We start from the raw sequence: 144,179 nt of genomic DNA on the forward strand, positions 1-144,179 counted from the left end.
AATACAATGGTTAGGATTTATTGACACTTGAAAATAAGCATTCAAACAAGCTCAAGAACACTCCCTTTGCCCCCAAACTTTCGGCCAGACTGCAGCAAGAAAAGAATTGGAGTGTTTTTTCTTGTATCTTGATATTTGAATGCATGTTAGTTTCTCTTATTACTTGAGTCAAACCTAGGTAAACATGTAGAGCATGCACCTTTGAAGTTGTGTCATCTTGGAGTTGCAACTAAGCATGGGAGACATCCTTTTGTTCCCCCCAAAACCGCCACCCTTGATGGGTTTTATTAAATATGTGTTATTTTTATAAAACTTGTTAATTTGCTTAGTTACTTTTGTTTTATAAATCATTTTATAAAATGACACAACTTAATTATTTAAAACTTGTAAATAATCAAATCCTTATTATTTAAATTATCCAAGTAATTGATCTCAAGTAATAATACTTTAGAAAACCAATTTTCTAAAGTCCAAGTGTCGTGTATTTATTTAATGATCCATTCATTAAGATTAAATACGTTTAAAGTGTTGGTAAGCTTGTTATTGGGTATGACCCGACTTGGATTATAACATATTAGCCACATTAATTTGAATATGTCTCTTGGGCATACGAAAAACCTTCAGAACACACACACAAACCCATTCCATTCATTCATCATCTAAATTCAATCTTGGAAGCTCACAACAAATCCGACTACATATTCTTAATCCTCTCGTCATTCTCTACGATTTGATACTAACTTCATCGATTTTGGGTAACATTTCTAAAACTCTAGATTTCTCAAATTCGTGTTTTTGACTTGATATGTTGTTAGTTAGTGTCTATGGCTCGTGTATAACATGAATATATGATTTGTATGGTTGATCTTGATGTTTTGGTGTAACTAGCTTGAAAATGAAAAGTGTATGCTTAATCTTTGATTTTGGATGATGAAATGTGTTTAGATGTTAATGTTTGTGTGTTCAAAGTGTTAGTTACTTCAATAGCTTCGTTTTGGTGTGTTGATTGACATGAAAACCTTACATTAACGTGATTAGTGATTTTGAGGTTTGGTTAGGGTTTGACAACTCTTAAAACGAACTTTTGATGCGTTGAATGCTTATTAATGTTATTGATAAGTGTTTAGTTGTATTACACGTTTCATTACCTTCAAAACGGCATATCATATGTATAAATTGGATTCCCGAAACTTAAATTGCAATTGATGAACTTGAAACTTGAAAATAAACCTTTATTGGTCACTTGACGGGATTTTGGTTATTGTATATGATGTTTTTACTTGATGAAAAGTGCTTAGTTGCGTTCCTTGTCGAAAGAGCTTTCCGGTGATATAAGATACATGTTCTAATTGTTTGCGGATCATAAATTGTGATTGTTTGAAGTTTGGGTCGTGCACTTGTGTTTTTCTGCAAACAGGACCTGAATGCCCATTGGGACGCCGTCCTGATTTTTGGGATGCCGTCCCACTCTTCAATTTGGGACGCCGTCCTGATTTTGGGACGCCATCCCACTCTTCATATTGGGACACCGTCCTGATTTTGGGACACCGTCCTGATACACTAAAACTGGCTGTTTGCTTTGGTCATTTGACATAAAAATGTTTGCTATGCTACGGACCTCCGATTAACATGAAACTTGGCCAACATGCTCATATATGATTATATAACTTAGAAAAATTGTCGGATACCCAACCCGACCCCGTTGACTTTTCCGTTGACTTTGACCCGACCAAGTTGACTTTTAATCAAACTTAACCAAATAATTATGCAATCGTTCTAGTCTTTATTTTATACTTGATTCTTGCATGAAACTTGACAACGTGATTCACATGCTATACTTTTCGAGTCGTAACGAGCCATAGGACTAATTGAACACATTTCACCCGACCTTGTGTCGTAACCGGTTAATTGATACAACTTATTTGTTTAGGTCAAGACTAGCACTATCCTTCGCACACGTTATTTTGTGAAGTACTTTTCGTACGTGCACTCAAGGTGAGATCATAGTCCCACTTTTACTCTTTTTGAACTTACATTTGGGATGAGAAAACATAAACATTTCTTTACTGAGTGAACACAAGTACAGGAAAACAAACATTCTACATACGAGTTTAGAACAAAATCCTCAATTCGATTATCATTAGTTACACTTGTCGGGTGTAAGCGAGAACTTATGTTGTATGGATCCATATGGGTTTGACAAACCCTCATTCAAACGGTTCGCTACCGTTTACGAATGAAATATATTTTCGAGAAACAGTGTATGTTCTAGCACTAAGTGATGGGGTTCAATGGGAGAAATGTTAAGCATTGATAATTGGGTGCTCGTGAAACAAACTTTTGGAATGTATTACTATTAAATTCATTGATGCAAATCTTGTGGTTCACTTGTACTTACTTACTTAAACCTATGATTTCACCAACGTTTTCGTTGACAGATTTCTATGTTTTTCTCAGGTCCTTGAACGATACATGATACATGCTTCCGCTCATTATTTTGATACTTGCATTGGATGTCGAGCATATATGCATACATGGAGCGTCTTTTGACTACTTTTAAATTGTGTCGCATAAGTTTCATTTGTACTTAAAACTTTGTATCGTAACTTGTGGTGGAACTACTCTCGTAAACTTTGAACAATCTTTACATTTGAAATGAATGCGACATATCTTTTGGTCAAACGTTGTTTTAAAGACTTATGACCACGTAACGGGACCTAAGTAGACGGCGCCGTCAAACATGATTTGGTCGGGTCGCTACATAAGGCATGTCCCAAGGACAACTACCCTCTCCCGGAGATAGACTGGAAGGTAGAATCACTATCGGGATTTAGGTACAAGTGTTTTCTGGACGCATACAAGGGTTATCACCAAATCTTAATGGCTGCGGAAGATGAGGACAAGACTGCTTTTCATACGCCGCAGGGTATTTATTGTTACACGAAGATGCCTTTCGATTTAAAGAATGCGGGCGCGACCTATCAGCGTGTAATTGACGCAGCATTCAAGCACCAAATCGGTAGAAATCTTGAAGCGTACGTCGACGACTTGGTAATTAAAAGTAACACCGAAGAAGACATGCTCACGGACATCCTAGAAACGTTTACATCTCTGCGCAGGATCAACATGAAGCTTAACCCGCTTAAATGTAGTTTTGGGGAAGAGGAAGGCAAGTTTTTAGGTCATGTGGTGACAGCGCGGGGTATCAAGGCCAATCCCAAAAAGATTGAAGCCATTGATAATTTGCCATCTCCGAAGACAAAGAAAGATGTGCAGAGTCTAACGGGGAAGCTTGCGGCTATCACGCGGTTTCTGTCGAAAGCCGCAGAACGACAGTTACCATTCTTCAATACTTTAAAAAATTGTTTGAAGAAAAAAGACTTCGTATGGACTCAGGAAGCAGAATCAACCTTTCAGGAGATGAAAAAGGTGCTTGCAGAATTACCAACACTTACTGCGCCAGTATCAGGAGAAACGCTAACGCTGTACCTCGCGGCATCGAAGGAAGCTGTCAGCTCAGTCCTCATCGCGGATCGCGGAAAGGTAATCCATTAATTTACATGCTTTATTTATATCGCAGAAATGTAACGACTGAGGTTTTTCTCAGACGCAAATGCCGGTCTACTTCGTAAGCAAGACGCTGACATCAAGCGAAGTAAACTACTCACCAATAGAAAAGCTTGTATATGCGCTGGTCCATACGGCGCGGCGTTTGTGCCGATATTTTCAAGCACATCCAATCGTGGTTCTAACTGATCAACCAATCAAACAGGTTGGTAAACACCTACTTTGCGGCAATGACTGGGGTTACCGCATTGACTAACGCAATCATTTTTCTTTCAGGTGTTATACAAGCCTGAGATCTCTGGCCGAATGGCTAAGTGGGCAGTTGAATTAGGTGAACATGAAATAAATTTTTCTTCGCGCAGTGCGGTTAAGGGTCAAATACTTGCTGATTACCTAGCAGAATTACCTGCGGATGTCGAGGCATCAGCAAAACATCAGGATCCACCTGCACCAACTTTGTCACCATGGGAATTGTACACCGATGGTGCGTGCAGCGCATCTGGTGCAAACGAAAAATGATATTTTAAGTTTTTTAGTGAAAGCCTTTATTTTGGTGAAACAAAATACTTACATAAACTGACCCGATATTTTAAAGAAATAACCCGATAATTTATAAAAATTGACCCGATAATTTGATAAGAAAAAAGGCCGCAAGTGATAGGACCCACCACAATTCGCATTCATGTTCTTTCCCCCCCGCCCCGAGTCACCAAACAAACAACAAGAAAAACCCGCAACAAAACCTACTCTTTTTCTTCTTCATTACGTTGCGTCTACAATTCATTCTATGTTTTAGGTTTTTCAATCCTTCAATTTAAGTATAACCTTCTCCTTAATTCACTATCATTATATTAAGAAATTAGTTAGCTTGGTTATTAAGTTAAGCTAATAATAATAATAATAATAAAAAGTCTAAAAGTAATCGAAACCGAAAAAGGTATGCCCTAAGTTAACCGATCGTTCAGTTTCATCTCATTTTATTATTTTTGAGATTAAATGCAGTAAGTAGTAGAGACGTATTGTTTTCTATTAATTTCCGTTACTTTAATTCATGCTTTTATTTTGCACATTTTTAATATGATCGGTGTTTTTTTTTATTGAATTTCTTCATTTTGATTATGAAATTGTGGTTTGATTCAACTATGTGATTGAAATATTTGGTGACGATTTAAGGTATAATCATACATTTGTGAATGATCGTTTTGTATGTGAATTAGTGTGTGTTGATTTTTATTACAAGTTCATGAATTGCATTTCTGATAATTGATAATGATTATAAATAAATAATAAATTATTTTTTTGATGAAATTTATGATGCTTTTTGTTTGTGAATACTGACTTAATTTGTTCTCCAGATACCTTTTGTTTGTGCTAGTTATTAGATTATGTGTGGTTTAACATACAAGTTAAATTAATATGAATATATGATCTTATACATTATGCATATCTGTAGTTATAATCAGACCGTTTTCAGCGAAAATTTGACTTTTTATTGTTTTTGTTCAAGGTACATATGGACCAGGAAGCCCTCTAATTTTAGTAGTTAACATAGGCACCTATATGGCTATATGATTGATGTAAATTTGGTCTGAAATCATAAATTCTAATTCTTTGCCAGAAAAAGTGTATCATAATCATCTGTGAATTTCACATGATATTCTATTGACAAGACAAGATTCCCTACGAATTTGTTTATCAGAATTATGACAAACTGTTGGTTTGTTCTGTTTCAGGAAATTGTTTATTGAAGTTTCAAAACCATCTACTTTGTTTTCATGAGTACTCAAAGTGAAGGACCCGTTGAAGATGGTAACCAGAGAAAGAAATCGATAAGTTCTGGTGGTCGTGGTTCGAGTGTTTGTGGACCCAAAACCAGAAGGTACACGATCGGTGTTGTAACAACTACCCCAAAAACTAACGGTAATCTTATCCCTAATTATCTTAGAGCTTCAACTGGTTCTTGTCATGATTTCTGTAAATACGGGCACAAAAATGAACAGTCAAAGTCACCGATTCCTGTCAAGTTCAAAAGAACAAAAGCAGTCGATACATATAAAGTTATAAAATTTGTAGTCCCAGTTGAAACAAAGAAAACGACCCCCGTGGTAAAAGTCAAACCTTTTGCTGAACCCAGTGAGGTAAACAAAAACGATATTTCAGTAGCTGTTAAGAAAGCAGAAGTTTCAAAACGGAGTGCGTCAACAAATGTGAAAGCAACAAGGAGTGATTCCAAAACGGTGCAACGGTCTACTTCTCTTGTAAGATCAAGTCGAGTGACAGCGAGCTCCGATGGTTCAGGAGGGTCTAATGGCGGGATTAAAAAGAAAGACTTGACAGCTGTTAAAAAGACGTTAGTTACACCTAAAACAGCTGCCATTAAGAAAGTTCTGAATGAATCTTCGCCTACTAAACCTGTATTTGGTAGAGGTGCAAGTTCAAAGGCGATAAAACATAAGAGTAGTAAACAGGTAGATCCTTTAAATGATGAAACCAGACTGCTGAAAGCTGATTTCAAGCAAACCATTTCTGACAAGGTTCAGACGGAAAACTTGAATGCTGTCGAGCCTGAATCCGAGATCAAACCAGATGCTGTGGAGTTTGACTTAACTCATCCAGATATTGACTTGACGCATCTTGATAACGACTTTATCGTTGCAGCTTCTGAGTCATTTTCGGGCACATATGTTGTAGATAAAGAGTTGACCGAGGCTGAATCTAAGTATAAACCCGAAACTGATGAGTTTGACTTAACTCATCCGGATATTGACTTTATTCATTCTGCTGCTGAGTCTTTTTCGGGCAAAAATGTTGTAGAAGAAGAGTTGGTTATCGGCAAACCAGTAAATGAAAGTGCTGACGTGGACGAGGAACTTTTAGAAGTATCATCAGCTGCAACTTGTGCAGTTGAAAGTTCACGTTCATGTTCAGACAAAGATCTTTTAGAAGAAGAGTTTGCACATGCCGTCTCTGAAAGCTCTGAATCGTTTTATGATGAGGAAGTTATTATTGAATACGATTCTGAATACACTGATGATGAAGAAGTTGAAGTGTTCGAGTCTGAAATCTCAAATAATGATAAAATGGAAACTATAGTAGGGAGTCAGAACAAGATCTCGAGAAAGGGCAGAATGCTAATTTCAGAAGATAAAGATGATGAAGCTGTAAAGTTAAGGTTCAGAAGGGGAAAGATTCTCGACATTAAGTCGGAGAATAACGGTCCCAGAAGACTCAAATTCAGGAAAGCGCGAATCGTGGAGGGTAAAGACGTAAAACAACATTTTGGTAGAAGAAGTTTTGAAAAGAAATACATTAAAGAAATAAGCGATTCAAATGTTGCCGTTGAAAGTGTTGTTTTGAAGCATCAAGGCGAGCAGGGAAAGAAAGATGCACAAGGTTTGTTTAATAACGTTATAGAAGAAACCGCGAGTAAGCTTACTGAAACCAGGAAGAGTAAAGTGAAGGCATTGGTTGGTGCTTTCGAAACCGTAATCTCTCTACAAGATAGGAAATTGTGATAAAAAAAATGAACTTTTCTTTGTCACAAAAATCGGGTATTGTAAAGTAACTGTAGATGAAAAAACTGGTGTATTGTGATAAGAGGTTTACAGAAACAAGTAGGATGATTTAAGGACTGATTTGTGATGAGGGTGAGGTAAGTGGCTGTTTTTTACTTTTTATTAATGGGATTTTTTTTTTTTTTTTTTTTTTTTTTTTTTGGTTTGGACTTACGAATTAATAAATCAAATGGTTATGGGTCTTGCGAGTTGCGACCGTCGGGTCTTATAATGAAAACTTGTGCACATAGGCAAGTGTGTGCTTGAGTTGAACATGTATTGGTTTTATACTTTTATGTGGAGCTGAGTTGAGTTGATCAAATTTAGTGTTTGTGGAACAATGGTGACAATCTTATACTGATGATGTTATAATGTATTTTGTGGCTATGGTTAGTCTAGTTTTTATGTATTCTGTTCAAATTCACTGGTGAATAGTTCGTTTTTACGTTCCATTACGCTAGAACCAGTTGCAGTAAAAAAAAAAAAGCACTTGATCAAACAGATACAGCCATATAGGAGCTGGTCAATAGACTCAGCCCCAAGCTTCAACTAAACCAAAACTTTATTATGATTATTAGCAACTATCTGTTGACACTAATCATCTACACCATCTCATCAAGGGTCTCTGTAACAAATTTGCTTGAAAAGCCTTTTTACAGTTCTTAACCGCTATGATCATATTCTTTATCGCATGTATCATATAATATCGATACTAGTAAGCCTCTCATGGTTAATCATATCACACAGTTCAAGATTTGTCATGCAATCTGGCTTGTAGAAAGTAACTACATTCGCTTACTTCACAAGTTTATCAGCTCGATTCAGTCCTCAGAAAAACTTTCATCTTAAGCGGTGGCGGTACCAGGATTTTTTTTCACCGGGGGCAAAAAAAAAAAAAAAAAAAAAACGTAGCAATTTTTTTGGGCAAAATATGGAGGTTTTGGGAGAAAAAAAAATGGAGGTTTTTAGGCAAATTATGGAGGTTTTGGGGCAAAATTTGAAGGTTTGTGGGCAAAATTTGTAGGTTTTGGGGTAAAATTTGAAGATTTTTGGGCAAAATTTAAAGGTTTTGGGGCAAAATTTAAAGGTTTTGGGGCAAAAAAATTCCGCCGGGGGCAAAGTCGAAAAATCTAAAATTTTTACATTGAAAATTGTAAATCCACTGGGGGCGGCTGCCCCCGCTTGTCCGTTCATAAAATCGCCCTTGATCTTAAGTACTAGATAAAGGTACAAACTTCATTGACCATAGTTGCAAGCGAAACAACTTGTTATGTAATAACCAAGTAATAGCACTCAATATTCGATTTCAAACTGTTTAATCCAAAAAACCAAACTAATGAAAATCGGAAAAACAAACTAAATTTGATTTTCATTTTCATTTCTGTTCCACTTCGTTTACAAAATTAAATTCAGTGTTCGGTTCAGTTTCGAATTTTAACTTTCAATTCGGTTATATTAAAAATGAACTTAATATCAAATTCAACCAAAAGTATAGGCAAATTATTATTAATATATATAGACCAGAAACCGATTTCAAAACAAAAGGTCGAATTCAAAATATAACTTATATAATAATTTTGGTTATATTACGATTTTATGGTTTTCGATATTTTAATCGAAAACAAACCAAATTCTTAATCAGTTTACATTTAATTTCACTTTCGAAATTTGAAATATGTTTCAATTTTTCTCTCAAAAATTTTGAAACTGAAAAAACCTAACCAAATAATCCGATAAATACTCTATACACAATTCACTTGGTAAAAAAAATACAAAAAAATGGATTAATGGATTAGGTGGTGTTTGACTTACGGCTAATCAATGAGTAAGGATTTTTTAATCAATTAAACCCAATACTTTAGGGCTAATGACCTAACAGTTTGTTAAGACCATTCGTAATGGGTGAGCGGTGTCACTTTTAGTGTCACTTGCCTTTTTGTACTTTTTTGATGAGTAGGACGTGTTACTTTTTTGAGTTGAGTAATGGTGGTGTTTCTTTTTTGGTGTCACTTTTAGTGGAATGCTGAGGTGACATTTTATTTTTCTTTTTCCTGTTTTATTTAATTGTATTTATATTATTTATATTTTTTAAATGAAAGATAAAAAAACGACAAACAAATATTAAATAAAAAACACATTTTATTAATACCATTACTAATAAAAAAAAGTACATAATTAAAATTCCTAAAAAAGAAAAAATTACATTTGTTAAAATTCTTAAAAAAGAAAAATTACATTTATTAAAATTCATAAAAAAGACGTACAAACATAAACTACTGATCGGCATTCGACGGGAAGTTGTATTCATTCATTTGGCTACAAACATACTTTTTTAGATTTTGAAGATGTATCTTATCTTCGGGGTCTTCCAATGTTGCCGGTGATCTCCCCAACAAGTCCATGTGTGCTAGCGCGATTTTCATTTTAACATACTCATTGAATTTGTTATGCGACTCTATCTTTTTTGATGCCACTACTTCCATTTTGTCCATAAATTCTTCAACCCTTGACGAACTCGAACTTTTATCACGAGAAGATGCTCCGCGTCCGAAGTAGCCGAAGTCTTTTGTGCTTTCTTTGCCTTTTCGCGTCCTATTGGACGCGTCATCTGTACGTCCCCAAACAACTCCGACTCAAAGTCTTGAGAGAGGCTTATCGGGTCTCCTTGAGTTTTACCAACACCCGCCTTTTGGCACGTTCCACTTTGGATGTTGTTTCAAGAAATAAAAGGCATCCTTTAAATTAAACCTTTTACCATAAGTATTGAAATATGATTGCGCCGCGTCTTTGTAAATGTCCTCGTCATTTGCACCACTATGCCAATTATCCTTTATATCATTGAAAATTGGTAAAAAAAAAAAAAAAAAACCCCGTACAAGCCTTGTTAACCCCTCGCCATTTCGAAGATAAAGAATCCTCATTTCGGAACCATCCATATTCATTATTATTAAACTTTTTCATTACCGACCCCCAAAAAGTATTACCCTTTTGGCCTCGACCAACAATTGGATTCTCCGATGTGTCGCAAAAACACTCCGCCAACCATACAAGCTCTTTTGTGGTTTTTGCCGCGAACTAGTTTCGTCAACCGCTTTCCCTATTAATAAATATGTTAATAAATATATATGTATATACTTATACTATTAATATATATGTATATATATGTATATACTTATACTATTTATATATATATATATATATATATATATATATATATATATATATATATATATATATATATATATATATATATATATATATATATATATATATATATATATACACTAAACAGTATACTATATATAATTAGGGGGAGATTAAGGGATAAGTGACTTTTTTGAGATAAGTGGATAAGTAAAATGAGATTTTTATATCTTTTACATTAGAGCTCCAATTTAAAAAATAAAAATAAAAAATTCCCGTGATCTACTGACGTTGTGTAGATTCATATTTTTTTTTTTTCAATAGAAGCTTAAAATGCATCTGATACGTGTTAACGTGTTTTAAGGTTTTTTTGAGTTTTTTTTTTTAGGATTTAGCCCGATTTAGAGTTTAGGGTTTAGGGTTTTCGGGTTTACTCCTTAAACCCCCAACCCTAAACCCTAATCCCTAATCCCTAAACCCTAAACTCTAAACCGTTCGTATTAAAAACGCGTTCTAAAACCCTAATTTCTAAACCCTAAACACTAATTTCTAAACCCTAAACAAATTTTTTTTTTTTTTTTTTTTTTATATCAAAAGTCATTTTTTCTTTGTTTTTTGTTAAGATGCATCTGATGCATGAAAGCCAGTTAACATGTGAAGACCCGTCCTAATCCATCCGGACGAAGTCCATATCGATTATAAACGATTCACAACAGTTGATTACATCGCGAGGTACTTGACCCCTATATGATACATTTTACAAACATTTCATTCGTTTTTGAAAAAACAAACTTTCATTACATCGAAAGTTGACAGCAGGCATACCATTTCATAATATATCCAACTATAATTGACTTAATAATAATATTGATGAACTCAACGACTCGAATGCAACGTCTTTTGAAATATGCCATGAATGACTCCAAGTAATGTCTCTAATATGAGTTAATGCACAGCGGAAGATTTCTTTCGTACCTGAGAATAAACATGCTTTAAATTGTCAACCAAAAGGTTGGTGAGTTCATTAGTTTAACATAAATAATCATTTCATAATTTTAATAGACCACAAGATTTCATATTTCCATTTCTCATAAACATACTGAAATGTCCCGTTCTTATTGATTAAAAACGTTCCATATTAATTGATTTTGTTGCGAGGTTTTGACCTCTATATGAGACGTTTTTCAAAGACTGCATTCATTTTAAAACAAACCATAACCTTTATTTCATCAATAAAGGTTTAAAAGCTTTACGTAGATTATCAAATAATGATAATCTAAAATATCATGTTTACACACAACCATTACTTAATGGTTTACAATACAAATATGTTACAACAAAATAAGTTTCTTGAATGCAGTTTTTACACAATATCATACAAGCATGGACTCCAAATATCGTCCTTATTTAAGTATGCGACAGCGGAAGCTCTTAATAATCACCTGAGAATAAACATGCTTAAAACGTCAACAAAAATGTTGGTGAGTTATAGGTTTAACCTATATATATCAAATCATAATAATAGACCACAAGATTTCATATTTCAATACACATCCCATACATAAAGATAAAAATCATTCATATGGTGAACACCTGGTAACCGACATTAACAAGATGCATATATAAGAATATCCCCATCATTCCGGGACACCCTTCGGATATGATATAAATTTCGAAGTACTAAAGCATCCGGTACTTTGGATGGGGTTTGTTAGGCCCAATAGATCTATCTTTAGGATTCGCGTCAATTAGGGTGTCTGTTCCCTAATTCTTAGATTACCAGACTTAATAAAAAGGGGCATATTCGATTTCGATAATTCAACCATAGAATGTAGTTTCACGTACTTGTGTCTATTTTGTAAATCATTTATAAAACCTGCATGTATTCTCATCCCAAAAATATTAGATTTTAAAAGTGGGACTATAACTCACTTTCACAGATTTTTACTTCGTCGGAAAGTAAGACTTGGCCACTGGTTGATTCACGAACCTATAACAATATATACATATATATCAAAGTATGTTTAAAATATATTTACAACACTTTTAATATATTTTGATGTTTTAAGTTTATTAAGTCAGCTGTCCTCGTTAGTAACCTACAACTAGTTGTCCACAGTTAGATGTACAGAAATAAATCGATAAATATTATCTTGAATCAATTCACGACCCAGTGTATACGTATCTCAGTATTGATCACAACTCAAACTATATATATTTTGGAATCAACCTCAACCCTGTATAGCTAACTCCAACATTCACATATAGAGTGTCTATGGTTGTTCCGAAATATATATAGATGTGTCGACATGATAGGTCGAAACATTGTATACGTGTCTATGGTATCTCAAGATTACATAATATACAATACAAGTTGATTAAGTTATGGTTGGAATAGATTTGTTACCAATTTTCACGTAGCTAAAATGAGAAAAATTATCCAATCTTGTTTTACCCATAACTTCTTCATTTTAAATCCGTTTTGAGTGAATCAAATTGCTATGGTTTCATATTGAACTCTATTTTATGAATCTAAATAGAAAAGTATAGGTTTATAGTTCGGAAAAATAAGTTACAAGTCGTTTTTGTAAAGGTAGTCATTTCAGTCGAAAGAACGACGTCTAGATGACCATTTTAAAAAACATACTTCCACTTTGAGTTTAACCATAATTTTTGGATATAGTTTCATGTTCATAATAAAAATCATTTTCTCAGAATAACAACTTTTAAATCAAAGTTTATCATAGTTTTTAATTAACTAACCCAAAACAGCCCGCGGTGTTACTACGACGGCGTAAATCCGGTTTTACGGTGTTTTTCGTGTTTCCAGGTTTTAAATCATTAAGTTAGCATATCATATAGATATAGAACATGTGTGTAGTTAATTTTAAAAGTCAAGTTAGAAGGATTAACTTTTGTTTGCGAACAAGTTTAGAATTAACTAAACTATGTTCTAGTGATTACGAGTTTAAACCTTCGAATAAGATAGTTTTATATATATGAATCGAATGATGTTATGAACATCATTACTACCTAAAGTTTAGTAGGTAAACCTACTGGAAGTGACAAGAAATGATCTAGCTTCAAAGGATCTTGGATGGCTTGAAAGTTCTTGAAGTAGGATCATGACACAAAAACAAGTTCAAGTAAGATTTTTACTCGAATTAAGATAGTTTATAGTTATAGAAATTGAATCAAAGTTTGAATATGAATATTACCTTGAATAAGAAAGATAACCTACTGTATATAACAAAGGTTTCTTGATCTTAGATGATTACTTGGTTTTATTGTGGAAACCTCTTAGTTTTAATTATGTTAACATGTTGTGAAAAAGATTTCGTTTAAAAGTGTCGGGAAGCAGGATTTCCGCTCATGTAAGTTGGACCCTGGTAGCAGAAACTTTCAGTTCATTTGGACGCCGTCCAATATGCTTGGACGCCGTCCCACCCTTTAGAGCTGGATGCCGTCCAAATAACTGGACGCCGTCCAGATGTGTTGAAACAGATTTTTTTTTTTTGGGGGTCATATTTTGGTATAATGAGGTTTGGGTCGTTACATGGATGCATTAATGTTTCTCTGCCCAAATTGACTACGGTAGCATTACTCCAGTCGTTAACTCAATTCCGATCAGTACTCCGATCATCGTCGGAGCTAATCTCTACTCTAAGATATTAACTTATTCGATTCTGATCGAATAAGGTTAATTAAATCGATTGTTTTACGCCCTTGGAATCCAGATTCCAAATCGGGGTTTGCACAATTATTGGAGTTAAAACATTCGACTTACTCTTTTTCCCAAATCAAGCACTCAAACCCGAAATCTATAATCACCAGTCGATTTTGGTTTGTTCATACACCAACCACATTTATCATCCGAGCCACTTCGAAGACATTGTCTATAACTCAAAACTTCCTTAATCGGAGTCCCACCTTGAATCGCTAACCAATGGAAGATAACAATTTTTAAAGGAACTTGTTTTTTCCAAACGACCTTAACCCCAAACTCTAAATCTACATTAGTGGCCAACATAACATGAACCCCTTCTCAACCGTGTACATTTATCACCGAATGAATCCACAAAATAGCATCATCTTTATCGAGCTCAAAAATTGTATTCCTTATTAAATGCTTAAGAGTTTGCACTTGAATTTCATCATAGCTGTTCAAAACATTAGAAAGACCAAATTCCCATTCCAATTCCCCTTGAGAGTTAAAATGACCCATGCCCGTAATACGTCCATCTCTTTAGAGGATTTTAGGTATAAAGCAGGGAATTGATCTTTCCATTTAGACACCTCCACCCAAATATCTATAACACCAGCCTTTTTTTAATATAATCACAGCTGAAACGTATGTTACATTAACAAACCATAATTAAATAATTATCTTAAAACATAGTTATTACAGTAATCTAGGTGTTACGTTATTACAAAATCTTAATATATAAGTAGTATTAAAGTATAACCATCAGAGTTAGCTATGTAAACATATCTATCAAACAAGCTTCTCCCAAAATCCTAACATTACATAGCTTAACCTTCACGGGAGAATATATGGGGGATTAGCACAAGGCTAGGTGAATAAAAACATTTTAACAGCTATAGGCATCTATCATCAAGATAAGTACAATTGCATGACACAACAATTAAACAACCAATATGGTAACAAAAGGACGTGCAGCTTGTACGGGCCTACAACTACTAGCTGACCGGGCTAGACTTTACCAATAGTTCCTGTTAGTGGATCCTTCGTATAGTAATCCGAACGCAGGGGATGCGTTAATCAAACCATACTACACGAATAGTAACACTTGATCCCAACCACACATATCATAGTTGACCTCTTGCCCAACTACACAAATCATAACCGGTTGCCGAGTTACGCAAATCATAGTCGACAATACTAATGTGTGCATAATCATCACAAACAACATAGTACATTATATACTATCAGATCAGGTCAAACATGACAGGACAACAGTAGAATAACCCACTACTACATACATATAATAGTTAAGATAGTCTCACTCACCTGATAAACATCAAGAACTCATAAGTCTAATGTACGTGCATATTTTAGAAAATCTATTCGTATTCAACTTTGGGCTTTGCTTTATGTTAAATAATGTGTGTAGTTAATTTTAAAAGTCAAGTTAGAAGGATTAACTTTTGTTTGCGAACAAGTTTAGAATTAACTAAACTATGTTCTAGTGATTACGAGTTTAAACCTTCGAATAAGATAGTTTTATATATATGAATCGAATGATGTTATGAACATCATTACTACCTCAAGTTTAGTAGGTAAACCTACTGGAAGTGACAAGAAATGATCTAGCTTCAAAGGATCTTGGATGGCTTGAAAGTTCTTGAAGTAGGATCATGACACAAAAACAAGTTCAAGTAAGATTTTTACTCGAATTAAGATAGTTTATAGTTATAGAAATTGAATCAAAGTTTGAATATGAATATTACCTTGAATAAGAAAGATAACCTACTGTATATAACAAAGGTTTCTTGATCTTAGATGATTACTTGGAATGGATTAGAAAGCTTGGAAGTAAATTAGTAAACTTGAAGGGATTTTTGAAGTGTTCTTGAAGTGTTCTTCCTATGATGATTATAGCTTGATTCTTGATGTAATTTTTGATGAAGATGGTGATTAACTACTGGAAAAATATGTTCATAATAGTGTGTGTGTGTTGAGAGAGAATTAAAAAGAGAATTGGAAGTGAAATGGAGTGAATGATGAGTGGTAATTGATGAGTGGTGAGTGGTGAGTGGGGTTAAAAGGAGTTCTAGTTAGTTGACTAGCTCATGGTAGAAGTTAAAATTGATTAGTCATACATGAAATAATCAAGAGTGGAATCCCATGCTAGTTCCTATTGGTATATACTCATAGTAAGTACGTTTTGAAGCTGTGTATAATACGGATAAGAATACGACTAGAATTCTTGATGAAAGAAAAGAATGGAAAAGTAACTGTAACCATTTTCGTTAAGTATGAGTGTTTTGATATATGTCTTGAAGTCTTCTAAAAGTATTTTAATACATCTAAATACACTACATGTATATACATTTTAACTGAGTCGTTAAGTCATCGTTAGTCGTTACATGTAAGTGTTGTTTTGAAACCTTTAAGTTAACGATCTCAATTAATGTTGTTAACCCATTGTTTATTATATCTAATGAGATGTTAAATTATTATATTATCATGATATTATGATATATTAATATATCTTAATATGATATATATACATTTAAATGTCGTTACAACGATAATCGTTACATATATGTCTCGTTTCGAAATCCTTAAGTTAGTAGTCTTGTTTATATGTATATAACTCATTGTTAATATACTTATGGAGATACTTACTTATCATAATCTCATGTTAACCATATGTATATCCATATATATATATATCGTCATGTCGTTTTTACAAGTTTTAACGTTCGTGAATCGCCGGTCAACTTGGGTGGTCAATTGTCTATATGAAACATATTTCAATTAATCAAGTCTTAACAAGTTTGATTGCTTAACATGTTGGAAACATTTAATCATGTAAATATCAATCTCAATTAATATATATAAACATGGAAAAGTTCGGGTCACTACACATACGTCCCATGCATAGAGACAAAAATATCATTCATATGGATTGAACACCTGGTAACCGACTCGGTTTAATAATCCAGCCATAGAATGTAGTTTTAAGTACTTGTGTCTATTTCGTCAAACATTTATAAAGCAGCGCATGTATTCTCAGTCCCAAAAATATATATTGCAAAAGCATTTAAAAAGGGAGCAAATGAAACTTACGCATATAAATATTGTAAAACAGTTAATAAAGCATTTGCATGTATTCCCAGCCCAAAAATGTAATGAGTAAAAAGGGAGCAAATGAAACTCACCTAATGTATTTTGTAGTAAAAATACATATGACGACATTAAACAATGCAGGGTTGGCCTCGGATTCACGAACCTATATCAATTATGTATGTATTAAAACATTTAATGGAATCACATAATTTCCTTTATTAGTATGTATTATTTATATATATAAATATTTTTAGTTATATAGAATTTATATTGAATTCCATTAAAAACAAATATTCATATTATGTCTTAAATTATAGGTTATATATATTTATGTTGTGTATATATTTAGAATGTTTAATATCTATATATTTAGTTATATTAATATATATATTTATATATGGTTAGTAATATATAAAAAAAATCATTAGTTTGTTTTATATAAGTATTTATATAGATAATGTTAATATGTTTGATGATAAACTATTAATATAATTATAATATATGTATTAAGTATATTTTTGATACAAAGTATTTATTTGAAAAAAAATGATAGTTTTGATACTAATGATTTACTAATAATAATAATTTTCTTGATATCGGTAATACTATAATAATAATGATATTGTTAAAAATAATACTTATGTTAAAAAAAATAACAGTATTACATTATTACTAATAATTACATAAATGATATTAATACTAATATTAGTGAAAATAATAACAACTTGTATTATAATAACAATAATAATAATCCTAATTCTAATCATAATAATAATAGTAGTACTACAATGATAAATTAATAATGATAATAACATTAATAATACTTATAGTAATAATAATGATAATAATTATAATCTTAATAATAACAATACTAATAAATGTTCCTAAATCTTGTATTAGTAGTTATAACAATAATAATAATAATATTACTACTAATAATAACATAACATTAACAATAATAATTATAACAATAATAGTAGTAATAATAATATAAAAAAAAATGAGTTTAGAGAGTATACCCTTTTAAAAAATGCTTTTATAAAAAGAATGACCCAAACAAGTCTCTAACTCGAGACCACCTGATCAACCACAACACCCCATAACCATCCCTCTGTGTCTGTTTCTCTGAAATATTACCCTTCCAAATGTTTATAATCCGAACTTCATGTACTTCATCTTCTTCTTCATACAACTTAATCGCCATCACTAGGTTTCAACCTCCTCTTCAAAATTTGATACTTTAATTAATTATACAACTAACATCACTTATTTGTTTTAATAGATTTCAAGAAAAATAAAATACCAACAAAAAAAAAATAAAAAAAAAATGCCTCACAGCTCGTCGCTGTTTATAAAAAAAAATGATTTTTGAATTACAAAACGTTTTACAAGTTTGTTACAACATAAAATAAGTTTCAAGTGATTCATAAAAACTTTTCCAATCATTAATTTCGACAGAACCGATTCCTAAAACATCAATTTGATCGAAGAACACCTGTTTGACTTTTAAGTTTTAAAACTTTGAACTTGAAATTCTTGATTGTTTCTTCGAATTAGCTTTTGAGATTTTGAAGAAAGTTTCAAGAGATGAATTAAAATGTTTCTGCAATTCCACTTTTTTCAATTTGTCTCGTAACGAATTAGTGGTTAATTGGGTTTGGTTTATGAGACAGAGAATAAGAAGAAGAAAAAAATAAATAAATGAAGAACATCTTTTTTTTTTTCTCTTATCAATTACAGAGGTGTGATATATAATATGATTTGAACAATTTAATCCAGAAAAAAAAATTCGCTCAGGGTCAACTTGTAGGGCTGCTGGTATCACGAGGGTACAGTAGGTGGAGAAACAAATAAAACTGATAATGATTTATATCTATATATCTATCGCATAATAACCTGTATTTATTTATATAATTAAATAAGTAGTATTAATGTTTAAATATATATCTGTATTTACATACGTATCTAACTGTATAATATATAAGTATATGTATCGATGTATATATATTTGATTTATATATCTATTTGTATATCTGATTATATATACCTATTTATATATATATTTGTATTTATATTATTTACATATTTTTGTATTTATCTCATAATTAATCTTATAATAATAATAACACTCCAAATATTATAAACAATAAATAAATAAAAAAAATTAATCATATAATGGTAATAATAATAATATTGTTATTAATAACAATGATAATAACTAATAATAATAATGATACAACTTTTAATAATAACAATACTAATCATATTAATCATAATATTGATAACCCTTATGTTTTTAAACAAAAAATAAAATAAAAATAGTTGTACTGATAATTATAAAATAATACTAAGATTTATAATGATAATTATGTTAATAATAATAATATCAATAATAATACTTGTACGTCTCAAGTTTTATCTATCTCCTTTATAAATAATAATACAAATATTACTATTAATATTTATAATGAAAGTAAGGGTTTTAGAATAACTTTTATATTTTAACTTGTAAATAAATTTACTATGTAGAATTTATATCTTATTAACTATTTAATATTTTAATAATTATATTATATATCTTATGACAACATTTATTAGATATTGAATATTTATATATTATAATATAATACCAATTATTAATAGCAATTCATATTTATATACATATAGTTTCATAATAATATCGTATAGTTGTTTATATATATACTTATCTATTTAAAAAAAAATAGTTCGTGAATCGTCGGGAAAGGTCAAGGGTTAAATGATTTCATATACTAGTTCAAAAATTTTGAGACTCGGTCTAACAAACTATGCTTATCGTGTCTGAAATATATAAAGATTAAGTTTAAATTTGGTCGGAAATTCCCGGGTCATCACATAACATGCATCAAATAGCGGATAACATGCATCAGATGCATCTTAACGCTCCAGTTAAAAAAAACAAATTTTTTTTCTTCTGAATCTACACAATGAAAATAGATACGAACATTTTTTTTTTAAATTGGAGCTGTAGAATTAAAAATATAAAAATCACAAAATCACTTATCCCCTTATCCCAAAATATGAGCTTAGCGCTGGATCCTTGGCCTATATAATTATATAATTATACTATTAATATATATATATATATATATATATATATATATATATATATATATATATATATATATATATATATATATACACACTAACAGTATAATATAATAATAAATATAAATAAAAATATTATATATAAAATATATCGAACTTTTATCCTTTTTAGTGTGTTTTCGCGTTGCCCGTGGTAGGAATTGTGTATCTACCGATTGCCGATCTTGTGTTTGTGGTAGCATTTGTTGGTTTGGTAACATTTGTTGTTGTTGATTTGGAAACATTTGCGGTTGTGATTGATACATTCGTTGTTGATAAAACACACATTGTTGTTGTTGTTCATAAGTTAACGGTTGATTTACGCCGAATAAATTACGATGAACATTCGCAAAATTTTGCGGACTAGGTGTAAGCATCGGTCGGTTTGAAACTCCGGGAGCATTTGGATTCCCGAAAATCATTAGATTCGTAAACGAAGTTGTGTTGTTCATTTGTGAATCGGAATTATAAACTTGATTGCGAGGCGTGTTTGGAGTGTTAGGAGAAGACAATTTTTTTTTTTGGTTGAGTGTGTGTAAAAAAATGAAAGTGTTTAAATTGGATGTATTTAAGTTCAAGTGGATGTGTTTAAGTTGAAATGTATGTGTAAATATATATAGGGAAATTGAAATAAAAAAAATAAAGAAAAAAAATTAAAGAAAAAAAATTAAACTGTCAAAAAAAGCACTAAATTGTTATAATTCAGTAGGCTTATAACTACCTTTAGTGGTTTGATTCTTGATGTTATAATTCAGTAGGCTTATAACTACCTTTAGTGGTTTGATTCTTGATGTTATAATTCAGTAGGCTTATAACTACCTTTAGTGGTTTGATTCTTGATGTTATAATTCAGTAGGCTTATAACTACCTTTAGTGATTTGATTCTTGATTTAGAATACTAATAATGAAGTGTAAGAACAAAGATGATAATGGAGAGAAAGAAAGAAACACTTTGTAAGTGTGAGAAATGGTGCAAGTTTAATGCTTGCATTCATGAGTATTTATAGCCTAAAATCTCAATATAAAAATACATACTTTGTGTACCAAAATTGACTATATGTATACACCAAAATTGACTATCCATATCTATATTATTATTATTATTATAACACTCCCCCTTGGATAGCAATTTTATTTTGTTGAAGATCAACTATAAATTACTGCCTCGTTAAAAACCTTGCTAAAGAAAACCCAGTGGGAAAAAACTTTAGCTAAGGGAAAAAGAGTGCAGCATGGAGTTGACTCCCCCTCAAGTAGACATCGCTTCAGCTGTTACATCTTTTGAACATGTCTCATGCCAATGTTATGAACGTGTGTTCTGAAAATAGCAGTTGGAAGTGCTTTCGTGAAAAGATCAGCAGAGTTTTTGCTAGATTGCACATATCTCATTTCAATCTGGTTGTCCTTAATGAGATTTTGAGTGTATGAGAAGAATCTAGGTGGTATGTGTTTTGTTCGGTCACTTTTGATATACCCTTCTTTCATCTGTGCTATGCAAGCTGCATTATCTTCATAGATAGTTGTTGGACTTTTATCGCGTTCTAGTCCACAAGAATCAGTAATGAGTTGTGTCATTGATCTCAACCAAAAACATTCTCGAGTAGCTTCATGTAATGCAATCACTTCGGCATGATTTGACGATGTAGCAACAAGTGTTTGTTTTTGAGAACGCCATGATATTGCAGTACCTCCATTTAGGAATACATATCCAGTTTGAGATTTAGCTTTATGTGGATCAGATAAATAACCTGCATCTGCATAACCAACCAAATCTTGTTTTGATTCGTTAGAATAAAATAATCCTAAATCAGTAGTTCCTCGAAGGTATCGAAATATGTGTTTGATCCCATTCCAGTGTCTTTTGGTAGGAGCAGAGCTGAACCTTGCCAACAAATTAACTGCAAAAGAAATGTCAGGTCTTGTACAATTTGTAAGATACATAAGAGCTCCAATTGCACTAAGATATGGTACTTCTGGTCCAAGAATGTCTTCTTGATCTTCACATGGACGAAATGGATCAGCTTCAACATTGAGTGATCTAACAACCATAGGAGTACTTAATGGTTTTGCCTTGTCCATATTGAAACGTTTCAAAATCTTTTCAGTATATGTTGTTTGATGTACAAGTAAACCATTAGGCATATGCTCAATTTGTAAACCAAGGCAATACTTGGTTTTTCCGAGATCTTTCATTTCAAATTCTTTCTTTAGAAATTGAATGGCTTCATGGATCTCTTTATTTGTACCTATGATGTTAAGATCATCAACATAAACAGCTATGATCACATATCCGGATGTTGTTTTCTTAATGAAAACACAAGGGCAAGTAAGATTATTTGTATACCCTTTGCTTATCAAGTAATCACTTAATCGGTTATACCACATACGTCCCGATTGTTTTAACCCATATAAAGATCTTTGTAATTTAATCGAATACATTTCTTTGGGTTTTGCATTTGATGCTTCTGGTACCTTAAATCCTTCAGGTATCTTCATATATATATCACTATCAAGTGATCCATATAGATAAGCAGTCACAACATCCATGAGATGCATTTCTAAATTTTTAGAAACTGCCAGACTGATTAAGTACCTAAAAGTAATTGCATCCATAACAGGAGAATAAGTTTCTTCATAATCAATTCCCGGTCTTTGAGAAAAACCTTGAGCTACAAGTCTAGCTTTATACCTTGTAACTTCATTTTTCTCATTTCTTTTTCGGACAAAAATCCATCTGTATCCTACAGGTTTCACATCTTTAGGAGTGAGAATGATGGATCCGAAAACTTTTCTTTTATTGAGTGATTCTAATTCAGCTCGTATTGCTTCTTTCCATTGAGCCCAATCATGTCTATTTTGACATTCAACCATAGATGTTGGTTCTGGATCATCATCATTATTCATGATGTCATATGCAACATTAAATGAAAATTTCTCATCAAGATTTTTCATTTCATTTCGGTTCCATAATATTTTTGAATATGCATAATTGATTGCAATTTCTGTATTGACATCATCAATCTCCTCTGCAGTAGGAGTACTGATTTGTGGTTCTTCTTGAACACTTTCTTTTACTTCATTATCAGCTGATTTTCTTTTTCGAGGATTTTTATCCTTTGAACCGATTGGTCTTCCACGTTTCTGACGTGGCAAAGATTCATGAGTGACGTTATTGCCAGCTTTTGGAATTTCAATTCGAGCTGGAGTATTTACTGCTGGTATATATGATTTTGTCACCGTTTTTGTATCTGTAAATGCATCAGGCAATTGATTTGCAAGTTCTTGTATATGCATTATCTTTTGAACTTCTGTCTCGCATTCTTTTGTGCGAGGATCAAGATACTTTAATTGAGGTTCACACCATGAAACATCATTTTCTTTATTTTTCATTTCTCCCCCTAATCTAGGGAACAATGTTTCATTAAAATGACAATCAGCAAAACGTGCTGTAAAAACGTCACCTGTCATAGGTTCAATATACCTTAATATTGAAGATGTTTCATATCCAACATATATTCCCAACCTCCTTTGAGGACCCATTTTTGTACGTTGTGGTGTCGCAATTGGAACATACACTGCACAACCAAATGTTCTAAGATGGGAAATATTTGGCTCTTGACCAAAAGCAAGTTGTAGGGGGGAATATTTATGACTTGCACTTGGTCTGATGCGAATCAATGCAGCAGCATGTAAAATTGCATGACCCCATATAGATACAGGGAGTTTTGTTCTCATTATCAATGGTCTAGCGATTAACTGTAAACGTTTAATCAATGACTCGGCTAAACCATTTTGTGTATGCACATGAGCAACAGAATGTTCAACAACAATTCCTATAGACATGCAATAGTCATTAAATGCTTGAGATGTAAATTCACCAGCATTATCAAGTCTCACCCTTTTAATGGTGTAATCAGGAAAATGAGCTCTCAATTTAATAATTTGGGCAAGAAATTTTGCAAATGCCACATTACGGCTTGATAACAGACAAACATGAGACCATCTGCTAGATGCGTCTATTAGAACCATGAAATATCTAAATGGTCCACATGGTGGATGAATTGGTCCACATATATCACCTTGAATTCTTTCAAGAAACATTGGTGATTCTTTCTCAACCTTAAGTGGTGAGGGTCTAGTTATCAATTTTCCAAGAGAGCAAGATGTACATGGAACCATTGTATCATGATGGATTTTTCTATCCTTTAGTGGATGTCCATGAGTACATTCAATAATCCTTTTCATCATTGTTGATCCTGGATGGCCTAATCTGTTATGCCATAAACTGAATACACCAGGATCAATATATTTTTCGTTAACTACCATATGTATTTCTGGTACATTTATATGTGTATAATGTAATCCAGAACTAAGTCTTGGCAGTTTTTCAACCACATGACTCTTGTCAGTGATACTTAAATATTTCTCATTTTCTGTTGTCACTGACTGATAATCATACCCGTTAAGGTATATGTCGGAGAAACTCAATAAATTTCTGCTTGACTTGGGAGAAAATAAGGCATCATTTATTAAAAATTTTGTACCATTTGGTAGTATGAAATTTGCCTTTCCTATCCCTTTTATCAAGTTAGCAGGTCCTGATATTGTATGTATAGTTCCTTCCGTTGGTTTTAGATCAATAAAATATTTCTCGGATTTAAGTATAGTGTGTGTAGTTCCACTGTCTGCTATACAGAGATCTCCACCACTTGATTGATGTTGTATTCCAGCAAAATTCATATTGAACTTCATATATAAGAAATAAATAGTGAGTACATTAATATTACACAATATTTTAAACGCAAATAGATAGTACTGAAACATTTAGCAAACATAATGACAAAGACAGACGATATTAAATCGTTTATTTTTCAAAAGACACACAACTTAAACATTCAAGAAATCTTCATATAAATCAGATGGTTTCTCAGTGACTGTTGGATCAATATTATCCACAAAATTTACTTCCTTTTCTTTACCTTTCAGCGAATCCTGATACATCTTAACAAGATGTTTAGATGTTCGGCAAGTATTAGCCCAGTGGCCCATTCTACCACATCTGTAGCAAGATTCTTCAGAATTTTTAGAAGAATTTTCTTCAACATCTTGTTTAATGGGCTTGTTTTGTGGTTGATATTTATATTTTCGTGGATTACTATTTCTTTGACCACCACGGCCACGACCACGACCACGTCCACGCCCATTACCATTACCATAAGGATGGTTTCTACCATAGTTATGGCTTTTGGCATGATGATGGTGATGGTTATTATAACCACGACCTTGCCCGCGTCCTTGTCCCTGTTTATAATTATTTGCAGTATTTGCTTCAGGGATTGCAAGTGTACCAGTAGGACGGGATTGCTGATTTTTCATTAATAGCTCATCATTTTGCTCTGCAACTAAGAGATATGAATTAAGTTCAGGATATGTTTTGAACTTTAGCATTCTCAAATTTCTTTGCACTGTGATGTTTGCAGCATTCATTGTGGAGAAAGTTTTCTCCATCATGTCTGCATCACTAATTTCATGTCCACAGAATTTAAGTTGTGAACATGTATTATACAGAGCTGAGCTGTATTCATTTACTTTCTTAAAGTCTTGGAACCTTAATGTTCTCCATTGTTCCATTGCAGCTGGAAGTAAAATTTCTCTTTGATTATTGAATCTGCTTTTGAGACCTTCCCATAAAACATGGGGATCTTCTACAGTCACATAATTATTTTGTAAGCATTCATCAATATGTTGATGAATAAAGCAACATGCCGTAGCTTGTTCTTTTTCAGAACAAGTGTTGTTTTCATTTATGGTTTCAAGAATGCCCATTGATTTAAGATGCATTTTTACTTTTATAACCCATGGCATGTAGTTGTTTCCAGTTGATTCTAAAGGAGTAAATTTAAGCTTTTCCAGATTCGACATTTTCTATTATCAAAAATTAAAACAAACATCATGATAAATTAGAGTCAATTTATATTCATAAGTATATAAACATTAAACATAAATTTAATATAACATAAATGATAAGTAGGTGACAGTGTCGACCATGTGTAAGCAATCATAAATAAATGTTATATAACAAAAATATAAATATTAGTAAACATAAATGAAAATTTGGCGACAGTGTCGACCATATATTTTTTCAGGTGGTATAACCGACCTATATCATTCTGGTGGTATAACCGACCATATATCATTTTGGTGGTATAACCGACCATATATCATTTTGGTGGTATAACCGACCATATATCATTTTGGTGGCAGAGCCAACCATATTTAGTATTAAGATTATCGTGCTGATAACGTGTTATAATTCAGTAGGCTTATAACTACCTTTAGTGGTTTGATTCTTGATGTTATAATTCAGTAGGCTTATAACTACCTTTAGTGGTTTGATTCTTGATGTTATAATTCAGTAGGCTTATAACTACCTTTAGTGGTTTGATTCTTGATGTTATAATTCAGTAGGCTTATAACTACCTTTAGTGATTTGATTCTTGATTTAGAATACTAATAATGAAGTGTAAGAACAAAGATGATAATGGAGAGAAAGAAAGAAACACTTTGTAAGTGTGAGAAATGGTGCAAGTTTAATGCTTGCATTCATGAGTATTTATAGCCTAAAATCTCAATATAAAAATACATACTTTGTGTACCAAAATTGACTATATGTATACACCAAAATTGACTATCCATATCTATATTATTATTATTATTATAACATAAATCAAATTCGGCTACGTGTCAAGGACGCATTTCTTCTCCTATCTCTTCTTCGCCGACGCCAAACTGACGCCGGCAAGTAACGCGGCGATACCGTCTGTTTTCCCGTTTCTTGGCTGCCAGCGGGGCAAGTGACCCGTCACTTTGCCCGTTACCAATGGTCTAAGTGACTAGTTCAAAAAGATGCACAAAACCATAGGATAAAACATAGACAAAAACAAATACGGAATAGCAAACTCGAACAAATTTCAGCAAATTAGCCATCGCAAACTCAAGTGTGCAGTCTCTGCCGTATTCGAGTCTCAAACCCTGCGACTCGCTATCTCTCCGGCTTGGACTCCACACACACTATAACTTACGGTGTCCGCACAGGTCGCACAGAGCTCATTTATTTTTACCCATTTTTTTTCGGATTCATATCAATTCAAGACCATTGTAACTTGTAAGTAAACAGGTGTATCCAAATTGCATATATTTAAATTCACTTCATCTGTTACTTGAGTTAGTTAATACTAACAGCTTTTACTTATGAACACCAACTGTTTGATAAAATTCCCCTATGAAAGCAGTAGTATGACTGGCTTGTAATACCATTTTAGTTTGTAGTTTATCATTGTTCATTTCATATTTTCATTCGCTAACTAATTCGAACCTGTTCTGATTTCGATAAGAGGAGACTTCACCTCATTCAAAGATCAATGCTTTTACAAATAAGGTTAAAAGAGAAGAAACATTGTGTAGCTCAGCTGGTAGTGGCCTGCCTCTCTTAGCGAGAGGTCAGAAGTTCGAATCTGCTGGGCTGCAAGATTACACTCAATGTTATCCCTGACCTGAAGTATCCACCCAGGTTGCCTTTCGCTTAGTGCGGGAGCAGCGGGGAGAGGGGGGGGGGGGGGGGGGTGGTTTACCGACTATGCCCTCGGATTGGTCCGGGTTTCCTCCATGGCAGTAGTTGGGGGAGGGTTATGCAACTATGGGAGATGAACGCATGGGTGGTTAAGTCCCCCTGGGTGATCCCAAACTGATGTCCAAAAAGAAAAGGTGAAAAGAGAAGAAAATGGTTGATTAAAGCTGAGTTCATTGATGCATAAAACTTTGTTGCTTGTTTCTGACAAAGCCTCTAAATCATACTAGCCTATCATTTAGTATATGACAATGCGCAAAACTTATGAGCCCCTATCAGAGTATATCATTTTCACAGTGGCAGTACATTGTCCAGTTTATATAAAACTACATTGTGACCAAGTTATGGTTTATATCTCTACTTCTATATATAACATTAATTATATCTTGGCTATATATAGTTACACACAAGTTCATGGATGCACGCTCTTAGTGTGTGCGTGTGTGTGACATACATATAAACGTTTGTGTATATCTACACTGTATGTGTATCTATGCACACACTCACGTCTACATCTGTACATGCTTATACATATACATATGCATGTATTTGTGCATTTGATCTACCATTTTTGCTAGAAGTAAACCTCCCAAATCAACTATAATTCAAGATCATGTATTGTGTAACTCAATACTTTTTTAGTTAGGAAGCATGGACAATTGTAAAGACAACGTGCACTGGAAAATCATTCATATCCCAGATAAACCACCCTTTCTTCCTCACCAACAACCCACCGGTAACTTTCTTTAACATTTATTTTGGGTATGCGCGTATATTTATGCTTTTGATACTTTCAATGTGCTAAATTGAATATTATTGTGAAGTCAAAGTTTATGCAGCTGTAATTGATCCGAAGCATGCACACACTCTTGTAAGGTATGTGTCTTATCCTCATATTTTCCATGTCTCATGTGAGGGGAAACTTCACTCCTGTGTTCTTGACTTCTTGTATTTATTATTAATCGATTTTTGGGATTTGTTGAAATTGTTTACTGATCAGAAAGTTAAATCACATTTTGCCACTAGAGGATCTACGCCATATTAAACGGGTTCGGAAGCAACGCCTTAATGGAGGTTTCTTCTTATCCTGTATAAATTATACATTTTATGTTCATGTGTTAACGTTTGAAATACCGTATCTCATATTTTGTTTTTCTGTCACTCATCAGGATCCACTAATTTATCAATGATCCTATGTTTAGCTGGTGAAAGTGATAACCGATTGGATGTCATACCTCAAGAGGTGGTTGAGCTAATAGATTCTTATCAACTGGAAACTTTTATTACAAAAGTAAGACTTTTTATTCACATATGTCATGTTTATACTATTGGTTAATTTGGGGATATATTATAGACGGACATCCAGTTTTGACTTTTTTGTTCTTACAATTTAGGTATGCAAATATGTTCCATTATCGAAAGAAGAGTGGGAAGAACAAAACAAATTATGGCCAACGTCTTTTCATCCACCAACCTAGTATGTCATCTTCATTTAATCTATGTTTATATTTAGGGGAAAATGAAATGAATAGTGTTGTCATACAACTAAGCTTAGGTGACAAACATCTGAAAAAACTGTTTTTGGATTTTTTTGCAATGTAAAACTCACTTCGGCTAATTTACAGCATTTGTCGTGTTTCACTGATTTGGAGCAAGAAAAATCAAATCGATCCCTATTTTTATTAAGTTTTCCTCTAACATTTTGCACAAATACTAAATCACTTAATAAATGACTTTCATATAGAGTGAAAATTCTGAAAGAACCTAAACAAACAATTTTGAACAAGTACTATATCACTTTTAAAACCAATAGTGTCGTCATATTTCATTTATATATCTCATGTTTAATTTTCATCACAAAGACACAAACACCCCAATACATTATTTTATTTTTTAAATAAATCGTCTGCTAATTTGTGGTAAAGTTATGCAAACTGAAAGGCTTTGTTTTCCAACTATACCTACAAACCCAAACCTACTTCTATTGGATATTCTTCAGATGATATGTCCAGGTGTTTTCAGAACTCATTTAATATTACTTTTTAATTTCTAATACTTTTTAAAATGTGTGGATATGTACCTTGAATCACTCAGTCATGTTTTAACTTATATCTGGTTGTGCTGATCAAAATGCAGCAATATCAGTGGCATTACTGGGTTTTCAGATGAAGAATCGCATGCTGTTAGTACGTTCATGAAACTAGCACTTGATTTGGCAAAATGTGGTTCACAGGTAATATTTTGATTTGTACCCCAAGCATTCAGTTTCCAAGGTTTCTAATGTGTGCAATCAATTTTATGTCCAAATTATTGAATATCATTCTTGATTTTTTTTTTTTTTTTTATTTTTTTTTTTTTGGCAAAAAAATGATAACATATAACCAAGTCTTTCATCAATTGATGAAAAAGACGAACAAAAATACAATCGAAACCAAACGCAAACCAAGGCTCGAAAACAATAAACGTGCCCTAAAACTAAACAAAGAGCCTAAGCTATTTAAACTCGAGCCTTGATCAACCGTAACACTAAAACACGACAAACATAAACACGAACCAAACCCGCTCAATAACTACCCGACAACTGCTTTACCTTTTACCTTTCCGAGTCTTTTGATCGGCTTAACCACCACACTGTCAACCTTCAAGCGATTTATGAAAAAGATTGGTGTTGTTATTTGTCTGAAATTTCATAAAATAGCCATTTTCACAGCTCATTCAATATAGTAAATTTAATGTCAACAAGGAAATAAAATATATTAATAAAAATAATTAAAAAGAAAAACATGTAAGTTGTGTATTAATGGGTAAATTATGCAGATGGTGAATGCTGCTGTTATTGTAGACCCTTCAACCAATGAGGTGATTGCACGTGCATCTGATCAGGTCCACTCTTGCAAATGTTCCACAAATCATGACGTCACTACATCCCTGTCACATGCAAATAGTACTCAAATTCATGACAATATACATTTGAATTCTTCAGTTACCGAACCTCAACTGTCGTTCGATGGGGTTTCTTGTTTAAATCCTTGGGGATGGTCAAATTTAAAGTCATGTGATAAATCTTGTTCCTGGCATCCATTAAAGCATGCTGCTATTGAAGCTATCGAACATTCTGCAGCTAGAGATAGACAACTTTTTCCTGGATGTGAACATGATCTTGCTGAAACCGATCGTGTGGATCCTAATTTAACTTGTCATTCGTCAAAGAAACAAAAGACTGTATCCATGCATGTAAGCTGGTTGCTTTTTGTTCTGTTGTTTCCAAGTAAAGGAGACGAAATGGGCTGGTTGGGTTACAAGAAGTGCAACTTTTTGTGTAAAATTACTTCTTATGTGATAATTAGCAAAAACTAGTAAATAGCTGGCCCCAGTTCATTAGGGCAAAATAAAAGCCCATAAAAAACAGGGATGACGTCATTGACGGAGAAAAAAAGGGAAAACTGCACAATGACATTTTTACCCCCGTGAACATTAAAATGTTTATAGTGTATAACCCAAATTGATTCGTTTTCACATACATGAGTTATAATTGACCCGTTTTCACATACGTGATCTTGGTGAGCAAAGGTTTTTTTTTTCTTTTTTTTTTTTTATGCACTATGGGTTTTTTCAGTGATGAACTATACTTAGGCTGTTTTCTTGTACAGGATGATGTGGAGCTCCAGTCACACACAAATGGCTCCTTTTCTGAATCAGCCAGACCATATTTATGTACTGGTTATGACATTTATCTTATTTGGGAACCATGCGCAATGTAAGTGTATAAACTGAGCCTCATTTTGTGTCATTCTCATTTTTCCTTTGTTCTTGTCTGAACAGAAATAAGACCTACATTCTTTCTCTATATTTTTGATTTTCTATGGAAGGTGTGCAATGGCACTTGTTCATCAAAGAGTAAAGCGTATATTCTACGCGTTCCCAAATCCAAATGCCGGTGCACTCGGAAGTGTTTACAGATTACAAGGAGAAAAAAGCTTGAATCACCATTACGCCGTATTTCAAGTTTTGTTACCTGAAGAATCTATCTATATGTGACGACCCGGCAATTTCCGACCAAATTTAAACTTAATCTTTATATTATTCTGACACGATAAGCAAAGTCTGTAAAGTTAAGTTTCAAAAAGTTTGAACTATTTTCATATATACATGTGACCTTCGACTGTCCCCGATGATTCACGAACCATTGCTTGTAAATATGTGGATATATATAAATATGTGTATATAAAAATACATATATAATATATATAATAACATGAACATTAATAAATTAATATATACATTTACTGTTATAAATAAACATGTACAATAAAATACATTGTAATAAAAACTATTATTTTATATGTATATTTCTTGTATATATATATTGTTATATTTAATTTAATTATTTAATTATTTAATATATATATATATATATATATATATATATATATATATATATATATATATATATTTGCGTAGTAAATTTTTGTTATTTAAAATTGTTTATATATATACATGGTGTATATTAAATATAATTAGTTATGAGCTTAAATGATAAGTGTCTGTAACTTTCGGTTGACGTTTATTTATTTTTAAAATAGATCTAATATATATATATATATATATATATATATATATATATATATATATATATATATATATATATATATATATGAAGTTTTAAAATAAAGGGTCTTCAAATCTCCGCGAGTGCGGAGCTGTGGAATCCAGCTCACACAAGTTTGGATCTTAGTCTGCCGACGAATTTAATTATATAAATATAATATAAATATATAATTTATATAATTAATTATATATTATATTATATTTATATACATAATTAATTTGTAACTTTCGTTCCGTTGCGTCGTACGTTGAAAGCTAGTTCATGTCTCGGTTCCGAATTTTTGAACGTCCTTTCGTATAATTTAATATCTTGTACTTTGCATTTTGCAACTTGTACTCTTGTCATCAATAATTTGAACCACTTTGATTGTACTTTGTACTTTTGAGCTTTTTGGTCGTTTGCGTCTTCAATTCGTCGAATCTGTCTTTTGTCTTCACCTTTTATTATTTAAACGAATATTACTTGTAAATAGGACAACTGCAACTAAAAGCTTGTCTTTCTTGAGGGATAATGCGATGAAATATATATTCGTTTTTAGCATTATCAACATTGTAATAAAAACTATTATTTTATATGTATATTTCTTGTATATATATATTGTTATATTTAATTTAATTATTTAATATATATATATTTATTTGCGTAGTAAATTTTTGTTATTTAAAATTGTTTATATATATACATAGTGTATATTAAATATAATTAGTTATGAGCTTAAATGATAAGTGTCTGTAACTTTCGGTTGACGTTTATTTATTTTTAAAATATATCTAATATATATATATATATATATATATATATATATATATATATATATATATATATATATATATATATATATATATATATATATATATATATGAAGTTTTAAAATAAAGGGTATTCCAAAATTTGATTAAAAAGATGATAGTTTTGATAAATATTTTTTTACCTTTTCAATCTAAGTTTTTATACTCCGTACATATAATTTGGAACAGAAAATAAATAATTATCTAATCTTTTTGATCAGGTTTCAAACTGTTAATGAGTGAAATAATTAATTATATTTAACCTAAAAGTTTGGGATTTTTTTTAGTAACACTTCTACCCGTAACTGTTTGGCAATAGACACGATATAATTGGATAATACTCCAAATCTCTGGCTGCTAAACTATTTAGCTTGTGACCCTCAACTACTGTACACTTTTCAAATTCATATAATATTTATATTTATATTTATTATTATTATTATTATTATTAATTATTATTAATATTAAAATTATATATAATATATACAGATAGTGAGATGAAGAGAGTTAGATATATTGACACCACACCCATCCTCTTGATCCCTCCTTCTCCTGCACCGCCCTCGGCTTTTCATCACCTCCGGCACTCACCTCCACCGACTACCATACCACACCACACTCACCACCGTAAGCAACCATAGTCACCATCGACAACCATGAACACACTTCTACCACTTCTTCTTTTTCTTCAACAAACTACTACCATCGTACGCCACCCTCTTGTATTCGATCACAACCAATCACCACCACTAAACCACCATCATAATTATTTTTCTTCGAAAACCATCACTTCTTCTCTCTACAGCTCCCTTTCTCTCTCTAAAACCTGCAACTATCCTCTTCCTGTTGTTGCTATTCTATTTTCGATCAAACATCCCAAAACTCACTTGTTTGTTTCTGTTTCTTTTTTGAAACAACCACCGTAACCATCAAACTGCAGCTACGGTACATTATGTTTCTTTTTACGGTTAAATAACGATGTTATGAATATAAGTGATGAAGATGATGTAAAAGCATGATAATTAATGGATGATGGTGAATAGAACATAAAATGATGAGTGGGTTTGTAACGAATTGTTTTGTGTTTTAAATGATGAACGAACGGTAAATGATACTCGATGATGATATAATACTAGTAATGATGTGATTACGGTATTATGAGGTGTGATACATGATGATGATAGATGTCAACGATGAAGATGATGATCATGGTGATAATATTATGATAATGATAATTAGGATAGTGATATTAATAATAATACCATAGAGATGATGATATGTAATAAATGATCGATGATTATGATAATGAAGTCGATGATGATGGGATGATGATATTAAATAAGGAAGAAGCTGAAAGAAGACGGATGGTTATATATTTGTTTTGTAAATCAGAGAGTATAACAGAAATAAAGGTGTAGCGTAATGGTTAAGTGTATTGATGATTATCGAGTGGTCTTGGGTTCGAAACTAGCTGCTGCCTTTATTTTTTTTATTTAGCAACATGGCTCATGGATTAAATTTGGGCTTCAAGTGTTTAAATATTGGGCCACGACTAGGTTAATATGAATTAGGTTAATTGGGTTTAGTTATTTGGTTACCTGGGCTAATCAAGTCGTTGGGCTATTAATTGCAATATGGGCCGTGAGTTTTATGTTCTAGTTGGACTGATTAGTCTGAACAGATGAAAATTAAGTAAATTAAAGTTATAACTTAAATCAGAGAAGAATCAAGCAGAGGGATGGTTAAGGGTGTTTGTGTTATCCGAGAGGTCTTGGGTTCGAGTCCCGTATGGAGCTTTTCTTTTTAGGAAAACCATTTATAAGGGTATATTTTTTTTTTTCTCTTTTCCATTATCATTATAATTATAATTATTATTATTATTAGTAATATTATTATTGTTATAACTATTAGTATTATTACTACTAGTATAATTATTGTATGGTTATTATTGTTATGGTTATGTTATTATTAGTGTCAAAAATTATTATTGTTACTACTATATGTATATGTATTATAGTCATTATTATTATTATTACTATAAGTATTAATAATATTATTATTAGGAACCTTATCATTTTAAAATTACTATTATCATTATAACTAGGTTTTTGATCATTATTATTAATATTATGAAAGTAATAAAAAAAATTTATTATTATTATCATTAAAATTAGAATTTTGTATCATTCTATCAATATTGGTAATAGTATCCTTTTATAAATAATAGAAATTTTAATATTAACATAAATATTACTATTTGTATCATCACGAGTATTGTTATTATGTAATTACTAAAATCACTATCATAACTATCATTAATAGTAAAATTAATATTTTTACAACTATAATTATTAATATCAATATTATTATCATTAATAGAACTATTAACATTATTATCTTAATAATAATATTAAGCATTATAATTATTATAATTTCTACCACTACTAATATTATTTTGACTACTGCTATTATTAATATACAAATGATATATTTAATACATATGACCTAACAAAAATTAATATTTTTATATACAAAATGAACATATGAAACAAATATATACCATTAATATAAAAAGGATATAACTAATAAATGTATATGTTTCGATTACAATTATGTATATTAATAAATATATACAAATGATATAGGTTCGTGAATCCGAGGTCAACCCTATACTTGTTCAATGTCGTTCTATGTATTTTTACTACAAAATACATTAGGTGAGTTTCATTTGCCCTTTTTACTCTTTACGTTTTTGGACTGAGAATACATGCAAATGCTTTATTAACTGTTTTACAATACTTATATGCGTGAGTTTCATTACTCCCCTTTTTAATGCTTTTGCAATATATATTTTTGGGATTGAGAATGCATGTGCTTTTATAAATGTTTTACGAAATAGACACAAGTAATCGAAACTACATTATATGGTTGAATGATCGAAATCGAATATGCCCCTTTTTATTAAGTCTGGTAATCTAAGAATTAGGGAACAGACACCCTAATTGACGCGAACTCTAAAGATAGATCTATCGGGCCCAACAAGCCCCATCCAAAGTACCGGATGCTTTAGTACTTTGAAATTTATATCATGTCCGAAGGAGGATCCCGAAATGATGGGGATATTCTTATATGCATATTGTGAATGTCGGTTACCAGGTGTTCAACCCATATGAATGATATTTTTGTCTCTATGCATGGGACGTATGTTTATGAGAAATAATAATATGAAATCTTGTGGTCTATTATAATGATGGAAATGATTATTTATGTTAAACTAATGAACTCACCAACCTTTTAGTTGACACTTTAAAGCATGTTTATTCTCAGGTATGAAAGAAATCTTCCGCTGTGCACTTACCCACTTTAGAGACATTACTTGAAGTCATTTATGACATATTTCAAAAGACGTTGCATTCGAGTCGTCGAGTTCATCAAGATTATTAATTAATCAAATATAGTTGGATATATTATGAAATGGTATACATGTCTGTCAACTTTCGATGTAATGAAAGTTTGTCTTTTAAAACGAATGCAATGTTTGTAAAAATGTATCATATAGAGGTCAAATACCTCGCGATGTAACCAACTATTGTGAATCGTTTATAATCGATATGGACTTCGTCCGGATGGATTAGGACGGGTCTTCACAGTTGGTATCAGAGCGGTGGTCGTAGCGAACCAGGTCTTGTATTAGTGTGTCTAACTAGTAGTCGTTAGGATGCATTAGTGAGTCTGGACTTCGACCTGGTCTGCATGTCAAAAAGTTTTGCTTATCATTTTGTGTCAAAAATTATTTGCTTATCATCCTTAAAATCTAGACACGTCTTACTGCCTCTATTACATAGACTGTGTATAGATAAATTCATATCTTAGCGTACCTATTACTGTAGACTTTGCCTGATAGCTTCTGTAGATTCCTCCGTAACTTATGGGATTTTAGTATTATATATGCATATGTAATTATGTATTGCAGGGTACTAATCTACATCCTATAATCTATTTCTTAACGAAAATCCTTCATCTGATCGTACGAGATGAATCCCTCAACCAACTCGAATTCCTCGGATTCCGACAACTATTCCGATATGGAGTTTCACCTAAGCTCCGAAAGCAGTGTCACCAGAATGAATCAACCAATCATCCATCCCCAATTCATTTGATGAGTTCGTAGTCTACTTAATCAAGGGAGATGCGAAGAAGGCGATCCTTTCCACCAACCAAATTATCCTCTTGACGATGAACGTGAAACACTTACCGGCGAACCTGTTCGAGACACCATTTTCTCTCTCATTTCCAGAATATCTCGCAATGATTATATAATATCACGAATTCTAAACCTTATACATCCGTTCGTTCCGACCGACAATCATCTTGGAGTAATGGAAGAAGTCAACGAGCTTCTGATAATGCTAAAAACGAACATATATTTCATAGCATTATTCCTCAAGAAAGACAAGCTTTTAGTTGCAATTGTTCTATTTACAAGTGATATTCGTTTAAATAATAAAAGGTGAAGACAAAAGACAGATTCGACGAATTGAAGACGCAAACGACCAAAAAGCTCAAAAGAACAAAAGACAATCAAAGAGGTTCCAATTATTGATAAGAAACGTCTCGAAATTACAAGAGTACAAGATTCAAAACGCAAAGTACAAAATATAAAATTGTACGCAAGGACGTTCGAAAATCCAGAACCGGGACCAGAGTCAACTCTCAACGCTCGACGCAACGGACTAAAAATTACAAGTTAACTATGTATATAAATATAATATAATATATAATTAATTATATTAATTATATATATATTATATATATATTATAAACCGTCGGTAAACAAAGAGCCAAACTCCTCTGAGCTGTAAAAGCAAACTCCGCGACTCGCGGAGTTTGAAGGCCAAAAAGGCCGCGAGTCGCGGAGCCCCCAGTTTTGAAACTCCCTATAAAGCAAACCGAAATCTGATCATTTTCATCATCTTTTTCTTCTTCTTCTCATACGTAAAATATATATATATATTTATAATTTATATTTTAATTTTAATTATAATTCTAATAATAAGGGTATGTTAGCAAATGTTGTAAGGGTGTAAGTCGAAATTCTGTTCGTGTAACGCTACGCTATTTTTAATCATTGTAAGTTATGTTCAACCTTTTTATATTAATGTCTCGTAGCTAAGTTATTATTATGCTTATTTAAAACGAAGTAATCATGATGTTGGGCTAATTACTAAAATTGGGTAATTGGGCTTTGTACCATAATTGGGGTTTGGACAAAAGAACGACACTTGTGGAAATTAGACTATGGGCTATTAATGGGCTTTATATTTGTTTAACTAAATGATAGTTTGTTAATGTTAATATAAAGATTTACAATTGGGCGTCCCTATAAATTACCATATACACTCGATCGGACACGATGGGCGGGGTATTTATATGTACGAATAATCGTTCATTTAACCGGACACGGGAATGGATTAATAGCCACTAGAATAATTAAAACAGGGGTGAAATTATGTACAAAGGACACTTGGTATAATTGATAACAAAATATTAAAACCTTGGGTTACACTCAGACGACATCCTGGTGTAATTATTAAACAAAGTATTAAAATCTTGTTACAGTTTAAATCCCCAAATAGTTGGAATATTTAACTTCGGGTATAAGGATAATTTGACGAGGACACTCGCACTTTATATTTATGACTGATGGACTGTTATGGACAAAAACCAGACGGACATATTAAATAATCCAGGACAAAGGACAATTAACCCATGGGCATAAAACTAAAATCAACACGTCAAACATCATGATTACGGAAGTTTAAATAAGCATAATTCTTTTATTTCATATTTAATTTCCTTTATTTTATATTTAATTGCACTTCTAATTATCGCACTTTTATTTATTGTTATTTAATCGCACTTTTAATTATCGTACTTTTTAATTATCGCAAGTTTATTTTATCGCACTTTTATTATTCGCAATTTCATTATCATTATTTACTTTATGCTTAATTTAAGTCTTGTATTTATTTTTAATATTTTACATTTGGTTTTAACTGCGACTAAAGTTTTAAAATCGACAAACCGGTCATTAAACGGTAAAAACCCCCCTTTTATAATAATAATATTACTTATATATATGTTTGTATTTTTATAAAAGTAAATTAATATAGCGTTGAGCTTTGTTTAAAAAAGATTCCCTGTGGAACGAACCGGACTTACTAAAAACTACACTACTGTACGATTAGGTACACTGCCTATAAGTGTTGTAGCAAGGTTTAAGTATATCCGTTCTCTAAATAAATAAATATCTTGTGTAAAAATGTATCGTATTTAATAGTATTTTCTGCTAAATTTAATAACTATTTTATATACACCCCGCTGCACATCAAGTATTTTTGGCGCCGCTGCCGGGGATCTCTCTTAAAAGCCGAAAGCGCAACACTAATATAATAATAAAAAAAAAATTTAGTTAACTTTTATTAAAATTCATTTTTGTAAAAATACGTTTTAATTATTCGAAAATATAAAAAGAAAAACAAAAATATAAATATTTTTAGGAGTTTGATAAATATTTAAGTTTTATAAAGTTTCTTTGTTTTTATAAAAACATAAGTTTTATTTAAGTATTTTGTTTTTATTTAAAAACATATAAATATAAAAAAATATATATATATATAAATCTAGTTTTAAGATTTTTATTTATAAAATTATAAAGTGATTCTATTTTTATTTAAGTTTTAAATATAAAAGTTTTATTAATACACATATTTAAAAACAGAAAATAAAATAAATAAATAAATAAAGAAAAACGCGTTGAAATTAAACCTGTCAGTTGAAATTCTGAACCCCGCGACTCGCGGGGTTTGATGCATTAAATATCGCAACTCGCGGAGGGGACCTGACACACGAACAGGAAGCCCTAATCCTGCATTTATTACAGATTATTATTAATTATTATTATTATTAACCCTAATTATTATTATTATTATAATTAAGTTTATTTTTAATTTAAGTTTTATTTAATTTATATTTTAGTTAAATTAGTTTAATTAAATTGTAAAATTAATAGTTTAATAAAATAAATAATATAAAAATAATATTTTTATAAAAATTGTAATTTTTACAACTTTTTGTATATTTTTATATTTTGTCCCTTTTTAATCGTTGTAGCGTAATATTTGTGTTTTTTTCGCTCATATTTAATTTTAAACTTAGTTTTTGCCATAGTCATTTTTACTCCTAGATTTTTAGGCTTTGCCGTAGAATTCCTTAAGTGCTTTTTCTTTAGACTAAGATTTAGGTACTTTAGAATTTTGCGACGCCTTTTTAAGTTTTAGTTTCTTTTTAAGTTATTTCCATTTGGGATTTAGTTTTTCCTGTAAGCTTTAATATTTTTAGACGACTTTTACCTATGTATCAATTATCATTCCAATTAGTAATTTCAATTTGCGATTATAATTTTAAGTTAGTTGTAGTAATAAGGTTAGGTTAGTCAAGTATTTTTAAGTTTTTATAAGTTTCTTTTATTTTTCCGTCACCTTTTATTTTTCAACCATTTTTCTTTTTCGACCTTTTTCGACGAACTCTTTTTCTTTCTTATTTCTCGCTATTCTAGTTTTAGGACATAGATTTTTATTCTACTTCTTATCTAAATTTCTTAAAATTACGAAAATTTATTTTAAGTGGTTAAATTAATAGACATCAAAATTTTCTGGTTCGTAGTAATAGTTGGATTTGTACGTGGACCGGGTTATTGGAGCCAAACAGTCCTCAATTATATTGAGACCAAACGAATCCTGCCCCTCTGCTGCATCTTTTGGCTATTCGAAACATGGGCAAAATCAGAAAAGTCTATTAGTTGGATAACTTATTATAATTTTTCTTTCCTTTTTAAAAACTAATAGGATATTCATTGAATGCACCGAGCAAGACCTTCACCACCTTTTGTACGTTCACCACCTGTAACTAGATCAAGACATTTAGCAAATATAACCGCCGTTGATTTTTCTTTAGAATCGTCATCCAGTCGACCAAGTACTTCAGTTCAAATTTCCGATAATCCATTTTTTGAACCCAACCTCACAATTGAAAATCCGGAGAATATTCAGGAACGGTTCGTAGATCCTGAACCACTAACAATTCCTCCGGAGCCACCAATCATTCAAACAGAGATTGTTGAGGAACGAACCATTAAATCAGAATCATCTAGTGATTCCGATTCAACAAATTCAATTATGGAGAATCTGGAACCTTTAAGTATGGAAGACCGAATGAGAGCTAAACGCACTGGCCAAGGTCACGCAATTACTCATCCAGACATTAATGCGCCAGATTATGAAATCAAAGGACAAATTCTACACATGGTGACTAATCAATGCCAATTTAGTGGTGCGCCGAAGGAAGATCCAAATGAACATCTACGTACCTTTAATAGGATCTGCACACTATTTAAAATCCGAGAAGTGGAGGATGAACAGATATATCTCATGTTATTTCCCTGGACTTTAAAGGGAGAAGCCAAAGATTGGTTGGAATCGTTACCTGAAGGGGCGATCGATACATGGGACGTCTTAGTTGACAAATTTCTTAAACAATTCTTTCCTGCATCTAAAGCCGTAAGACTTCAAGCAGAAATTGTTACGTTTACACAGAAACCAAATGAAACTCTATATGAGGCATGGACAAGATATGGAAAGTTGTTAAGAGGATGTCCGCAACATGGTTTAGACACCTGTCAAATAGTACAAATATTCTACCAAGGATGTGACATCACTACAAGGAAAGACATAGATATAGCAGCTGGTGGTTCTATTATGAAGAAAACCGAAACTGATGCTTACAAAATTATTGATAATGCTGCTTCCCACTCACATGAGTGGCACCAAGAAAAAGACATCGTTAGATCATCTAAAGCAGCTAGAGCCGATTCTAGCCATGACTTAGATTCCATTTCCGCAAAGATAGATGCTGTGGAGAGACGAATGGAAAAGATGACTAAGGATATTCACTCAATACGAATTAGTTGTGAGCAGTGTGGAGGACCACATTTGACAAAAGATTGTCTCAGTATTGAATTAACAATGGAACAAAGAGAGAATATTTCATACATAAACCAAAGGCCTGGAAATAATTATCAGAATAATTATCAACCGCCAAGACCGATTTACAATCAAAACCAGAATTATAACAGAAATATTCCATACAACAACCAACAAGGTCCTACCAATCAACAAGTATCCAATAATACTTATAATCAGCAAAGACCTAATTTTCAAAACAAACCACCACAACAAACCGATGATAAAAAGCCGAATTTAGAAGATATGATGACGAAGCTAGTTGAAACTCAAACGCAGTTTTTCACATCTCAGAAACAAACCAATGAACAAAATGCTCAAGCATTTAGAAATCAACAAGCTTCTATTCAAAATCTGGAACAAGAAGTGAGTAACCTAGCAAGGTTAATAGGTGAAAGAAAACCGGGAAGTCTACCTAGTGATACAAATGCTAACCCCCGGAATGAAACAGCTAAAGCCATTACCACAAGAAGTGGTACAACACTTAAACCACCTGAAATACCTGTAACTTCTGATGAAGCCATTCCCACTCCACAAGAACCACAACCTGATCAAGATAAGGAAAAAGAACCGGTAGTTAAAAAGGTTAATGAAGATAACACAGTTAAGGATAAACCTTATGTTAAACCATACCAACCACCACTTCCTTACCTGAGTAAAATGAAGAAAGAGAAACTTGAAGCCGAGCAATCTAAATTCTTGGATATGTTTAAACAGATAAATGTAAATCTTCCTTTCATTGATGTGATTTCAGGAATGCCTAGATATGCTAAATTCTTGAAAGATCTAATCTCAAATAGAAAGAAAATGGAAGAACTCTCGGCTGTTACTATGAATGCTAATTGTTCAGCAGTGCTGTTGAATAAGATACCAGAAAAATTATCTGATCCAGGAAGTTTCACAATTCCATGTTTTCTGGGTAGTCTTAGTTCAATAGAAGCATTGGCAGACTTAGGTGCTAGTATAAATCTAAAGCCGTATTCACTGTACACTAAACTAGACCTTGGAGAATTGAAACCAACAAGAATAAGCATACAACTAGCCGATCGATCAATAAAATATCCTAGAGGGATAATGGAGAACATGCTAGTTAAAGTTGGTACTTTAGTATTTCCAGTAGATTTTGTTGTTCTGGACATGGAAGAAGATTCTCAAGTTCCTCTCATATTAGGAAGACCATTCTTAAACACGGCTAAAGCAATGATAGACGTGTTCGGTAAGAAACTGACCCTAAGTATAGAGGATGAGAGTGTTACCTTTTCAGTTGATAGAGCAATGCAACAACCACAATCTGCAGATGATACATGTTATTATATTCAAACTATAGATGCACATGCAGAATTATTAGAAGAATTTCCAGAATTACAAGGAACAGGAGAATGTTCTTTAGGAGAAGGTAATGAACCAATTGATGAAGCTGAAATGTTAGCTACACTAATAGCTAATGGATATGAACCAACAACAGAAGAAATTCAAATGCTAAAAGAAGAAGACAGATATCGATACAAATCATCGATAGAAGAACCTTCGAAATTAGAGTTAAAGCCACTTCCAAACCATTTGGAATACGCTTATTTACATGGTGAATCTGAATTACCTGTAATAATATCGTCTTCTCTTACTGAAAATGAGAAATCACAACTCATTTCTGTGTTGAAAGCTCATAAACCAGCCATTGCATGGAAGATTCATGATATTAAAGGAATAAGTCCTTCGTATTGCACACATAAAATCCTTATGGAAGAAGATCATAAAACGTATGTGCAACGCCAACGAAGATTAAATCCTAATATGCAAGATGTAGTTAAGAAAGAAATTATTAAACTGCTAGATGCAGGTCTAATTTATCCAATCTCTGATAGTCCATGGGTAAGCCCAGTTCAATGCGTACCTAAGAAGGGTGGCAGGACTGTCATTACAAATGAGAAAAATGAGCTTATTCCTACTAGGACTGTAACAGGATGGCGTGTATGTATTGATTATAGAAAATTAAATGACGCCACCAGAAAAGATCACTTTCCCTTACCTTTCATAGATCAAATGTTGGAAAGATTAGCCGGAAATAGTTACTATTGTTTTCTAGATGGATTTTTCGGATATTTTCAAATTCCAATAGCACCCGAGGACCAAGAGAAAACCACATTCACGTGCCCTTATGGTACTTTTGCTTACAAACGCATGCCATTTGGACTTTGTAACGCCCCTGCAACCTTTCAAAGGTGTATGATGGCGATTTTTCACGACATGATAGAAGAATGCATGGAAGTATTCATGGATGACTTTTCAGTCTTCGGTGATACATTTAAATCATGTCTAGTTAATCTGGAACAAATGCTAATTAGATGCGAAAAATCAAATCTAGTTCTTAATTGGGAGAAATGCCATTTCATGGTTAAAGAAGGCATCGTTCTTGGACATAAAATTTCAAAAGAAGGAATTAAAGTGGATAGAGCTAAAGTAGATGTAATTGCTAAACTTCCACATCCCACCAATGTTAGAGGAGTTAGGAGTTTTCTAGGGCATGCCGGTTTTTACCGACGTTTCATAAAAGATTTTTCAAAAATTGCCACTCCTATGAATAAACTCCTAGAAAAGGATGAGCCATTCATCTTTTCAGATGAGTGTATCAAATCTTTTAATATTCTTAAAGAGAAACTCACTAATGCGCCGATCATGATAACACCAAATTGGAATCTACCATTTGAACTAATGTGCGATGCAAGTGATTTTGCAATGGGAGCCGTTTTAGGACAAAGGATTGAAAAACGATTTCAACCTATATATTATGCTAGTAAGACATTACAAGGAGCACAAACAAACTATACAACTACGGAAAAAGAACTCCTTGCTATTGTCTTTGCTTTTGACAAATTTCGATCATATCTCGTTCTAGCAAAAACAGTGGTCTATACCGACCATTCTGCTCTTAGATACCTATTTTCAAAACAAGATGCTAAACCAAGATTAATCCGTTGGATCTTACTCTTACAAGAGTTTGATATTGAAATCCGAGATAAAAGAGGAGCAGAAAATCTCGCCGCCGATCATCTTTCTCGTCTTGAAAATCCCGAATTAGAAGTTCTAAATGAATCAGCCATACAAGACAACTTTCCTGATGAATATCTATTGAAGATAGATTATAAAGAAATCCCATGGTTTGCAGACTATGCAAATTATTTAGTATGCGGATTCCTTGAAAAAGGATTATCGTACCAAAGACGAAAGAAATTCTTCAGTGATATAAAACACTATTTTTGGGAAGATCCACATCTGTTTAAAAGTTGTCCCGATGGAATAATACGCCGATGTGTATTTGGAGATGAAGCTAGTAAAATATTAAACCATTGTCACACAGGACCAACAGGAGGGCATTATGGGCCTCAACTAACAGCAAGAAAAGTTTATGAAGCTGGATTCTATTGGCCTACAATTTACAAAGATGCACATCTTCTTTGCAAATCCTGTGATGCATGTCAAAGGGCCGGAAAAATAAGTCAACGTGATGAAATGCCACAAAATGTCATCCAAGTATGTGAAGTATTTGACATTTGGGGTATTGACTTTATGGGTCCATTTCCAAAATCTCATAATAATCTATATATACTCGTAGCCATTGATTATGTATCTAAATGGGCAGAAGCACAAGCTCTCCCAACTAACGATGCACGAGTTGTAGTCAACTTTTTAAAACGTCTTTTTGCAAGGTTTGGAACACCGAAAGCTTTAATAAGTGATCGGGGTACTCATTTCTGTGATAATCAACTTGAGAAAGTTCTTAAAAGATATGGAGTAACTCATAAAATCTCCACCGCATATCATCCACAAACAAGTGGACAAGTTAAAAATACCAACCGAGCTTTAAAACGTATTCTAGAGAAAACCGTAGGATCAAATCCGAAGGAATGGTCCATTAAATTGGAGGATGCACTCTGGGCTTTTAGAACAGCCTACAAAACTCCAATTGGAACCACACCTTTTAGACTTGTTTATGGAAAAGCATGTCATCTTCCAGTAGAAATTGAACACAAAGCATTTTGGGCTTTGAAGACATGTAATCTTGATTTACATGAAGCCGGACATCTACGATTAAGTCAACTAAACGAATTAGAAGAATTAAGACATGAAGCATACGAAAATTCGTTAATCTATAAAGAAAGAACGAAGAAATGGCATGACAAAAGAATCAGAAGTTCAAAAGAATTTAAAGAAAGAGACAGAGTTCTTCTTTTCAATTCAAGATTCAAGCTATTTCCTGGAAAATTGAAATCAAGATGGTCTGGACCATTCATAGTCAAAAGAGTTTTCCCATACGGAACGATAGAATTAATAAATTCAAATGGGATTGAATTTAAAGTTAATGGTCACAGAGTTAAACATTACATACATGGTCCGATGGAAGTCGACAACGAAGTTAATCATAATTTCGACACCACAGCTAACTAAGTGTGGGGAGAATCAAGTATTTAAAGGATAATATGTATTTCTGTTAGAGTTAGATTGTCTGTTTTCGTGTAGTTCTCGAAAATGGAACCCGAACGGTCTTTCCCTAGCAGACCCTAAAGAACTAGTCTTCTTCCCCCATTCTGAATTTTTATTTTTTTTAGGTTTTTACGAAATGAAGACTGCCTGTGAACTAAACCATGGTCTAATGCTACACGCTTTGATCACTAAACGTAATAATGACATACTACCAAGTGAAATAGTATCAGTAATCAGAGAAAGAATGGACGGAGTTAGAAAAGAATCCATATGCGAAGATAATAAGTTACAATTTGGTAAAGGAAAATCAAAATCCGCAGCGAAAAGAAGAGCACGACACCTAGAAAGATGTCACAAATGCGGAAAATGGTCACATGGAGGTAAATGTTCAAATAATCAAACCTATTCAAATACCGAATTTGTTACTTTATGCAGAGACGGACCGTTCATATGTTTAGAAGAAAAGACACTGAATGCTCGAGGTTACGCCTATGTAGCCATGGAAAACCAATTAAACCGACTATCTTATGAATGGGATAGATCATATAACTAAGAAATCTATTTCACATGTATGTCTGTACAGTTTTTATTTTTATTTTTATTTTTAACCTTTTGATAATAAACGCTAATTTGTTCGCTAAAAAGTATTAAATTGGTATTGAATAAAATTAGGTTTGGCGACCGAAATTATTGATATCATTCAAAAATTTATTACATCACTGCGAAATTTAACGTTTATTCTTAAGGTATAAATATCTTTAATCAATCAACCCAAAATATTTCAAAAATTCGTCATGAGTTAAATTAGGTCTTGGAACCGAAATTACTTTACCGAAAAGAGGGGCGCATATTTTTGATAATATTTGATTGATTAAAGTGGGATAAAAAGCCAAAAAGATTTTTAATTTTATTTTTACCATTTTTTAAAATTAATATTTAAATCTTAAATTAATATTGTAAACTTTGTAAAAACAATATATTTAAAATTGTAAATATTTGAAAAATTAATATAAGTTTGGTATGAATTTATAATATGAATTTTTAAATTAAGTTTGGTGTGAATTTTTAATTTTTAAAATATGAATTTTTAATTTTATGCATTTAAAATTTTAAGTTTGATGTGAATTTTTAATATTAATTTTGAATTTTATATTTAAGTTGTGTGAATTTAAAAACAAAAATTTACTTTATCTCATTAAGTTAAAAATATGATTTTTAAAATTCGTCGTAAGTTGAAGACTAGGTCTTTGAATCGAAATTGCTTTACCCAAGGGAGGGACGAGAACTTTTATTATCATTGTTTTTAATCTTATTGAATTAAAGTATGCCAAAAACATTAAAAAACCCAAAAATCTTAGCTTTTAAAACAATCGCTACAAAAAGACAAATTTTAAAATTTTGTCGAAGGACGGACTAGGACATCGATCCGAAACGACCTCGTCCTAAATAACAAGGGAAACAAAATTTTAAAATTAAGTACTTAATTGTTTTATAAGTTATTGATTATAAAAAAAAAAAAAAAAAAATATCAAACTCCGCGACTCGCGGAGTTTGAAGGGTTATTCACCGCGAGTCGCGGGAGGACCGGAAATCAGAAAAAAAATAAAGAGCTGCAAACTGATCAGTCCACACCCTCAAAACCGAAAAACACAGTGAAAAAAGACTCCGAAAATACACCAAAAACACCCCCAAAATCACAATTTTTAACCGTTAATCACCAAATTTTTTGCTAAAATCATGTTGAGAAGGATGCTATCTAGGAATTACTCAATAAAAACGGTAAATTTCTACACCTAAACACCATTTAATCCGAAATTAGTGTTCTTGAGCAATTTTTTTCCCCAATTTGATTTTGATGCTTTTTAGTGTAATTAGGCTTAAATTGTTTATGTATTATGCTTGTATAACCTAGATTGATGCTGTTTAACATGATTAGAAGCCTTAAACTTCAAATTTTGAGTAATTTAGGGTTTGTGTTCTTGAGCAAATTTGGGGCTTTTTGATATAAACAGGTTATGGCCGATTTTTGTCATGAATTGTTGCTAAATTGAGTAGTGTAACATGTCTAGGTAGTTAAATGATCCAAACTTTGAGCCTAAACATGATTTTGAGAATTAAAGTGGACTTTTTCAAGTCTAAAATTCATGAACTTGATTTTTGAAAGACAATGCCATTTGAAACTTGTTTAATCGCTAGTAATGATTATTTTGACATGTTATTTGAGTTAAATGCTTATGAACTTGGCAAACATTTTCGTATATGCTTATTTGAAAAAGTGTAGATTTGATGAAAATATGAAAATAAGCTTAAGTTTGATATAAATTGATAATGTCATTGTAATTATTTTGATTGATGATTTTGCTGACACTAACGCATATTTGGATGCACAAAATTTGTGTTTGATGTGTTTTGCAGACTGAAAGGGGTGAATCTTCATCCCAAGCCCGCAATGCTCCTGCTGAGAATGTGGAACAACAGGAGGTGGATAACTACTACAAGCAGGATATACCTCATCCAGTCATGACCTTTTCTGATATGCACTTGGAAGAGTTGCACCCGAACCTGAGATTTGACAGACTTTGGATAGATTATCCAAAATATCAAAGGGATTTGCATACTCTTCATTCTAAGGTTGTTGAGGTACCGAGGGTCATAGAATGGGGACCCTTAGAAGCTGTAGAATTGGCCGGGCCAATTAGGGAATTACTTGTACAGAGGTATGGTAATTCTACTTTTAATGACTGGGTACGTTTATTCACCATGCGTAGACCTGTATATAAAGTATGGTGTGAAGAATTGTTATGTAGTATAGAGTTGAATGATCGGGTAGCTAGTTTAACCGATCGTTCTTTTATTAGATTTTTGTTAGGCGGTTCGATGCGCCACATGTCTTTACTGGACATGGCTTAGGCTTTACGTATATATACGCCTGAGGAGTTAGCGTCTGCCGATTGTAGAGGATTGATACTAAACGGTAGAAAGATAGATGAAAATTTTGATACACACGGTGTGTGGAGTCAAATGACAAGCCATCACCATTTCAAAGGGGGAAATTACTCTTATTTGGATATAGATAGAGCCGAATTAAGAGTGATACATAGGTTTTTAGCTAATTCGATTACACAAAGGGGTAAAAACAAGGAAAAAGTAAATGAGCAGGATTTGTTTTACCATATGTGTATTCGAGACCCACAAAGCGCTGTAAGTATACCGTATTGTGTGGGTTATTATTTATCAGCTATGGTTCGGGGGATGAGACCGCATAGCATAATAGGAGGTGGTATTTTTATTACTTTGATTGGTGAATATCTCGGTGTGGATATAAGTCGGGGGGGATTATTAGTAGAAGAACCGGAACCCCGCGATACTATAGGTTTAAATGTATACCATGGTGCAAAAGTTTTGAAGAGGCGAAATAACGCCGCAGTACAATACCATGGTAGACATCCACAGGTGGAGAGAAACCAACAGCAAGGTAATGTAGGAGGGGGGAATGAGATGCAAGAAATGCAAAGGTTTATAGCTTCTCAGGAATACGAAAATGCTAGACAGAGAGCATTTGAAGATTGGCAAGTTCATCAGAACCAAATCATAGCTCATTGCCAACATATAGGTAGAAACTATATTCCTACACCGAAACCCATCTTCCCTCCCTGGTCTATAGAGATGCAGCCACCGTATCCTACGTATGACCCTGCCGAAGCATTCTATAGCACCTATGGTTATGCCTGGAACCCCTATTGGTACCAGTATCATCCCTAGTATACTTATTTTTTTTGTAATTTGTAATTATTGATACGTTTAATACTTTTGTTAATATTGTAATCATTTTTATAATTATCTAACTTTTATTCTTAGATTTTAATAATTTTTGAATGTGGGGTAATATACCAAACTTCAAAAATATGTATATATGTTTGCAGTTTATCTTATGTACACAACAGGGTAAAACAACGCATTTTCAAAGACTGGCATTAAGTTCAGCAAAAGTAACTAATTTTGACGACAAGATGCAAAATATATGTGAAATAACAACAAGACGGAATGAACAAATGATGTGCACCATTTATCATTCAGCAAACAAACGCCAATATATTTGGAAACTTTGGTAAAAATTTAATCATTTTCACACAAATCACCCTCAATAATTTAAATTGTTACTGATTTCTTGCAAATGAGGGCATTGCAAGATCTTAAGTGTGGGAAGGGGTTAAAATTCTTTCGGATTTTAAAAATTTTTACTTTATACACTTGGTTACCATTAAAAATACTAGTAAAGCAGTAGTTGTATTAGAATCTAGTGCTCTCTGATAATAAAGAACAGCCCTGGTCTTATATACTGACTACCCAATTCTAGTAAAATTTTTCAAAATTTTCAATTAAATGAACTAAAAATCATGTTTATACATATTTATGAACGATAAAACTAGGTTTTAACACCGAAATTATTGTTACAAATTGAGAAACAAACCAAAATGTTAAAATTCATTTAAAATGGAATAGAGGACGATAAAAAGGAAAATAAAAGCCAAGTGTGGGAAAATTTACCAAGTTATCTTAAACATATGTCACATATATCTGTAACAAATAACTGAAAATACTTTTGCTTTGGACTAAACTAAACTGTTTTACCCGATGAAAGAAAAGAAAAGATGGATCTACACGATGAATCAATTCCATCATTAAAAGGAAGTAAAGTCTTCCGAAAAAGACACGCGCTTCTTGATTTAGGTCATGAAGTTGTCGTCCAGACCAGTTGTAGGTTGACGAAAAATCTAGAAAAGTCATCACTAAAATCGGTTGGAAATCCACGGACCTCAGCATCAAACAGGGTCGCCATGTGGTCAGATTTATCCTAACCATGAGAAGGATTTATCTCGTACAATGGGGAGGCACCGTGCAAATTAGCTTGATAAGACTAATGAATCAGATCCCCAGAAAGGATAATCTCCTTAAAGATTAAAAATCAGCTTTTAAGACTGATATTATTCAATCCTAGAGATTGACCTTAAAGATTGAGAATTACAAACTCATGGAATTCAATGATATCTAAACTCGAGCTTGAACGAGAAAATATTTTGATCAAAATTACAAACCGATTTGTTTTCTGAAAATCCTATTTTCAATGCGTTCATTACCATTGAACGTAAAATCCTAGGAATTCACCTGGAATTCATTAGGTCACCTGAACTAAATCGGGTGTCAACCGTAAGAACGGTGGTTGCATAGTGGTCAAAGACAGGACCTTGTGCCATACCGAAAAATTATAAGGGTGAGCTTTACTATTGCTCCTACCAAGGATAGTAATTGCGTCCGACACGTTATAAACCATAATTAAAAGCATGTCAGGGGACATTGCCTTAACAGTTGCTTGTTCAACGCTTTCCTTTACAACCGGACGGTAGTTTACCCAAAGGTAATATACGGGACAAGTGAACTGGACATGTTGCTTTCCAAATACAAGGTTAGCAAGTGGGTGACACAAAACCATAAGTTTTGAGCTAAAATTTTCAAATCTGAAACCCACCAAACCCACAAAAATATTTTGCAAACACCGGTAAAGGGTTATCCCGGAAAACTTATCTAGGGTAAAAACTAGATTTAATTTTCAAAAGATCAAATGTTTTCATAAAGATCCAATTTCCTTAATGGATCTAAATTTTTATAGTCATGTGGGACTGTAAACCATATCGTTACTACCATTGTTTATACCGCCGTATAGAAATCACTGATGTACAAAGTGTGAAGAATAAAGAAGTGATTCTAGTATTTCAAGACGATATTGCTTGAGGACAAGCAACGCTCAAGTGTGGGAATATTTAATAATGCTAAAAACGAACATATATTTCATAGCATTATTCCTCAAGAAAGACAAGCTTTTAGTTGCAATTGTTCTATTTACAAGTGATATTCGTTTAAATAATAAAAGGTGAAGACAAAAGACAGATTCGACGAATTGAAGACGCAAACGACCAAAAAGCTCAAAAGAACAAAAGACAATCAAAGAGGTTCCAATTATTGATAAGAAACGTCTCGAAATTACAAGAGTACAAGATTCAAAACGCAAAGTACAAAATATAAAATTGTACGCAAGGACGTTCGAAAATCCGAAACCGGGACCAGAGTCAACTCTCAACGCTCGACGCAACGGACTAAAAATTACAAGTTAACTATGTATATAAATATAATATAATATATAATTAATTATATTAATTATATATATATATTATATATATATTATAAACCGTCGGTAAACAAAGAGCCAAACTCCTCTGAGCTGTAAAAGCAAACTCCGCGACTCGCGGAGTTTGAAGGCCAAAAAGGCCGCGAGTCGCAGAGCCCCCAGTTTTGAAACTCCCTATAAAGCAAACCGAAATCTGATCATTTTCATCATCTTTTTCTTCTTCTTCTCATACGTAAAATATATATATATATATATTTATAATTTATATTTTAATTTTAATTATAATTCTAATAATAAGGGTATGTTAGCAAATGTTGTAAGGGTGTAAGTCGAAATTCTGTCCGTGTAACGCTACGCTATTTTTAATCATTGTAAGTTATGTTCAACCTTTTTATATTAATGTCTCGTAGCTAAGTTATTATTATGCTTATTTAAAACGAAGTAATCATGATGTTGGGCTAATTACTAAAATTGGGTAATTGGGCTTTGTACCATAATTGGGGTTTGGACAAAAGAACGACACTTGTGGAAATTAGACTATGGGCTATTAATGGGCTTTATATTTGTTTAACTAAATGATAGTTTGTTAATGTTAATATAAAGATTTACAATTGGGCGTCCCTATAAATTACCATATACACTCGATCGGACACGATGGGCGGGGTATTTATATGTACGAATAATTGTTCATTTAACCGGACACGGGAATAGATTAATAGCCACTAGAATAATTAAAACAGGGGTGAAATTATGTACAAAGGACACTTGGTATAATTGATAATAAAATATTAAAACCTTGGGTTACACTCAGTCGACATCCTGGTGTAATTATTAAACAAAGTATTAAAATCTTGTTACAGTTTAAATCCCCAAATAGTTGGAATATTTAACTTCGGGTATAAGGATAATTTGACGAGGACACTCGCACTTTATATTTATGACTGAGGGACTGTTATGGACAAAAATCAGACAGACATATTAAATAATCCAGGACAAAGGACAATTAACCCATGGGCATAAAACTAAAATCAACACGTCAAACATCATGATTACGGAAGTTTAAATAAGCATAATTCTTTTATTTCATATTTAATTTCCTTTATTTTATATTTAATTGCACTTCTAATTATCGCACTTTTATTTATTGTTATTTAATCGCACTTTTAATTATCGTACTTTTTAATTATCGCAAGTTTATTTTATCGCACTTTTATTATTCGCAATTTCATTATCATTATTTACTTTATGCTTAATTTAAGTCTTGTATTTATTTTTAATATTTTACATTTGGTTTTAACTGCGACTAAAGTTTTAAAATCGACAAACCGGTCATTAAACGGTAAAAACCCCCCTTTTATAATAATAATATTACTTATATATATGTTTGTATTTTTATAAAAGTAAATTAATATAGCGTTGAGCTTTGTTTAAAAAAGATTCCCTGTGGAACGAACCGGACTTACTAAAAACTACACTACTGTACGATTAGGTACACTGCCTATAAGTGTTGTAGCAAGGTTTAAGTATATCCGTTCTCTAAATAAATAAATATCTTGTGTAAAAATGTATCGTATTTAATAGTATTTCCTGCTAAATTTAATAACTATTTTATATACACCCCGCTGCACATCAGCTTCGCACTCGATTAATAAATTTGGAGAATATGGTGCAAAATTTACCAGCTTCAGTAACATCACCGGTACTAATAGTACCATCAGCAACAACACCAGCATCATCAACAATCCATGCCTCAACATCCCATTCAGTACCTCGAATACAATCACCGTTCTACATATCGTTCTACATCAATTATCTTCGTTCTTCATGGTGATTATGTAATCTCTAATATTTTAGAGATTATGTACTCTAGTTCTAGCCGTAAATCTGATGAGTTTAATATCACATTGACTCATTAAATCCATAATTACAGTAACTTCAAATGTATATATATTCGAAGTTATTGTACATATTTGTCATTAAATCCATAATTACGTCTGAAGAAAATATATATGTATATATGTTTTCATAAAGATTGTAATTAAAATTTTTATTGTACAAACTGTTAATGGTGAAAATATTTTAACGGGTAGGTAATACCTGAGGAATATTTAGATTTCGCATTAATAAGTTACAATGTACATTCTTCGAATCTGATTCAACAGTCATTTACTATCCTACTTGCAACCACAGCTATACGAATCCGTTCATCACAGAATAACCATTTTCATTCAATTTCATATTTGGATTTTGACCTATCAGAATCCGACAAGTGGCATAATGAAGAAAATATTTGGACAAAATAAAATTTGTTAGAAACAAACAAATTAACTATGAGAAATTTTGTTAAGAATCCACGCTAACAAAATCCTAGCTAACTGTTCCTAGCTAACTGATTACATTTTATTTATCGCAATTTATTTTATCGCAATTTACATTCTCGCAATTTTATTTATCGTCATTAAATTTCTGTTATTTACTTTACGCACTTTATTTATCGTTATTTAGTTTTCTGTTATTTATTTTACGCACTTTAAATATCGGGACACGTATACAAGGTTTTGACATATCATATCGATGCATCTATATATATTATTTGGAATCACCATAGACACTCTATATGTAGTAATGATCGAGTTCTCTATACATGGTTGAGGTTGATTCTACAATAATATATATAGTTTGAGTTGTGATCGAGTCTGAGACGTATACGGGTCACGACACGTATTAATTAATTCGAATATTATATATTAAACTATATATGAATTATTGGACTGTCAACTGTGGGCTATCGACTGTGGATTAATAACATTGGACAATTAAAATGAATTAAAATATTGATTATAACATATGAAACTAAACAATTCTTCAAATTGCCACTTGATTTCGTCTTAAACATCATTTGTATCTTCACGATTACATTCTGCGTTCAAACCTTTCATGATTCTTGAAAACACCTCAATCGAGAGGATGAACTAACCGCACTTCAATTACGGGAGAAAAGTTTGATGCATATAGTTATGCATCTGAAAACACTCGGAACCTGAGTAAACGTTTAACACGTAGCTGTGCTAATTCCTTTAGCGTTATTATTACCGAAAATAACTTTGCATCTGCTGTTCGAGATAGCCAGTTTTGTCACAGCTCCAACAAGACAACTTTGACTTTTCGTACGAAACAACCTTATTATAACGTTGATTTATACGCGTGCTCTTTTATTGTTACCAGGGAACCTTTCATATTCCACCATATTACCATCAGCGTTTAATCATCTAAAAACACAATTTTCCTGAAACCACCTCAGATTAATAACCGATGATTCAAACATCATAGCATTAAATGCAGAGGAAACATAAAAATGGTAGATGGTCTAAACGACCAAAAGTTTGATGATAAATGAAGGAGTGTTAGGAACGCTCGATAGAAAATTGGGTATTGAAAAACAGATTGAGCTACCCATGAAGGAGACCAAGGACAAATACAAGGACCAAACCCTATATTCAAAGGATTCAGGTAATTCTGGATTCGTTGAAATCTTTAGAGAATATCTTGCTCCGAAGTCATGTTAAAATCTTGCGGAAAATCTTTCTCCATCAACCATCGAACTTAGAAATTCCAAAATATCATCATCAATATCTTCGATATTTCTGAGGATATTTTCATAAATATTCTCGTCCGAAATTATATACCTCCTCGTGCTTCCTGTGTATCATTATATTGGAAACATTCAATAGAAAATTTAGTACCGAAAAGCAGATTATGCGAAACTATAAAGGAAGCCGTGGACGAATCACAAAGAATAAGTTTGACTTCAAAAAATCCAAATGATTCAATGCCTGCTGAAGTCTTTAGCAAATACCTTGCTCCTTACTCTAAACCATTGCGGACAATAGTTCCATCACCCTATGATCTTAGATATTCAAAGATATTATCGTATCTTTCATAATAAATATCCTCCATATTTCTGAAGATATTTTCATAACTATTCTTATCTGAAATCATTAATGTATTAGTGCTATCAGTGTTACATCATATAGAAACTGTTAGTTTCTATATTCTGTAAACTTTCGAGCATAAAAATATGAATGTTATTGAAGTAATGATGGGAACTGATGCATGAGTTAGTATAATATAATGACGTTTGGCCGACGTGATTATATTGCAGTAAGTCATGCTGAGTTTCTAATGAAATGTGATGATGGTTCACAGTAGATCATACCATTATCATGTGCCATGTTACATAACTCTTTCATTCTACATAACCTCCGAACATATCAAGAAGAATATATTCTTGATAGTTCTATTTTCTGTAATTTTGATAAATTTGAAAATCAAATCGTGCTATCACGTTCCTTCCTGCTTAGAACATTATAATCATTCGAAACTCTACATCTACGAATTTTGGACCAGTATTCGCTTGACTTGAAGTCGAGAAGAGAAAACAAAAGCATAGAGCTTTGAAATATAAGGGAGAAAATAAAGTCCGATAACAACACATAAATTGCAAACCGTGTATATCAATGTTTATCGCAACATAAAGACACGGAAGAGTTAAAAACATTATAATCCCAAGAGCGAAGTAGAAGAAAGCAGATTCCTCTGGTGGAAGTTGAAAAAGGGGAATGATCAATGTGAAAGTTAGGAATATATCCAGAATTAAAACTGGATGAAGCATAATGATTGATGATTTGGAAAAATGAATTAAACTATAGAAAATGGGAGTGGTGGGAAATAATGAAACTTAAGAAGTTCATTTATAGTGGAGATACCAGACAAAGAAATCGAGACAGATGATCGCATTTAATTAAAGAGATCTTAATTTTCATAAATCCCGAAGAATCAGATCATATAGATTTTCAAGATTTCCTGTTAAATTTCTTGAATTCCGGAAATCAAACATGACTACGTCAAAAGTTAAGTTAAATCTTTACCTTTCTCATTTCACTATTACGTGATAGCTTCAGTCGTACGCTTCAAGTAATCGAAATCGTTTTATCTATATTAATCAATAAAGATAAAACTCTATTTATAAACTCATATTCATCATGAAAACATTTTTATTGTTAGCCATGACCACCTCACTCAAATTTCGGGACGAAATTTCTTTAACGGGTAGGTACTGTGACGACCCGGCAATTTCTGACCAAATTTAAACTTAATCTTTATATTATTCTGACACGATAAGCAAAGTATGCAAAGTTAAGTTTCAAAAAGTTTGAACTATTTTCATATATACATGTGACCTTCGACTGTCCCCGATGATTCACGAACCATTGCTTGTAAATATGTGGATATATATAAATATATGTATATAAAAATACATATATAATATATATAATAACATGAACATTAATAAATTATTATATACATTTACTGTTATAAATAAACATGTACAATAAAATACATTTGATGTTATGCGAGGCGTATATAAAATAGTGTATATTTTACTAGGAAAAACTATTAAATACGATACAATTTTACACAAGATATTTATTTATTTATAGAATGAATATACCTAAACCTTGCTACAACACTTATAGGCAGTGTACCTAATCGTACAGTAGTGTAGTTTTTAGTAAGTCCGGTTCGTTCCACAGGGAAATCTTTAAACAAAGCTTGACGCTATATTAGTTTTAATTTATAAAAATACAAATATATATATAAGTAATATTATTATTATAAAGGGGGGTTTTTACCGTTTAATGACCGGTTTGTCAATTTTTAAAACTTTAGTCACAGTTAAAACCTAATGTAAAATATTAAATAAATAAAAGACTTAATTTAAAGCGTAAAGTAAATAACGATAATGAAATTGCGAATAATAAAAGTGCGATAAAATAAAATTACGATAATTAAAAAGTGCGATAATTAAAAGTGCAATTAAATACAATGACAATAAATAAAAACGTGATAATTAGAAGTGCAATTAAATATGAAAATAAAGGAATTATGCTTATTTAAACTTCCGTAATCATGATGTTTGACGTGTTGATTTTAGTTTATTCCCATGGGTTAATTGTTCTTTGTCCTAGATTATTTAATATGTCCGTCTGGTTTTTGTCCATAACAGTCCATCAGTCATAAATATAAAATGCGAGTGTCCTCGTCAAATTATCCTTATACCCGAAGTCAAATATTCCAACTAATTGGAGACTTAAACTGTAACAAGGTCTTAATACTTTGTTTAATAATTACACCAGGATATCGACTGCGTGTAACCCAAGGTTTTAATACTTTGTTATCAATTATGCCAAGTGTCCTTGTACATAATTTCACCCCTGTTTTAATAATTCCATAGACTATTAATCCATTCCCGTGTCCGGTTAAATGAACGATTATTCGTACATATAAATATCCCGCCCATCGTGTCCGATTGAGTGTATATGGTTATTTATAGGTACGTCCAATTGTAAATCTTTATATTAAAATTAACAAACTATCATTTAGTTAAACAAATATAAAGCCCATTAATAGCCCATAGTCTAATTTCCACAAGTGTCGTTCTTTTGTCCAAACCCCAATTATGGTACAAAGCCCAATTACCCAATTTTAATATTTTTAGTCAAACATCACGATTACTTCGGCATTAAATAAGCATAATAATAATTTAGCTACGAGACATTAATGAAAATAACATAAACATAACTTACAGTGGGTGTTATTAGCGTAGTGGTACACGGACAGAGTTTCGACTTACAAAACCTTAAAGCATTCGACTAATTGATCCTTATTATTATCACAAACTTAAAATTAAAATTACAAATTGAGATTACGATTTGGAGTGATACTTGATACATAAAAATGGGGAAAGAAAAATATATATAAAATATAAAAGGTGTCTATAAATCGTCGAAATGCATGTTCTTTTATAGCCAGAGAGTGCTCCGCGAGTGCGGCCTTTTTGGTCTTCAAAGCTCCGCGAGTGCGGAGCTGTGGAATCCAGCTCACACAAGTTTGGATCTTCGTCTGCCGACGGATTTAATTATATAAATATAATATAAATATATAATTTATATAATTAATTATATATTATATTATATTTATATACATAATTAATTTGTAACTTTCGATCTTTTGCGTCGTACGTTGAAAGCTGGTTCATGTCTCGGTTCCGGATTTTGAACGTCCTTTCGTATAATTTAATATCTTGTACTTTGCGTTTTGCAACTTGTACTCTTGTCATTTTTAGACGTTTCTCATCAATAATTTGAACCACTTTGATTGTACTTTGTACTTTTGAGCTTTTTGGTCGTTTGCGTCTTCAATTCGTCGAATCTGTCTTTTGTCTTCACCTTTTATTATTTAAACGAATATTACTTGTAAATAGGACAACTGCAACTAAAAGCTTGTCTTTCTTGAGGGATAATGCGATGAAATATATGTTCGTTTTTAGCATTATCAAATATTCCCACACTTGAGCGTTGCTTGTCCTCAAGCAATATAGTCTTGAATAAAAACATACTAGAATCACTTCTTTATTCTTCACACTTTGTACATCAGTGATTTCATTACGGTGGTATGAACAATGATAGTAACGTTGTGGTTTACAGTCCCACATGACTATAAAAATTTAGATCTTTTAAGGAAATTGGATCTTTATGAAAACATTTGATCTTTTTGAAAATTCAATCTAGCTTTTACCCTAGATAAGTTTTCCGGAATAACCCTTCACCGGTGTTTGCAAATTCTTTTTGTGGGTTTGGTGGGTTTCAGATTTGAAAATTTTAGCTCAAAACTTGCGGTTTTGTGTCACCCACTTGCTAACCTTGTATTGAGAAAGCAACACGTCCAGTATACTTGCTCCGTATATTACCTTTCGGTAAACTACCGTCCGGTTGTAAAGGAAAGCGTTGAACAAGCAACTGTTAAGGCAATGTCCCCTGACATGCTTTTAATTATGGTCTATAACGTATCGGATGCAATTACTATCCTTTGTAGGAGCAATAGTAAAGCTCACCCTTATAATTTTCCTGTCTGGCACAAGGTCCTGTCTTTGACCATGCTATGCAACCACCGTTCTTACGGTTGACACCCGATTTGGTTCAGGTGACCTAATGAATTCCAGGTGAATTCCTAGGATTTTACGTTCAATGGTAATGAACGCATTGAAAATGGGTTTTCAGAAAATAAATCGGTTTGAAATTTTGATCAAAATATTTTCTCGTTCAAGCTCGAGTTTAGATATCATTGAATTCCATGAGTTTGTAATTCTCAATCTTTAAGGTCAATCTCAAGGATTGAGTAATATCAGTCTTAAAAGCTGATTTTTGATCTTTAAGGAGATTATCCTTTCTGGGGATCTGATTCATTAGTCTTATCAAGCTAATTTGCACGGCGTCCTCCCCATTTTACAAGACAAATCCTCTCATGGTTAGGATAAGTCTGACCACTTGGCGACCCTGTTTGATGCTGAGGTCCGTGGATTTCCTGCTGATTTTAGAGATGACTTTTCTAGATTTTTCGTCAACCTACAGCTAGTCTGGACCACAACTTCATGACCTAAATCAAGAATCGCGTTTCTTTTTCGAAAGACTTTACTTCCTTTTAATGATGGAATTGATTCATCGTATAGATCCATCTTTCTTACAGTAAATCGGGTAAAACTGTTTAGTTTAGTCCAAAGCAAAAGTATCTTCAATTATTTGTTACAAAAATATGTGACTTATGTTTTAAATAACTTGGTAAATTTTCCCACACTTGGCTTTTATTTTCTTTTATTTGCCTTTTTATTGTCCTCTATTCCATTTTAAATGAATTCTAACATTTTGGTTTGTTTCTCAATTTATGTCCTTTCCGAGGTAACAATAATTTCGGTGTTAACACCTAGTTTTATCGTTCATAAATATGTATAAACATGATTTTGAATTCATTTAATTGAAAATTTTGAAAAATTTTACTAGAAGTGGGTAGTCAGTATATAAGACTAGGGCTGTTCTTTGTTATCAGAGAGCACTAGATTCTAATACAACTACTACGTTACTAGTATTTTTAATGGTAACCAAGTGTTTAAGTTAAAAATTTTAAAAATCCGAAAGAATTTAACCCTTTCCCACACTTAAGTTCTTGCAATGCCCTCATTTGCAAGAAATCAGTAACAATTTAAATTATTGAGGGTGATTAGCGTTGAAAAATAATTAAATTTTACCAAAGTTTCCAAACATATTGGCGTTTGTTTGCTGAATGATAAATGGTGCACATCATTTGTTCATTCTGTCTTGTTGTTACATCACATTTGTTTTTCATTTTTGTCGTCAAAAGTACTAGCTTTTGCTGAACTTAATGCCAGTCTTTGAAAATGCGCTGTTTTACCCTGTTTTATATATGAGATAAACTACAAACACATATATACATATTTTTGAAGTTGGGTTTTCACACCACATTCAAAAATTATTAAAATCTAATAAAGTTAGAAAATTATAAAAGCTATTATAATAATAAAATAAGAAATAAGAAATAAAAAAATTAAGAATTAGTAACATTACAATAAAATAAACAAAAATAGAAAATTACGGATGAGGATGATGGTTCCAGTATGTGTCCCAAGCGTATCCATAGATGCTGTAAAATGCTTGGGCCGGGTCATATGTAGGATATGGTGGTCGGCTCTCTAAAGTCCAAGGAGCAAATTCGGGCATAACGGTAGGAATGTAGTCTCTACCTACGTGTGTACAATGACTTATGATTTGGCTTTGATGATACTGCCAATCTTGAAATGCTTTTTGTCTAGCCATTTCATACTCGTGTTGAGCCATAAAAATTTGCATTTCCGTCATTGGATTACCCCCTCCCGGTTGACCTTCCTGTTGATCTCTCTCAACCTGTGGATGCCTGCCATCATAACGTGCTGCCGCATTATTTCGTTTCTTTAAGACCTTAGCACCATGATAAACACACAAATCTATTCTATCGCGGGGTTCTGGTTCTGCCATTAATATTCCCCCCCGACTTCTATCCACACCAAGATATTCAGCAATTAAAGTAATAAATATACCACCTCCTATTATGCTACCACGCCTCATACCCCTAACCATAGTCAATAAATAATAACCCACACAAAAAGGTATACTTACAGCGCTCTGTGGGTCTCGAATACACATGTGGTAAAACAAATCCTGTTCATTTACCTTTTCCTTATTCTTACCTCGTTGTTTAATCGAATTGGCTAAAAACCTATGGATTACTCTTAATTCAGCTCTATCAATATCAAGATAAGAGTATAATCCCCCCTGGAATCGGCGATGGCTAGTCATCCTACTCCATACGTCATTCGTATCAAAATTCTCATCCACCCTCCTACCATAAACTATTAACCTCTGACAATCATAAGATGCTAGCTCCTCGGGCGTATATATACGTAAAGCCCGAGCCATATCTAGTAAAGACATATAGCGCATCTCCCCTCCTAATAAAAATCTAAGAAAACTATGATCAGTTAAAGTATCTACCCGATCATTTATTTCAATAGTACATAATAACTCTATACACCATTCTCTATACACAGGTCTACGCATGTTGAATAAACTTACCCAATCACTAAAAGTAGAATTACCATACCTTTGAGTAAGTAATTCCCTGATTGGCTCGGCCAATTCCACTACCTCTAATGGTTCCCAATCTATAACTCTGGGTACCTCAACATTATTAGACACAAGGTTGTGTAGGCTCTTTTGATATTTTGGATAGTCTATCCAATATCTATAAAATCTCAAATTCGGATGTAAATCTGCCTCATGAATGTTTGAATATAAAACAATTGGGTGAGGCATATCTTGTCGGTATTGGTTATTAATTTCCTATTGATCTCCATCTTCTGGAGGAGCATTGAGAGCCTTGGATGAAGATTCACCCCTTTCAGTCGATTTCCTTGAGTAATTCCTTGATAATAGTCTCCTCATTGTAATTTTATGAAAGATTTGATGAAAAATGGTGAAAAATCACGAATTTGGGAGTGTTTTTCGTGGGTTTTTTCGCAGAAAATTGGTGTGGTTGGTGTACAAACTAGTCTGTTCGACCAGTTATATTTTTTTCTGGATTTTCTAAGCTCCGCGAGTGCGGTGGTGGGAACCCACAAAGCACCGTGAGTCGCGGCTAATTTATTTTTTTTTTATAAAACCTTATAACTTTTTAAAACATTTAATTAATTAAATTCTAAAAATTTTGTTTTCCTTTAGGAGCGAGGGCGTTTCGGATCGTTGTCCTAGTCCGTCCCTCGATAAAATTTTAAAATTTGTCAATTTAAAGCGCGGTTTTAAAAGCAAAGATTTTTGGGTTTTTTTTTTTTTGGCATACTTTAGTTCAATAAGATTAAAAATAATGATAATAAAAGTTCTCGTCCCTCCCTCTGGTAAAGCAATTTCGGTTCAACGACCTAGTCTTCAACTCACGACGAATTTTAAAAATCATATTTTTAACTTAGCAAAATAAAGTAAATTTTTGTTTTTAAATTTACAACAAACTTAAATTTAAAATGAATAAAATTAAAAATTCATATTAAAAATTCACACCAAACTTAAATTATATTTTTGTTTTAAAAATATTAATTTTTCAAATATTTACAATTTTAAATATATATTAATTTTAACAAGTTTACAATATTATTTTAATATTAATTTTAAAAACAAAGTAAAAATAAAATTAAAAATCTTTTTGGTCTTTTATCCCACTTTAATCAATCAAATATTATCAAAAATATACGCCCCTCTTTTCGGTAAAGTAATTTCGGTTCCATAACCTAGTTTAACTCATGACGAATTTTTGAAATATTTTGGGTTGATTGATTAAAGTTATTTATACCTTAAGAATAAACGGTAAATTTCGCAGTGATGTAATAAATTTTTGTATGATATCAATAATTTCGGTCGCAAGACCTAATTTTATCGAATACCAATTTAATACTTTATAGCGAACAAATTAGCGTTTATTATCAAAAGGTTAAAAATAAAAATAAAAATAAAAACTGTACAAACTTACCTGTGAGATAGTATTCTTAGTGATATGCTCTAGCCCACTCATAAGATAGTCGGACTAATTAATTTTCCATAGCTACATAGGCGTAACCTCGAGCATTCAATGTTTTTTCTTCTAAACATATGAACGGTCCATCTCTGCATAAAGTAATGAATTCGGTATTGGAATATGTCTGATTCGTCGAACATTTTCCATCGTGTGACCATTTTCCGCATTTGTGACATCTTTCAAGGTGTCGTGCTCTCCTTTTCGCTGCGGATTTTGATTTTCCTTTACCAAATTGTAACTTATTATTTTCGCATCTGGATTCTTTTCTTACTCCGTCCAATTTACTTCTGATTAATGATACTATTTCACTTGAAAGGGTGTCATTATTACGTTTAGTGATCAAAGCGTGTAGCATTAGACCATGGTTTAATTCACAGGAAGTCTTCATCTCGTAAAACCTAAAAAAAATAAAATTTCAGAATGGGGGGAGAAGACTAGTTCTTTAGGGTCTGCTAGGGAAAGACCATTCGGGTTCCATTTTCGAGAACTACACGAAAATAGAAAATCTAACTCTAACAGAAATACATATTATCCTTTAAAAACTTGATTCTCCCCACACTTAGTTAGCTGTGGTGTCGAAATTGTGATTAACTTCGTTGTCAACTTCCATTGGACTATCTATGTAATGTTTAACTCTGTGACCATTAACCTTAAATTCAATCCCATTTGAATTTATCAATTCTACTGTTCCGTATGGGAAAACTCTTTTGACTATGAATGGTCCAGACCATCTTGATTTCAATTTTCCAGGAAATAGCTTGAATCGTGAATTGAAAAGAAGAACTATGTCTCCTTCTTTAAATTCTTTTGAACTTCTGATTCTTTTATCATGCCATTTCTTCGTTCTTTCCTTATAGATTAACGAATTTTCATATGCTTCATGTCTTAATTCTTCTAATTCGTTTAGTTGACTTAACCGTAGACGTCCAGCTTCATGTAAATCAAGATTACATATCTTCAAAGCCCAAAATGCTGTGTTCAATTTCTACTGGAAGATGACATGCTTTTCCGTACACGAGTCTAAAAGGTGTGGTTCCAATTGGAGTTTTGTAGGCTGTTCTAAAAGCCCAGAGTGCATCCTCCAATTTTATGGACCATTCCTTCGGATTTGATCCTACGGTTTTCTCTAGAATACGTTTTAAAGCTCGGTTAGTATTTTCAACTTGTCCACTTGTCTGTGGATGATAAGCAGTGGAGATTTTATGAGTTACTCCATATCTTTTAAGAACTTTCTCAAGTTGATTATTACAAAAATGAGTTCCCCGATCACTTATTAAAGCTTTCGGTGTTCCAAACCTTGCAAAAAGACGTTTTAAAAAGTTGACTACAACTCGTGCATCGTTAGTTAGGAGAGCTTATGCTTCCGCCCATTTAGATACATAATCAATGGCTACGAGAATGTAGAGGTTATTATGAGATTTTGGAAATAGACCCATAAAGTCAATACCCCAAATGTCAAATACTTCACATACTTGAATGATATTTTGTGGCATTTTATCACGTTAACTTATTTTTGCGGCCCTTTGACAAGCATCACAGGATTTTCAAAGAAGGTGTGCGTCTTTGAAAATTGTAGGCCAATAGAATCCAGCATCATAAACTTTTCTTGCTGTGAGCTGAGGCCCATAATGCCCTCCTGTTGGTCCTGTGTGACAATGGTTTAAAATTTTACTAGCTTCATCTCCGAATACACATCGGCGTATTATTCCATCGGGACAACTTTTAAACAAATGTGGATCTTCCCAGAAATAGTGTTTTATATCACTAAAGAATTTCTTTCGGTTTTGGTACGACAATCCTTTTTCAAGGAATCCACATACTAAATAGTTTGCATAGTCTGCAAACCATGGAATTTCATTATAATCTATCTTCAATAGATATTCATCAGGAAAGTTGTCTTGTATGGCCGATTCATTTAGAACTTCTAATTCAGGATTTTCAAGACGAGAAAGATGATCAGTGGCGAGATTTTCTGCTCCCTTTTTATCTCGGATTTCAATATCAAACCCTTGTAAGAGTAAGATCTAACGAATTAATCGTGGTTTAGCATCTTGTTTCGAAAATAGGTATCTAAGAGCAGAATGGTCGGTATAGACCACCGTTTTTGCTAGAACGAGATATGATCGAAATTTGTCAAAAGCAAAGACAATAGCAAGGAGTTCTTTTTCAGTAGTTGTGTAATTTTTTTGTGCTCCTTGTAATGTCTTACTAGCATAATAAATAGGTTGAAATCGTTTTTCAATCCTTTGTCCTAAAACGGCTCCCATTGCAAAATCACATGCATCGCACATTAGTTTAAACGGTAGATTCCAATTTGGAGTTATCATAATCGGCGCATTAGTGAGTTTCTCTTTAAGAATATTAAAAGATTTGATGCATTCATCTGAAAAGATGAATGGAGCATCCTTTTCTAGGAGTTTATTCATAGGAGTGGCAATTTTAGAAAAATCTTTTATGAAACGTCGGTAAAAACCGGCATGCCCTAGAAAACTCCTAACTCCTCTAACATTGGTGGGATGTGGAAGTTTAGCAATTACATCTACTTTAGCTCTATCCACTTCAATTCCTTCCTTTGAAATTTTATGACCAAGAACGATGCCTTCTTTAACCATGAAATGGCATTTCTCCCAATTAAGTACTAGATTTGATTGTTCGCATCTAATAAGCATTCGTTCAAGATTAACTAAACATGATTCAAAAGTATCACCGAAGACTGAAAAGTCATCCATGAAAACTTCCATGCATTCTTCTATCATGTCGTGAAAAATCGCCATCATGCACCTTTGAAAGGTTGCAGGGGCGTTGCAAAGTCCAAATGGCATGCGTTTGTAAGCAAAAGTACCATAAGGGCACGTGAATGTGGTTTTCTCTTGATCCTCGGGTGCTATTGAAATCTGAAAATATCCGAAAAAACCATCAAGAAAACAATAGTAACTGTTTCCGGCTAATCTTTCCAACATTTGATCAATGAAAGGTAAGGGAAAGTGATCTTTTCTGGTGGCGTCATTTAATTTTCTATAATCAATACAAACACGCCATCCTGTTACAGTCCTAGTAGGAATAAGCTCATTTTTCTCATTTGTGATGACAGTCATGCCACCCTTCTTAGGCACGCATTGAACTGGGCTTACCCATGGACTATCAGAGATTGGATAAATTAAACCTGCATCAAGCAGTTTAATAATTTCTTTCTTAACAACATCTTGCATATTAGGATTTAGTCTTCTTTGGCATTGCACATACGTTTTATGACCTTCTTCCATAAGGATTTTATGTGTGCAATACGAAGGACTTATTCCTTTAATATCATGAATCTTCCATGCAATAGCTGGTTTATGAGCTTTCAACACAGAAATGAGTTGAGATTTTTCATTTTCAGTAAGAGAAGACGATATTATTACAGGTAATTCAGATTCACCATGTAAATAAGCGTATTCCAAATGGTTTGGAAGTGGCTTTAACTCTAATATCGGAGGTTCTTCTATCGATGATTTATATCGATATCTGTCTTCTTCTTTTAGCATTTGAATTTCTTCTGTTGTTGGTTTATATCCATTAGCCATAAGTGTAGCTAACATTTCAGTTTCATCAATTGGTTCATTTCCTTCTCCTAAAGAACATTCTCCTGTTCCTTGTAATTCTGGAAATTCTTCTAACAATTCTGCATGTGAATCTATAGTTTGAATATAATAGCATGTATCATCTGCAGATTGCGGTTGTTGCATTGCTCTATCAACAGAAAAGGTAACACTCTCGTCCTCTATACTTAGGGTAAGTTTCTTACCGAACACGTCTATCATTGCTTTAGCCGTGTTTAAGAATGGTCTTCCTAATATGAGAGGAACTTGAGAATCTTCTTCCATGTCCAGAACAACAAAATCTACTGGAAATACTAAAGTACCAACTTTAACTAGCATGTTCTCCATTATCCCTCTAGGATATTTTACTGATCTATCGGCTAGTTGTATGCTTATTCTTGTTAGTTTCAATTCTCCAAGGTCTAGTTTAGTGTATAGTGAATACGGCATTAAATTTATACTAGCACCTAAGTCTGCCAATGCTTCTATTGAACTAAGACTACCCAGAAAATATGGAATTGTGAAACTTCCTGGATCAGATAGTTTTTTTGGTATCTTATTCAACAGCACTGCAGAACAATTAGCATTCATAGTAACAGCCGAGAGTTCTTCCATTTTCTTTCTATTCAAGATTAGATCTTTCATAAATTTAGCATATCTAGGCATTCCTGGAATCACATCAATGAAAGGAAGATTTACATTTATCTGTTTAAACATATCCAAGAATTTGGATTGCTCGGCTTCAAGTCTCTCCTTTCTCATTTTACTAGGGTAAGGAAGTGGTGGTTGGTATGGTTTAACATAAGGTTTAGTCTTAACTGTGTTATCTTCATTAACCTTTTCAACTACCGGTTCTTTTTCCTTATCTTGTTCAGGTTGTAGTTCTTGTGGAGTAGGAATAGCTTCATCAGAAATTACAGATATTTCAGGTGGTTTAAGTGTAATACCACTTCTTGTGGTAATAACTTTAGCTGTTTCATTCCGGGGGTTAGCATTTGTATCACTAGGTAGACTTCCTGGTTTTCTTTCATCTATTAACCTTGCTAGGTTACTTACTTCTTGTTCCAGATTTTGAATAGAAGCTTGTTGATTTCTAAATGCTTGAGCATTTTGTTCATTGGTTTGTTTCTGAGATGTGAAAAACTGTGTTTGAGATTCAACTAGCTTCGTCATCATATCTTCTAAATTTGGCTTTTTATCATCGATTTGTGGTGGTTTGTTTTGAAAATTAGGTCTTTGCTGATTGTAAGTATTATTAGATACTTGTTGATTGCTAGGACCTTGTTGGTTGTTGTATGGAACATTTCGGTTATAATTCTGGTTTTGATTGTAGATTGGTCTTGGCGGTTGATAATTATTCTGATAGTTATTTCCAGGCCTTTGGTTCATGTATGAAACATTCTCTCTTTGTTCCATTGTTAGTTCAATACTGAGACAATCTTTTGTCAAATGTGGTCCTCCACACTGCTCACAACTAATTCGTATTGAGTGAATATCCTTAGTCATCTTTTCCATTCGTCTCTCGACAGCATCTATCTTTGCAGAAATGGAATCTAAGTCATGGCTAGAATCGGCTCTAGCTGCTTTAGATGATCTAACGATATCTTTTTCTTGGTGCCACTCATGTGAGTGGGAAGCAGTGTTATCAATAATTTTGTAAGCATCAGTTTCTGTTTTCTTCATAATAGAACCACCAGCTGCTATATCTATGTCTTTCCTTGTAGTGATGTCGCATCCTTGGTAGAATATTTGTACTATTTGACAAGTGTCTAAACCATGTTGCGGACATCCTCTTAATAACTTTCCAAATCTTATCCATGCCTCATATAGAGTTTCATTTGACTTTTGTGTGAACGTAACAATTTCTCCTTGAAGTCTCACGGCTTTAGATGCCGGAAAGAATTGTTTAAGAAAATTTTCAACTAAAACGTCCCATGTATCAATCGCCCCTTCAGGTAACGATTCTAACCAATCTTTGGCTTCTCCCTTTAAAGTCCAGAGAAATAACATGAGATATATCTGTTCATCCTCCACTTCTCTTATTTTAAATAGAGTGCAGATCCTATTAAAGGTACGAAGATGTTCATTCGGATCTTCCTTCGGCGCCCCACTAAATTGGCATTGATTATTTACCATGTGTAGAATTTGTACTTTGATTTCATAATCTGGTGCATTAATGTCTGGATGAGTAATTGCGTGACCTTGGCCAGTGCGTTTATGTAACGACCAGGAATTTTCTGATCGTTCTATACTTATGAGATTAATATTTACATAAATTAAACCTTACCAACATGATAAGCAATCCAAACTGTTGAGACTTATATTTTTGAAAAGAGTTTTACACAACATTTGACCGTCCAATTTAACCGATGATATCACGAACTATATAACACATGATAATTATACGATTATGTATATGTACATATCTATACATATTTAACATAATTTTAGGATGGTTTAACATTTCATTGTGAACTAACAACAATGAGTTATAAGTATACTTTGAGACCACTAACTTAAGTTTTCAAAACGATAACTATATGTAACGTTCTTTGACATATATACTTACAATCTATAATGTGTTGTGATTTATGTCACCAATATGATTTAAGTGTAATGGGATTAATTTGTAACCAAAATAATCTTGATAAATATCGAACAAGTTTGGGGAAGTGTGGAGTGCACACTTGTTTGAACTTATCTTGATTATGACGGGGGTTCGGGGGCAGCGCCCCCGATAAGCGGGGTCCAAGGGGTGGCAACCTCTGGCGGGGTCCAAGGGGTAGAGCCCCTGGCTGGGGTCGAGCTGCCAGGTCAGCTAGGAAATTTTTTTTTGGCCCGGTTGGACCCAAAATAAAAGCCCGATTTTGAGCTTCTTTTACCGTATCATGTAGTGACCCGAACTTTTCCATGTTTATATATATTAATTGAGATTGATATTTACATGATTAAATGTTTCCAACATGTTAAGCAATCAAACTTGTTAAGACTTGATTAATTGAAATAGGTTTCATATAGACAATTGACCACCCAAGTTGACCTGTGATTCACGAACGTTAAAACTTGTAAAAACTATACGATGACATATATATGGTTATATATATAGTTAACATGATTTTATTATAAGTATGTATCTCATTAGGTATTTTAACAATGAGTTATATACATAAAAATGAGACTATTAATTTAAGAAACTCGAAAACGATATATATAACGATTATCGTTATAACAACGTCTTACTAGGTACATATGAATCATATTAAGATATTGATACACTTGATTAATTATGTTAAATGATAAGTAAATATATTATTAAGTGTATTAACAATGAAATACATATGTAAAAATAAGACTACTAACTTAATGATTTCGAAACGAGACATATATGTAACGATTATCGTTGTAACGGCATTTAACTGTATATATATCATACTAAGATATATTATATATCATAATATCATGATAATATAACAATTTAACATCTCATTTGTTATAATAAACAATGGGTTAACAACATTCAACAAGATCGTTAACCTAAAGGTTTCAAAACAACATTTACATGTAACGACTAACGATGACTTAACGACTCAGTTAAAATGTATATACATGTAGTGTTTTAATATGTATTTATACACTTTTGAAAGACTTCAATACACTTATCAAAATACTTCTACTTACCAAAAATGCTTACAATTACATCCTCGTTCAGTTTCATCAACAATTCTACTCGTATGCACCCGTATTCGTACTCGTACAATACACAGCTTTTAGATGTTTGTACTATTGGTATATACACTCCAAATATCAGCTCTTAGCAGCCCATGTGAGTCACTTAATACATGTGGGAACCATCATTTGGCAACTAGCATGAAATATCTCATAAAATTACAAAAATATGAGTAATCATTCATGACTTATTTACATGAAAATAAAATTACATATCCTTTATATCTAATCCATACACCAACGACCAAAAACACCTACAAACACTTTTATTCTTCAATTTTCTTCATCTAATTGATCTCTCTCAAGTTCTATTTTCAAGTTCTAAGTGTTCTTCATAAATTCTACAAGTTCTAGTTACATAAAATCAAGAATACTTTCAAGTTTGCTAGCTCACTTCCAATCTTGTAAGGTGATCATCCAACCTCAAGAAATCTTTGTTTCTTATAGTAGGTTATCATTCTAATACAAGGTAATAATCATATTCAAACTTTGGTTCAATTTCTATAACTATAACAATCTTATTTCAAGTGATGATCTTACTTGAACTTGTTTTCGTGTCATGATTCTGCTTCAAGAACTTCGAGCCATCCAAGGATCCGTTGAAGCTAGATCCATTTTTCTCTTTTCTAGTAGTTTTATCCAAGGAACCTAAGGTAATAATGATGTTCATAACATCATTCGATTCTTACATATAAATCTATCTTATTCGAAGGTTTAAACTTGTAATCACTAGAACATAGTTTAGTTAATTCTAAACTTGTTCGCAAACAAAAGTTAATCCTTCTAACTTGACTTTTAAAATCAACTAAACACATGTTCTATATCTATATTATATGCTAACTTAATGATTTAAAACCTGGAAACACGAAAAACACCGTAAAACCGGATTTACGCCGTCGTAGTAACACCGCGGGCTGTTTTGGGTTAGTTAATTAAAAACTATGATAAACTTTGATTTAAAAGTTGTTATTCTGAGAAAATGATTTTTATTATGAACATGAAACTATATCCAAAAATTATGGTTAAACTCAAAGTGGAAGTATGTTTTCTAAAATGGTCATCTAGACGTCGTTCTTTCGACTGAAATGACTACCTTTACAAAAATGACTTGTAACTTATTTTTCTGACTATAAACCTATACTTTTTCTGTTTAGATTCATAAAATAGAGTTCAATATGAAACCATAGCAATTAGATTCACTCAAAACGGGTTTAAAATGAAGAAGTTATGGGTAAAACAAGATTGGATAATTTTTCTCATTTTAGCTACGTGAAAATTGGTAACAAATCTATTCCAACCATAACTTAATCAACTTGTATTGTATATTATGTAATCTTGAGATACCATAGACACGTATACAATGTTTCGACCTATCATGTCGACACATCTATATATATTTCGGAACAACCATAGACACTCTATATGTGAATGTTGGAGTTAGCTATACAGGGTTGAGGTTGATTCCAAAATATATATAGTTTGAGTTGTGATCAATACTGAGATACGTATACACTGGGTCGTGGATTGATTCAAGATAATATTTATCGATTTATTTCTGTACATCTAACTGTGGACAACTAGTTGTAGGTTACTAACGAGGACAGCTGACTTAATAAACTTAAAACATCAAAATATATTAAAAGTGTTGTAAATATATTTTGAACATACTTTGATATATATGTATATATTTTTATAGGTTCATGAATCAACCAGTGGCCAAGTCTTACTTCCCGATGAAGTAAAAATCTGTGAAAGTGAGTTATAGTCCCACTTTTAAAATCTAATATTTTTGGGATGAGAATACATGCAGGTTTTATAAATGATTTACAAAATAGACACAAGTACGTGAAACTACATTCTATGGTTGAATTATCGAAATCGAATATGCCCCTTTTTATTATGTCTGGTAATCTAAGAATTAGGGAACAGACACCCTAATTGACGCGAATCCTAAAGATAGATCTATTGGGCCTAACAAACCCCATCCAAAGTACCGGATGCTTTAGTACTTCGAAATTTATATCATATCCGAAGGGTGTCCCGGAATGATGGGGATATTCTTATATATGCATCTTGTTAATGTCGGTTACCAGGTGTTCACCATATGAATGATTTTTATCTCTATGTATGGGATGTGTATTGAAATATGAAATCTTGTGGTCTATTGTTACGATTTGATATATATAGGTTAAACCTATAACTCACCAACATTTTTGTTGACGTTTAAAGCATGTTTATTCTCAGGTGAATACTAAGAGCTTCCGCTGTTACATACTAAAATAAGGACAAGATTTGGAGTCCATGTTTGTATGATATTGTGTAAAAACTGCATTCAAGAAAGTGATTTCGATGTAACATATTTGTATTGTAAACCATTATGTAATGGTCGTGTGTAAACAGGATATTTTAGATTATCATTATTTGATAATCTACGTAAAGCTTTTTAAACCTTTATTAATGAAATAAAGGTTATGGTTTGTTTTAAAAATGAATGCAGTCTTTGAAAAACGTCTCATATAGAGGTCAAAACCTCGCAACGAAATCAATTAATATGGAACGTTTTTAATCAATAAGAACGGGACATTTCATATCATACCCATCATTTATACGGGAAGACGGAATTCGATATTTTGCAAACCATATTTGGGTACCGAAGTTGGGTGGATTAAGGAAATTGATATTGAATGAGGCGCACAAGACAAGATACTCGATACATCCTGGAGTTGGAAAGATGTACCAAGATCTTAAGACGCATTATTGGTGGCCTAATTTAAAGACAGACGTTGCAACGTATGTTGGGGAATGTTTAACTTGTTCTAAAGTTAAAGCAGAACACCAGAAGCCGTCAGGGTTACTTCAACAACCAGAAATCCCAGAATGGAAATGGGATGGTATTACCATGGATTTCATCACAAAGTTACCTAAGACTGCCTGGGGTTATGACACCATTTGGGTAATAGTTGATCGACTCACCAAATCTGCACATTTCTTGCCTATAAAGGAAACGGATAGAATGGAGAAACTATTACGATTGTACATAAAGGAAATTGTTTCAAGGCATGGAATACCTATTTCCATTATATCCGATCGTGATAGTAGATTTACATCAAAGTTCTGGCAATCACTACAGGAGGCCCTAGGAACTCGTTTGGATATGAGTACCGCATATCATCACTGATGGGCAGAGTGAAAGAACAATTCAGACTCTTGAAGACATGCTTAGGGCATGTGTGATCGATTTTGGAAACTGATGGGATAAATATCTACCATTAGCAGAATTCTCGTATAATAATAGTTATCATGCGAGCCTTAAAGCTACACCATTCGAAGCACTGTATGGAAGGAAGTGTAGATCCCCTATCTGTTGGAACGAAGTAGGAGATCGACAATTAACTGGACCCGAGATCATCCATGAAACTACTGAGAAGATAGTGCAAATCAAGGAGAGATTGAAAACAGCCCGTAGTCGCCAAAAGAGCTACGCCGATGTCCGAAGGAAACCATTAGAGTTTCAGATTGGTGACATGGTTATGTTAAAGGTGTCACCTTGGAAAGGTGTAATACATTTTGGAAAAAGAGGTAAACTGAACCCAAGGTATGTAGGCCCGTTCAAGATCATCGAACGCATTGGACCGGTAGCTTATCGACTCGAATTACCACAACAACTCGCCGGAGTACATAATACATTTCACGTTTCAAACCTTAAGAAGTGTCTTGCAAAGGAAGACCTCACCATTCCTCTTGAAGAAATCTAAGTCGACGAGAAACTACAATTCATAGAAGAACCAGTCGAAATCATGGACCGTGAAGTTAAACAACTCAAGCAGAGCAACATACCAATCGTTAAGGTTCGTTGGAATGCTTGAAGGGGTCCCGAGTTTACTTGGGAACGAGAGGATCAGATGAAACAAAAGTACCCACATTTGTTTCCCGAGAACGCAAAATAGGTACAATTTTAAAATTTCGGGACGAAATTTATTTAACGGGTAGGTACTGTAACGACCCGGAATTTTCCGATCGTTCTATACTTATGAGATTAATATTTATATAAATTAAACCTTACCAACATGATAAGCAATCCAAACTGTTGAGACTTATATTTTTGAAAAGAGTTTTACACAACGTTTGACCGTCCAATTTAACCGATGATATCACGAACTATATAACACATGATAATTATACGATTATGTATATGTACATATCTATACATATTTAACATGATTTTAGGATGGTTTAACATTTCATTGTGAACTAACAACAATGAGTTATAAGTATACTTTGAGACCACTAACTTAAGTTTTTAAAACGATAACTATATGTAACGTTCTTTGACATATATACTTACAATCTATAATGTGTTGTGATTTATGTCACCAATATGATTTAAGTGTAATGGGATTAATTTGTAACCAAAATAATCTTGATAAATATCGAACAAGTTTGGGAAAGTGTGGAGTGCACACTTGTTTGAACTTATCTTGATTATGACGGGGGTTCGGGGGCAGCGCCCCCGATAAGCGGGGTCCAAGGGGTGGCAACCCCTGGAGGGGTCCAAGGGGCAGAGCCCCTGGCTGGGGTCGAGCTGCCAGGTCAGCTTGGAAATTTTTTTTTGGCCCGGTTGGACCCAAAATAAAAGCCCGATTTTGAGCTTCTTTTACCGTATCATACCCATCATCTATACGTATTTACTATTGGTAAATACACATCAAATCAATATCCTTATCAGCCTTAGATCTGCCCTAGATAAGAGGTAATCTTATTTTTAAGCTAGCATACATTATTACTCAAAAATTCAACACAATAATTTGTCCTTGTTCCCTCAACAACCAGACTGTCCTATAAGTATCACCATCACCTTAGTTTTTCATTTCATTCTTACAACCATCTGTCTCTAACCAAAAACACACTCTTAGGAACTCTAAGTGTTCTTCACAATCTCAGCAAATACTCATGAAGAACTAGCTTCATGAACAACCTATAATCATCATAAGAAAGTTTAATCAAGATTATTGTCTATCTTTTCCAGTAGCTTTATCCAAGTAACTTGAGGTAGTAACCTTATTCATAATCTTATTCGATTCATATTTATATAGCTATCTTATTTTGTGTTATAAAATTTTTAACAACAAGAACATAGTTTGAATGATTTCAAACCTGTTCGCAAACTAAATAGATCCTTCTAATTTGATTTTTAAAACACTTCAAAACCTGTAATATATCATATTATGACAAAATCGGATTAATCATATCTTGGCTAATTAACATAATATTTAATATATATTTACTTATGATTTGATTTTATATATTTCAGGACCACCCGTAAACAACACGAGAAGATTAATCATAAGACCTCATGATTGTACACAACACGTCATCTGACAACACGGTACTTTATGTACGCAACACGTCATTTGACAACATGGTACCATGGTTCAAGATTAATTCTGATCAATACGAATACGATGGGGTCTTTATTTATTTTATTGAGCAACTAATTGTGGACCATTAACAACAGACTGCTAACTACGGACTAAGAAAATATTAAAAGTATTATAAGTATATATATATATATATATATATATATATATATATATATATATATATATATATATATATATATATATATATATATATATATATATATATATATATGTAACGATTACTTGAAAAGAAAATATGTTGATATATTATATATATGGTTAGGTTCGTGATATCTATCGGAGACCAAGTCGAGTTAAATACCTTCAAGAAAAAGGTGAGTATATAGTCTCACTTTTAAACTCTAAATATTTCGGGATGAGAATACATGCATTTTATGATTTACGTTATGGACACAAGTGATTAAAATTATATATTCTACGTTGAGTTGTACCACTAGCATATCTCCCTGTAACTTGGTAACTACTATTTACATGCGGTATTGTAAACGCGAATCCTGTTGATAGATCTATCGGGCCTGACAACCCCAATCGGACTGGACGACCAGTATTCAACGGTTGCACAGTACTTCGTTTCGGTGACTACACTTGGTACGGTGTAGTAAGATTTCATAATAAAGGGAATATGCGACGTTGATTATGTGATGACCCGGGAATTTCCGACCAAATTTAAACATAATCTTATATGATTCGACTCGATAAGCAAAGTCTATTAAACCGAGTCTCATTATGTTTGAACTATTTCATGATAACATTTGACCTTTAACTATTTCCGACGATTCACGAACCTTTAATTGTAACTAAGAATGTAAATATAAATAATTATATATAAAACTAATTATATTAGTATTAATGAACTATTAAGTAATTTTGTTATTATAAAAGATAACATTTAATAACTAAAGATTTTCATTTTGAATATATATATTATATTGTATATAAATGATTCAAACATATTTTACCAACGTTATCAAAATATTAAATGTACAATGTTATACTTTGTAGTTAATTATTTAATATACATAATTAATCATCTACTCAACATTTAAAACATGATTTTATATATATGGTAGTATACATATATACATAAATATAACTATATATATATGATTTTATACATAATTATTATATTATGTATATGTAGAAATTTATAATATATCTATGATGAAATAATGTACTATTTTAATAAATATATATAATACTTACATATATAAAACATTTATATTTTTCATAATTACATACATAAGTATAATATAATTAGTATGTAAATAAATATTATAATATATTTATATTAAAATGCATAAATATATAATATTCAGTATATGTTACAATACATATTACATAATTATTAAATATTACATAATAATAGATGATATTAATAAATTAAATTTAAATACAAATATAGTTGTTGTAGTAATGTTATTTGTATCGTCAAATATCAATATTTGTATTCATAATATCACTTTATATCATATAAAGATGAAATTGGATGTATAAATTAGATTATTATTACTAATATTATTATTATCGATAAAATATTAATATTATCATAATTAGTATGGTATTATTATTATTATTATTATTATCATTTTTACAATTATTATTATCATTAATATTATATTTATCATTATTATTAATTTTATTAATATTATTAGATATTAATAGTATTCTTATTATATATTATTATTATTAATTAAAAAAAACAGTAGGGATCTATATTATACGCGTGACCTCTGTATCCTTTATCTCTATTATTATTATTTTTTTTGTTTCTTTCCTGCTCCCAACTCGTGAACCTGTGTTGACATTTTCTCCATTTTTTATCAACCGATCTCTATTATTACAACATGATTATGTATAATTGCAAATCAAATAAAAAGGAAATCCAATGGGATTAAAGAGCACAGCGATATTTTTTTTTTCTTCTTCTCTGCACGCTCCAATTTTTTTTTCTCTTAATTCAATTTCGAATAAAGTTTCAAAATCTAAAAATGCAGAAAGGTTAGAAATCTTTCTTTGAATCTATCTGCAAAATCTCAACTCTCAAATCTTTATATCGATCTTGAATTTTGAAGTCAAAGTTTAGTTTAAAAAAAGTCAACAATTGTTCTTGAGACAAATTCGCGTTCGTGTATATGTTTCTGATCAAATTGACGATTCCAGTAGTTTTTATACATGTTTAGAAAACTATTTCGTGTTATAAACATTATCTATAATGTTATCTATTACGAAATCAATTTTTTTTTTTTTGTTCCAAGAACCGACGCTGCAGTAGGCCTTTAGTATTTTTTTTTTTATTTTAGAACCCAAATTATTTTTTTTTCTGTAATGTTTTGAAGCTTAAAAGGGAACCCCGATTTTTTTTTTTTTTTGTTATTGATGTTTTGTTGAATTCATGAGACTTGTGGAGAAGAAGAGGAATAGAAGAAAAACAGTTTATATATAAAATTTAAATTCGATATTAGTACAGAGAATCAGAATTGGTGGGATGGTCGAGAGTGTTTGCGTGTGAGCATGTGGTCACAAGATCGAGTCCAGAGGACGGTAGTTTTTTTTTTTTTTTTTTGAAACTCTTTTCATGTGAGGTAGTTTTCTTTTCTAATTTTATTATTGTTATTATATATTAATTATTATTAGTATTATTATTATTATTATTGTGATTGTTTTGATTGTTATTGTTATTGTTATTATTAGTATCATACTTGTTATCATATTTGAAAGTATTATAGACATTACTATTATTATTATGATAGGTATTAATAATATTATTATTAGTAATAAACTTATCATTTTAGTATTTTATCATCATTAGGATTATGATTATGATTATCATTATTATTATTATGAAGGAAATAAAAATATATTATTATCATCAATATTAGAATTTGTACCGGTTTATAAATAATAGTATCATCAGTACATTTACAATTAATAATATCATATTTATCAGTATCATCATTAATATTTACTAGTATTATTATGATTATCATTTATCATTTTATAAATATTAGAACCCTTATTATTAACATAAGTATGGTATTAGTATTAATATTATTTTAGAGTTATTATTATTAGTATCATTAACAGTTATCATTTTCATTTTTTTTGCTATTAGTATTATCATTATTAATAAAATTATTATTATTATTAGTAAATCATTATTATCTAAATTATTATTTTAACAAATAAATCTTTTGTACACTATATATATACTTATGGTATATACTAGGATTGTATTAATAATTCACATAACAAACTAATAAAATTTCATAAATACAATACTAACCACAAATATATGTATATAAATATATTAATGTCACTATTTATATAAACGTAAATCATTATAGATATATATACATAAAATAGATATATATATAAAATATAACTTAAAATATAATATAAGTATACGTTTTAAAATAAAGGTTAGAATAAATTCTACAAAACTATAATATATAAATAATACATATTAATAAATAAAATTTTGTAACTTACATTATACGTATTAATATATACACAATTGATATAGGTTCGTGAATCCGAGGCCAACCCTGCATTGTTCAATGACGTCATATGTATTTTTACTACAAAATACAGTATCGTGAGTTTCATTTGTCTTTTTACCCTTTATATTTTTGGGCTGAGAATACATGCGCAACTTTTATAACTGTTTTACGAAATTGACCCAAGTACGTGAAACTACATTCTATGGTTGGATTATCGAAGTAGAATATGCCCCTTTTTATTAAGTCTGGTAATCTAAGAATTAGGGAACAGACACCCTAATTGACGCGAATCCTAAAGATAGATCTATCGGGCCCAACAAGCCCCATCCAAAGTACCGGATGTTTTAGTACTTCGAAATTTATATCATGTCCGAAGGAGGATCCCGGAATGATGGGGATATTCTTATATATGCATATTGTTAATGTCGGTTACCAGGTGTTCAATCCATATGAATGATATTTTTGTCTCTATGCATGGGACGTATGTTTATGAGAAATGGAAATCTGAAATCTTGTGGTCTATTAAAATGATGGAAACGATTGTTTAAGTTAAACTAATGAACTCACCAACCTTTTGGTTGACACTTTAAAACATGTTTATTCTCAGGTACGAAAGAAATCTTCCGCTGTGTATTTGCTCATTTTATAGATATTACTTGGAGTCATTCATGGCATATTTCAAAAGACGTTGCATTCGAGTCGTCGAGTTCATCAAGATTATTATCAAGTCAATTATAGTTGGATATATTATGAAATGGTATGCATGCCTGTCAACTTTCGATGTAATGAAAGTTTGTCTTTTCAAAAACGAATGCAATGTTTGTAAAATGTATCATATAGAGGTCAAGTACCTCGCGATGTAATCAACTGTTGTGAATCGTTTATAATCGATATGGACTTCATCCGGATGGATTAGGACGGGTCTTCACAGTTGGTATCAGAGCTGGTATAACGCCGTCCATGTGGCGGGTTAGTCGTAAAGGAGGTTCTCACAGTGTTACCTGTGACGAAGCATTGGCTCTTACTCCTTGCGATCCCTTACGAGGGTTGGCAGTAGCCGAGAGGCAGGCCCTAAAATCAGTATCTGAGGTACACTCAGTGGTCACCAGGCGGTTAGCTGGGAAGGCACTGGGTAGGACGGTGGTTGTCCCCAACTGTATTTCAGTTGGTATCAGAGCGGTGGTCTTAGCGAACCAGGTCTTGCATTAGTGAGTCTAACTGATAGTCGTTAGAATGCATTAATGAGTCTGGACTTCGACCGTGTTTGCATGTCAAAAGTTTTGCTTATCATTTAGTATCGAAAAATTATTTGCTTATCATCCTTAAAGTCTAAGACACGTCTTACTGCCTTTATTGCATAGACAGTGTATAGTTAAATTCATATCTTAGTGTATCTGTTATTGTTACCTTTGCCTGACAGCTTCCGTAGATTCCTCCGTAGCTTATGGGATTTTAGTATTATATATGCATATGTAAATTATGTATTGCAGGGTACTAATCTACATCCTATAATATATTTCTTATCGAAAATCCTTCATCTGATCGTACAAGCTGAATCCCTCAACCAGTTCGAGTCCATTAGATTTCGATAGCTATTTCGATAGTTATTCCGACAGCTATTTCGATATGGATTTCCACTCGAGCTCCGAAAGCAGAGTAACCGGAATGAATCGATCAATTAGCCATCATCTATTCTGAATGAATTGGAGATGGGTTCGTAGTCGACTTAATCAATGGAAACGCGAAGAAGGCGATCATTTCCACTAACCAAATTCACCTCTTGACAATGAACCTAAAACGTTTACCGGCGAACCTGTTCGAGACACCATTTTCTCTCTCATTTCCAAAGTATCTCATCACGATCATATACTATCTCAGATTCTAAACCTCATTCATCCGCTCGTCCGAATCGACAATCATCCCGGTGTAATAGAAGAAGTTAACGAACTTCGCGCATAAGTTGTAGTCTTGGAAAATATGGTGCAAAACGTACCAGCTTTATCCAAATCACCGGCACCAACAGTACCACCAACAACCCAAATTTCAATATCACATGCCTCAACATCTCAATCTATACCTCGAGTATAATCATCATTCTACATGACATTCTACATCAGTTATCTTCGTTCGACATGGTGATTATGTAATCTCTAATGTTTTAGAGATTATTTATTCTAGTTCCAACTAAAAACTAAATGAGTTTAATATCATGTTAACTCATTAAATTCATGATTACATTTGAAGAAAATATATATGTATATATGTTTTCATAAAGATTGTAATTAAAAATTCTTTTGTACAAACTGTTAATAATAAAAATATTTTAACGGGTAGGTAATACCCGAGGAATATTTAAATTTCACATTAATAAGTTACACTGTATATTCTTCGAATCTGATTCAACAGTTATTCACTATCCTATTTACAACCACCGGGATACTTATCCATTCACCAAAGAATAACTATTTTCATTCAAATTCAATTTCATATTTGAATTTTGACCTATCAGAATCCAACAAGTGGCATAATGAAGAAATAATGGACACAATAAAAATTGATTAGAAACAGACTAATTAACAATATTAAATTTTATTAAGAAACCACGCTAACAAAATCCTAGCTAACTGTTCCTAGCTAACTGTTAATTCCGTATTACATTTTATTTATCACAATTTATTTATCGCAATTTATTTTATCGCAATTTATATTCTCGCAATTTTATTTATTGTCATTTAATTTCTATTATTTACTTTACGCACTTTATTTATCGTCATTTAATTTCTGTTATTTATTTTACGCACTTTAAATATCGGGACACGTATACAAGGTTTTGACATATCATATCGACACATCTATATATATTATTTGGAATCACCATAGACACTCTATATGCAGTAATAATCGAGTTCTCTATACAGGGTTGAGGTTGATTCTATAATAATATATATACTTTGAGTTGTGATCGAGTCTGAGACATGTACACGGGTCACGATACGTATTAATTAATTCAAATATTATATATTAAACTATATATGAATGATTGCACTGTCAACTGTGGACTATCGACTGTGGACTAATAACATTGGACAATTAAAATGAATTAAAATATTGAATATAACATATGAAACTAAACAATTCTTCAAGTTTGCCACTTGATTTTGTCTTAAACCTCATTTGTATCTTCACGATTACATTCTGCGTTCAAACCTTTCATGATTCTTGAAAACACCTCAATCGATAGGATGAATCAACCGCACTTCATCTACGGAAGGAAAGATTTATGCATATAGTTATGCACCTGAGAAACTCTCGGTAATTGAGTAAAAGTTCAACACGTAGCCGCGTCAGATCCTTTGGCATTTATTAACAAAAACAACTTTTCGATCCCTTTTCAAAATTAGCCAATTTTGTCACAGCTCCAACAAGTCAACTTCGACTTTTCGTACGAAACAACCTTATTATAACGTTTATATATACGCGTGCTCTTTTATTGTTACCAGGTAACCTTTCATATTCCATCATATTACCATCAGCGTTTAATCATCTAAAAACACAATTCTCCTGAAACCACCTCGGATTAATAACCGATGATTCAGATATCATAGCATTAAATGCAGAGGAAACAGAAAAATGGTAGATGGTCTAAACGGACAAAAGTTTGATGATAAAGAAAGGAGTGTTAGGAACGCTCGATAGAAAATTGGGTATTGAAAAACAGATTGAGTTACCCATGAAGGAGACCAAGTACAAATACAAGGACCAAATCCTATATTCAAAGGATTCAGGTAATTCTGGATCCGTTGAAATCTTTAGAGAATATCTTGCTCCGAAGTCATGTTAAAATCTTGCGGAAAATCTTTCTCCATCAACCGTCGAACTTAGAAATTCCAAAATATCATCATCAATATCTTTGATATTTCTGAGGATATTTTCATAAATATTCTCGTCCGAAATTATATACCTCTTCGTGCTTCCTGTGTATCAATATATTGGAAACATTCAATAGAAAATATAGTACCGAAAAGCAGATTATGCGAAACTATGAAGAAAGCCGTGGATAAATCACAAAGAATAAGTTTGACTTCAAAGAATCCAAATAATTCAATGTCTGCTAAAGTCTATAGTGAATAACTTGCTCCTTACTCTAAACCCTTGCAGACAATAGTTTCTATCATCCTCTGATCTTAGATATTCTGAGATATTATCGTACCTTTCATTATAAATATCCTCCATATTTCTGGAGATATTTTTATAACTATTCTTATCTGAAATCATTAATCTTTTCGTGCTATCAGTATTACATCATATAGAAACTGTTAGTTTCTATATTCTGTAAATTTTCAAGCTTAAAATATGAATGTTATTGTAGTAATGATAGGAACTGATGCATGAGTTAGTATAATATAATGACACTTGATCAACGTGATTATATTACAGTAAGTCATGCTGAGTTTCTAAATGAAACGTGATGATTCACAGATCATAACGTCATCATGTGCCATGTTACATAACTCTTTCATCCTACTTAACTCCGTAACAAATCAAGAAAATGTATTCTTGATGGTTCGATCTTCCGTGATGTTGATAAATTTGAAAATCAAATCGTGTTATCACGTTCCTTCATGCTTAGAACATTATAATCATTCGAAACTCTATATCTATAAATTCTGGACCATTATTCGCTTGACTTGAAGTCGGGAAGAGAAAACAAAAGCATAGAGCTTTGAAATATAAGGGAGAATATAAAGTCCGATAACAACACATAAATTACAAACCGTGTATATCAATGTTTATCGCAACATAAAGACACGGGAGAATTAAAAACATTATAATCCCGAGGGCGAAGTAGAAGAAAGCAGATTCCTCTGGTGGAAGTTGGAAAAGGAGAATGATTGTTGCGATAGTAAGGATGAGGACAAGGATCAGAACTGGATTAATCATTTTCAGAATCTTTTGGATGTATGAACTAAGAAAGAAAGTATAAGAATGGTGAGAATAATGGAAAGGAAGAGCTTAATTTATACTGAAAATATCAGACGTAGTAATCGGGGCAGATCACCGTATTTAATTAAAGAGATCTTAATTTCCATAAATCCCGAAGAATCAGATTTTATAGATCTTCAAGATTTTCTTTAAATCCCTTAAATTCCGGAATTCAACCAAGGCAATGTCAAAAGTTAAGACGCGCCTTATTTTCTAAATTCAAACCTGACTACGTCAAAAGTTAAAAACAAATCTTTGTTTCTCATTTCATCCTTTTGTGAATAGCTTCATTCGCACTCTTCGAATAATCGAATTATTTTTATCCATATTACTCAATGATGATAAAACTCAAGTTATCAACTCATATTCGTCAGGAAAACATATTTATTGTTAGCTATGACGACCTCACTCAAATTTCGGGACGAAATTTCTTTAACGGGTAGGTACTGTGATGACCCGGGAATTTCCGACCAAATTTAAACATAATCTTATATGATTCGACTCGATAAGCAAAGTCTATTAAACCGAGTCTCATTATGTTTGAACTATTTCATGATAACATTTGACCTTTAACTATTTCCGACGATTCACGAACCTTTAATTGTAACTAAGAATGTAAATATAAATAATTATATATAAAACTAATTATATTAGTATTAATGAACTATTAAGTAATTTTGTTATTATAAAAGATAACATTTAATAACTAAAGATTTTCATTTTGAATATATATAGTATATTGTATATAAATGATTCAAACATATTTTACCAACGTTATCAAAATATTAAATGTACAATGTTATACTTTGTAGTTAATTATTTAATATACATAATTAATCATCTACTCAACATTTAAAACATGATTTTATATATATGGTAGTATACATATATACATAAATATAACTATATATATATGATTTTATACATAATTATTATATTATGTATATGTAGAAATTTATAATATATCTATGATGAAATAATGTACTATTTTAATAAATATATATAATACTTACATATATAAAACATTTATATTTTTCATAATTACATACATAAGTATAATATAATTAGTATGTAAATAAATATTATAATATATTTATATTAAAATGCATAAATATATAATATTCAGTATATGTTACAATACATATTACATAATTATTAAATATTACATAATAATAGATGATATTAATAAATTAAATTTAAATACAAATATAGTTGTTGTAGTAATGTTATTTGTATCGTCAAATATCAATATTTGTATTCATAATATCACTTTATATCATATAAAGATGAAATTGGATGTATAAATTAGATTATTATTACTAATATTATTATTATCGATAAAATATTAATATTATCATAATTAGTATGGTATTATTATTATTATTATTATTATCATTTTTACAATTATTATTATCATTAATATTATATTTATCATTATTATTAATTTTATTAATATTATTAGATATTAATAGTATTGTTATTATATATTATTATTATTAATTAAAAAAAAACAGTAGGGATCTATATTATACGCGTGACCTCTGTATCCTTTATCTCTATTATTATTATTATTTTTGTTTCTTTCCTGCTCCCAACTCGTGAACCTGTGTTGACATTTTCTCCATTTTTTATCAACCGATCTCTATTATTACAACATGATTATGTATAATTGCAAATCAAATAAAAAGGAAATCCAATGGGATTAAAGAGCACAGCGATATTTTTTTTTTTCTTCTTCTCTGCACGCTCCAATTTTTTTTTTCTCTTAATTCAATTTCGAATAAAGTTTCAAAATCTAAAAATGCAGAAAGGTTAGAAATCTTTCTTTGAATCTATCTGCAAAATCTCAACTCTCAAATCTTTATATCGATCTTGAATTTTGAAGTCAAAGTTTAGTTTAAAAAAAGTCAACAATTGTTCTTGAGACAAATTCGCGTTCGTGTATATGTTTCTGATCAAATTGACGATTCCAGTAGTTTTTATACATGTTTAGAAAACTATTTCGTGTTATAAACATTATCTATAATGTTATCTATTACGAAATCAAATTTTTTTTTGTTCCAAGAACCGACGCTGCAGTAGGCCTTTAGTATTTTTTTTTTATTTTAGAACCCAAATTATTTTTTTTTCTGTAATGTTTTGAAGCTTTAAAGGGAACCCCAATTTTTTTTTTTTTTTGTTATTGATGTTTTGTTGAATCCATGAGACTTGTGGAGAAGAAGAGGAATAGAAGAAAAACAGTTTATATATAAAATTTAAATTCGATATTAGTACAGAGAATCAGAATTGGTGGGATGGTCGAGAGTGTTTGCGTGTGAGCATGTGGTCACGAGATCGAGTCCAGAGGACGGTAGTTTTTTTTTTTTTTTTGAAACTCTTTTCATGTGAGGTAGTTTTCTTTTCTAATTTTATTATTGTTATTATATATTAATTATTATTAGTATTATTATTATTATTGTGATTGTTTTGATTGTTATTGTTATTGTTATTATTAGTATCATACTTGTTATCATATTTGAAAGTATTATAGACATTACTATTATTATTATGATAGGTATTAATAATATTATTATTAGTAATAAACTTATCATTTTAGTATTTTATCATCATTAGGATTATGATTATGATTATCATTATTATTATTATGAAGGAAATAAAAATATATTATTATCATCAATATTAGAATTTGTACCGGTTTATAAATAATAGTATCATCAGTACATTTACAATTAATAATATCATATTTATCAGTATCATCATTAATATTTACTAGTATTATTATGATTATCATTTATCATTTTATAAATATTAGAACCCTTATTATTAACATAAGTATGGTATTAGTATTAATATTATTTTAGAGTTATTATTATTAGTATCATTAACAGTTATCATTTTCATTTTTTTTGCTATTAGTATTATCATTATTAATAAAATTATTATTATTATTAGTAAATCATTATTATCTAAATTATTATTTTAACAAATAAATCTTTTGTACACTATATATATACTTATGGTATATACTAGGATTATATTAATAATTCACATAACAAACTAATAAAATTTCATAAATACAATACTAACCACAAATATATGTATATAAATATATTAATGTCACTATTTATATAAACGTAAATCATTATAGATATATATACATAAAATAGATATATATATAAAATATAACTTAAAATATAATATAAGTATACGTTTTAAAATAAAGGTTAGAATAAATTCTACAAAACTATAATATATAAATAATACATATTAATAAATAAAATTTTGTAACTTACATTATACGTATTAATATATACACAATTGATATAGGTTCGTGAATCCGAGGCCAACCCTGCATTGTTCAATGACGTCATATGTATTTTTACTACAAAATACAGTATCGTGAGTTTCATTTGTCTTTTTACCCTTTATATTTTTGGGCTGAGAATACATGCGCAACTTTTATAACTGTTTTACGAAATTGACCCAAGTACGTGAAACTACATTCTATGGTTGGATTATCGAAGTCGAATATGCCCCTTTTTATTAAGTCTGGTAATCTAAGAATTAGGGAACAGACACCCTAATTGACGCGAATCCTAAAGAAAGATCTATCGGGCCCAACAAGCCCCATCCAAAGTACCGGATGTTTTAGTACTTCGAAATTTATATCATGTCCGAAGGAGGATCCCGGAATGATGGGGATATTCTTATATATGCATATTGTTAATGTCGGTTACCAGGTGTTCAATCCATATGAATGATATTTTTGTCTCTATGCATGGGACGTATGTTTATGAGAAATGGAAATCTGAAATCTTGTGGTCTATTAAAATGATGGAAACGATTGTTTAAGTTAAACTAATGAACTCACCAACCTTTTGGTTGACACTTTAAAGCATGTTTATTCTCAGGTACGAAAGAAATCTTCCGCTGTGTATTTGCTCATTTTATAGATATTACTTGGAGTCATTCATGGCATATTTCAAAAGACGTTGCATTCGAGTCGTCGAGTTCATCAAGATTATTATCAAGTCAATTATAGTTGGATATATTATGAAATGGTATGCATGCCTGTCAACTTTCAATGTAATGAAAGTTTGTCTTTTCAAAAACGAATGCAATGTTTGTAAAATGTATCATATAGAGGTCAAGTACCTCGCGATGTAATCAACTGTTGTGAATCGTTTATAATCGATATGGACTTCGTCCGGATGGATTAGGACGGGTCTTCACAGATTAAATGTTAAGTATGGTTATCAAGTGCTCAACAACTTAGAATATTTTTATTAAAACGTTTATATATGAAATCTTGTGGTCTATATTCATAACGCTGCCGGCATTAAACCTATATCTCACCAACTTTATGTTGACGTTTTAAGCATGTTTATTCTCAGGTGATAACTAAAAGCTTCCGCAGCAACATGTTGAATTTAAGCAAGATCTTGAGTATGCATATTTGTGTCAAAAATAAAACTGCATATCGGAGGATTTGTAATGTAAAATATGTTGGAAGTCATATTGTTATTATCACATGTAAAGTTTGTAAGTCTAAGATTATTGCTAAACGATAATCATTATTATCTTGTTTAAACCTTGTATTTGTAATAAAAGTTATGGTTTGTATTGTAAAAACGAATGCAGTTTTTGAAAAACGTCGCATATAGAGGTCAATACCTCGCGATGAAATCATATGTTATTGTATTCGTCCTTATGGTTAAGGTCGGGTTATGACAGTTTAGCTCTCATTCGGTCTTCCATACTTAAAGGTTCCAGATTTTTATCATGGTTGAATTTGTTGAATCTTAATCACTAGAGGATTCTGATTTAATGGTTCGTTCCTCAACAATCTCTGTTTGAATGATTGGTGGTTCCGGAGAAAAAATTAATGGTTCAGGATCTATGAATTGTCCTTGAATATTCTCCGGATTCTCAATTGTGAGGTCGGGTTCAAAAAATGGATTATCGGAAATTTGAACTGGAGTACTTGGTCGACTGGATGATAATTCTGAAGAAAAATCAACGGCGACAATATTTGCTAAATGTCTTGATCGAGTTACAGGTGGTGAATGTACAAAAGGTGGTGAACGTTTTGCTCGGTGCATTCACTGAATATCCTATTAGTTTTTAAAAAGAAAGAAAAATTATATAAGTTATCCAATTAATAGACTTTTCTGATTTTGCCCACGTTTCGAATAGCCAAAATATGCAGCAGAGGGGCAGGATTCGTTTGGTCTCAATATAATTGAGTACTGTTTGGCTCCAATAACCCGGTCCACGTACAAATCTAACTATTACTACGAACCAGAAAATTTTGATGTCTATCAATTTAACCACTTAAAACAATTTTTCGTTTGAAATTTAAAGAAATATTAGATAAGAAATAGAGAAAATTCTAAGTCCTAAAAACTAGAATGGCGAGAAATAAGAGAGAAAAAGAGCGCGTCGAAAAATGTCGGTGAATAAAAGATAAGAAAGTAGCGCGTCGAAACTTAAAAAGAAACTAAAATTTGTAGCGTCGTAAAATTCTAAAGTACCTAAATCTTAGTCTAAGAAAAAGCACTTAAGGGATTTTACGGCAAATCTTAAAAATCTAGAAATAAAATAACTACGGCAAAAAACTATGTCTTAAATTAAATACGAGCGAAAAAAATTTAAAAATACTACAAGAAACGATTAAAAAGGTACGAAATATAAAAAATAAAACTAAAGTTTATGAAAATATAATTTTTATAAAAATATAATTTTTATAAAAATATAATTTTTATAAAAATATAATTTTTATATTATTTATTTTATAAAACTATTAATTTTATAATTTATTAAAACTTAATATAACTTAAAAATACAAATTAAAATAAAACTAAAACTAATTTTATTTAATTAAAACCCTAATTATTAATAATAATAAAATTTTAAACCCTAATTTCGTATTAATTGCAGTCCTAGGTTTGACCTGTCAGAAGACCTCCGCGAGTGCGGTATGGTCCAGTTCAAATGCTCCGCGAGTCGCGGAGGGTTCAATTTCAGCTCAAAAGGGGTCGATTTTTACAGGTTCAGTTTTTTTTATATTTTTATTTTTTTACTTTTTATATTATACATAAAATATAAATATAACTTAAATAAAAATTTAATTTTAAAACTAAAATAAAAATACTTATAAATATTATAAACTCTTAAAAATATAAATGTATTTTTCTTTCTTTTTGAATTTTTATATTTTTATTATTTTTAAAACTTATATTTATAAAAAGAACTTAACAAAAACTTTTATAAAAACTTTTTTTATTTTTTTTATTTTTAGCGTTGCGTTTTCGGCGTTTATATTCCCCGGCAGCGGCGCCAAAAATACTTGATGTTATGCGAGGCGTATATGAAATAGTGTATATTTTACTAGGAAAAACTATTAAATACGATACAATTTTACACAAGATATTTATTTATTTATAGAATGGATATACCTAAACCTTGCTACAACACTTATAGGCAGTGTACCTAATCATTCAGTAGTGTAGTTTTTAGTAAGTCTGGTTCGTTCCACAGGGAAATCTTTAAACAAAGCTTAACGCTATATTAGTTTTAATTTATAAAAATACAAATATATATATAAGTAATATTATTATTATAAAGGGGGTTTTTACCGTTTAATGACCGGTTTGTCGATTTTTAAAACTTTAGTCGCAGTGAAAACCTAATGTAAAATATTAAATAAATAAAAGACTTAATTTAAAGCGTAAAGTAAATAACGATAATGAAATTGCGAATAATAAAAGTGCGATAAAATAAAATTACGATAATTAAAAAGTGCGATAATTAAAAGTGCAATTAAATACAATGACAATAAATAAAAATGTTATAATTAGAAGTGCAATTAAATATGAAAATAAAGGAATTATGCTTATTTAAACTTCCGTAATCATGATGTTTGACGTGTTGATTTTAGTTTATTCCCATGGGTTAATTGTTCTTTGTCCTGGATTATTTAATATGTCCGTCTGGTTTTTGTCCATAACAGTCCATCAGTCATAAATATAAAATGCGAGTATCCTCGTCAAATTATCCTGATACCCGAAGTCAAATATTCCAACTAATTGGGGACTTAAACTGTAACAAGGTCTTAATACTTTGTTTAATAATTACACCAGGATATCGACTGCGTGTAACCCAAGGTTTTAATACTTTGTTATCAATTATGCCAAGTGTCCTTGTACATAATTTCACCCCTGTTTTAATAATTCCATAGACTATTAATCCATTCCCGTGTCCGGTTAAATGAACGATTATTCGTACATATAAATATCCCGCCCATCGTGTCCGATTGAGTGTATATGGTTATTTATAGGTACGTCCAATTATAAATCTTTATATTAAAATTAACAAACTATCATTTAGTTAAACAAATATAAAGCCCATTAATAGCCCATAGTCTAATTTCCACAAGTGTCGTTCTTTTGTCCAAACCCCAATTATGGTACAAAGCTCAATTACCCAATTTTAATATTTTTAGTCAAACATCACGATTACTTCGGCATTAAATAAGCATAATAATAATTTAGCTACGAGACATTAATGAAAATATCATAAACATAACTTACAGTGGGTGTTATTAGCGTAGTGGTACACGGACAGAGTTTCGACTTACAAAACCTTAAAACATTTGACTAATTGATCCTTATTATTATCACAAACTTAAAATTAAAATTACAAATTGAGATTACGATTTGGAGTGATACTTGATACATAAAAATGGGGAAAGAAAAATATATATAAAATATAAAAGGTGTCTATAAATCGTCGAAATGCATGTTCTTTTATAGCCAGAGAGTGCTCCGCGAGTGCGGCCTTTTTGGTCTTCAAAGCTCCGCGAGTGCGGAGCTGTGGAATCCAGCTCACACAAGTTTGGATCTTAGTCTACCGACGAATTTAATTATATAAATATAATATAAATATATAATTTATATAATTAATTATATATTATATTATATTTATATACATAATTAATTTGTAACTTTCGTTCCGTTGCGTCGTACGTTGAAAGCTAGTTCATGTCTCGGTTCCGAATTTTTGAACGTCCTTTCGTATAATTTAATATCTTGTACTTTGCATTTTGCAACTTGTACTCTTGTCATCAATAATTTGAACCACTTTGATTGTACTTTGTACTTTTGAGTTTTTTGGTCGTTTGCGTCTTCAATTCGTCGAATCTGTCTTTTGTCTTTACCTTTTATTATTTAAACGAATATTACTTGTAAATAGGACAACTGCAACTAAAAGCTAGTCTTTCTTGAGGGATAATGCGATGAAATATATATTCGTTTTTAGCATTATCAACATTGTAATAAAAACTATTATTTTATATATATATTTCTTGTATATATATATTGTTATATTTAATTTAATTATTTAATATATATATATTTATTTGCGTAGTAAATTTTTGTTATTTAAAATTGTTTATATATATACATAGTGTATATTAAATATAATTAGTTATGAGCTTAAATGATAAGTGTCTGTAACTTTCGGTTGACGTTTATTTATTTTTAAAATAGATCTAATATATATATATATATATATATATATATATATATATATATATATATATATATATATATATATATATATATATATATATATATATGAAGTTTTAAAATAAAGGGTATTCCAAAATTTGATTAAAAAGATGATAGTTTTGATAAATATTTTTTTACCTTTTCAATCTAAGTTTTTATACTCCGTACATATAATTTGGAACAGAAAATAAATAATTATCTAATCTTTTTGATCAGGTTTCAAACTGTTAATGAGTGAAATAATTAATTATATTTAACCTAAAAGTTTGGGAGTTTTTTTAGTAACACTTCTACCCGTAACTGTTTGGCAATAGACACGATATAATTGGATAATACTCCAAATCTCTGGCTGCTAAACTATTTAGCTTGTGACCCTCAACTACTGTACACTTTAAGACTTTCAAATTCATATAATATTTATATTTATATTTATTATTATTATTATTATTATTATTATTATTATTAATATTAAAATTATATATAATATATACAGATAGTGAGATGAAGAGAGTTAGATATATTGACACCACACCCATCCTCTTGATCCCTCCTTCTCCTGCACCGCCCTCGGCTTTCCATCACCTCCGGCACTCACCTCCACCGACTACCATACCACACCACACTCACCACCGTAAGCAACCATAGTCACCATCGACAACCATGAACACACTTCTACCACTTCTTCTTTTTCTTCAACAAACTACTACCATCGTACGCCACCCTCTTGTATTCGATCACAACCAATCACCACCACTAAACCACCATCATAATTATTTTTCTTCGAAAACCATCACTTCTTCTCTCTACATCTCCCTTTCTCTCTCTAAAACCTGCAACTATCCTCTTCCTGTTGTTGCTATTCTATTTTCGATCAAACATCCCAAAACGCACTTGTTTGTTTATGTTTCTTGTTTGAAACAACCACCGTAACCATCAAACTGCAGCTACAGTATATTCTGTTTCTTTTTATGGTTAAATAACGATGTTATGAATATAAGTGAGGAAGATGATGTAAAAGCATGATAATTAATGGATGATGGTGAATAGAACATAAAATGATGATTGGGTTTGTAACGAATTGTTTTGTGTTTTAAATGATGAACGAACGGTAAATGATACTCGATGATGATATAATACTAGTAATGATGTGATTACGGTATTATGAGGTGTGATACACGATGATGATAGATGTCAACGATGAAGATGATGATCACGGTGATAATATTATGATAATGATAATTAGGATAGTGATATTAATAATAATAGCATAGAGATGATGATATGTAATAAATGATCGATGATTATGATAATGAAGTCGATGATGATGGGATGATGATGTTAAATAAGGAAGAAGCAGAAAGAAGACGGATGGTTATATATTTGTTTTGTAAATCAGAGAGTATAACAGAAATAAAGGTGTAGCGTAATGGTTAAGTGTATTGATGATTATCGAGTGGTCTTGGGTTCGAAACTAGCTGCTGCCTTTATTTTTTTTATTTAGCAACATGGCTCATGGATTAAATTTGGGCTTCAAGTGTTTAAATATTGGGCCACGACTAGGTTAATATGAATTAGGTTAATTGGGTTTAGGTATTTGGTTACCTGGGCTAATCAAGTCGTTGGGCTATTAATTGCAATATGGGCCGTGAGTTTTATGTTCTAGTTGGACTGATTAGTCTGAACAGATGAAAATTAAGTAAATTAAAGTTATAACTTAAATCAGAGAAGAATCAAGCAGAGGGATGGTTAAGGGTGTTTGTGTTATCCGAGAGGTCTTGGGTTCGAGTCCCGTATGGAGCTTTTCTTTTTAGGAAAACCATTTATAAGGGTATATTTTTTTTTCTCTCTTTTCCATTATCATTATAATTATAATTATTGTTATTATTAGTATTATTATTATTGTTATAACTATTAGTATTATTACTACTAGTATAATTATTGTATGGTTATTATTGTTATGGTTATGTTATTATTAGTGTCAAAAATTATTATTGTTACTACTATATGTATATGTATTATAGTCATTATTATTATTATTACTATAAGTATTAATAATATTATTATTAGGAACCTTATCATTTTAAAATTACTATTATCATTATAACTAGGTTTTTGATCATTATTATTAATATTATGAAAGTAATAAAAAAAAATTATTATTATTATCATTAAAATTAGAATTTTGTATCATTCTATCAATATTGGTAATAGTATCCTTTTATAAATAATAGACATTTTAATATTAACATAAATATTACTATTTGTATCATCACGAGTATTGTTATTATGTAATTACTAAAATCACTATCATAACTATCATTAATAGTAAAATTAATATTTTTACAACTATAATTATTAATATCAATATTATTATCATTAATAGAACTATTAACATTATTATCTTAATAATAATATTAAGCATTATAATTATTATAATTTCTATCACTACTAATATTATTTTGACTACTGCTATTATTAATATACGAATGATATATTTAATACATATGACCTAACAAAAATTAATATTTTTATATACAAAATGAACATATGAAACAAATATATACCATTAATATAAAAAGGATATAACTAATAAATGTATATGTTTCGATTACAATTATGTATATTAATAAATATATACAAATGATATAGGTTCGTGAATCCGATGTCAACCCTATACTTGTTCAATGTCGTTCTATGTATTTTTACTACAAAATATATTAGGTGAGTTTCATTTGCCCTTTTTACTCTTTACGTTTTTGGGCTGAGAATACATGCAAATGCTTTATTAACTGTTTTACAATACTTATATGCGTGAGTTTCATTACTCCCCTTTTTAATGCTTTTGCAATATATATTTTTGGGACTGAGAATGCATGCGCTTTTATAAATGTTTTACGAAATAGACACAAGTAATCGAAACTACATTATATGGTTGAATGATCGAAATCGAATATGCCCCTTTTTATTAAGTCTGGTAATCTAAGAATTAGGGAACAGACACCCTAATGGACGTGAACTCTAAAGATAGATCTATCGGGCCCAACAAGCCCCATCCAAAGTACCGGATGCTTTAGTACTTCGAAATTTATATCATGTCCGAAGGAGGATCCCGGAATGATGGGGATATTCTTATATGCAAATTGTGAATGTCGGTTACCAGGTGTTCAACCCATATGAATGATATTTTTGTCTCTATGCATGGGACGTATGTTTATGAGAAATAATAATATGAAATCTTGTAGTCTATTATAATGATGGAAATGATTATTTATGTTAAACTAATGAACTCACCAACCTTTTGGTTGACACTTTAAAGCATGTTTATTCTCAGGTATGAAAGAAATCTTCCGCTGTGCACTTACCTACTTTAGAGACATTACTTGAAGTCATTCATGACATATTTCAAAAGACGTTGCATTCGAGTCGTCGAGTTCATCAAGATTATTATTAAATCAAATATAGTTGGATATATTATGAAATGGTATACATGTCTGTCAACTTTCGATGTAATGAAAGTTTGTCTTTTAAAACTAATGCAATGTTTGTAAAAATGTATCATATAGAGGTCAAATACCTCGCGATGTAACCAACTATTGTGAATCGTTTATAATCGATATGGACTTCTTCCGGATGGATTAGAACGGGTCTTCACACTATATAGGAGGTATATCACCAGTTTCGAGAAGTTTTTATAGTAATAACACTGATAAGCCATTAATTGCGCCACTTTAGGTCATACAGCTTGTTTCCTTGTGTCGAAAAAGGGTGATACAAGTGCTTTGACTATGTTACCGTTCTACATTCAACCTCTTTCTTTTTAAGTTGGTTCTCTTTGAGCTGGTGACATTTTGATCTGGTACTTAACATAGTATTTGTTAGATAATTGTCTTATCATGCTAAAGAACACAAGTAAATTAGATTTCAAGCGAGTCGATCTTTGTGTTGCAATTTAAAGTTGGAAAACATTCATAATGTTTTCATCATTGTTTGTCAAATGCACCAACAAAGTATGGTATGGTTGATGTATTGGAAGGGTACTCATTTATGCACAACAAAAATTGATATTAACGTCACGGCATCACTTGATCGAGAAAGATCACAGAATATAATTTATAACAAGGGTGTTCTATATGAGGTTTCAAAACGTTTAATAGCGAACCCCAAACCGAGCCTGAATTTATACTCGATACCTGATACCAAGCCGGAAAAACAAAAAGAACAAATAAAGGAAAATTCTTGGCCGAGACCAGTAAATCAAAATTAACTTGCGTGTCGTTGACCCCGTAGGAAGGAACCTCTCTTGGCCGAACGTTGGGTTCATGCTATTCAAAATCCGATCAGCAGGAATTCTCAAACAAAAGAATCTTTTTGGGAGACACGTTAAAATTTTTTACAACCGATTGGTAGATAAAAAAAACGCAGCTCAAACCGTGTAAACAATGAAGTAAACTTTATAAGGTAGTAATGATATTTAGCACTGGATATGACGATTTCAAGAAAAACTGGTTAAGCTGCCAATATGAACACATGCAGCATGGCAGTTGCTAGGTCATGATATAAGGACCAAAGAAAACAGAAATTCGCTCACGAAGCTGTTTGGCAAATTGTGAAAGATATTCCAAAGTTCCTCGCACCAGAAGGTAACATAGGATATGTGCGCAGATGCCCGAGACAAAAAAACCAACAGATTTATGCTCGATAAATTACAAAATATTAATCTTAATCTTATTGACGAATTTAGAGCATTTGTATAGAGATGATTTGATCCGTTGTCCACCAAGCCACGCCCTTAGCTGCAAAAGCCAACGAAGTTCTGGATCTTCCGATGCTACTTCCTCTCGATGTTCGGCCAAAGATGTCCTATTAAAAAATTAGAAAGTCGTAACAACTCAAAGCGAAACCCTGACAATATTTTTAGAGGTGGCTAGAAAGAAATTAATGTTTAGGACATTCGTGATACTCAACCATCCAATCAACCCAAACGTGTCGGACGAGGATAAAAAGTTTTTTTTTTTTTTTTTTTTTTGAACGGCAAGATTGCATCAAAAAAGTTATTAGTCGACTTTTAAGAAGACTACATGGGGTGCTTTTATAAACCAAATCCGTCGAACACAACTATTTGGAGTAGTTTGTGTTTTAATTCATGTTTAAAAAAGGGGGATGATTCTCACACACTGTTTTTTGATCCTCACATACCCTTTTACCTATTATTAGGGTGGAGTTCAAGTAAATTGGTGTGTGAGGATCAAAAAATAGTGTGTGAGAATTCTCCCCTTTAAAAAAAATTATCGCCATGTTTTAATTAATGTTTTATTTATTTATTTTAAAAAAATAAAAAATAATTGTATCGGTGTTTATTAATAAGAAGTGTCGTTTTACCAAGCATAAAATAGATGTGTTTTTGTTGACAATCAAGAACCAGTATCCTTGAACAAATAATAAACCTTACTTGATCCTTTTTCTTTTTCACATTTTCACTCTCTTCAATCAAAATCAAAATCAATTCTGTAATCATGTCGACAACCACCGCTAAACCACAGCGATCGCCGGAAGAAATCGAAGACATAATTCTTCGAAAAATCTTCCTTGTAACCCTAATTGATTCAATGGTTAACGATACACGAATCGTTTACTTACAAATGACTGCAGCCGAGATTTTAAGCGAAGGCGGTGAATTAAGACTATCAAAAGATTTAATGGAACGTGTTCTTGTTGATCGATTATCAGGTACTTTCAACAATTCATCACCTGAATCGCCGTTTCAATACCTAATTGGTATCTATCGTCGTGCTTATGATGAAGGTAAGAAAATTAGTAACATGAAAGATAAATCAGTTAGGGCACAGATGGAATTAGTTGTTAATCAAGCTAAGAAACTAGCTGTTTCCTATTGTAGAATTCATTTAGGTAATCCTGATATGTTTCCTGATCCCGAAAGGTCTAAATCGAATGTTTCGCCTTTGTTACCGCTTGTGTTTAATGAGGTGTCGAGTTCGATTGATCAGTTTAGTAGCAGTGGAAGTAGTAGTAGTAGTGTTGTTGTTTCGTGCCCTGGTTTTTTAGACGAGTTGTTTAAGGATTCGGATTTTGAAACGATGGAACCGATATTGAAACAGTTGTACGAGGATTTGAGAGGGATTGTGCTTAAGTGTTCGGCACTTGGAAATTTTCAGCAGCCGATGAGGGCTTTGATGTATTTGATTAGCTTTCCGGTTGGTGCGAGGGCGTTGGTGAGTCATCCGTGGTGGATACCCAAAGGTGCGTATTTGAACGGGCGGGTTATTGAGATGACTAGTATTTTGGGTCCGTTTTTTCATGTTAGTGCTCTTCCTGATCAGAATATTTTCAAGGGTCAACCTGATGTTGGGTGAGTAGAAGATGTTTACTTTTCGTATCAAGTTTTGATTTTATATTGTTCTGGTTTGTGCTTTTTTAATGTGTGTTTTGATTTGATGTATGAAACGTGTTGGTTATATTTGGCATTTGCAGACAACAGTGTTTCTCGGAATCGTCGACACGACGCCCTGCTGATCTTATATCATCATTCACGACAATTAAAACTGTCATGAATAATTTGTATGATGGCTTGGCCGAAATTCTTAGATCTCTTCTTAAGAATACGAGTACACGAGAGAATGTGCTTCAGTATATTGCAGAAGTAATCAACAAAAATGCATCAAGGGCTCATATCCAGGTAAGATGTTTTATTAAAAATTAATCATCTTTAATTAATTTGATTGCTGACTTTATAGATGTGATTTTAGAGATTTATCATGTAAATGTGAATATAATACTTATCAGCTGCTGTTGTAAGAATACAAGATTAGTGTAACACCTAATTTATTTCATGAATGATATTTTTTTTTAGCCCGTCTTTAATTATTTCGATTGGTGATAGGTTGATCCAATATCTTCTGCAAGTTCGGGCATGTTTGTAAACCTTAGTGCTGTTATGCTGCGACTTTGTGAACCGTTCTTGGACGCTAATTCAACAAAGAAGGACAAAATTGATCCTAAATATGTATTTTATGGATCTCGTTTGGACTTCAAGTAAGATACTCATAACGATTTAATGTGACCTAATGTATTTGTATTATTTTCTTAATCTAATTCTCAAATGAATACAGAGAACTAACTGCCCTTCACGCATCTTCGGAGGAAGTTACTGAATGGTTAAATAAAAACAATCCAACCAACACTAGCGGAGGAGAAAACAGATTGCTTCATTCCCAAGAAACATCAAGTTCTACAAGTTATCCGTTTATTTGTGAATGTTTCTTTATGACTGCACAGGTCTTAAATTTGGGGCTGCTGAAAGCCTTTTCAGACTTCAAGCATCTTGTGCAGGTAACACACCGCCATTAATCTCTAGATTTTTTAATCCCATTATTATTTAGTTGCTAATGTATGATTATGTATATATACTGATCTGCAGGACATTTCAAGATGTGAGGATAACCTCGCGACCTTAAAAACCATGCAGGAGCAAGCACCGTCACCACGACTGGCTCAAGACGTTGCCCGACTTGAGAAGGAAATTGAATCATTTACACAAGAGAAACTTTGTTATGAAGCTCAGATACTGAGGGTAAAAGTGTTTTCTTTTTATTTGTTGGGCTTTGCATAAGAAGTACCCTATAAACAAATTTGATCAGATTCTCATTTTAGATTATCATCTTTTTCTACCCCAAGAAAAACCATTAATGTTACAAATAAAGAAGATGATTACCTAAGATAACACGTTTTCAGGTGTCACATCAAACCAAAGTAAACATGGTCTAAACTACCATCGTGAAATATATAGACTGGGTAACTGATTTAGATTACCTTATATAAGACTAAAACTTTGATGGTTCTTTTCTGGCGTAAAAAAGTCGGTTGCCTAAGATAGAAATTTGACAAATATGTGTCACATTCTCTTTCCCAACTTGAATGTTCACCTTTATGTATTCGTGTGTCCCAAAAAGAATTCGACTTCAAGATTTAAAATACCATATTTCCATTTTACCCATACACCTTTTCGCAAAAAAATGTATCTCTTAATCTCTAGAAGAAAATGTAGAATGGAAGAAGTGTTTAAAGAGTTAAATAATTACGCATTACTAAGATGTGTGCCGCTTCTTTAGTGAACACTCATATTGGGGCGAAGGTCATTTTATACATTTAGTAATTTGTTGCACATACATGCTTAAATTTTGCTTAGTTAAGTTAATGGAATGATACTTGTTTTTTATTGTATGTTAGGATGGAGGACTTCTTCAACAGGCATTATCTTTCTATCAGTTAATGGTGGTTTGGTTGGTAGGTCGTTTAGGTGGTTTCAAAATGCCACTACCACAATCTTGTCCAATGGAATTTGCATGTATGCCTGAGCACTTTGTGGAAGATATTATGGAATTGCTTATTTTTGCTTCTCGTATTCCACGAGCACTGGATGGTGTAAAGCTGGTAAAAAAAAAAAAAATTATGAACTGTTTTAATTTTTATTTTTCTTATAGAGTTTAACCCTTTATAAATTGCAGGACGATTTTATGAATTTTATCATCATGTTCATGGCCAGTCCAGAGTACATTAGAAATCCCTACTTAAGAGCGAAAATGGTGGAGGTCCTCAACTGCTGGATGCCTCGTGGGAGGTACTTCATGTTTAACTTATATAATTATATCTTTATTTATTATTATGTGCTCAGAAATAAATACTTGTATTTTTGGATACCTAGATCAAATATGTATTCTTATGGGTCATTAAATATCTTTTGTCTCAGTGGCACGTCGTCTGTCACTGGTTCACTTTTTGAGGGGCACCAACTCTCGGTCCAATATCTCGTGAAAAATCTTCTGAAACTTTATGTCGACATAGAATTCACTGGCTCCCACACTCAGGTGACTGTTTATCAAAATTATCATCAGGGTTGGTCTTATATGCTTGGTCTTATAAGCTTAACAATACCACCTTAAGTAGTTTGGTCTGACTATTTACTTTTTCTTATACTTTCCAATTGTTGTGCAGTTTTATGACAAATTTAACATTAGGCATAACATTGCCGAACTTCTAGAGTATCTTTGGCAGGTTCCTATCCACCAGAACGCATGGAAACGGGTAATTTAACGGTTGTTTTTCTTTTAGGTACTTACAGAAAGTGCTTTACGATTCACTTATATTTGTCTAATGGGTTTTGCTGGCTTTTTTTTCTTTCAATTTCAGATTGCTAAAGAAGAGGAAAAGGGCGTTTACCTCAACTTCTTAAACTTCCTAATCAATGACAGTATCTTTCTTCTTGATGAAAGTCTGAACAAGATTCTTGAACTCAAAGAAATCGAAGCTGCAATGTCTAACACAATCGAATGGGAACAAAGACCAGCACAAGAGAGGCAGGAGAGAACTAGACTTTTCCATTCTCAAGAAAATGTTTGTTTTTTCTCTCTATTAATGTCTCTCTGTGTGTGTGTGTGTGTGCGTGTGCACGCCCACGGTGTGTTGCAGAACTCGGAATCACTCGGCGAGTACTCAATGAATACTCGTATTTTGCAACTCAGTGTGTTCTCGGTCAAACTCGGTCAAATTCGACCAAAGCTCGGTATTACTCCGGAAAATCAATCAAAACTCGTTTAAAATCCTTCAAAGTCAATCTTGGTCAACATCGAGCACTTCCGAAGTTCACGAGTACTCTCTAAAAGTCCCGACCGAGTACTCCCCGAGTAGCCATTTTTGCAACCTTGCACCAAATTTGTCACCTTGAGTTTTATGGATACATATTAAGGAGATTATGCGTGTTCTGTATGTAGATTATAAGGATTGACATGAAGTTGGCTATGGAAGACGTGAGCATGCTTGCTTTCTCCACGGAGCAAATTACAGCTCCTTTCCTGCTTCCCGAAATGGTTTTTTTTTCTTTCTTTTTTTCTTTTCCAATCACTATGTCAAATAGTCTTCTTGTCAGCTTACAAATTAATGATTTTAATCCTTTTGTGTTTATTTTTGCAGGTTGAAAGAGTAGCCAGTATGTTAAATTACTTTCTATTACAACTTGTAGGGCCCCAGAGAAAATCTTTAAGCTTGAAAGATCCTGAGAAATACGAGTTTCGGCCCAAACAGTTGCTAAAGCAGGTTCTCATGATGTCATCTCTTTTTGAGAACTTTTCCCTTTTTATATTTATCACCAGTCATGATAATTTGAAAATTTTCACCTCTTTAAAGTATTGAAATGATTTCTGTATTTTAAGAACCGAGTTATTTTCATATATTTCAGATGTTTAATTAAAATATCTGTAAATTCTAAATCATTTTCTATCTTGAAGATTGTCAACATATATGTTCATCTGGCAAAGGGTGATAATGAGAATATTTTCCCATCTGCAATTACAAAGGATGGACGCTCCTATAACGACCAGGTAGTTTTTAAGATTGTTTATGTGTTGGCCCACACTATTTTGACCCATACGTTTCTTCATAAAGATCATCTGATGTAATATTCTATACGGATCATCAACAGTTATTCACAGAAGCTTCAAATGTTCTTAGAAGAATCGGTGAAGATCCAAGAATCATACAAGCATTTGATGAACTTGGCAAAAAAGCTAAAGCTGCAGCGTCAGAAGCTATGGATGCAGAAGCTATACTTGGAGATATTCCAGATGAATTCCTTGATCCAATTCAGGTACTTTCTCGAATTCGGTCAAAGTTGGGCCGAGACACGGGTCTGAGTCGGTCAAAGTTTTGGTCCAAAGATTTATATTCTTAGATTTTGTGCTATATATCTCTATGTTTGAAATATTTATGTTTTATGTTTGTTATATATATGTTTAATTATTTATTACTAAAAGTCAACGTTGGTCAACGCCCGACTCGTGGACTTTTAAAACCTTGGTCTGGTTTTATGCTGTTGCAACGCTATAAGCCCTATAAAGTCGTTCACATGGCATTCGATGTTACATTAATAAAATAAAGCACATCTTACAGACATTAACAATGTTAAAATTGCAGTATACTCTGATGAAAGATCCAGTCATTTTACCATCTTCAAGAATGATAGTAGATCGACCAGTGATTCAAAGGCATCTTCTAAGCGATGCAGTAAGCTCTTAATCTTTCCACTTGTTTATTTAGAACAATTACTCATTGATTACAATGTTTTTACACAGTTTTTAATGATGGTTTTAAATTGCAGTCCGATCCCTTCAATCGTTCACATCTTACGCCGGATATGCTGATTCCAGACACAGAACTTAAGCAGAAAATTGAAGAATTTGTAAGGTCACAACAAAGTAAGCAACAGGGTGAAGATATGATTATGCAAAGCAGCTCAAAATCTTCAATTCAATCAACAGATGGTTCTAGGCCTTTGATTGATTAGGAAGTAATTTTAGACTGTAATTTTTTTGTATTTACTAGCATTCAGTGGGCTTGGTACTGAAACAGGGTTTTTATTCCCAAAGATGTAAAATTTAACTTTAAACTATTGAAACTTCTAGCTACTGTTGATTTTATAAGAACAAAACTGGTGATACTTCGTTTTTATTCTTATTTTTCAACTTTAAAATGCTATGTCAACCACCATGTTCAAATACATCTTCCATTCATATTTTATTTAGATGCATCAAATTTATATACTATTTTAGATGTGAAAAATCTTTTGAAAATATGCTTTCACTAAATACTTTTATTTTTTAACTGATTCAAAATTACACAATTTTTAACAATATAATATCAGAATTTTTATGTAATTATCAAATATCAAATAATCATAAGAGATGAGTATGATACAAAGATATTGTTATATTTATTTTAAATAATACATTACACCCTATAGAATGTAGCAGTTACAAAAATAATTATATCAATCTCATAGAAGCTAAGTTACAAAGCCTGCAATAGGTCATCAACTGGTGATCCAGGCCAATATTGCACTTGATGTGGCCTTTCGTCAAAGTCTGGACACATCTCTACTCTTACGTTTTGCAAACTCGTGATCCATAGAAGCCAAGTTACAAAGCCTGCAATAGGTCATCAACTGGTGATCCAGGCCAATATTGCAGTTGATGTGGCCTTCCGTCAAAGTCTGGACACATCTCTACTCTTACGTTTTGCAAACTCGTGGGCAATGCTGATTGAACTCCTGCTATGTCGTAGAGTAAACTCAGCAAGTAATATTTGCTTTTCTTCCGATGTTAAATCACCATGACCACCCTTCATATATAAAACATTCAAGTGTTTTAACTTTTCAGACCATTGTATTTGCGTTATGTCAAAAAACAAATAGTTGTTTTTAAACACTTTGATAACTAAATTCAACTTTGCAAGAACCGAGTGTAGAGATGAAATTGGTGATGGTTGGTAAAAGTTCTATCCGTAAACAATGTAGAGATGAGATTGGTGATTTTAGTATACTGTGAGAATTATTTATAAGCAGTGAACGTGATACAAATAAGTATTTGAAGATGCTGAAAGTACTAAAATGTGTTTAGTTAATAATTGTTACCAAACGTGAAGTTCTATCACGAACGGCATGGTGCATAAGGATCCCAGAAGCAACAGAGACGTTAAACGAGTCCACCATTCCTTTCATGGGTATACTACAATGTAAATCCGACATCTTCAAAGCTTCTTCACTAATCCCACTGTTATAACAGGCACAAATATAATGACGAGGATGTACAAATAAAATACATGTATTCCAAAACGAAGATTTTACAAAATGATTAACCCATGTATGAATTTTGTGGATCCAATCTTCATTTCAAGTTGTATCAAAAAAAGAGGATCATAGTACATTAACACCATATACATGAGATTCTCAAAACATTAGTTTCAATGGCATATAAACATAAAATGGTGACAGTTGGCCTTGAATTGGTTCCATAATTCAAAAGTTTAGTGTCCATATAATACATGTACTATATCTAATAAACACACAATAATGTGTGTTGTACAGGATATGAAGAAACAGAATAGAAACGGACCATTTAGATGGTCAAATGGGCAAAATTTATATACATGGTCAGATTCATTAAGATTGCAAAAATTTATAATCTTCCTTCTGAATTTTAGAAGTATGCTAGAAAGAAGGAAGGCTGATGCCATCAAAAGAAGCAATCTACATAAAATGATTAACAAAGGATAATTGCCATTTGAGAACTTGTAACGACAACTTGGGGAAAATAGACAAAAACGTGCATGTGGAAACAACTACTCCGTATTACATCAAGAAAAAGAGTAAAAGGTTATTTGTATGTTAGCAATACAACAATCCCAAATAAAATAAAATAAAATGACCAATACATGATCTCAATTCTTAACTGTTAACACATAAAAAGGTTCATTTAGAAACTCTACTTTGCGATGTGAAAGTTAAGGCAAGGGAACAACAATTGACTATGAATAACACAACACACATAAGCACACAATACTATGAAAAGTGCTTTGAAGTTTAAAAGTCACGGTATCCCATGTTGTCAAATGAATTATTATAAGCACACAATACCTAATCTAAATGATATACCAGAAGAAACATGCATATGGCCAATAAGGTATTTTTAAAGTTTAAGCAGTAAATCCTGATTTTTACGCAATACAAACCAATGATCAGAAAGGAAACAAGAAATATACAGCACGTCACAATTAGATTAGATAAAATATAAAATTACCTGCCCTCATTTCCGACGACTATAGCAGTAGGGCACGACCAATCCATGTCATAAACAGAAACCTAGAAATAGTCAAATGTCAGCCAATCATGTATACATTCACCGAAATATTATACTCCAACAATAAGTCTGCAAAAGTAATTAAGTAACAATTTGCCAATTATAATAAATCCATAATTACCGTCTCCATCCCAACATGTGTTGTGGCAATGCGATAACCACGTGACTTCAAAACTTCAAAGCACTTTTCAGTTGAATCCCAAAGCTCAATATCCAACCACTTCTCAGCTCCCATACTAACATGTCGATGCTCTCTATACCTACATGTTGAAGATGACTTTTATTCACAGTAAAACCAATTGTCATAAACAAATTGAGCCTTGCTAAGGACAACAACATCATCTTCTAGAAACTTATATCGATTAGTAAATGCATTAGATCAAAGTTTACTAGAATTAATCAACATGCATATAATCAAAACTCAAGTCACCTCAGATTGGGTTAACACCTTTTACTACTATCAGACGACACCACATGAACAGACTGAAACCCTAAAGCATCCGCTGAACGGAACACAGCAGACACATTTCCAGCATCTGACAAACCCTCAACCACCAAACAAACCGAATACGTCCGATTATTCACAACATTCCTAAATCTCTCCTTCCTTAGATCCATCAAAGAACCATCAGCTGCATCCAACACCTCACGGCTACTCAAATACGTACTTCCGGATTTAAATCTATCCAAATACGGAAACCACCGCTTCGATTGTGGTTCAATCCTCCTCTCCATTTTCATAAAGCTAGTTACGTCATCGTTTGAGTTTCTCCATATCAAATCTCGCACAGTTTTTTGTTTAAATAATAATAATTCTTCTTCTTCTTCTTCTTCTTCTTCTTCTTCTTCTTCTTCTTCTTCTTCATCATCATCATCTATAGAACTATCATCGGTCGATTCGACTGAAATGGCACCCTGAATTGATCCGTATGATCGTACGGAGTGACGGTAGGGTTTCAGCTGAAACCCTAGACCTACGAAATTATAATATTTGCACAGGTTCAAGTCAATACATATATATACATAATTTTATTATATATAAGTAAAATCGTTATGTGTAAAGATAATGATAATTAACGGAGAATAGATTGGAATTAACCTGAGCTGCGAGAGAGAAGGTGGGGACGAGGAAAACGTACGGCGGGAGTACAAGTTGTAATGCGTGTTGTACTGAAGTCTAAGCATGAGATAGAATACCGCCGGAGGAATTTACAGGCATTCATTTCTGTGATCTGCGGTACGGTGAGGATGACGGCGGAGAGTGAGGATAAACGGATAACAGAAAATGATAACGGTATATCACATAACTAGATTTGATTTTAGAGCTGGTGCGTTGCATGAGTAATAAAAACCGTGCAAAAAACATAAGTTTTGTTATAAAATATCTAGATTGTGTTATAAAATATCTAGATTGGATGTTAATTTTATTATTATTATATTTCTTGCATAGTAATATTTTATACTATAAATAGACATGTATGGTAACCATTTAAGGTGTACCATTTCTCTTGAAATATCAATATCAATATTTCTTCTCTTTTTTTTTTTCTCTCTTTGTTCTTATAACCATTAAAGGTAGTTATAAGCCTACTGAATTATAACACGTTATCAGCACGAAAAGCTTAGTGTAATTAAAAGATATCTCAAACGATCACGAATCACTAATCAAGGTATGAAATTATTAATAATTTTCAGACTCGAATATATCAAATTTTGGACTACTAACATTTATATTTATGTTATTTAAGTTATATATGGTCGGTTATACCACCTGAATTATATTTCTGTAATCTAACTTTTACTAACTTCACTAACATTTATATTTATGTTATTTAAGTTATATATGGTCGGTTATACCACCTGAATTATATTTCTGTAATCTAACTTTTACTAACTTCACTAACATTTATATTTATGTTATTTAAGTTATATATGGTCGGTTATACCACCTGAATTATATTTTCTGTAATCTAACTCTTATTAACTTCACTAACATTTATATTTATGTTAATAAGACATCATGATTGTACGCAACACGTCATTTGACAACACGGTACTTTATGTACGCAACACGTCATTTGACAACACGGTACCATGGGTCGAGATTAATTCCGATCAATACGAATACGACGGGGTCTTTATATGTTATCTAACATTTATGATTACTTATGCAATTAATCATTATTTATTTCATGCATACTAATGTTTATTCTTAAATTTATAATTTTAAAAGTTAAAATAAAAAAATAGTTTGTATTTTTATTAAAAGTAAATCTTAAAAGTTAAAATAAGAAAAAGTAGTTTGTACTTTTATTAAAAGTAAATCTTAAAAGTTAAAATACAAAAAGTAGTTTGTATTTTTATTAAAAGTAAATCTTAAAAGTTAAAATAAGAAAAAGTAGTTTGTATTTTTATTAAAAGTATATCTTAAAAGTTAAAGTAAGAAAAAAAAGGGGATGGTAAAATGGAATAGTTTTTTTGTCAAAAATGAAGTATTGAAAATGAAGTGGTCTCCTTCTATAACTAAAAAAAAATATATACTTTTATCAAATGAATTTTTTTGTGGCCGACAATTTCAAACACGAGTCCGTGTTTAGTTTATCAAGAATATCTCTTGCTTTGGTGAAAGGTCACGATCACGATATCAGGTGTTGTGAAAGAATTAAAAAATTGGTCAAGTGGCCTTTTAAAAACTAGAAAAAAAATTTAAACAAAAAGTTTTTTTTTATATATTTATAATTTACGGGTAACGTAAAAAAAGGAAGTTTTTTAAAAAAAAAAAAAACAAAGAAAGTGTTTAAATGAGTTTTACAGAAAGGGGGAAAGCAAAGTAAAAAAAAAAACTTTTTTCCAAACAAAGGTAAATGAAAGTAGGACTTAATACAAGAAAAAAGTAAACATCTCCTAGACGTGATAAAATCTATCAATGATAAGTATTAGACTTGATGAGCTAAATGTGACAAAAATGTTTCAACATGTCTTATGTTAATTTTCTAAAATAAGTTATTATTATTCCGAGTTTAACACATATACATATGTTAATTAAAAACAACCTTTTTGTTCTTATGTAGTGTTGGGTTGCAATTTTGGTTGTATGCCATAATTCCATCCAGTAGAGTGACAATAGAAAACTTTTGATGATAATCAATAAAAAACTTTTTTCCAAACTTGTCAAATGTTTTGTTAAAAACGTGACCGTTGAAAAAAGGAGGTTGAATAATAAAACTTAAAAAACAAATTATTTTTTTAAGAGTGTGCATCAAAATGGCCCGTTTAATAATGGGGAGTTAAAAAGATAGTCAAATTGTTTCAACGAACAAGGGTTCAATTGGATGTTTCTTAAAAAAAAAAAATCCAAATTTCCAGTTATTTGATTTAAAAAAAAAAAAATCCGCGGGTACGGGTGATGGATCCAATGGATCCGCATCCACGACCCGCGGGTGCTATCCCTAATTGTGACGAGTACAAATCAACTAAAAGTCTAAAAGATAAATGCTCTTATAGGGACCAAATGTTCACAATAATTGCCTAAGCTAGATATGAAACAAATAGTTCATCAAAAAAAAAAAAAAAAAAGGTCGTCGTGCGTTTTCTGGATGATAGCCGAAATACACTTACAAAAGTAGGTCAGCCGTCAATTCTTTATGGCCATATCAACGTAGATCAACAAAATCATTTATGGTTTTGATAAAAGATTAATTGAAAATTAATTGTTTTTTTGGTCTTGGATTCTCGGTAACAAAAGCAAAGGTTGTTTTTAGTTGCCACAACAAACAATACAGAGGTTGTTGACCTTTGTTGTTAAACATGGCACAAGTGAACAATAACAATAGATTATTGTTTTTTTTTTGAAAAGAATAATGATGCGTTAATTTTATTGTATAAAATAAAATTAAAGAAAATGGTTTTCATTGATGACTATGAACAAACGCAAACAAAGTGTTTGTGGTATTTGGTGATTAAAAAAAAAGTGCATCTAAAGCTTCTACTGAAAATAATATGCATTTAAAGCTTCTACTGAAAATTAATGTGCAAGGTACAACGTATAACTATATGGTCAAATTCATTTGAGCCTTCGGAGTCACAAGTATATGATGTATATATATATTACTCAATTAACAAAATAGTAAATCTAAATTAATATGAATAGTAAAAACGAAATTAATTAATTTACTATTCACATAAAAAAGCGCATATGATAAAAAGCGCATCGCATATGATAAGCGCATATTATAAAAAGCGAATATGATGAAAAGCACAACGCATATGATGAAAATCGCATATGATTAAAAGCGCATATGGTGAAAAACACAGCGCATATGATTAAAAGCGTATATGGTGAAAAGGATATATGATTAAAAAAAAACACATATGGTGATTTATAAAATAAAAAAAAAACACATATGTTGATTAATGGAAAGCACATATGGTGATTAATGAAAAGTATATTGTGAAAAAGAATCACAAATGTTTCTTGAAAGAATTCAAGGTAAGATATATGAACCAATTCATCCATTATGTGAACCATTTTGATATTTCATGGTTCTAATAGACGCATCTAGCGGATGGTCTCATATTTGTATGTTATCAAGCCGTAATATGGCATTTGCAAAGTTTCTTGCACAAATTATTAAATTGAGAACACATTATTCTGATTACACCATTAAAAGGATGAGACTTGATAATGCTGGTGAGTTAACATCTCAAGCATTTAATGATCATTATATATCTACAGGGATTGTTGTTGAACATCCAGTTGCTCATGTGCATACACAAAATTGGTTTAGCTGAATCAATAGATAAACGCTTACAGCTAATAACTAGACAATTGATAATGAGTACAAATCTCTCAATATTTATATGTGGACATGTAAATTTACATGCTGCGACATTAATTCGCATTATACCATGTGGAAGTCGTAAATATTTTCACTTAATACTTGATTTTGGCCAAGAGCCAAATATTTTCCACCTTAGAACATTGGTTATGCAGTGTATGTTCCAATTGTATCACCACAATACAATAAAATGGTTCTTCAAAGAAAGATGGTAATATATTTTGGATATAAAACATCTTCAATCATAAGATATATTGAACCCATGATGGGTGATGTTTTTACAGCACGTTTTGCTGATTGTCATTTTATAAAACATTGTTCCCTAGATTAGGGGGAGAAAAAAAAATAAAAAAAATAAAATGATGCTTCATGATGTGAACATCAATTAAGGTATATTGAACTCGCACAAAAGAATGTGAAACGAAAGTTCAAAAATAATGCATATGCAAGAACTTGCAAATTAATTACTTTATGCATTTACAGATATAAAAAAGTGACTAAATCATATATACCAGCGATAAATGCTCCAGCTCGAACTGAAATTCCAAAAGCTGGCAATAATGTCACTGTTGAGTCTTTGCCACGCATCAAACGTGGAAGATCAATTGGTTCCGAAGATAAAAATCCTCGAAAAAGAAAATCAGCTGATAATGAGGTAAGAGAAAGTGTTCAAGAAGAACCACAAATCAATATTCCTTCTGCAGAGGATATTGATAAATGTAAATACTAAAATTGCGATAAATTATGCAATATTATGGAACTGAAATGAAATTAAAATCTCTATGAGATATTTTCATATAATGTTACAATGACATCATGAATAAAGATGATGATCTGGAACTAAAATCTATCATTGAATATACAAAATGGACATGATTGAGCTCAATGGAAAGGAGCAATACGAGCTGAATTAGAATCGCTCGATAAAAGAAAAGTTTTCGGATCAATCGTTATCACTTTTAAAGATGTGAAACGTATGGGATACAAATGAATTTTTATCCAAAAAGAAATGTGCAAATGAAGTTACAAGGCAAAACTAGACTTGTAACTCAATATTTCCCACAAAGACCAGAAATGAATTAGGAGGAAAACTTATCCTCCTGTAATGGATACAATTACTTATTAGATACTTAATCAACCTGGTAGTTATTTAAATGCATCTCATGAATGTTGTTACTACTTATCTGTATGGATCATTTAATAGTGATATATATGAATATACCTAAAGGGTTAAGGTATCATAAGCATCTAATGTAAAACCCAAGGGAATATATTCCATTAAATCACAAAGATTTCTAAGTGGGTTTATACAAACGGGACGTATGTGGTATAACCGATTAAATGACTACTTGATAAAAAAAAAGGGTATAAATATAAACTTATTTTGCACGTATGTTTTATAAAAACAATGTTCGGATATGAGATCGTAGTTGTTTATGTCAATGTTCTTAACATCATATGAACAAATAAAGAAATCTATGAAATCATTCAACTTCTAAAGAATTATTTTGAAATGAAAGATCTTAAAAAAAACCAAGTATTACCTTGGATTGCAAATTCAGCATATGCCTAATGGTTTACTTGTACATCAAACAACTTATACCGAAAAGATTTTAAAACATTTTTTTAAAGACAAACTCATTGTTGTTAGATCACTCAATATTGACACTGATCTATTCCATCCCTGCGAAGATCATGAAAATCTTAACAGATCGGAAGTTCCATTTTTTTAGTGCAATTGAGGTTCTTATGTATCTTATAGATTGTACAAGACCTGACATTTCTCTTGCAGTTAATTTGTTGGCAAGATTCAGCTCAAATGACAATGGAGCGGGATCAAACACATATTTTGATACCCTTGAGGAACTGCTTATTTAAAATTATTTTATTCTAACGCTTCAAAACAAGATTTGGTTGATTATGTATATGCAGGTCATTCATCAAATCCTCATAAAGATAAATCTCAAACTCGATATGTATTCCTAAATGGAGGTACCACAAAATCATGGCGTTCTTAAAATAAACACTTGTTGCAACATCATCAAATCATGACGAAGTGATTGTATTATATGAAACTACTCGAAAATGTGTTTGGTTGAGATCAATGACACAAATCATTAATGATTCTTGTGGACTAGAACGCTATAAAAGACTAACAACTATCTTCACCAATAACTATATATGAAGATAATGCAGCTTGCATAATACAAATGAAAGAAGAGTATCAAAAGTGACAGAACAAAATATAAATGTTGATGAGGCGCCAAAACCATAGACGATCTTAACGGTCATAAGTTTGATGGAAAAGAATGGTATGTTGGTAAGGCTCAGAAAAGACTACAAGAGAATAGGAATTGAAACAAGGGTTTGAGCAAACCATGAAGGAGACTGTAGACAAATCACAGGGGCTAAACTTGTACATAAAAGATTTAGATGATACAGTTTCAGATGAAAACCTCAGATTCTTCTCATATACTCAAGATCTCGTAAAAGACAACCAGATTAAAATGAGATACGTTCAATCAACAACTCTGCTGATCTTTATACCAAAGTACTGCCAACTGCTATTTTCAGAACACACGTTCATAATATTGACATGAGGCATGTTCAGAAGATGTAACAACTCAGACGTTGCCTACTTGAGGGGGAGTCAACTCTATGCTGCACTCTTTTTCCCTTAGCTAAAGTTTTATCCCAATGGGTTTTCTTTAGCAAGGTTTTTAACGAGGCAGTACTAGTTATTCTCTAATAAAATTGTCATCCAAGGGGGAGTGTTATAAAATATCTAGATCGTGTTATAAAATATCTAGATTGGATGTTAATTTTATTATTATTATATTTCTTGCATAGTAATATTTTATACTATAAATAGACATGTATGGTAACCATTTAAGGTGTACCATTTCTCTTGAAATATCAATATCAATATTTCTCCTCTTTTTTTTCTCTCTTTGTTCTTATAACCATTAAAGGTAGTTATAAGCCTACTGAATTATAACAAGTTTGATTATCTATTAAAATAGTGTTGTAAAACTTTTTTATAGAGCCCGTGCATTTCAAAATAAATAAATAAATAATTCATTCTCAGAAAACACAAAATATTATTATATTACTTGCATTACAAATGAAATGAGAATGAATACCGAAAAGATAAACAAAGTATATAATTGGAGTTCACAAACGTTAGAACCTTTTTATTTGGTATTGATATTTATCAAATGTATAATACAATTAATGGAAAAAAAATTCTTACTGACAACATTTTTATCGAAAACAGTATTATTGAATAATAATGCATATGTTATGAGCCCATCTATTGAAACCATTTTAACTACAATTGAGAATTAATCGATAAACACTATGTTGGACCAATCTTGACATAAAGTAATAGTTAGAGGTTTATTTTGTGAAATTATATCTCAAATGGATTTGAGGAGGTGGAACGTGTGAACGGAGAACAAGTGGGCTAGCCGTCATTGTTTTCAATTTTGCTTCTTCCTTGATTATTCTAATTTATTCTAGACTTGATTATGCTAGATTATTCTAAACTTGATTATCCTAGATTATTCTAGACTTGCTTAATGGACAAGGTTAATCAACTATAAATAGGGATAGTTGCTCTATGTAATAAGTTTTTCGTAATAAGAGTTTTTCTATAATCGGAGAAGGATTTTCAATAAGTTCTTGTTCTTAAATTTTACTATTCTGTCTTCATAATCTGGTACCAATTTCTTCAATTGGTATTAGAGCTAAGTTACAAAAGGGATCGTGTTGTGGATCAAAATGACTAGATCAATCACCAGATTCTAAGACAGAAAAATACGAGCGTCAATCGAAGACCAGATTCATGGGGGATATTATCAATACCTCGGATGCAATCAAGGATACCAGCCATCTTACGTTCCAGTGCCCTATCCTAACTGCGACCAATTATCCCATCTGGTCGCTTAGGATCAAAGCAATTTTTAAGGCACATGAAATCTAGGAATCAATTGAACCTGGAACTGATGTCGATCAGAAAAAGGATAACGCTGCACTCGCTTATCTGTATCAGTCTTTACCTGAAGACTTGATTCTTCAAGTTGCAAGTTGCACCCATGCAAAGGAAATCTGGGATGCAATCAAGACTCGTCACCTTGGAGTTGAACGAGTTATGGAGGCTAGGCTTCAAACTCTTAAAGCTGAATTTGAAGCAGCAAGGATGAAAGATAACGAAAAAATTGATGATTTTGCAGCAAAACTGTAACATCCGTGTTACATCCGTCCCACATCGGTTGGAGAGAGGAACGAAGCATGCCTTATAAAGGTGTGGAGACCTTTCCTAGCATGACGCGTTTTGGGACCACAAGCGTAGCAGATCTCATGAGAACTCTGCAGTTAAGCGTGCTCAGGCGAGAGCACTACCAGGATGGGTGACTTCCTGGGAAAGTGCTCGTCGTGTGTAATTTGCCAAGAAAAATCCGTGCGCCTACGGGCAAAGCGGACAATATAATGCTACGGGGAACGTTTACCTGGGATGTTACAGATGGTATCAGAGTCAGGCCCCGGACCAAACGTGCACATGGAGGACGTTGTGTTCCATTAGGGGGGGATTGTAACATCCGTGTTACATTCGTCCCACATCGGTTGGAGAGGGGAACGAAGCATGCCTTATAAGGGTGTGGAGACCTTTCCTATGACGTGTTTTGGGACCACAAGCATAGCAGATCTCATGAGAACTCTGCAGTTAAGCGTGCTCAGGCGAGAGCACTACCAGGATGGGTGACCTCCTGGGAAAGTGCTCATCGTGTGTGGTTGCCAAGAAAAATCCGTGCGTCTACGGGCAAAGCGGACAATATCATGCTACGGGGAATGTTTACCTGGGATGTTACAAAAACTTTCTGGAATTGCCTCAAAATCAGCTGCACTTGGAACCGTCATTGAGGAAACCACGTTGGTGAGAAAAATATTAACTGCCATACCAGAAAAATTCTTAAATATGGCAGCCACTATCGAACAACTGGTTGATCTCAAAACGGTGAAATTCCAGGAAGTTGTGGGTACGCTAAAAGCTTACGAAGAACGAACCAGTCTAAAGACTACAAATAACAGCCATGACCAACTTCTGTTGTCCTATGAAGGATGGGACTCAAGAAAGAAAAGGGAAAACAGCTTTGGTCGAGGTCGAGGGTATGGCCAAGACACCCGGGGTAGGGGCCGAGGTCGTGGACAATTTGGTGGTCGAGGAAGGGGTTCGGTCCGCAGACAAAACTCTCCTGCTGGAAGACAAACAACCGAAAGTTTAACTAAAGATCGATCCAAGCTGCAGTGTTTTCGATGTGATGCATTTGGACACTTCTCATCCGATTGTCCAACACGATGTGACGACCCGGAAATTTTCGACCAAATTTAAACTTAATCTTTATATGATTTCGACAAGATAAGCAAAGTCTGTAATGTTGAGTCTCAAAAAATTTTTGAACTGCTTTCATGAATTCATTTATCCTTTGACTATTCTCGACGATTCAGGAACTATATATATATATATATATATATATATATATATATATATATATATATATATATATATATATATATATATATGTGTGTGTGTGTGTGTGTGTGTGTATATAATAATTTGAAACACGTTAATAAAATATTACACGTACAATTCTCATATTACAAACTTGTTAGTTTTCAAAATATATGTAATACATTTAACGATGTAAAATAATTTATTATAAAACCTTAATTGCTAAAAAAGGGAAATCCTTACATTAAAAATAACCAATATATACTTTGATAAAAACTGAAAACTTAGTCATACGTTATATACTTATTTGCCATAACACCTATTTTTGTTTAAAATAGAAATCTATCATATAAAATTGTAATGAGCATTTAGTGGTTGAATTTGTTATGACAATTTGCCTAGCGCACCCACACTAGCGAAAGCGAGGATATAATTTATTTGAGACAAACTTACGATAAATAATATAAAGTAAATAAAGTAACTGATAACACGACGATTTAATGTGATTCGGCAAAACCCTGCCTACGTCCACCCCAAGAGTCTCCTTTATTCTTATAATATAAAAGAACCCGGTACAAGAAAAAAATACACTATGAGTTAAACCTAAACCCAAGCCCCTTAGATTTTAGTATAAAATCTAAGTTTATCGTACACTCTTTTACACCCTTTACAAGAATAAAACTCTCCCTCACAAATAAACACACTCCGTTGATAAACCCTATCAACTATGTTTTTCTTTCATTTGTGATATTTGATCCTCCCTTGGATCACTTGATCCCACTCTTGGAATTTCACCTTATGCATGAGTACATATTTTTACTTGAAAATATTTTTACTTGAAAATATATGCGTACATCCTACACCACTTGACTTGTGAAAAGCATCTAGCTTCCTTTTATGACTTCACACTACACATGCATGCCATGTACACGATGCCTTTTAGCCTACCTTGTAGCTTTGACAACAATTTCTTCAACAAAGTTAGGCTACAAATATTATTAAATATTACCCATGCAAATTTCAATTTGTTAACATAAATGTTAGTCAAAAACTTGGACTTTGTCTAACAGAATTTATATCAATCGAATCTTATTGGGTCCGACAAATATTTGCATTAGGTAACCATATCTATAATAGCTAAAAAAAATCATTATCATATGAATTCAATTTTATACATTAAGTATCTATCAACCATCTAATTATTTGAAGGGATAATATTAACAAATAAAGGTTGATATGCCTACATAAAGACGAAATCAAAGCCGTTACAAATTACTTGATTAAAACTGCAAATCTCGCCTCCTTCTAGTCCCAATATAATATCCCATCTGCTAAAATAAACCTTATATACACAACTCAATATTATGACTCACTGCATAACGTTTCATAAACACAAACTAGTTGGGATAGAAAAAACAAAGAAGTACAAGAGGCTAAAAAAAAAAAAAAACGCAAAAAGGAAACATGATGTGTTCATGGTTAGTTCGGTATAACTCGATGCATATTGAAGGTAAAATCTTATTTTAAATTCGAATGTTAAATTGTTATATTGAGTCTTACTAATCATCTAGTGTTCATAACATTGAACGAAAATAACGAAAACCAAACCGTAAAACCATCGATTTTGATTAGATGTTGAGTATATAGCTTACCAACGAATTGAAATCGTGAAGTTTCGGTTATTTAAAATCATCTTTTATGGGTGAATCAGGACCTAAACTTTTCAACTACTACTCAATATCTTAAAAATCAAAGTTTCATACAATTTAAGATTTTAAATTTACAAAGTTGATGTATAAAACGAAACCAACATGAAGATGATATGATCTTATGATTTTCACATTAAACTCCTAGACTATGTCAACTTTTATTAACTAGTTATAAGGTTTGTTTATATTTACTACATAATCACTGAACTATTATTATTATTATTATTATTATTATTATTATTATTATTATTATTATTATTATTATTATTATTATTATTATTATTATTATTATTATTAGCTGTGATGAGTATATGGATGACCTATTAAGATTCATATGATCACTAATTAATTGCACTCAAATAGAATTGAAATTAAGTTAAAACATATAAAATGAAATTTTTGGTTCAGGACCGAAAACGAAGGTGATGGTGTATTATGAATTAATTTACAAGTTACATTTTTTTTGCCCCCTAAGTTATAACAAAGTTACAACAATGATTTCTAGAATGCTTGAAATACGCGATCAACCCCTAAACTACTTATATCATGCTGACGTAATTTATATCTTTTCTAAATTTTGACTTAAACATTAAGATTAAAAAATATATATATTTTAATGTATGAATGTATAGTAGAGCACAACCTTAATAAACTGATTGAATAGTAAATTTTAAGAAATAGTTGAAAAATGTAAACGAAATTATTTTAAGAGAGCTTATGAAACCATTTATATTCAGGACATACTCTTTTCGGGTCGATCTCTCGTTCTACCTGTTAGCTTTCATCACTCGTTTACACTATTATTTTGCTGTTATGCAACCAAGGTGAGTTTCATTACTCCCTTTTTATATATATTTTTGGGACTGAGAATACATGCGCTGATTTTATTAAAGTTTTACGAAATAGACACAAGTGATCAAAAACTACATTCTATGGCTGGATTATGAATATTGAATATCACCCCTTTTTAGCTTGGTAACCTAATAATTAGGAAACGGGTATGACCCCTAATTGACGCGAATCCTAAAGATAGATCTATGGACCTCGACAAGTCCCATCCGGGGTACGGATGCTTTAGTACTTCGAGATTATTATTATTATACAGACGATGTAGTGAACCGAACTTTTCCATGTTTATATATATTAAATGAAATTGATTTTTACATGATTAAATGTTTCCAACATGTTAAGCAATCAAACTTGTTAAGACTTGATTATTTGAAATGAGTTTCATGTAGACAATTGACCACTCAAGTTGGCCGACGATTCACGAACGTTAAAACTTGTAAAAACGACATGACGATATATATATGGATATACATATAGTTAACATGAGATTATGATAAGTGAGTATCTCCATAAGTATATTAACAATGAGTTATATACATAAAAACAAGACTACTAACTTAAGAATTTTGAAACGAGACATATATGTAACGATTATCGTTGTAACGACATTTAAATGTATATATATCATATTAAGATATATTAATATATCATAATATCATGATAAGATAATAATTTAACATCTCATTAGATATAATAAACAATGGGTTAACAACATTAAATGAGATTGTTAACTTAAAGGTTTCAAAACAACACTTACATGTAACGACTAACGATGACTTAACGATTCAGTTAAAATGTATATACATGTAGTGTATTTAGATGTATTAATATACTTTTGGATGACTTCAAGACATATATCAAAACACTAATACTTAACAAAAATCGGTACAGTTACATTCCCATTCTTTTTTCATCAAGAATTCTAGTCGTATTCATACCCGTATTATACACAGCTTCTAGACGTACTTACTGTGGGTATATACCAATAGGAACTAGCATGGGATTCCACTCTTAATTATGTCATGTATGACTAATCAATTTTAACTTCTACCATGAACTAGTCAACTAACTAGAACTCCTTTTAACCCCACTCACCACTCACCACTCACCACTCATCATTCACTCCATTTCACTTCCAATTCTCTTTCTAATTCTCTCTCAACACACACACACACACACACACACACTTATGAACGAATTTTTCCAGTAGCTAATCATCATCTTCATCAAAAATTACTTCAAGAATCAAGCTATAATCATCTTAGGAAGAACACTTCAAGAACACTTCGAAAATCCTTTCAAGTTTACTAGTTTACATCCAAGCTTTCTAATCCATTCCAAGTAATCATCTAAGATCAAGAAATCTTTGTTATTTACAGTAGGTTATCTTTCTTATTCAAGGTAATAATCATATTCAAACTTTGATTCAATTTCTATAACTATAAACTATCTTAATTCGAGTAAAAATCTTACTTGAACTTGTTTTTGTGTCATGATCCTACTTCAAGAACTTTCAAGCCATCCAAGATCCTTTGAAGCTAGATCATTTCTTGTCACTTCCAGTAGGTTTACCTACTAAACTTAAGATAGTAATGATGTTCATAACATCATTCGATTCATACATATAAAACTATCTTATTCGAAGATTTAAACTTGTAATCACTAGAACATAGTTTAGTTAATTCTAAACTTGTTCGAAAATAAAGTTAATCCTTATAACTTGACTTTTAAAATAAACTAAACACATGTTCTATATCTATATGATATGATAACTTAATGATTTAAAACCTGGAAACACGAAAAACACCGTAAAACCGGACATACGCCGTCGTAGTAATACCGCGGGCTGTTTTGGGGTTGATAATTAAAAACTATGATAAACTTTGATTTAAAAGTTGTTCTTCTGGGAAAATGATTTTTCTTATGAACATGAAACTATATCCAAAAATCATGGTTAAACTCAAAGTGGAAGTATGTTTTTCAAAATGGTCATCAAGACGTCGTTCTTTCGACTAAAATGACTACCTTTTACAAAATCGACTTGTAACTTATATTTTTGACTATAAACCTATACTTTTTATGTATAGATTCATAAAATAGAGTTCAATATGAAACCATAGCAATTTGATTCACTCAAAACGGATTTAAAACGAAGAAGGTATGGGTAAAACAAGATTGAATATTTTTTGATTGTTGTAGCTACGGGAAATATTGTAACAATTCTATACAAATCATAACTTAACAAACTTATATTGTATTATTCATGTATTCTAATATATATTATGTAATCTTGGGATACCATAGACACGTATACAATGTTTTGACATATCATATCGACCCATCTATATAATATATTTTAGAACAACCATAGACACTCTATATGCAGTAATGTTGGAGTTAGCTATACAGGGTTGAGGCTGATTCCAAAATAATATATATAGTTTGAGTTGTGATCTAGCCTGAGGCTTGTATACACTGGGTCGTGGATTGATCCAAGATAATTTATATTTATTTCTGTACATCTAACTATGGACAACTAGTTGTAGGTTATTAACGAGGACAGCTGACTTAATAAGCTTAAAACATTATAACGTATTAAAAAATGTTGTAAATATATTTTGAGCATACTTTGATATATATGTACATATTTGTATAGGTTCGTGAATCGACCAGTGGCCAAGTCTTACTTCCCGATGAAGTAAAAATCTGTGAAAGTGAGTTATAGTCCCACTTTTAAAATCTAATATTTTGAGATGAGAATACATGCAGTTTTATAAATGTTTTAGGAAATAGACACAAGTAAATGAAACTACATTATATGGTTGAATGATCGAAGCAGAATATGCCCCTTTTGCTTGGTAACCTAAGAATTAGTAAACCGATCTACTAATTGACGCGAATCCTAAAGATAGATCTATTGGGCCTAACGAACCCCATCCAAAGTACCGGATGCTTTAGTACTTCGAATTCGTTTATATCATGTCCAAAGGATTTCCCGGAATGATAGGGGATATTCTTATATGCATCTTGTTAATGTCGGTTACCAGGTGTTCACCATATGAATGATTTTTATCTCTATGTATGGGATGTATATTGAAATATGAAATCTTGTGGTCTATTATTGCGATTTGATAAATATATAGGTTAAACCTATAACTCACCAACATTTTTGTTGACGTTTTAAGCATGTTTATTCTCAGGTGATTATTAAGAGCTTCCGCTGTTGCATACTAAAATAAGGACAAGATTTGGAGTCCATGCTTGTATGATATTGTGTAAAAACTGCATTCAAGAAACTTATTTTTGATGTAATATATTCTTATTGTAAACCATTATGTAATGGTCGTGTGTAAATAGTATATTTTAGATTATCATTATTTGATAATCTACGTAATGCTTTTTAAACCTTTATCGATAAAATAAAGGTTATGCTTGTTTTAAAAAAAAATGAATGCAGTCTTTGAAAAACGTCTCATATAGAGGTCAAAACCTCGCGACGAAATCAATTAATATGGAACGTTTATAATCAATATGAACGGGACATTTCAGATGAGAGGTTCTGTTTGGGGATATTCTATGCATTAAAGTTAAGTCGGTTATCAAGCGTTCACCATATGAATGATTTTTAATTCGCGAGTTACGCATGTTATTATGTACTCGGGTTACGTATACAATTGAATATCTGAAATCTTGTGGTCTATTAAAATGATAGAAATGATTGATTATGATAAACTAATGAACTCATCAACCTTTTGGTTGACACTTTAAAGCATGTTTATTCTCAGGTATTAAGGAAATCTTCCGCTGTGCATTTGCTCATTTTAGAGATATTACTTGGAGTCATTCATGACATATTTCAAAAGACGTTGCATTCGAGTCGTTGAGTTCATCAAGATTATTATCAAGTCAATTATAGTTGGATATATTATGAAATGGTATGCATGCTGTCAACTTTCGATGAAATGAAAGTTTATCTTTTAAAACGAATGAAATGTTTGTAAAATGTATCATATATCTAACGACCCGTTCTAATCCATCTGGACGAAGTCCATATCGATTATAAAAGATTCATAATAGTTGATTACATTTCGAGGTACTTGACCTCTATATGATACATTTTACAAACATTGCATTCGTTTTTAAAAGACAAACTTTCATTTCATCGACAGTTGACGGTATGCATACCATTTCATAATATATCCAACTATAATTGACTTAATAATAATCTTGATGAACTCAACGACTCGAATGCAACATCTTTTGAAATATGTCATGCATGACTTCAAGTAATATCTTTAAAATGAGCAAATGCACAGCGGAAGATTTCTTTCATACCTGAGAATAAACATGCTTTAAAACGTCAACAAAAATGTTGGTGAGTTATAGGTTTAACCTATATATTATCAAATCATAATAATATACCACAAGATTTCATATTTCAATATACATCCCATACATAGAGATAAAAATCATTCATATGGTGAACACCTGGTAACCGACATTAACAAGATGCATATAAGAATATCCCCTATCATTTCGGGAAATCCTTCGGACAAGATAAAAACGAATTCGAAGTACTAAAGCATCCGGTACTTTGGATGGGGTTCGTTAGGCCCAATAGATCTATCTTTAGGATTCGCATCAATTAGTAGATCGGTTTACTAATTCTTAGGTTACCAAGCAAAAGGGGCATATTCGGCTTCTATCATTCACCCATATAATGTAGTTTCATTTACTTGTGTCTATTTCGTAAAACATTTATAAAACTGCATGTATTCTCATCCCAAAATATTAGATTTTAAAAGTGGGACTATAACTCACTTTCACAGATTTTTACTTCCTCGGGAAGTAAGACTTGGCCACTGGTCGATTCACGAACCTATAACAAATATGTACATATATATCAAAGTATGTTCAAAATATATTTACAACACTTTTAATACATTTTGATGTTTTAAGTTTATTAAGTCAGCTGTCCTCGTTAGTAACCTACAACTAGTTGTCCATAGTTAAATGTACAGAAATAAATTGATATATATTATCTTGAATCAATCCACAACCCAGTGTATACACGTCTCAGGCTAGATCACAACTCAAAGTATATATATTTTTGGAATCAACCTCAACCCTGTATAGCTAACTCCAACATTACTGCATATAGAGTGTCTATGGTTGTTCCAAATAATATATATACATGGGTCGATAGATATGTCAAAACATTTGCATACGTGTCTATGGTATCCCAAGATTACATAATATATTAGAATACATTTATAATACTATATAAGTTAGCTAGGATATGATTTGTATAGAATTGTTACAATATTTCCCGTAGCTACAACAATCAAAAAAATATCCAATCTTGTTTTACCCATAACTTCTTCGTTTTAAATCCGTTTTGAGTGAATCAAGTTGCTATGGTTTCATATTGAACTCTATTTTATGAATCTAAACAGAAAAAGTATAGGTTTATAGTTGGAAATATAAGTTATAAGTCATTTTTGTAAGAGGTAGTCATTTCAGTCGAAAGAACGACGTCTTGATGACCATTTTGAAAAACATACATCCACTTTGAGTTTAACCATGATTTTTGGATATAGTTTCATGTTCATAAGAAAAATAATTTTCCCAGAATAACAACTTTTAAATCAAAGTTTATCATAGTTTTTAATTATCAAACCCAAAACAGCCCGCGGTGTTACTACGACGGCGTATGTCCGATTTTACGGTGTTTTTCGTGTTTCCAGGTTTTAAATAATTAAGTTAGCATATCATATAGATATAGAACATGTGTTTAGTTGATTTTAAAAGTCAAGTTAGAAGGATTAACTTTTGTTTGCGAACAAGTTTAGAATTAACTAAACTATGTTCTAGTGATTTCAATTTTAAACCTTCGAATAAGGTAGTTTTATATATATGAATCGAATGATGTTATGAACATAATTACTACCTCAGGTTTTATGGATAAACCTACTGGAAATGAAAAAAATAGATCTAGCTTCAAAGGATCCTTGGATGGCTTGAAAGTTCTTGAAGCAGAATCATGACACGAAAACAAGTTCAAGTAAGATTTTCACTCGAAATAAGATTGTTATAGTTATAGAAATTGAATCAAAGTTTTATTATGAGTATTACCTTGTATTAGAAAGATATCTTACTATAAATAAGAAAGATTTCTTGAGGTTGGATGATCACTTTACAAGATTGGAAGTAAGCTAGCAAACTTGGAAGTATTCTTGATTTTAAGAAACTAGAACTTATAGAATTTATGAAGAACACTTAGAACTTGCAGATATAACTTGAGAGAGATCAATTAGATGAAGGAAATTGAAGAATGAAAGTGTTTGTAGATGTTTTTGGTCGTTGGTATATGGATTAGATATAAAGGATGTGTAATTTTGTTTATATGTAAATAAGTCATGAATGATTACTAATATTTTTGTAATTTTATTAGATATTTCATGCTAGTTGCCAAATGATGGTTCCTAAATGTGTTAGGTGACTCACATGGGCTACTAAAAGCTGATCATTGGAGTGTATATACCAATAGTACATACATCTAAAAGCTGTGTATTGTACGAGTACGAATACGGATGCATACGAGTAGAATTGTTGATGAAACTGAACGAGGATGTAATTGTAAGCATTTTTGTTAAGTAGAAGTATTTTGATAAGTGTCTTAAAGTCTTTCAAAAGTGTATGAATACATATTAAAACACTACATGTATATACATTTTAACTGAGTCGTTAAGTCATCGTTAATCGTTACATGTAAATGTTGATTTGAAACCTTTAAGTTAACGATCATGTTAAATGTTGTTAATTCAATGTTTATTATATCTAATGAGATGTTAAATTATTACATTATCATGATATTATGATATATTAATATATCTTAGTATGATATATATACAGTTAAATGTTGTTACAACGATAATTGTTACATATATGTCTCGTTTCGAAATCATTAAATTTGTAGTCTTGTTTTTACATATGTAGTTCATTGTTAATACACTTAATGACATGTTTACTTATAATTTATTATGATTAAACATAGTGTATCAATATCTTAATATGATTCATATGTATTTAGTAAGACGTTGTTATAACGATAATCGTTATATATAACGTTTCGAGTTTCTTAATTCAATAAACTCAATTTTATGTATATAACTCATTGTTAAAATACCTAATGAGATACTTACTTATCATAATATCATGTTAACTATATATATAATCATATATATGTCATCATATAGTTTTGACAAGTTTTAACGTTCGTGAATCACCGGTTAACTTGGGTGGTCAATTGTCTATATGAAACCTATTTCAATTAATCAAGTCTTAACAAGTTTGATTGCTTAACATATTGGAAACACTTAATCATGTAAATAAAAATTTCATTTAATATATATAAACATGGAAAAGTTCGGGTCACTACAGTACCTACCCGTTAAATTAATTTCGTCCCGAAATTTTAAGCAGTTGGAGGTGTTGACGTATCTTCTAGAAATAAGTGCGGGTATTTCTTCTTCATCTGATCTTCTCGTTCCCAGGTGAACTAGGGTCCTCTACGAGCATTCCATCGAACTTTAACAATTGGTATCTTGTTTTGCTTAAGTCTTTTAACCTCATGATCCATTATTTCGACGGGTTCTTCGACAAATTGAAGTTTTTCGTTGATTTGGATTTCATCTAACGGAATAGTGAGATCTTCTTTAGCAAAACATTTCTTCAAATTTGAGACGTGGAAAGTTTTATGTACAGCCTCGAGTTGTTGTGGTAATTCAAGTCGGTAAGCTACTGGTCCGACACGATCAATAATCTTGAATGGTCATATATACCTTGGATTTAATTTCCCTCGTTTACCAAATCGAACAACGCCTTTCCAAGGTGCAACCTTAAGCATGACCATCTCTCCAATTTCAAATTCTATATCTTTTCTTTTAATGTCGGCGTAGCTCTTTTGTCGACTTTGGGAGGTTTTCAACCGTTGTTGAATTTGGATGATCTTCTCGGTAGTTTCTTGTATTATCTCCGAACCCGTAATCTGTCTATCCCCTACTTCACTCCAACAAATCGAAGACCTGCACTTTCTACCATAAAGTGCTTCAAACGGCGCCATCTCAATGCTTGAATGGTAGCTGTTGTTGTAGGAAAATTCTGCTAACGGTAGATGTCGATCCCAACTGTTTCCGAAATCAATAACACATGCTCGTAGCATGTCTTTACGCGTTTATATCGTTCTTTCGCTCTGCACATCAGTTTGTGAATGATAGGCAGTACTCATGTCTAAACGAGTTCCTAGTGCTTGCTATAATGTCTGCCAGAATCTTGAAATAAATCTGCCATCCCTATAAGAGATAATAGAGATTGGTATTCCATGTCTGGAGACGACTTCCTTCAAATACAGTCGTGCTAACTTCTCCATCTTGTCATCTTCTCTTATTGGCAGGAAGTGTGCTGATTTAGTGAGACAATCAACTATTACCCAAATAGTATCAAAACGACTTGCAGTCCTTGGTAATTTAGTGATGAAATCCATGGTAATGTTTTCCCATTTCCATTTCGGGATTTCGGATTGTTGAAGTAGACCTGATGGTTTCTGATGCTCCGCTTTGACCTTAGAATACGTCAAACATTCCCCTATGTATTTAGCAACACCGGCTTTCATACCTGGCCACCAAAAATGTTTCTTGAGATCCTTGTACATCTTCCCCGTTCCAGGATGTATTGAGTATCTGGTTTTATGAGCTTCTCTAAGTACCATTTCTCTCATATCTCCAAATTTTGGTACCCAAATTCTTTCAGCCCTATACCGGGTTCCGTCTTCCCGAATATTAAGATGCTTCTCCGATCCTTTGGGTATTTCATCCTTTAAGTTTTTCTCTTTTAAAACTCCTTGTTGCGCCTCCTTTATTTGAGTAGTAAGGTTAGTGTGAATCATTATATTCATAGATTTTACACGAATGGGTTCTCTGTCCTTTCTGCTCAAGGCGTAAGCTACCACATTTGCCTTTCCTGGGTGGTAACGAATCTCAAAGTCATAATCATTCAATAATTCAATCCATCTGCGCTGCTTCATGTTCAGTTGTTTCTGATTAAATATGTGTTGAAGACTTTTTTTGTCGGTATATATAATACTTTTGACCCTATATAAGTAGTGCCTCCAAGTCTTTAATGTAAAAACAACCGCGCCTAATTCCAAATCATGCATCGTATATTTCTGCTCATGAATCTTCAATTGTCTAGACGCATAAGCAATTACTTTCGTTCGTTGCATTAATACACAACCGAGACCTTGCTTTGAGGTGTCACAATATATCACAAAATCATCATTCCCTTCAGGTAATGACAATATAGGTGCCGTAGTTAACTTTTTCTTCAACAATTGAAACGCTTTTTCTTGTTCATCCTTCCATTTAAATTTCCTCCCTTTATGCGTTAATGCAGTCAAGGGTTTTGCTATTTTAGAAAAATCTTGGATGAATCTCCTGTAATAACCAGCTAGCCCTAAAAATTGGCGTATGTGTTTCGGAGTTTTTGGGGTTTCCCACTTTTCAACGGTTTCAATCTTTGCTGGATCCACCTGAATACCTTCTTTGTTCACTATATGACCGAGGAATTGAACTTCTTCCAACCAAAATGCACACTTTGAAAACTTAGCGTACAGTTTTTCTTTTCTCAGCAACTCTAGCACTTTTCTCAAATGTTCTTCGTGCTCTTGATCATTCTTCGAGTAAATAAGTATGTCATCGATGAAAACAATGACAAACTTGTCAAGATATGGCCCACACACTCGGTTCATGAGGTCCATGAACACAGCTGGTGCGTTAGTCAATCCAAACGGCACAACCATAAACTCGTAATGACCGTAACGCGTCCTAAAAGCAGTCTTTGGAATATCATCTGAAATGTCCCGTTCTTATTGATTAAAAACGTTCCATATTAATTGATTTCGTTGCGAGGTTTTGACCTCTATATGAGACGTTTTTCAAAGACTGCATTCATTTTTAAAACAAACCATAACCTTTATTTCATAGATAAAGGTTTTAAAAAAAAAACTTTACGTAGATTATCAAATAATGATAATCTAAAATATCCTGTTTACACACGACCATTACATAATGGTTTACAATACAAATATGTTACAACAAAATAAGTTTCTTGAATGCAGTTTTTACACAATATCATACAAGCATGGACTCCAAATCTCGTCCTTATTTAAGTATGCGACAGCGGAAGCTCTTAATAATCACCTGAGAATAAACATGCTTAAAACGTCAACAAAAATGTTGGTGAGTTATAGGTTTAACCTATATATATCAAATCATAATAATAGACCACAAGATTTCATATTTCAATACACATCCGATACATAGAGATAAAAATCATTCATATGGTGAACACCTGGTAACCGACATTAACAAGATGCATATATAAGAATATCCCCATCATTCCGGGACACCCTTCGGATATGATATAAATTTCGAAGTACTAAAGCATCCGGTACTTTGGATGGGGTTTGTTAGGCCCAATAGATCTATCTTTAGGATTCGCGTCAATTAGGGTGTCTGTTCCCTAATTCTTAGATTACCAGACTTAATAAAAAGGGGCATATTCGATTTCGATAATTCAACCATAGAATGTAGTTTCACGTACTTGTGTCTATTTTGTAAATCATTTATAAAACCTGCATGTATTCTCATCCCAAAAATATTAGATTTTAAAAGTGGGACTATAACTCACTTTCACAGATTTTTACTTCGTCGGGAAGTAACACTTGGCCACTGGTTGATTCACGAACCTATAACAATATATACATATATATCAAAGTATGTTCAAAATATATTTACAACACTTTTAATATATTTTGATGTTTTAAGTTTATTAAGTCAGCTGTCCTCGTTAGTAACCTACAACTAGTTGTCCACAGTTAGATGTACAGAAATAAATCGATAAATATTATCTTGAAACAATCCACGACCCAGTGTATACGTATCTCAGTATTGATCACAACTCAAACTATATATATTTTGGAATCAACCTCAACCCTGTATAGCTAACTCCAACATTCACATATAGAGTGTCTATGGTTGTTCCGAAATATATATAGATGTGTCGACATGATAGGTCGAAACATTGTATACGTGTCTATGGTATCTCAAGATTACATAATATACAATACAAGTTGATTAAGTTATGGTTGGAATAGATTTGTTACCAATTTTCACGTAGCTAAAATGAGAAAAATTATCCAATCTTGTTTTACCCATAACTTCTTCATTTTAAATCCGTTTTGAGTGAATCAAATTGCTATGGTTTCATATTGAACTCTATTTTATGAATCTAAACAGAAAAAGTATAGGTTTATAGTCGGAAAAATAAGTTACAAGTCATTTTTGTAAAGGTAGTCATTTCAGTCGAAAGAACGACGTCTAGATGACCATTTTAGAAAACATACTTTCACTTTGAGTTTAACCATAATTTTTGGATATAGTTTCATGTTCATAATAAAAATCATTTTTTCAGAATAACAACTTTTAAATCAAAGTTTATCATAGTTTTTAATTAACTAACCCAAAACAGCCCGCGGTGTTACTACGACGGCGTAAATTCGGTTTTACGGTGTTTTTCGTGTCTCCAGGTTTTAAATCATTAAGTTAGCATATCATATAGATATAGAACATGTGTTTAGTTGATTTTAAAAGTCAAGTTAGAAGGATTAACTTTTGTTTGCGAACAAGTTTAGAATTAACTAAACTATGTTCTAGTGATTACAAGTTTAAACCTTCGAATAAGATAGCTTTATATGTATGAATCGAATGATGTTATGAACATCATTACTACCTTAAGTTCCTTGGATAAACCTACTGGAAAAGAGAAAAATGGATCTAGCTTCAACGGATCCTTGGATGGCTCGAAGTTCTTGAAGCAGAATCATGACACGAAAACAAGTTCAAGTAAGATCATCACTTGAAATAAGATTGTTATAGTTATAGAAATTGAACCAAAGTTTGAATATGATTATTACCTTGTATTAGAATGATAACCTACTGTAAGAAACAAAGATTTCTTGAGGTTGGATGATCACCTTACAAGATTGGAAGTGAGCTAGCAAACTTGAAAGTATTCTTGATTTTATGTAACTAGAACTTGTAGAATATATGAAGAACACTTAGAACTTGAAGATAGAACTTGAGAGAGATCAATTAGATGAAGAAAATTGAAGAATGAAAGTGTTTGTAGGTGTTTTTGGTTGTTGGTGTATGGATTAGATATAAAGGATATGTAATTTTGTTTTCATGTAAATAAGTCATGAATGATTACTCATATTTTTGTAATTTTATGAGATATTTCATGCTAGTTGCCAAATGATGGTTCCCACATGTGTTAGGTGACTCACATGGGCTGCTAAGAGCTGATCATTGGAGTGTATATACCAATAGTACATACATCTAAAAGCTGTGTATTGTACGAGTACGAATACGGGTGCATACGAGTAGAATTGTTGATGAAACTGAACGAGGATGTAATTGTAAGCATTTTTGTTAAGTAGAAGTATTTTGATAAGTGTATTGAAGTCTTTCAAAAGTGTATAAATACATTTTAAAACACTACATGTATATACATTTTAACTGAGTCGTTAAGTCATCATTAGTCGTTACATGTAAGTGTTGTTTTGAAACCTTTAGGTTAACGATCTTGTTAAATGTTGTTAACCCAATGTTTATAATATCAAATGAGATTTTAAATTATTATATTATCATAATATTATCATGTATGAATATCTCTTAATATGATATATATACATTAAATGTCTTTACAACGATAATCGTTACATATATGTCTCGTTTAAAAATCATTAAGTTAGTAGTCTTGTTTTTACATATGTAGTTCATTGTTAATATACTTAATGATATGTTTACTTATCATAGTATCATGTTAACTATATATATATCCATATATATGTCATCATATAGTTTTTACAAGTTTTAACGTTCGTGGATCACCGGTCAACTTGGGTGGTCAATTGTCTATATGAAACATATTTTAATTAATCAAGTCTTAACAAGTTTGATTGCTTAACATGTTGGAAACATTTAATCATGTAAATATCAATCTTAATTAATATATATAAACATGGAAAAGTTCGGGTCACTACAGTACCTACCCGTTAAATAAATTTCGTCCCGAAATTTTAAGCTGTTGAAGGTGTTGACGAATCTTCTGGAAATAGATGCGGGTATTTCTTCTTCATCTGATCTTCACGCTCCCAGGTGAACTCAAGTCCTCTACGAGCATTCCATCGAACCTTAACAATTGGTATCTTGTTTTCTTAAGTCTTTTAACCTCACGATCCATTATTTCGACAGGTTCTTCGATGAATTGGAGTTTTTCGTTGATTTGGATTTCATCTAACGGAATAGTGAGATCTTCTTTAGCAAAACATTTCTTCAAATTCGAGACGTGGAAAGTGTTATGTACAGCCGCGAGTTGTTGAGGTAACTCAAGTGGGTAAGCTACTGGTCCGACACGATCAATAATCTTGAATGGTCCAATATACCTTGGATTTAATTTCCCTCATTTACCAAATCGAACAACGCCTTTCCAAGGTGCAACTTTAAGCATGACCATCTCTCCAATTTCAAATTCTATATCTTTTCTTTTAATGTCAGCGTAGCTCTTTTGTCGACTTTGGGCGGTTTTCAACCGTTGTTGAATTTGGATGATCTTCTCGGTAGTTTCTTGTATAATCTCCGGACCCGTAATCTGTCTATCCCCCACTTCACTCCAACAAATCGGAGACCTGCACTTTCTACCATAAAGTGCTTCAAACGGCGCCATCTCAATGCTTGAATGGTAGCTGTTGTTGTAGGAAAATTCTGCTAACGGTAGATGTCGATCCCAACTGTTTCCGAAATCAATAACACATGCTCGTAGCATGTCTTCAAGCGTTTGTATCATCCATTCGCTCTGCCCATCAGTTTGTGGATGATAGGCAGTACTCATGTCTAGACGAGTTCCTAATGCTTGCTGTAATGTCTGCCAGAATCTTAAAATAAATCTGCCATCCCTATCAGAGATAATAGAGATTGGTATTCCATGTCTGGAGACGGCTTCCTTCAAATACAGTCGTGCTAACTTCTCCATCTTGTCATCTTCTCTTATTGGCAAGAAGTGTGCTGATTTGGTGAGACGATCAACTATTACCCAAATAGTATCAAAACCACTTGTAGTCCTTGGCAATTTAGTGATGAAATCCATGGTAATGTTTTCCCATTTCCATTCCGAGATTTCGGGTTGTTGAAGTAGACCTGATGGTTTTTGATGCTCAGCTTTGACCTTAGAACATGTCAAACATTCTCCTACGTATTTAGCAACATCGGCTTTCATACCCGGCCACCAAAAATGTTTCTTAAGATCCTTGTACATCTTCCCCGTTCCAGGATGTATTGAGTATCTGGTTTTATGAGCTTCTCTAAGTACCATTTCTCTCATATCTCCAAATTTTGGTACCCAAATCCTTTCAGCCCTATTCCGGGTTCCGTCTTCCCGAATATTAAGATGCTTCTCCGATCCCTTGGGTATTTCATCCTTTAAATTTCCCTCTTTTAAAACTCCTTGTTGCGCCTCCTTTATTTGAGTAGTAAGGTTATTATGAATCATTATATTCATAGATTTTACTCGAATGGGTTCTCTGTCCTTCCTGCTCAAGGCATCGGCTACCACATTTGCCTTCCCCGGGTGGTAACGAATCTCAAAGTCGTAATCATTCAACAATTTAATCCACCTACGCTGCCTCATATTCAGTTGTTTCTGATTAAATATGTGTTGAAGACTTTTGTGGTCGGTATATATAATACTTTTGACCCCATATAAGTAGTGCCTCCAAGTCTTTAATGCAAAAACAACCGCGCCTAATTCCAAATCATGCGTCGTATAATTTTGTTCGTGAATCTTCAATTATCTAGACGCATAAGCAATCACCTTCGTTCGTTGCATTAATACACAACCGAGACCTTGCTTTGATGCGTCACAATAAATCACAAAATCATCATTCCCTTCAGGCAATGACAATATAGGTGCCGTAGTTAGCTTTTTCTTCAATAACTGAAACGCTTTCTCTTGTTCATCATTCCATTCAAATTTCTTCCCTTTATGCGTTAATGCAGTCAAGGGTTTTGCTATTCTGGAAAAGTCTTGGATGAACCTTCTGTAGTAACCAGCTAGTCCTAAAAACTGGCGTATGTGTTTCGGAGTTTTCGGGGTTTCCCACTTTTCAACAGTTTCTATCTTTGCCGGATCCACCTTAATACCTTCTTTGTTCACTATGTGACAGAGGAATTGAACTTCTTCCAACCAAAATGCACACTTTGAAAACTTAGCGTACAATTCTTCCTTCCTCAATACTTCTAACCTCAAATGTTCACCGTGTTCTTGGTCATTCTTTGAGTAAATAAGTATGTCATCAATGAAAACAATGACAAACTTGTCAAGGTATGGTCCACACACTCGGTTCATAAGGTCCATGAACACAGCTGGTGCATTAGTTAAACCAAACGGCATGACCATAAACTCGTAATGACCGTAACGTGTTCTGAAAGCAGTCTTTGGAATATCATCTTCTTTCACCCGCATTTGATGATACCCGGAACGTAAGTCAATCTTTGAATAAACAGACGAGCCTTGTAGTTGATCAAATAAGTCATCGATTCTCGGTAGTGGGTAGCGGTTCTTGATGGTAAGTTTGTTCAACTCTCGGTAGTCGATACACAACCTGAAAGTACCATCTTTCTTCTTGACAAACAAAACAGGAGCTCCCCACGGTGATGTGCTTGGTCGAATGAAACCACGCTCTAAAAGTTCTTGTAATTGGCTTTGCAGTTCTTTCATCTCGCTGGGTGCGAGTCTGTAAGGAGCACGAGCTATTGGTGCAGCTCCTGGTACAAGATCTATTTGAAATTCAACGGATCGATGTGGGGGTAATCCCGGTAATTCTTTCGGAAATACATCGGGAAATTCTTTTGCAATGGGAACATCATTGATGCTCTTTTCTTCAGTTTGTACTTTCTTGACGTGTGCTAGAACAGCATAGCAACCTTTTCTTATTAGTTTTTGTGCCTTCAAATTACTAATAAGATGTAGCTTCGTGTTGCCCTTTTCTCCGTACACCATTAAGGGTTTTCCTTTTTCTCGTATAATGCGAATTGCATTTTTGTAACAAACGATCTCTGCTTTCACTTCTTTCAACCAGTCCATACCGATTATCACATCAAAACTCCCTAACTCTACTGGTATCAAATCAATCTTAAATGCTTCGCTAACCAGTTTAATTTCTCGATTCCGACATATATTATCTGCTGAAATTAATTTACCATTTGCTAATTCGAGTAAAAATTTACTATCCAAAGGCGTCAATGGACAACTTAATTTAGCACAAAAATCTCTACTCATATAGCTTCTATCCGCACCCGAATCAAATAAAACGTAAGCAGATTTATTGTCAATAAGAAACGTACCCGTAACAAGCTCCGGGTCTTCCTGTGCCTCTGCCGCATTAATATTGAAAACTCTTCCGCGGCCTTGTCCATTCGTGTTCTCCTGGTTCGGGCAATTTCTAATAATGTGGCCCGGTTTTCCACATTTATAACAAACTACATTGGCATAACTTGCTCCGACACTACTTGCTCTGCCATTACTCGTTCCGACACCATTTGTTCCTTTCGTTCTATTAACCCCTGGTCCGTAGACCTCACACTTCGCCGCGCTATGACCATTTCTTTTACACTTGTTGCAAAATTTGGTGCAGAACCCCGAGTGATACTTTTCACACCTTTGGCATAGCTGCTTCTGATTGTTGTTGTTGTTGTTGCGGTTATTATTGTTGTTGGGATGATTATTGTAGTTGCTGTTGTTATTGTTGTTGTTGTTGTTGGGCCGTTTGTTGTAGTTGCGATTGATGTTACGATTGTTGGGATAATTGTTGCGATTATTGTTGTAATTACTGTTGTTGTTGTATTGGTGATTCTTATCACCGTTTTCCTCCCACTTTCTTTTGACTTGCTTCACATTGGCCTCTTCAGCAGTCTGTTCTTTAATTCTTTCTTCAATCTGGTTCACTAGTTTGTGAGCCATTCTACATGCCTGTTGTATGGAGGCGGGCTCGTGTGAACTTATATCTTCTTGGATTCTTTCCGGTAATCCTTTCACAAACGCGTCGATCTTCTCTTCCTCATCTTCGAATGCTCCCGGACACAATAGGCACAATTCTGTGAATCATCTTTCGTACGTGGTAATATCAAATCCTTGGGTTCGTAACCCTCTAAGTTCTGTCTTGAGCTTATTGACCTCGGTTCTGGGACGGTACTTCTCGTTCATCAAGTGCTTGAATGCTGACCACAGTAGTGCGTACGCATCGTCTTGTCCCACTTGCTCTAGATAGGTATTCCACCATGTTAACGCAGAACCTGTGAAGGTATGAGTGGCGTACTTCACTTTGTCCTCTTCAGTACACTTACTTATGGCAAACACCAATTCGACCTTCTCGGTCCACCGTTTCAATCCGATCGGTCCTTCGGTTCCATCAAATTCCAAAGGTTTGCAGGCAGTGAATTCTTTGTAGGTGCATCCTACACGATTTCCTGTACTGCTAGATCCAAGGTTATTGTTGGTATGTAGCGCAGCCTGTACTGCGGCTATGTTTGTAGCTAGAAAAGTACGGAATTCCTCTTCATTAATATTCACGGTGTGTCGAGTAGTCGGTGCCATTTCCTTCAAAATAGTCAAATGGAACAAGTTAATCATACAGAATATTAAGAGTAGTTAATAGTATTTCGTAGCATAATATGAACTCATTTATAAAAGCTTTTTCTTCATATTAGCGTTTTATAAGTTTAAATTCGGGTAGTACCTACCCGTTAAGTTCATACTTAGTAGCTAATATACAATTCAACTACTACAATTCTATATGAAAAACTGATTATAATAATATTTCGCGTTCAAACTTTTATACAATATTTTACAAACTTACAATACCACTTATTTTACATAAAGCATGAAATATAGCACACAATAACTTTGATACAAGATAGTTGTGAAGATAATTCTAGCTAGTACACAAGTCGTTCAGCAAAGGCAATAAAGACACGTAATTCATACGTCCAGAAACAAGTCATGCATTCTGGTTTTACTAGGACTACTTCCCATCCTTGGTCTTGTGGAACATAACCGTTATGGTCGTTGATAAGACAGCGTGTTGTAACGTCGTCAAAGGGACGAGGGTTACGTAATGTCCAACAGTCCCGTAACAATCTAAAAACCTCATTTCTTACCCCAATTACCGACTCCGTCACTTGTGGGAACGTTTTGTTTAATAGTTGTAGCCCGATGTTCTTGTTCTCACTTTGGTGAGAAGAGAACATTACTAATCCGTAAGCATAACATGCTTCTTTATGTTGCATGTTAGTCGCTTTTTCTAAATCACGAAGTCCAATATTCGGATATATTGAGTCAAAATAATTTCTTAACCCATTGCGTAAAATAGCATTTGGGTTCCCCGCAATATATGCGTCAAAGTAAACACATCGTAACTTATGGATTTCCCAATGTGATATCCCCCATCTTTCGAACGAAAGCCTTTTATAAACCAAGGCATTCTTGGAACGTTCTTCGAATGTCTTACAAACTGATCTCGCCTTAAATAGTTGTGCCGAAGAATTCTGACCGACTCTAGACAAGATTTCATCAATCATGTCTCCGGGTAGGTCTCTTAAAATATTGGGTTGTCTATCCATTTTGTGTTTTTATACTGTAAAATAGACAAGAGTTAGATTCATAAAAAAAAATACTTATTAATACAAGCAATTTTTACATATATCATAAAGCATAAGCACACTATATTACATATATTACACCACACGAATACAACTATCTTATTCCGACTCGCTTGTTTCTTCTTCTTCGGTTTTGGTTCGTTTTGCCAAGTTTCTAGGGATATATGATGTTCCCCTAATACGAGCCGTCGTTATCCACATTGGTTTAGAAAAACCTGGTGGTTTAGAGGTTCCCGGGTCATTGTTACAACTTAAGGACTTCGGGGGTTGACGATACATATAAAGTTCATCGGGGTTGGAATTAGATTTCTCTATTTTTATGCCCTTTCCCTTATTATTTTCTTTTACCTTTTTAAATTCAGTTGGGGTAATTTCTATAACATCATCGGAATTCTCGTCGGAATCCGATTCATCGGAGAATTGGTAATCCTCCCAATATTTTGCTTCCTTAGCGGAAACACCATTGACCATAATTAACCTTGGTCGGTTGGTTGAGGATTTTCTTTTACTTAACCATTTTATTATTTCCCCCACCGGTTCTATTTCTTCATCCGGTTCCGATTCTTCTTCCGGTTCCGATTCTTCTTCTGGTTCCGACTCTTCTTCCGGTTCCTCTTCGGGAACTTGTGAATCAGTCCACGAATCATTCCAATTTACATTTGACTCTTCATTATTATTAGGTGAGTCAATGGGACTTGTTTTAGAGGTAGACATCTATCACATAATATCAAACGCGTTAAGAGATTAATATATCACATAATATTCACATGTTAAAAATATATAGTTTCCAACAAAATTTGTTAAGCAATCATTTTTCAAGTAAACACGGTCGAAGTCCAGACTCACTAATGCATCCTAACAAACTCGATAAGACACACTAATGCAAAATTCTGGTTCTCTAAGACCAACGCTCGGATACCAACTGAAATGTCCCGTTCTTATTGATTAAAAACGTTCCATATTAATTGATTTTGTTGCGAGGTTTTGACCTCTATATGAGACGTTTTTCAAAGACTGCATTCATTTTTAAAACAAACCATAACCTTTATTTCATAGATAAAGGTTTTAAAAAAAAACTTTACGTAGATTATCAAATAATGATAATCTAAAATATCCTGTTTACACACGACCATTACATAATGGTTTACAATACAAATATGTTACAACAAAATAAGTTTCTTGAATGCAGTTTTTACACAATATCATACAAGCATGGACTCCAAATCTCGTCCTTATTTAAGTATGCGACAGCGGAAGCTCTTAATAATCACCTGAGAATAAACATGCTTAAAACGTCAACAAAAATGTTGGTGAGTTATAGGTTTAACCTATATATATCAAATCATAATAATAGACCACAAGATTTCATATTTCAATACACATCCCATACATAGAGATAAAAATCATTCATATGGTGAACACCTGGTAACCGACATTAACAAGATGCATATATAAGAATATCCCCATCATTCCAGGACACCCTTCGGATATAATATAAATTTCGAAGTACTAAAGCATCCGGTACTTTGGATGGGGTTTGTTAGGCCCAATAGATCTATCTTTAGGATTCGCGTCAATTAGGGTGTCTGTTCCCTAATTCTTAGATTACCAGACTTAATAAAAAGGGGCATATTCGATTTCGATAATTCAACCATAGAATGTAGTTTCACGTACTTGTGTCTATTTTGTAAATCATTTATAAAACCTACATGTATTCTCATCCCAAAAATATTAGATTTTAAAAGTGGGACTATTGTAACATCCCGCGTTTTTCCGTTAAATTATTTTAACACCGTCTTTTTTTTTAAAAATAACATCCCTCGTCACCTATACTCGTGCACTTCGTTAACTAGTGTTCATGATAATCCCGTTACTCGATTATAACATCTCTCGTTAACTTGAGTTTTAAAAATATTCGTTTGGTTATTTCCCGCACCCGACAACAAACTTGAGGGACTAATCTCGCCACTCGGGTAAACTTGGCTAACTAGTGACTCCTCACCACCACACACTTCATTTCACCATCTTCTTCCTCTTTTTCTTTCTTCCTTTTCTCTCAAGAACACAAACACAAAATTCATCATCTAATTTTGATCTTGGAAGCTCACAACAAATCCGACTACATATTCTTAATCCTCTCGTCATCCTCTACGATTTGATACTAACTACACCGATTTTGGGTAACATCTCTAAAACTCTAGATTTCTCAAATTCATGTTTTTGACTTGATATGTTGTTAGTTAGTGTCTATGGCTCGTGTATAACATGAATATATGATTTGTATGCTCGATCTTGATGTTTTGGTGTAACTAGTTTGAAAATGAAAAGTGTATGCTTAATCTTTGATTTTGGATGATGAAATGTGTTTAGATGTTAATGTTTGTGTGTTCAAAGTGTTAGTTACTTCAATAGCTTCGTTTTGGTGTGTTGATTGACATGAAAACCTTACATTAACATGATTAGTGATTTTGAGGTTTTGGTTAGGGTTTGACAACTCTTAAAACGAACTTTTGATGCGTTGAATGCTTGTTAATGTTATTGGTAAGTGTTTAGTTGGATTGTATACTTGATTACCTTCAAAACGGCATATCATATGTGTGAATTGGTTTCCCGAAACTCAAAATGCAATTGATGAACTTGAAACTTTGAAAATGGACTTTTATTGTTCGCTTGATGAGTTTTCGGCTATTGTAAATGATGTTATTGTTGGACCATAAGTGCTTAGTTGTATTCCTCGTCAAAATACCTTTCCAACGATATATGATAGGCATTATAAGTGTTTGCGGGTCAAGAGTTGGGTTGGAAAAGGTTTTGGTTCGTGCATACTTTGAAAAACTGACCAGAATTCTCTGCCCAGATGGTGGCGCGGCGCGCCCCATCCCCGCGCGGCGCGCGGATTGGCCTGGTCAGATTCTGACCTCTTTGTCCCATTTCACGTGAAATGTTTGACTAGCTACCGACCTCCGATTCACATGAAACTTGTTCTAATATACTTGTATATGAATAATTAGCATAGAAAAATAGTCCGGGACCCGACCCGAACATGTTGACTTTTTCGTTGACTTTGACCCGACCAAGTTTGACTTTTTGTCAAACTTAACCAATTAATTATGCAATCTTTCTAACATGATTCTATACTTGTATCTTGCATGAAACTTGACAATTTTCTTCACATGCTACATAATCGAGTCGTGTCGAGCCATAGGACTAATTGAACAACTTTGACCCTTCGTGACTATCGTTATTGATACAACCTACTTGTTTAGGTCGAGATTAGCATTGTTCTTTGCACGTTTACTTGTTGAAGTACTATTTCACTCTTGCAATCAAAGGTGAGATCATAGTCCCACTTTTACTCTTTTTGAACTTATATTTGGGATGAGAAAACATAAACGATTCTTTTGAACTAAGTGAACACAAGAACGGGAAAACAAACATTCTACATACGAGTTTAGAACAAAAATCCTCAATTCGATTATCATTAGTTACACTTGCCGGGTGTAAGCGAGAACTTATGTTATATGGCCATATGGGTTGACAACCCTCATCTTTGACGGTTCGCTACCGTCTACGGATGAAATATATTTTCGAGAATCAGTGTTTGTTCTAGCACTATGGATGGGGTATACAATGGATGGAATGTTAAGCTTTGATAATTGGGTGCTCGTGAAACAAACTTTTGGAATGTATTACTATTATTTCATTGATGCAAATCTTGTGGTTCACTTGTACTCACTTACTTAAACCTATGATTTCACCAACGTTTTCGTTGACAGATTTCTATGTTTTTCTCAGGTCTTGCACGATATGTGAAACATGCTTCCGCTTACTATTTGATACTTGCATCCGATGTCGAGTATACATGCATTTCATGGAGCGTCTTTTGACTTTACTTTAAACCGTGTCGCCTAGATTTCAATCGTACTTATAAAGTTGTAACTTAACTT

The 144,179-nt window shown here is 32.3% G+C and overlaps 4 protein-coding genes across 5 annotated transcripts; 3 read left to right on the top strand and 1 right to left on the bottom strand.

Annotated features, from left to right (window-relative positions):
• Positions 1-4,658: 4,658 nt before the first annotated feature.
• LOC139891900 (uncharacterized) lies at positions 4,659-7,471 on the top strand. Its single transcript, XM_071874923.1, has 2 exons — positions 4,659-4,740; positions 5,301-7,471. Exon 2 carries the CDS (start codon positions 5,343-5,345, stop codon positions 7,080-7,082), a length of 1,740 nt encoding a protein of 579 aa, XP_071731024.1. The 5' UTR covers positions 4,659-4,740; positions 5,301-5,342; the 3' UTR covers positions 7,083-7,471.
• A 19,702-nt stretch (positions 7,472-27,173) lies between these two features.
• On the top strand, positions 27,174-98,653 carry LOC139891901 (tRNA-specific adenosine deaminase TAD3-like). Of its 2 annotated transcripts, none has more exons than XM_071874926.1 (11): positions 27,174-27,303; positions 28,478-28,571; positions 28,660-28,711; positions 28,836-28,909; positions 29,005-29,126; positions 29,230-29,312; positions 29,972-30,068; positions 30,653-31,069; positions 31,486-31,592; positions 31,705-31,863; positions 98,439-98,653. In XM_071874926.1, exons 2-11 carry the CDS (start codon positions 28,487-28,489, stop codon positions 98,515-98,517), a joined length of 1,275 nt encoding a protein of 424 aa, XP_071731027.1. In that variant the 5' UTR covers positions 27,174-27,303; positions 28,478-28,486; the 3' UTR covers positions 98,518-98,653. The 2 variants fall into 2 exon arrangements, with proteins under 2 accessions (XP_071731027.1, XP_071731025.1); XM_071874924.1 differs by having other exon boundaries at positions 27,181-27,373.
• Positions 98,654-100,206: 1,553 nt separating this feature from the next.
• On the top strand, positions 100,207-106,282 carry LOC139891902 (probable ubiquitin conjugation factor E4). The gene is made up of 16 exons (XM_071874927.1): positions 100,207-101,152; positions 101,275-101,479; positions 101,684-101,835; positions 101,913-102,132; positions 102,221-102,373; positions 103,030-103,233; positions 103,308-103,420; positions 103,550-103,667; positions 103,795-103,884; positions 103,990-104,193; positions 104,571-104,666; positions 104,770-104,892; positions 105,084-105,176; positions 105,278-105,442; positions 105,769-105,858; positions 105,953-106,282. The coding sequence occupies exons 1-16, from the start codon at positions 100,299-100,301 to the stop codon at positions 106,136-106,138; spliced, it is 3,066 nt and encodes a 1,021-aa protein (XP_071731028.1). The 5' UTR covers positions 100,207-100,298; the 3' UTR covers positions 106,139-106,282.
• A 252-nt stretch (positions 106,283-106,534) lies between these two features.
• On the bottom strand, positions 106,535-109,792 carry LOC139891903 (uncharacterized). The gene is made up of 6 exons (XM_071874928.1): positions 109,588-109,792; positions 108,937-109,462; positions 108,610-108,748; positions 108,429-108,490; positions 107,264-107,402; positions 106,535-106,971 (listed from the first exon to the last, which is right to left on the bottom strand). Exons 1-6 carry the CDS (start codon positions 109,709-109,711, stop codon positions 106,837-106,839), a joined length of 1,125 nt encoding a protein of 374 aa, XP_071731029.1. The 5' UTR covers positions 109,712-109,792; the 3' UTR covers positions 106,535-106,836.
• Positions 109,793-144,179: the final 34,387 nt, after the last annotated feature.

Source organism: Rutidosis leptorrhynchoides, chromosome 2, assembly GCF_046630445.1.
Source record: "Rutidosis leptorrhynchoides isolate AG116_Rl617_1_P2 chromosome 2, CSIRO_AGI_Rlap_v1, whole genome shotgun sequence".
Classification (NCBI taxonomy): domain Eukaryota; kingdom Viridiplantae; phylum Streptophyta; class Magnoliopsida; order Asterales; family Asteraceae; genus Rutidosis; species Rutidosis leptorrhynchoides.

Coding starts and splice junctions, on each gene's coding strand:
- LOC139891900 (XM_071874923.1), top strand. CDS start 5,343: ATGAGTACTCAAAGTGAAGGACCCGTTGAAGATGGTAACCAGAGAAAG.
- LOC139891901 (XM_071874926.1), top strand. CDS start 28,487: ATGGACAATTGTAAAGACAACGTGCACTGGAAAATCATTCATATCCCA. Junction 30,069..30,652: donor TGGCAAAATGTGGTTCACAG/GTAATATTTTGA, acceptor TAAATTATGCAG/ATGGTGAATGCTGCTGTTAT. Junction 31,864..98,438: donor TTGTTACCTGAAGAATCTAT/CTATATGTGACG, acceptor CGGGTCTTCACA/CTATATAGGAGGTATATCAC.
- LOC139891902 (XM_071874927.1), top strand. CDS start 100,299: ATGTCGACAACCACCGCTAAACCACAGCGATCGCCGGAAGAAATCGAA. Junction 101,153..101,274: donor AAGGGTCAACCTGATGTTGG/GTGAGTAGAAGA, acceptor TGGCATTTGCAG/ACAACAGTGTTTCTCGGAAT. Junction 102,133..102,220: donor ACTTCAAGCATCTTGTGCAG/GTAACACACCGC, acceptor ACTGATCTGCAG/GACATTTCAAGATGTGAGGA.
- LOC139891903 (XM_071874928.1), bottom strand. CDS start 109,711: ATGAATGCCTGTAAATTCCTCCGGCGGTATTCTATCTCATGCTTAGAC. Junction 107,403..108,428: donor GTCGTCGGAAATGAGGGCAG/GTAATTTTATAT, acceptor CTGTTATAACAG/TGGGATTAGTGAAGAAGCTT. Junction 106,972..107,263: donor GTGATAGAACTTCACGTTTG/GTAACAATTATT, acceptor TTATATATGAAG/GGTGGTCATGGTGATTTAAC.